Here is a 125,241-nt window from a genome sequence, read left to right as displayed (position 1 = left end):
TAAACTGGACAGGTTCTGAACTATTCTAACCCAAGTAGGATGTCAACGCCCAGATAAATGCCCTGTTACTTGCCATCTGATCTTGCCCCGGCTTGCTCTGGTCCATGTGTATCCTCATGGCAAATCCCTTGGTGACTTGCTCCTGGACACTCTTGTCTTATCGCCACCTCACCACACAGTCTGTATCTTCCCCCTGGCTGGGATCAGAAGTCCAGCCTTCCTAGCTCTCTCTGCCCAGTCACAAGCTGATTGGCTCTTTATTACCCAATCAGAGATAATTGGGGAACATCCTTTAGACAACATTGACACAGGAGACAATCATGACAATGCTAGTGGCTGTACTGTAACCAGATCTCTGGGTTCAGAGATCAGCATCTGCATATATAGTGCGCAAGACCAACCCCCAAGAGTATAGCATGTATTTTGATCATATCCACTACCCATCAATCACCCTCTCTTGGCCCCTCCCACTCATCCACTCATCCCCTTATTCTTCCCAACCACTCCCTTCTACCTTCATGGCTTTTTTTTTTTCATTCATCACATTTCTAAAAAAAAGAAAGAAGGAAAGAGAGAGAGAGAGAGAGAAATCCCTGCATCCCACCACCCACCCACTTTAAAACCTTGGCAGCCTGTAAGTCTCTCCCCTGTATTCTGTCTCTTTAAAAATAAAACGGTTAAGCCTTTTATTTTATGCTTATGGGTGTATTGCTCAAATCTATGCATGCACGCCACATGTGTGCCTGGTGATCCTGGAGGTCAGAAGAGGGTCAAATCGCTGGAGTTACCAATGGTTGTGAGCCACCACATGGGTGCTAGCAAGAAACCTGGGTCCACTACCTAAAGACTATACATGGACTGACCCTGGACTCTGACCTCGTAGGTTGCAATGAATATCCTAGTAAGAGCACCAGTGGAAGGGGAAGCCCTGGGTCCTGCTAAGACTGAACCTCCAGTGAACTAGACTGTTGGGGGGGGCAGCAATGGGGGAGGGTGGGGGGGAACACCCATAAGGAAGGGAGGGGGAAGGGGATGTTTGCCCGAAACCGGGAAAGGAATAACACTTTCAAAAATGTATATAAGAAATATTCAAGTTAAAAAAAAAAAAAAAAGAAAGAAAAAAAAAAAAAAAACCTGGGTCCTCTAAACTAAAGCAACAAATGCTCTTAACTGCTGGACCATCTCTCCAGCCACCACCATTAAAAATATTTATTTTAGCTGTTCGGTGGTTGTGTACCCCTTTAATCCCAGCACTTGGAAGACAGAGGCAAGTGGATCTCTGAGTTCAAAGCCAGCCTGGTCTACAGAGTAAGTTCTAGGACAGCCAGGCTACACAGAGAAATGCTGTCTTGAAAATATATATGTATATGCAAATGTATGTGTATATATATTGCATATATATTTGTGTGCGTGTCTATTGGCTTGCATGTGCATCTATACACTGCATTTGTGTAGTGCTTGTGGAGGCCGGAAGAGAAAGTCAGATCCCCTGGAACTAGAGTTAGATGGTTGTTAACTATAGTATGGGTGCTGGGATTCAAACCCAGGTCCTCTGCAAGAACAGTCAGCGTTCTTAATGCTACAGCCAGCTCTCCAGGTCCCCTTCCTTTTTCTTAATTGGCGTGTGTACATACTCATGTGATAAGGGGGGGAATGCCTTTGCTGTGTGTACTGTATTTGTGTCAAGATAAGAAGCTAGCCGTGTGTGTGTGTGTGTGTGTGTGTGTGTGTGTGGTGTGGTGTCTAGCTCTCACCTTGTTTGAGACAGGGTCACTTCATTGTTCCCAGCTATATATACCAGGCTAGCTGGACCACAGACTTTCAGGGATTTCCAGGTCTCTAAGTCCCATCTTGCAGTAGGAACACTGGGGTTACAAAAGTATGCTACTATGCCTGGCTTTACATGGGTTTGGGGGATTTGAACTCACATCTTCATGCTTGCATAGTAAGCACTTTATCCACTAAGTCAGCCCTGTGTTCTCTCACAACTGCTCAATTTAGGCAATCTATAAGTATCCTTCTTTTGGATCTAGCACTGAGGCTGGGGATGGACACACACACACACACACACACATACACACACACACACACACATACAACGTGTCTAAGGACAGGGTGATGGTGGTGGTGATTTTCAGTAGTAGTAGTAGTAGTAGTAGTAGTAGTAGTAGTAGTAGTAGTAGACGACTAGTTGTAGTAGTAGTAGTAGTAGTAGTAGTAGTAGTAGTAGACTAGTTGTAGTAGTAGTAGTAGTAGTAGTAGTAGACTAGTTGTAGTAGTAGTAGTAGTAGTAGTAGTAGTAGTAGTAGTATTTGGCAGTGCTAAGATTGGCACCCTGGTTTTTCTCAGGCCTACCACCAAGTCACACACAGCTTCTGTTGCTAGCTTTAATTGGTGATAAGCAGTGTGTTAGATTTTTCTAGAAAAGCAGTACACATGATTCAGTCCATTGTGCTAGTTGAGAACTGTTGTATCTTAATACAGAAGCAGAAGGGGTAAGAAGGAAGGAAGGAGAATTAAGAGGAGAATCTGCCCGCCCCCATCATCCATCCCATTTCCCAGTATCTACATCAACCTGCCACCAACTCACTTCCCTGACTCCTACATCCCTCCACCAGATCCATTCTCACACAGGCCACAGGGACCAGTGTGTACAGAACCGCCCCCACCAAACCCCCTGGGTTAGAGCAGCAGTGACTTCTTCTGTTACCCAAGACAGGGGAGAAAAATGAGGTCCCACAGGACACTCACTCTGTGCTTTGGAAAACACGTGACCCTTATGCTCCCCACCAACGCTTCGGGAGAAAGGGACGTTCCTGAGAAGGGGGCTGGGTAGGGTGTTGCCAGGGTGCAATTGGAAATGCTTTGCTGAGACTGTCCTTACCATGAAATCAGTTGGATGCTCTTACATCATCCTCATGACTAAGGGCCAAGGAATCCAAACCACCAGCATCCTCCCAAATGTTTTATTAATCTGCCTTCTCTGGAGGAGCACAAAGAAAGGGGGTTTTGGGGGGGCGGAATTGGTTTTTTTGTTTTTCTGGAGAATCTAACTCTGACCCTAGCACATGCTGAGCAAGAAAACCACCACACTCCCAGCCTGAGGAAACCATGCTCTCTCCCAACCGTTTTGTATCTACTTCTGTCTCCCATGCTCCTGTATGTATTTCTTTCAGTATTTATAATCACAATGTGTGTGCACGGCGTTTGCACGGTTGAGCGCACGTGTGCCTATGGAGATCAGGGAACAACTTGCTGGAACCAGCACTCTACCTCCTTCCACACCGATCCAGGGGTCGAACTCAGGTCATCGTGTTTGCTCAGTAAACACTTCTTCCCACCGAGTCATCTCACCAGTCCTTAAGTGGGCTTTTACAAGGCCCTTAGACTTAAGCTCTCCTTTAATGACTTAAGCGTTCCCAAGAGGCCTCAGAACTAACACTTTCTTCCCTACAGAGTATTGCACAGGTCAGGAGAGCTTGGAAGGAACCAGAGACGCAGCATCTTCCTTCCATTGAATTCCTACAAGCTTGGGTGACTCCGAGATGCCTCAGCAGTAGATGGCGCAACTTGGGTAAGGAAGCGCTCCTCAGCTCTTAGTGAACCAGGCTACTCCACGCCAGTTGCATGGTAGAGTTGCCCCCTATCGCCATCCAACGGTGGCCTTGTTCTGCAGCCTCGTAGCTCAGCTCGACTGGGCTGCCAATTTCCAAAATAAAATCAACGTGTGACCTTATTCAGCAGATGTACCAAAGAAACAAGCACAGACCGGGGCCAATTTTGAAGCCAAAAAGGGAAGATGAGAAGAGAGAGAGAGAGAAAGAGGAGGGGAGAGAAACTTGGCTGGACATGAAAGGTGTCTTGTCCGTCTGTTCCCCATTAGGCGCAATTCTCTCGCAATCTGCAGCCTCAACATAATTCTCTTGACCAGAAACTCTCCCGAGAGATAGTGTCGGAGGGAAAAACAAACAGCAGCAGCGTGCATCTTCTGACAGCAAAGTCACTTAAAAACCTATTTGGGGGACAAGATGTCTGCATATCAAGGGAGGGCACTCTCTGTAGCTGGCTACACATATCTACTCAGAGACGGAGGGGGACAGGAAGAGGGGCCTAGAAAGAACTGAGGAGCAAGGGCAAGGCTGCCCCAGGAAGCTAACTCCCATGTCTCTTTACCCTGCTGTCTGCCTTCTCTGGACCTGGACTCAACAGTAGATTCCCATGAGGGCTGAGACTGGAGCTCGCGGTAGAGTACATTACCAGGCAAGCACAGGCCTCTGGGTTCCATCCCTGGCAATGAAAAACTGAACCAAAACAAGTAAAGAAACCCCACAGAGCTCTTTTCAGCAGCCTGAAAGGAGAAGAACTCAGGACCATTTGGAAGAAAGGGGGCCCCCACCTGTGATAACTCCACTTTCCCTTTTCCAACAGGACCAGGAGCCAAAGGGCAAGAACTCAGCTCTCCCGGGAACAGCTGCCAGTTCCTCAGACAGCTGAGGCCTTTTCTCCCCAAGCCCGTTTGTCTTGCCTTCGAGCATTAGGGAAGCAGAGCCCATCCCACCCATACGAGCCCAGTGGTTCTTGGCCAGGGGGAGGTGATACAGGGCAGGGCAGGGCAGGGCAGGGCAGGGCTGGGCCACCTTCTGTGCTCAAGTTTCTAGGGCAGGCATCCTGTTATAGGAGAGACCCCTTTTAAAGGAAGAAAAACTAATCAGTAGAAAGAAGCGAGACTCTCCCCCTGCCTTTAGGACTTGTTTATTACTAGGATATCTGATTTCAGCAAAGGAAGCCAGCTCCGAAGCAAGGTTTTTATTGGCCATGAGCAAGAGGAATTCAGGGTTTGCTTTTGATTCGGCTTCCCCTGAACTCAAAGCACCGAAGGGTGCTGCTTTTGATGGGATAGCTTGGTTGGGGGTGGCGGGGAGTAGCCACTCACTGTCGCAAATAGCAGCAACGAAAGTTCCCTTTGGAAGATGGGTGTGAAGGGGGGGAGGGAGGCGTCCAGAAGGGACGTTGACCTCTAAGGATTCCAGAGACAATAGTTCACAATGCCTGCATCTGGATCGTGGTGAAGGCCTGCCCCTCTTCCCCGTTGAGTGGGGAATGCAGGAGGCCTGTCTTCTTTGGATGAACTCAGCGTTTCTCCAGACTACCCAACATTGAGGCCTCTGCAGTCAGGCCTGGGCTTGATGGTTTCAATGTGTTGGGAAGATAAAGCCAGAGATTGGAGACAGCCTCTGCCAACTGCACTCCCCAACTAGAATGGGCTCTGTTCAGGGGAGGGAGGTTCCTGCTGGGGCGCAGGCTCCCCAGACTGTAGAGAGGTGCTGCTGTGCAGGGTCTGTGGCACCAGACTGACGGCGGCCCGTCTCCTCCTAGTCCTGCACCACCATCTTACTTCCTCGGCCTTCAAAGAAAACACTGCCCACAGGGAGGAAACTGGAAAGTGCCTCACCACTTCAGGGTCCTTAGATGAACCTAGCCATCTCTCCCTTTCCTTTTTCCTCCTCCTCTCCTTCTCCCCTTCTCTCCCCCTCCTCCTCTTCCTTCCCTCTTCCTCTTCCTCTTTCCCCTCCTCTTCCTCTTTTTCTCCTTCTCTTCCTCCTTTTTCTCCTCCCCCTCCTCCTCCCCTTCCTCTTCCTTCTCTTCCTCCTTTTCCTCTTTTCCCTCTTCTCCCTCTCCCTCCTTCTCCTTCTCTCCCTTCACTTGCTCCTCCCCCTCTTCTTCTTCCTCCTTTTCCCCCTCCCCTCCTCCTCCTTTCCTCTTCTCCTCTTCTTTTCCTCCTCCCCTTCCTCCTCCTTTCCTCTTCTCTTCTTCCTCTTCTTCTCCTCCTCTCCCCTTCTTCCTTCTCCTCCCACTCCTTCCTCCTCCTCCTTCCCCCCTCCTTCCTTTTTTCATCTCTATTGCTCCTTCCATCTGCTTGTCTCTCTGGTTCCCATTGCTTTCCCCTCTCCACCGTTCACGAAGTCAGCTGCATTCTGAGAGGCCATGGCTCACATAAGGCCCTGGTATTACTTCACTGCTTTGACCAGCACCTTTGAACGAGGCAGGGAATGGCCAGCACCATGAGACTGCTGCTATAGGCTGCGGGACATGGGCCTCAGACTGAGATTCTGGTGGGCAGCCCCTTGTTGTGGGGGATGACGCTGCCTGCATCTGACTTCCTTCCTGTTCGAAGTCCATGAGGACTGGAAGTGGCCGGTCTATGGAAACAGCTGTTCTTTCCCGATCGGGATATGTGTTGGGTCCTTCCAGAGCCTCTGTGTGCCTCCTTATGTCCATCCATAAACCGTCTCATCTTGGGAACAAAGTATGTGCCCTGTGCTGGTGTTGGCTCTCTGCAGCATGCCAGTACTCACCTGTGAGGCCCAGGGCCCCTTGGCAGTCAGTGGGCCATTTTGCCCTCTAAGCTGAGGCCCAGAGCCTGGGGCAGGGGGTGGGGAGAAGGGGAACAGGGCTCTCACTGTGTTCACTTTAAGGAGCCCAGTCATCAAAAGGACTTTGTACAGTAAGTTAGAGAACATACTCCAAGAGGAGCTACAGGAATAGAAAAAGCAGCCTTGCCAAGTGGGAGTTACTATACACACATGCGCAGTCCATGCTCAGACATACACACAGCCATACCATACACATATGCACACAACCACAAGCACACTACAGCTCATACACACGCATACGTTCACAGCCGTGGATATACGTGCATGCTCAGACACGCACATAGACAGCCATGAAGAAACACATAACATATATACCCACAAGTGCATATATACACTCACATGTACACACACATACATAATGCTATCAAAAATATTTGGCCCCAGATACACATGCACATCTACATACATATGCATGTGTACACACAGCTACACACATACACACGTGTTCAAACACAGTCACGGACGCAAGTTGCAATGGATGCTGGAAGACCGAAGTCAATATGTTTGAGCGTGAACAGCACTCAAATAACCTTAGGCCAAATTCTTACTGACAAGTGGGGCTTAGTATCCGTATCCCTAAGTAGGGGCTGATGTCCCAAGCAACATGACATTGTGACCAGCTCCTGGCACATATTGGAAGGCAAGGTGACACTCACCCTACTGCCTCAGCGGCTTTGCCCTGCCTGCCTGGGATCTGCAAAGAGAACTAGAAGGCGAGCTCCGATGGGAAGAGAAGATAAGAAGCTCACAGATATGGCTGCCTGCCTGCTCGCCTGCCTTCATAAGTGAAACCTGAAACTGTGAGACAGAGGGAGAAAGAGACCAAAGCCCCACGTTCTGCAGTCTCCCAGGATGGGTCACTCATGGATGACCACTGACATAAACAGCTAGGGGGGGGGGCTGGAGGGGAGTGGAAAGGCTCTGAGTCCGCTCAGCTGCTGTCCAAATATGGGCATCCAAGCCTTCCCTTTGGTCCTTCCAGCTTAAAGCAGCAAAACCTAACTCTTGGGACACAGGGCCAGCAGTGCGGCTCAGTGGCAGGGCACTTGTTCAGCATAAAGCATTTGTCCGTGCTCAGCGCTGCAAAGCAAAAATCAACAAAAAGTCTCACCAACCGGGACATACAAACAGCAAAATCACCCTGGCACAAAACACGCTCCGGGATTCTAGACTCCAGCAAACACTCAGCCCCTTTCATTGCACTGCCCAGGCTGGGGAGAGAAGTGCCATTAGGTGCCACATGGACACGGATTTTCACACCAAATTGAAAATCCAAACTCCCAGGCTGCCAACCCCCTTGGGCTGAGTATTAATGGAGGTGTTTGTCTGAGTCCCATGCATGAGCGTTTCCTGTGCTCCTTCCTGGCTGGGTCATGGCTGTTGACAAACAGCTGTAGTGACTTGGGGAAAACTGGCCGGCACTTTATGGAGGGACCTCCAGCTCTGAGGGAGGTGTAGCCTGGTGGGGTGCTGAGACCTAAAAGCTGGATTTGAAAACACGCCCACCACTGCCGCTGCCACCAGTGTCCTGGCTAGTTTTAGGTGAACTTGACACAAGCTTAAGAAGTCATCTGAGAGGAGGGAACCTAAATTGAGAGAAGAGGCTGAAGGCAAGCCTGTAGGGCATTTTCTTAATTAGTTAAATGGGTTGATGTGCGAGGACCCAGCCCATTTCAGGTGATGTCATCCCTGTGTACTGTAAGAAAGGAAGCTGATAGTTTACGGAGCTCCAGGACAGCAAAGGCTATGCAGAGAAACCCTATCTCAGAAAGGAAGAATGAGAGAGAGAGAGAGAGAGAGAGAGAGAGAGAGAGAGAGAGAGAGAGAGAGAGAGAGAGAGAGACGGAGACGGAGACGGAGACGGAGACGGAGACGGAGACGGAGACGGAGACGGAGACGGAGACAGACAGGGACAGCAGGTTGAGCAAGCTATGAGGAGCACCCCTCCATGACCTCTGCACCAGCTCCTGCCTCCAGGTTCCTGCCCTGTTTGAGTTCCTGCCCTGATTTCCTTCAGTGATGAACTATGAAGTGGAAGTGTAAGCCAAATAAAACCCTTTCCTCCCCATTTGCTTTTTCATCATGGCGTTTCATCACAGCAACAGAAAAGTAGCTAAAACAGGTATCTGGATCTCCAGTGCGCTGAACCTCGTCCCTTTAGTGGCTGTTTCAACAAAGAGCCGAGAAGGAAGAGCAGGAGCAGTTCGCAATGTCAGTTTCCAGGGAGCAGAATGGAGAGGGGACCTTTGCCTTCAACTATAATCTCTTCTCCACCACTTCAAATCAAATCTGATGCTGGCAACCGGAAGTAGGCTTAGGGCCAGACAAGCTTTTCAGACGCATCAACCTTGAATCATATACACGTCACAAATAGAAATCTACCCCTCACTCTTCCCCACCCCGATGTGGGCCAGTGTTCCAGGACACCCCCAGACACTCTGGGCTTGCTATGTTCTCTCCCCAGTCCCATCTTGAGATAATGCCTACAGCTTTCTCCTCTGTTGTGTGACTTTTCCTAGAAGGACTGAACAGATCTCCAGCCACCCCAGATAGGACATGGAGAGTTCATTGCAAGTCTAACTTAGTGAACCAGTGAGTTTATTGAGGAAGGATGGGCAGCAACTGCATCACCCAAAAACCCACCCCAACATGGGTGGTAACTCACAAAAGCTGTGTACCTAGAGTCCCTTGACCAAACTGGCAGGCAGCTCAACCAATCTTTTGCAGTGTGCCAGTCGGTTCTTGTCAATTTAACATGGGTTAGAGTTATCGGAAAAGAGGGACCAGTTGGGAAAATGCCTTGTAAGATTGGCAAGCCTGTGGGGTATGTTCTTAATTGGCGATTGGTAGGTCATGGCTTAGTCCATTGCTATGGGGGGTGCCATCCCTAGGCAGTCGGTCCCAGGAAGAATTAGAAAGCAGGCTGAGAAAGTAACGGGGAGCCCACACTTCCATAGTCTCTGCTTGAGTTTCTGCCTGCAGGTTCTTGACTTCCTCGCTGATGGACAGTGGCCTTGGTGAAGCCGAAGGTGAAATAAACCCTTTCCTCTCCCCAAGCTGCTCTTGGTCATGGTGTTTTACCACAGCAATTGAAATCCTAACCCAGCAATTAGTCACTACTTGCATGAGCTCAAGGGATGACTTCACGAGTCTTGGACTTTTCTCAGCTCTCGGAGCCTGGTACATTTTGTGAGCTTTCTGGGTCTAAGTCTTCTCTTACCTTGAGAAGGGGATATTTTAATTACTCCCAGGAAGTAGTTGCACCACCTACTAAACCGCCTTAAAAAAAAAATAGTCATTATACCTGGAGGCTGGAGAGATGGCTCAGTGCTTAAGAGCACTGATTGCTCTTTCAGAGGACCTGGGTTCAAATCCCAGCACCCACATGGCAGCTCACAACTGTCTGCCACTACGGTTCCAGGGGATCTGACCACCTCACACAGACATACATGCAAGCAAAAGACCAACACAGATAAAATAAAAATAAATGTAAAAAAAAAATCATTATATATTGAGTAGGTTCACCTAGAAATCACGACCTTGAGTGTTTTTTATTGTACCTTTTATGAATCTTTAGTGATTCTTCGAGAATTTTGAGCATCTATACCACCCCCCAACTCCTCTTACAACTACCCTGTCTACCCTCCCATCCTCTCTGATTGAAAATGAGGACATGACCACACCTAGGTATGGTTGAAGAGAAGCGTTTTGTTGTAAATATGAGGGATAGAACAGCCAGAAACATCTGGAAGAGTCCAGATGGAATATGGCCAGCAGACTAGACCTGGCCATGGCAGGGGAGGAGGGCAGGGGCAGGAGAGAAAGAGATAGAGAGAGGGGAGAAGAGGCCGTCGGGACCAAGAGAGTGCCCTGGGAACCAAGAGAACCAGGAGCACACTTAGCAGACATGTTATCTAGGGATCCAAAGCTGAGGGAAGAGAAGTCGAAGCCCAGGCTAGAGAGGTGTAGGGTAGAGAGGGAGGTCAGACATGCTGGGAGGAGCCACAAGTACTCAATGAGTCTTGTCCCAGGTCTCTTTGGGACCTGATGCTTCCCCACATAATTTGAGTCTTCTATTTATCTCCAATCCAGTTGGTGTAGGCTGACTAATCTTGGTCTGCCCTAGATGGGATTGATCTACTGAAGGAAAACTGACCCCCCCAAATCCCCTCTCACAGCAGTTATCAAATGTCAATGGCTCCTCGGCTAGTATGAATTTCCTGTCCACCCCACTCCCTGTACTATCTGGCCTCAGTCTTTGTAGGTAGGTGTTGTGCACATTGCTAGAAGTTTCTATGTACAACTGTGCTTTTGTGTTCAGAAAACACTTTTTCTTTGATGGTATCTCCCATCTATGCTCTAATCTTCTGCTACCTCTTCCTTGAGGATCCCTGAACACTGAGGGAAGGGTGTAATATGTATGTCTCTTTTAAGGCAGAGCTCTCCACAGTCTCTTATCCTCCATGCTGTGTCCAGTTGAGGGTCTTCATGTCAATCACCATTTACTGTAAGAAGAAGCTTCTTTGGTGAGGGTTGAAAGACGCTGTAATCTACAGATAAAGCAATATATTAGTAGGAGTCATTTTAATACTATGTCCATTTAGCAGAATAATAGAATTGGGTTCTCCCCTTGGGTCTATGACCAATCTAACCACAGATTCTTCACCTCTTTAATAATGCCAGATAAATCTAGGTGTGGTGACCTGTTCCTTTAATTCCAGCACTTGAGAGGCAAAGGCAAGCAAATCTCTGAATTAGAATCCAGACTGGTCAACATAGTGAGTTTCAGGGCAACCAGAGCTACAGGGAGGAAAACCAAAAAGCCAGATAACAATACTACCTCAGTCAGAAAGTGAATGGTTACTCCTGTAACATTTATGCCACTGTTGCACCCGTGGGCATACATCCTCAGGCCAGTCAGTCATTGCTGTAGTTTTCAGGGTAAGATCAATGATTTCTTTTCTCCTCTGATAGTGAGCACGGCACATTCCAGCACCATAAAAGCCAGCCAGTAGGAATGAAACTTACAGGTGAATACAGCCTGTTCTCTCCTCGTGACTCTAGTATCCCTTATTAGTTGTGCTTCCAAGAGTGGCCAAGACGGAGGGAAAAGGGACGACCACCAGCTGGTGCAGAAAGGGGTCGTTGGCGCGACATGCCATTTACACACAGAACTAAACAGTTAAGCATAGAGTCGCCATTTTAGCTAGAAGTTAGCAGCATAAGACAGACAGACAGACACAGAGAGAGAGAGAGAGAGAGAGAGAGAGAGAGAGAGAGAGAGAGAGAGAGAAGGGGCATCATTTTTAAAAAAAATACATGCTTCCCCCAGACTGGGTACCTGGTGTGTATGTGTGGTGGTGGGGTGCTTGGCCTGCTTCAACCTAAGAAGAACCAGATGGTCGAAAACAGTTTGGTAAACCCAAGACTGTCACGGATGAACAGTTTTGTTTTTTTTTTTTTTGTGGGGGGGGGTTGTCCTGCTCTTCTGGGATTTCCCCCAGTCTCTAAGTCTAGCAGGAAATGGGCACCCTGCAATATCCAAGAGCAGATCTGGGGCTGTATCTATAGGTGTTCCAGGCAGGGCGCCTTGCCATGGCTGACAGAGGCTGACCCTCCAGGGAGATGACAGTATCGCCACCTAGTTTCTCTGCCACGATACAGCTGTCCTTAACCACCTTGTTGCAGTTTGCCTGTGATTCCTGCTTGATCCCTGCTGGCTTCTTCCCATAGCCCCTGTGGAGCTGGCAAAGCTAACTTTGCTCTTAAGGGTGCCACCTCAGGGGCCCAGAAGATGAACATCAGTTCTTCTATCTTGCTTCTGTTGCATCACAGAGAAGACTACTGAAGCCCTTGGCTGGTGGCATCTTGACAAAGGTGGTGGTCGTCTACAGGTTGCTCCATACCTACCAGGATCCCCTTGCCTTTCTGCAGGATCTTGTTTCTCTTGTTCACTCTTTGGGCAGAAGGACATTGCCTTCCTGCATCTTACTTTCTCTGGCACTGAGGACTCGAACACCTTCACGTCCCTGAACGACCCGATCCCACCATGAGAGACAGTCTCTCCAGAGGCCACATTTCCCGAAGTGAAAGGGGGATGAGAACACAGACCTGAGCCCCAGCAGCTGTAGCTGGGTTCTGACTGAACCACCCCCTAATCCTCCATCTTCCCCTGCCTGGTGTTTCTTAACTTTATCGAATTGATAATCACAATGAACATCACTGAACCAAACCTAACCCCATCCACCAAGGTGGCTTACATTCTCTTCCGGTCTTCCACAAGTCTTCCACAACCGGTTGGAAAGCCTCAAGTCTGTGGCTGAGAAAGGCTCTGCCCTCCATCTTTTTCCGTCTCTTCCTCTCGGCCACCGCTGCTCCTACCTCAGGGACCTGAGTGATCTGCACATATTGGTGTCTGTCCTCAGTTGGGCCTCTTTACTGTCATGGGGAGAAAAGCTCTGGGGACCTAGAACAGATCACGGACTTCCCAAAATGGATGAGAAATTAGTTCCCTAAGGGCACCCAACGTCAGTCCTCCAGAAAAGGCCCTTCCTCTGTGACCTCACGGGGAGGAGGAGGCAGCCTCTTCAGGGCTCACTTATACCAACACTTACCCAGCCTTTACCTTGTCCTCTCTGCTCCTCGAACCTGGCTGTTCTGTGTAAGGCAACAGCTCTTCCTGTCCAGGGGTAGGCAGAGCTTCAGAAACCCCCGACTGCCTGAGTTCATTCCATTTGTCTTTTTAGTCATCTTACTGGGATTCTCCTTTCGTGCTGCCAGGGAAACCGGAGGCCTTCTGCTCCAATCCTTCCTCTAAATCTATCCTTCCCCCTTTAAAGCATTTCCCATGGGTTCTAACTATAACCATCCATGTCCTTCTCCATTGAGCTGAGGAACCGCTCTCCTACTAATCGGTCCATTCCATTAAGGCACTGAGCATATATTTTTTCCACTCTCTTAGCAGAGTCAAGAGCCCAACTTCACTTGCTCCCCAGAACGTATCCCCCACTATTTTTGTTTGTTCTTTGTTTGTTTTTTACTTGTTTGCTTTGTTCTTTCTTTCCCTTGTTTGCATGTAACCCTGGATAGCCCTGAACTCCTGATTCTTCCTTCCTCTACCTTCCAAAGGCTAGGATTAGAGGGAGGTGCAGCATGCCTGGCTCCCACCAGATTTGGATGTCCACCCAAGCCCCAGGTGTGCTTCTGACTATATGTGAGTTCCCAACTGGGGTTGGTTTGACCAAATTGTTGGAGCTGCTCAAGAGATGCCAGGAAAAACTGGATATTAACATTTGCTGATTTGATGAAAAGATTCCATGGGCGAGATGTCAGGGAAGGGCTAAGAGCTCCTCTCTACCTACTCAGCTGCTTGGAACCTTGACAAACTCATCCACTTTGGGCTTTATAGTGACGTGGTTCCATAGGCATGATCGATCAAGGCATTGGTTATTAAGTTAACCTCTTACCCACTTCCCAGGTGGTGGACAGGACATGATGTTCCAGTCCATTGATCCTTGTCCTGGTCTTTCCTCTATCCGATCCCCTCTGGGAGCTGTCTACTGCTCATTCAACTCATTAGCATACAAAAAGACTTATTTCAGAGACTCCAAGGATTTTAGAGTCTATGCCAGGAAGTGGGAACAAGACCAAATATTTATATCATGGTGTCACACTGAGCTCCACTTTCATTACAAACATCTTAGTTCCCTCACCCTCCCTCCCCCTCTCACCCCTCTCCTCTCTAAGACAGGGTCTCTCTGCAGCCCTGGATATCTGGTTACTCTTTGTGTAGATCACATTGGCCTTGAAGTCATCGAGATGTGCCAGCCTCCTGAGTGTGCCACCATGTGTGGCTTGGTTTTAATTTATCTTGACTGCTGTCAGCACCTTCTGGGCCTAAGACTCTATTTCTCAGCTGGCCTGAGGTGTTGCTTTTCTTACTTTCCTGGAAGTCCCACTTCTTCCACACTTGATGGGTCCCCAAGAGAGGGCCAATTTAAATCTACTTCACAGCCCATAATGGTGGTGGTGGCACATGAGTGTAATTCTATCACTGAAGAAGTTGCCTCAGGGCCTGGAAAGGCCTCCGTGGGCAGAAGTTCTCAACCCCCAGAACAAACCTGGAGTAAATAGAGAACTTACTCGCGAAGTTCGTCCTCAGACCTTAACATGCAAACCACGTGTGTTCTCCAGTATGACTGTATCTTTGAAGGTAGAAATGAATGAGCCTTATGTATGAGGCCCACCTGTGGTGCACAGTAAGAAGCCCATAGTGAAAACTTCTCAAGGTAAACAGGGCTGGGGCATAGCTGGGTGGTAGAGGTCCTGCCTAGGATGTAGGATGCCCTGAAATGTAGCTCAATGCCTAATCCTGTTCTCTCTGTCTCTGTCTCTCTCCATACATAGATTCCTCTTTCTAAAGTTCTCTGGTCCTCACTTCTAATGAGAACAAAGTCTAAAGTCCTTCACTTACCTCCATATGTCCCCAAGTCACTGTGACCAGCCCTTACGTCTCTCCTGGTTCTTGTTTCTGTCTTGCACCCTCCACCTACCCTGGCCCCCACTCTTCCTTGAACACACTGTGCCTCCTGCACTAGCTGTTCCTTCTGCAGTCAATGCCCTGTCCCTACCCCTTGGTTTCTCGAGAAATCATCTCACGGGCACTTCTCCAGACAGGCCTTGCCCATGTTCACCATCCCTTACCCTGGTGGACTTCAGTCCACTTGTCTTTTCTTCAGCTACTAGATCGTGCGTATCTAGTGGGTTATTTGCATGTTGTCTCTCGTCCTCTTCTGTAATATTAGCCGCATGAAACTACACTCTGATTCACTGCTGTGTCTACAGTGCCTGATCAGTGTCTGGCACATCATAGATGCTTAATCAATATTGTTTATATGACAGTTATAACCTCAGCAAAGACTGTCGATCATCCAAAAGAAGTTTTCACCATTATTTTTGGGCACTAATAGCCAGGTGGTGGTGGCCTATGCCTTTAATCCCAGCACGGACAGGAGGATCTCTGAGTTTGAGACCAACCTGGTCTACAGAGTGAGTTCCAGAACAGCCCAAGTTACACAGAGAAGCCCTGTCTCAAAAGCAACAATAATGAAGGTAGCCTGAAATATATAGAAATAAATGAAAGAACTCTTAGGCTGGATTATTATTGTGGGACACCATACTAGGAAGGCATGAACAAAAACTCTACTCACCCCAGAGAGAGAACTGACAACGGACCAAAGTATGGTAAGCCAACTTGGTAAGCCAATGAGTTTTATAGGGGTTATTTACAGGAGCCTGGGGGAGGGGTTATTTATAGGAGCAGAAATGACTCAAGGACAGTTTCATCACCAAAGTCCACCCCACCATGGGTGACAGCTCACAAAGTGGTAAACCGGGACACACTGTAGCTGTAGGAAATACAACACATGCACACAGTTCTCAACCTCTTGCATTTCCACAGGGGCCATATATCAGATGGCCTGCATAGAAGATATTTACTTTACAATTCATAAAGGTAGCAAAATTACAGTTATGAAGTAGCAACGAAAATAATTTTATGGTTGGGGGGGTCACCACAACATGAGAAGTTGTATTAAAGGATCACAGCATTATGAATGTTGAGAACGACTAGTTAGAGATCGTTCTTTGAAGGTTGTTCAGTTGGTCTGCAAGGCTCAATAGTCCTTATATATGGACTCAGGGAGGGTGGGACCTAGTGAATCTGGTCAGTTTCAGGGACTTCCTAAAACTTTCATGAGCTCTTTACTTCGTGAGTTTAAAGTGTTTCCTGGTAGGAGGTAGTATTTCACCTCTGCTTAGAACATCCTGTTGCTTCACCTGCCTGTAAACACCCTGTGTCTTAATGAGCTTCCCCCTTTGATGAAAGGTTTAATCTCTATGGAAACTGTCACACAACAGGTATAGTTTAGTAGTAAGGTGTGTACTTAGCATGTGCAAGACCCTAGGTTTCAGCTCCAGAAGCAGCAACAACAACAGAAGCACAACTCAAAACAAACAAACAAACAAAAACAACTAAAAGACTAACACGTATGATAAACCTGGAAAGAGCAAACCAAAACTAAGGCCCAAAAGAAAATCAGTCAGTGAACCAAACAAATAAATAAAATCATTTTCTAGGAAGAGCAGGCCTAGAATTCCAGCTATTCCAAAGGCTGCCTAAGCTACAGAGTTAGTTCAAGGCCAGCCTGAACAAATTGTTTCAAAAAAAAAAGAGGAGAGGTGGTGCGGCCCAGTGATGGAGCACTTGCCCTGCATGCTCAAGGCCCCGGGTTCAATCCTTAGTACTGAGGGGAACACGTCGCCTAAGCCACCACTACAGTGCTGCAAATCTGTAAACACAGAAGCCGGAGGGCAGCTGTAAGATGAGGCAGCAGCATGGTCTACATAGCAAGACCTTGTCTCAAAACAAACAAACACCCACTCGAGACATTCCAAGCATTTTAGAATCTCTGTCAGGAACCAGAAACTAAAACTAGATGTGTGCCAGCCGTGCCTGTGCCTCACCATAATAACATCAGCGGCCCCAGCAGTGGGTGGGAGTGGGGCTGGATGGGAAGGAACTCCAGTCTGAGACCTTGCATGTATATGTGTGCAAGCATGTGGTGTGTGGACGTGCAACGCTTGTGCCATGGCAAACGCAGAGAGGTCAGAAGACAACTGTCCCAATCTTTGCTTCCACTGTGGGTTCCAAGGACCGAACTCAGGTGTCAGGCTTGAGTAGAAAGCACTTTTATCCATGGAGCCGTCTTGCCAGCCTCTTCTCATCCTTCTAACTTTTAAGAAATTGATTCCATACATAAAGGAAAGTCATATTTGTCTTTCTGAGCCTGACTTATTTTTGTTTTATATGACATTCTTCAATTCTACAAATGACATATTTCTTCTTTATGGTTGAATGTGTTTATGTATTTCAATATATATATATATATGTATGTGTATATATATATATATCTGTGTGTATGCATATATGTATATATGTATATATGTGTGTGTATACTATGTATATGCATATATGTATATAGAGAGAGGGGGGGTTGAGAGATTATTATATAATTAATAACATTTCCTCTTTCCTTTTTCCTCTTTCCAAACCCACCCATATACCCCATCCCTGCTCTCTCTCATATTCATAGCCTCCTTTTTCTTTGTCGATCCGTGTGTGTGTGTGTGTGTGTGTGTGTGTGTGTGTGTGTGTGTGTGTGTGATGTTACTCATTTGTATGTTTTAAGTCTCACCATGTGGTATTGGAGAACAATTGCTGTGATCTTTCCTGGGGAAGACTATTTCAATCACCACCACCGCCACCACCCCCATCCCCACCCCACCCCCATCTCAGTACTCCTTAGCTGCCTGTTGCTCTTTGTCCCGCTTCCGTGTTAGCATATCTATTGGTATCGTCCTTGTTCGGGTCATATTTGGGCAGCCGTGCTGGTGAGACTTCATGGGCATAGCTTCTGATGTTTCTAGGAGACAGTCTCACAGCAAACTCCCAGTTCATCTGACTCTTACAACCACACTTTCTTTATCCATTAATCTATTGGTAGGCACCTAACCTGGTCCGTCACTCGGCTCTTGTGACTAGTACTGCACTAAGCATGGATAGAAAAGCAGCTTTAGGGGTTGGGGATTTAGCTCAGTGGTAGAGCGCTTGCCTAGTGAGCACAAGGCCCTGGGTTCGGTCCCCAGCTCTGAAAAAAAGAAAAAAGAAAACCTGCTTTAGTCCTGCTGTCGTGATTCATTTCGCTGTATATAGAGTATATAGCCGGACTGTGTGACACTTCTGGTTTCACTCCCACACTCCTTTGAGGAAACTCTGTACTGATTTGCCCCAGTTTATATTCTCACAAAGGGTGTTTGAGTTTCTCTGCACCGTCCTCACCTACATTTCTCTCCATCTCTCTTTCTCTACCTCCCTCCCTACCTGCCTCCCTGCCTCTCTCCTTCTCTTTCTCCCTCCCCACAACCCCTGTTTCTCTGCAGGGTCTTACTGTGTGCCTCTGGCTAGCCTGGAACTCATATGTAGACCAGGCTAGTCTCATAGTCATAGAGCGCCATCTGCTTCTGCCTCTTAAGTGCTAGGATTAACAGCATGCACCACCCCATCTCTCATCTCCTTTAAGACAAGGTCTCCTGCAGCCCAGGCACCTGCAAACTCTCCGTGTAGCCAAGGGTGACTTTGAATCTTTGGTCCCCCATCTTCCTACATCTACCTGCGGAGTACTGGGATTGCAGGTGTGTGCCACTGCACTTGGTGTATGGGGTCCTAAGGATTGAACCCAGGCCCCTTGAACGCTAAATTAGCAGTCTACAACCGGGAGACATCCCTAACCCTGCTGATTCTTTCTTCATGATAGCTATTATGACGGAAGTGAAGAGGAGTCTGAACATAGCGGGTTTTTTTTTTTTTTTTGGTTTTTTTCTTTTTTTCGGAGCTGGGAACCGAACCCAGGGCCTTGCGCTTCCTAGGCAAGCACTCTACCACTGAGCTAAATCCCCAACCCCCATAGCGGGTTTTTTGACACACGGTCTCACTGTATAGCACAGGCCGGTCACAGGCAACCTAGGATGCCTCAGCTTCTAAAATCACTCGTGTATAACACAACGCTCATAGTCAACTCGGCAGAGTTTTAATTTATATCCCCTTGATGCTAAGAATGTTGGGTATTTTCCTATACATTTAATGACCAAAGCATTCCCAGTTCTTTGCCTCCTTAGCTGGATAATTTGCTCTTCTGACTTGTGTGTTTAATTTTTTGAGTTTTTTTATATATGCTGGATATTAATCCCTTATTAGATGAATGGGATGCAGAGCTGGTCCTTCCGTCTGTAGGAATGGATCTAATTACAACATTTACCCTTCCCCTTCCCAGCCCTCCCACTATAGCCTCATCCCTTGCTCCTTTTCACTTTCATGGCTTCCTTTTTCTTTCTCTTTTTTAAAATTTATTTATTTATTCTATATAAGTCCACCATAGCTGTCTTCAGACACACCAGAAGAGGGCATCAGATCTCATCACAGATGGCTGTGAGCTACCATGTGGTTGCCGGGAATTGAACTCTGGACCTCTGGAAGAGCAGTCAGTGCTCTTAACCACTGAGCCATCTCTCCAGCCTGGCCTCCTTTTCCTTTGTTGTTATATGTGGGTTTTTTTTGTTTGTTTGTTTTGTTTTGTTTTAATTCTGATCATCGTTTTCTTTGCTGTGCAGATCTGTAAAGTGTGATCCACTTCTATCTGTCAATGTTTGTAATCTCCAGGCTTGTCAGATTCCTACTCAGGAAGTCCTTACTCTTAAAACTTTTTAACAAGAATTACTATTAGTCATGTGTGAGTGTGTGAGAGTGTGTGTGTGTGTGTATGTGTGTGTGTGAGAGAGAGAGAGAGAGAGAGAGAGAAAGAGAGAGAGAGAGAGTGGAGAGAGAAAGAGAGGGAGAGAGAGAGAGAGGGAGGAAAGAGAGAGAGGAGAGAGAAAGAGAGGGGAGAGAGAGAGAATGCCCAAAGAGGCCAGAAGAAGATGTCACATCCCTTGGAATGGGTATTATATTTAGCTGGGAATAGCCCAACATAAGTGCTGAGAACCAAACTAATCCTGCAGGAGCCAGGATTCTTAATCCCTGAGCCATCTTTCTAGCCCATCTCACTTATATCTTGAAGCATTTCCTTCTAAGAGTGTCAAAGTTTTGCATCTTGTGTTTGGGTCTCATATCAAAAACTCTGCCCAGTTTTGAGTTGGTTTCTTTGTAGGATGAGAGACAGGAATCTAGTTTCGTTTCTCCGCACATGGTATCCAGTTTCCCTAGTGCTGTTTCTTAAAGCTTGATCTTTCTCCCCGTGTTTATGCTTGACAGCTTTGGCGAAACTCAAATGGGTAGTGAGACATGGGTTTGTTTCTGTTTTGCTGTTGCTGTTCTTTTTTCTAACCCAGTTGTCTATATGGTTTTGTGTGTGTGTGTGTGTGTGTGTGTGTCTGTGTGTCTGTGTGTGTCTGTGTTCGTGTGTGTGTGTCTGTATGTGTGTCTGTGTGTCTGTGTGTGTGTGTGTGTGTGTGTGTGTGTGTGTGTGTGTGAAGTAATTTTAAAGCTGCCAATCGCCTTCCTTTTCTGCTCCTGCTTTCCTTAGCCCTTTTTGGTTTTTAAAATCAGCATCCTCGGGGTTGGGGATTTAGCTTAGTGGTAGAGCACTTGCCTAGCAAGCGCAAGGCCCTGGGCTTGGTCCCCAGCTCCGAAAAAAAAAGAAAAAAAAAAAAAAAATCAGCATCCTCTGCCTGGCTAAACTGGCGTACTCATTTTATAGAACGAAGTATTGCCCGATTCTAAAACCACAAACACATATAAAAGAGAGCAGGAATTTTTTTCAGAAAAGAATGACAAACAAAAGCCAACTAAACTTCTAAAAGTAACTGTGTTGTATTTATGGGTGTTCTTTTCCCCAACTGTTTGTATTGAGGTGACATTTCTTGTAGGTCAGAATGGCCATCTATCCGAGGCTGACCTTGAACTCCTGATCCTCCTGCCTCTACCTCTGGAATGTTGAAATTACAGTTTATATGTTTCTAGAGACGCAGCCCAAGGCTTTGCCCATGGTAGGCAAGTACTCTATCAACTGACCCACAGCCCCAACTCAGTTATGGCTTTTGACATTTAATTTTATCCTCATACAAAGAGAAGAAGGAACAATAGAAATGCGAGATCGGAATCCACCCTCAGCTTCAGCCAGCCTTCTGCCGGGAGGGTCCCAACCTTTGCTGTGCCACCTCGGGTGAATCCGGCTTGAATAAAGGCAGAGTGTGAGCTTTTCCCTGGGAAACTCATGTTATTTCACATGTGGCAGCATCTGACTGCCAACGAGACGTGCTCGCCGGTGGGTAACTAGCTGGGTAGCCTGGGTTCAGTTCTAATGAAGGCACAAGCCATGTTGCAAACTCTCAATTCATATGTGCTCCAGCAAGGTACAGGGCAGTGCAGAGGGCACAGACAACACAACTGCCCTCTAGAGTTTCTGGAAATAGGTCTGGCAGGCATCAGCCATGGGCCTCACTGTGGCTCAGAGCTAATTGGAGCAATGGTCCAATACCACATACTTATCAAGCCAATGACCTGCCATTATTCTGTTGCCAGGATCCTGCCTCTGAAAGACAACAAACAAACAAACAAACAAACAAACAAACACAGAAGGGTCTTAAAAACCCAACGGAGAAAATGTGAGTGGCCTGGGTACAGGTTTCAGCTGACAGGAAGATCAGACAAGGCTGGGTCACGGGGAAAATAATACTGCGGTGGCTTCGGGGGCCCCTGTGTGCTTGTGATCTGTATGTGTATTCTTTCATCCCACAACCTTGTGGAGCATGCTAACCAAATGCTCTACCATTGGGCTAGACCCTCAGCCCCCAAATTACAAATTTATTTTACTCATTTTCACCTTTTCCATCCTTTTATGTATTTCATTTGTATGTGTTTACTTATTTTATTTTATTTTTATTTTTTTGAGGATGCCAGACATAGACTCTGCTACTGAGCTACACCATTTGGGACTTCATGAGGGCTTGTTTGTCTCCTTTTAGGGTTTTGTTGTTGATGATGATGTTGATGTTATATTTGTTTATTGTTATTTTATGTGTGCAAATGTTTTCCATGTATGTATGTATGTATGTATGTATGTATGTATGTATGTATGTACACCATGTGCATGACAAGTGTTTTCATACACCATATGAGGGTATAGATCCTCTGGATTGGAGTTAAAGAGGGTTGTAAGTGGTCATGTGGGTCCTGGAAACTGACCCCAGACCCTCTACAAGGGCAACACTGCCAATCTCTCCAGCCACCCACCATTCTTGAGAATTTTGAGACAAGACCTTTGTTTCAATTAGGGTTCCTATTGCTGTGACAAAACACCATGACCAAAAGCAAACAGGGTTTATATAACCTATACTTCCACACCACAGTCCATCACTGAAGGAAGTCGGGACAGGAACTCAAGCAGGCTGGGAACCTGGAGTCAGGAGCTAATGCTGAGGCCATGGAGGGGTGCTGCTTACTGGTTTGTTCCCCATGGCTTGCTCGGCCTGCTTTGTTGTGGTACCCAGGACCACCAGCCCAGGGACGGCACCACCCACAATGTGCTGGACCATCCCACATCAATCATTAATCAAGAGTATGCCTGATAGACTTACTCATAGGCAGTCTTATAGAGAGTTTTCATCAATTGAGATTCTTCATGTTAAGTTGAAAAAAATAACCTCACATACACATAAAATAAAAACATATCAATCTCTTTTTAAAAAGTATTCTGCTGAGAGAGAAATTCAAGCAATGAACGTACACAAAGACACCCATGGGAAGTGAAACACTCGAGGGGAGCCTTGAAACCTTTGTTGCTCCAGAAGCTCATAGAGAAGGGCGAGTAAGAAAACTCTGCACTTTCTGGGGTGTGGTGATGTGCCCCTGTAATCTCAGCACTCAGGAGGTCGAGGCAGGAAGATGGGAAGTTCGGCGCCAGGCTAGAACGATGGCTTGGCAGTTAAAAGCATTTGCTGCTCTTACAGAGAACCCGAGTTTGATATCCAGAACCCCTGGGAGCGGCTTACAACCACCTGTAACCCAAGCTCCAGGAGGACCCAACATCTCTTGGTTTCCACAGCGCGTGTGTGTGTGTGCGTGTGTGTGTGAGTGTGTGTGTGCGTGCGTGTGTGTGTGTGTGTGTGTGTGTGTGTGTGTGTATGCGCACGTGCACGTGCACGTTTTGTTTTTTTTTAGATTTTCAAGACATGGTTTCTCTGGGTAGCCTTGGCCATCCTAGAACTCACTCTGTAGTTCGGGGTGATATTACGTTCACAGAGATCCACCAATCTCTGCCTCCTGAGTGCTTGGTTTAAAGTTGTGCACCGCCCATGCCTGGCAGCACGCACACATTTTTAAAACATTAAAAGCAAAACAGCAGCAGCAAACACCACCAAAGTTCAAGATCACCTTCAGACACACATTCCTGCTACAAAAATAAATTTTTGGCTAGGTGTGGTCATACACATTTTTAATCCCAGTACTCAGGAAGCAGAGGCAGGTGGATGTCCATGAGTTTGGGTCCACACTTGCCTACACAGCAAATTCCAAGCCAGCCAGAGATACACAGGGATAGCCTATCTAACAAAAAAAAAAAAAAAAAAGATGGTGTTGGAACCAGGGCTGGCGTGTGTACCGCTCAGCGACAGAGCACATGCTTGTTCTCAGACTCCGGGTTCCACCCCATCGCTGGCAAAATCATGTATGTTCTTGGCTTCTGTTCAAATCCTAGTTGTTTTTATTTGCTATGAAAGTTTGGTGTCCCTTGCCCCTTAGTTTCCGATCTGTTAAAATAATCATCATCGGGGGTTAAAGATGGCTCAGTGGTTAAGAGCACTTGCGGAGCAATCCTGAGGTGCAGAATTTGGATTTCAGCACCCCTGAGTAACCCTATCCCTAACCCCTAACCCCCAACCCCTAACCCCTAACAGTGAGTCACCCTAACCCTAACCAACAGTGCCTCCCTGCATGCTGATAACCCATGCCCTGGGATGTTTGGATAAAGGAGGGTCACTGGGATGTGCCAGCAGGAATGCTAGCTTCCTGGTAACTAAGAAAATGTGAGTCTCGGTTTCAGAGAGACCCAGACCCTGCGTCAAAGCAATGGGAAGAGAATGCTAGAAGAGGGTGTCTGTCTGTCCTAGCTTCTTTTATTGCTCATAAACACCATGACGCAAAGGAGCCTGGGTAGGAAAGATCTTACTTCACCTGACAGCTTATACTCCATCACGATGGGAAGTCAGGACAGGAACTCAGCTCCACCCTCAGGGGCACAAAGCAGAAACAGAAGCAGAGACCGAGCCCGAAAGCGATGGCTTACTTGCTTGTTCTTCATGTCACCTTGCTCAGCCTACTTCCTCATGTCACTTAGGATCACATGCCCAGGGGGGCCATCCACCGCTCAGTAGGCTGGGCCCTTCTCCATAAGTCATTAATAAAAAAAAAAATGGGCTGGAGAGATGGCTCAGTGGTTAACAGCACCGTCTGCTCTTCCAGAGGTCCTGAGTTCAAATCCCAGCAACCACATGGTGGCTCACAACCATCTGTAATGGGATCTGATGCCCTCTTCTGGTGTGTCTGAAGACAGCTACAACAGATTTATACATAATGAATTAAAAAAAAAATGCTGCCTCCAGGATCCCCTCTCCCTCTCCTCTCTCTCTCTTCCCCTTCCCTCTTCTTCTCCCCCTCTCTCTCCCTCTCACCCTTCCTCCCCCTCTCTCTCTTCCCCTTCCCTCTCTCTCCTCTCCTCTCTTTCTCTCCCTCTCTCTCCTCTCCTCTCTCCCTCTCTCTCCCCTCTCTCTCCTCTTCTCTCCTCTCTCTCTCCCCTCTCTCTCCTCTCCTCCCCTCTCTCTCCTCTCCTCTCCTCTCCTCTCCTTCTCTCACATTACTCTTCCTACATTGCTCTGGCCATCTTGGAACTTACTCTGTAGACCAGGCTGTCCCTGAACTCAAGCAATTCTCCTGTCTCCGAGTGCTGGAGACACCACTTCACTGGCTTCGCATTTAGCTTCCTGGATGAGTCTAGCTTGTGCCAAGTTGACAAATAAAAATCAACAGACAACTAACCAGGAAAGTGTACAATACCCTCTTCTGGGAGTCACAAGCAAACCCACACAAACATGTCACACAGAAACACACATACATACATAGATAATGGATAGATGGGTACACAGATAGTTTGAAAACAAAACAAAAAAAATGTTCAGTTGTCCTCCCTCCGTTGTGCGGACTAACAAGCCACATCCTATCTCTTCTTCCTTTGAGGCGAGCTCCTGGAACACACTCCAGGCTACTCTACAACTCAAGGTCCTCCTGTCTTCTAAACGCTGGAGGTTCAGTCACGCTGCCAGGTTAAACTCAGAAACTTTTAGATATAATATTTGTACGTGTTTGTGCAGAACAGCACACCAATTTTGTTTTTGTATTCAATATGTAATTGTCAAATTAGTGTAATAAGCAGTTCCCAAGCTGGGTATGACACACGCCTGTAATCTCAGCACATGGGAGATGACAGGAAGAGCAGTCGTCCGAGGTCATCTGAGGCCAGCCTGGGCTACATTAAGATCCTGTCTCAAAAGAACGAAAAGTGAAAACTAAAAGCACGTCTGTACGCCTTACACATTAATATTAATATTAATAACTCCTATGGACTGGTACTTTCACAGCTATTCTGAAATATGTCCTCTAGGCCGAGCATGTAACTAAGTGGAAGAATTCTTGCCCGCCACATGCAAACCTTACATTTGATCCGCTGTACTACAAAGAAAAGACAAAACGATACCATAGACTATGAAAGGCAACAGCTATCCTGCTGGGCTACAGGAAATCAGAACCAAGGTGCCTAGCGACGGATAAAGGCGGTATACATACATAATGGGATATTAATTGGTCTTAAAGAAGAAAAAAAATGATATCATCTACAGAAAGACAGTCATTATATGAGTGAACCAAACCAGGCGTGGGAGTTAGGGAAATCCCACCAAGGTCTTTTAAGAATATGGCAAGAGGTGAGAGAATGGTGACATACGCCTGTAAAGCAAGCACTCGAGATATGGAGACAGGGGGAGTTTGAGGTTCGAGGCTGGCCTCTGCTACATAAGAGTATCGGTCTAGCTGAGGCTACAGAACGGGAACCGATCAAGAAGGAAGGGGAGGAGGAAGGAAGAAAGGGGGGAGGTAAGCTAGTGTACGTGAACTCTCAGACATATATGGACTTGGGTTTCCTAGAAACAGGTGGGTTATCGTCTCTGCTCTTGGTCCGTCAATGTTGTATGTAATCATAGCTTTTGCCGAAAGGTCTAAGTATAGTGAGGGGGAATGGTATGACGCAGTGGTAGAGCATTGTAGGAGGTGTGAGGCCCTGGGTTCAACGCTCATGCGCACGTGTGTGTGTGTGTGTGTGTGTGTGTGTGTGTGTGTGTGTGTGTGTGTGTGTGTGTGTGTGTGTGTGTTGTGTGTGTGTGTGTGTGTGTGTGTGTGTGTGTTGTGTGTGTGTGTGTGTGTGTGTGTGTGTGTGTGTGTGATGCAGACTAAGTCTGTGGAGAAAGTCTCTTGTCACATAAACCGTCTAAACCTGAGGTGAATACAAATGGCATTGGCATGATGTTGAGAGGAGATGCGCCATGGTATGGGCATTTAGCACACACACACACACACACACACACACACGCATATATTTACATTGAATGCACACAAACATTACATACATGGAATGCATGCATGCATACATACATACAATGATTTCTTACATTTCTTGAGACAGAAATTCAGATATCCTAGGCTGGTAGCCAAGGCCAGTCAAGGCCAACTCTTGATCCTCCTGCCAATAGCATATATGGACTTGGTCAGACTCCTTAACTAGGTTGCCTGAGAATAGGAATGAAGTGTGAGTTGCCCTTCTATTTCAAAAGAGAAGCCTGGGGTGGGGTGGGAGATAGAGTGTGGCACGGTGCTTGCCTCACAAACATGAAGCCCTGGGTACCATGTATCCCCAGCATTGCATAATTGAACAAGGAAGCACACTCCTGGGATCCCAGCACCCGAGAGGTATGGATAGGAAAGCCAGGAGTTCGAAATCGTCCTTAGCTCTACAGTGAATTCCAGGATATTCTGGTTGGTCTTGTGTGTCAACTTGACACAAGTTAGTCATCAGAGAGCCTTCGATCGAGAGCATGCCTCCATGAGATCCAGATGTAAGGCATTTTCTCAATTAGTGATCAATGAGGCCCTGGCATGGGGGTGGTGCCATCCCTGGGCTGGGTACTATAAGGCAGGCCAAGCAAGTCACAGCAAGCAGCAGCCCTCCATGGCCTCTGCATCAGCTCTCGCCTCCAGGAATCCAGGACTCCAGGACTCCAGCCCTGCTTGAGTTCCTGTGCTGACTTCCTCCAGTGATGGACTGTGAACTGGAAGGGTGAGCCCAATTAACCCTTTCCTCCCCGGCTTGCCTCTTGGTCACGGCGTTTCCTTGCAGCAATTAAAACCCTAAGACACAGGCCAGCCTGGATACATGAGACTCTGGTTGTGTTAAAAGACACAGTCACAGTAAGTTCCCCAAGTAGCAGAGTAGGTCAGCAGCCTTTTAACACGAAAAGATTGTACACGCACAAGTACAGGCAGGAGAACATGACTTCGAGGGAACCTGGTGAGCAGTTCAGTGGGGCAGTTAGAAAGGATTTCAAAGGCTGGAGAGATGGCTCAGTGGTTAAGAGCACTGACTGCTGCTCTTCCAGAGGTCCTGAGTTCAATTCCCAGTAACCAATAGTGGCTCACAACCATCTGTAATGGGATCCGATGTCCTCTTTGGAATTTGTCTGTAGACAGCTACAGTGTTTTCATAGAAAATAAATAAACGAATCTTTAAAAAGAAAAAAAAAAAGGATTTCAAAGGGAAGTGACCGTTCCTGCTCTTCAAAATTCAAGTTCTTCCTCCCTATATACAAAATGGAGGTGTACTCCACACTGTTCTTCATGCAGATGTCAAGATGATGCCATCAGAATAGACGTGCCACAGAAATATCCCACCAGGAATCTCACATGCACCTCCCCTCCGACAGCCTGCCAATGTCATCTGTAATGTGTGAGCTTCAGAGGGTTCAAGGGACAGGAGACTCTCTCCTGAGCCTTTGTCTTTTCGCACAGAGAAATCACAGAGAAGCTGTGAGTGGGTCAGAGAGACCCCTCAGCTCTTCCCTATCTCTGGCCCTTGTGGTCTGTGTGCCTGGTCTCTGCCCATCACAGGCCCCTTTCCTGAGGAATGCAGCCTGCACTAGGCCCGTCTAAGGCTCCTGCTGGGAGTGTCCATTCCATTTCTCATTTCCTCCCTTTGCAACCACTATTTATTTATCTTTGGAAGCTCAGGGAAACAGAGCCTGCAACAGGGATTGACCAGGGCCTCTGGTGAGGGAAAGCTAAGAAGCTAACGGCTGTGGCCATCGGGCCAGGGAGAGGGCTACTTCCCTGGAAAGGAGCTGGGAGATCTGTCTGGCAGGCCACAGAAGTAGAAAAGGCACTGTGCACCCACCCCACAGGGCCAAGGTGGGGTAACTTTGTCGGCACAGAGGGTCATGAGCAGGAGTTCTGCCCCGGGCCTGAAGCTGGCCAGCTACCTAGCAACAAAGTTTCTTATTGAGTGATTAAAAAGGTCATCATTTCTGGGGAAACTGGGACTGCAGCATCCTGGGTCCTCAGACCCCAGCCTACCTTTCAGGTGGCACTGCTTGTCCCTCTGTCACCCGCAGGCATTGGTTGTTGGTCATCGTTACTGTTGCTCTTTTGAGGTTCACAGGCAAGCACTTTGACTCTCCTTCCCGGCTGTCAAAGGTCAGCTGTTACCTAGGACTGGCCCCTCTTCCTCCTTCTCACGCTACAGCCTTGCGACAAGCGGGGCCCAATAGACTACACACCCCTAGGTGTTACGGGCAGTGTCAAGTCAAACAGCTCATAAAAGGCATGGCTGGGCCTGAAACCTACACTGGGCTGGTGGTACAGTCTGTCCATACTCTATTATAGATCCCTGGGCCTTCTCTAATTTCCCCCCTTATTCATTTACTGCCCCCCCTCCAGCCCCCAACACACGTTAACAGGAGGATAGCTTTGGCAGTGTCTGCCTTAACCTTTGACCTCTCCTTGGCCTAATGACATGCACCTCCTGCTGGGCAAGGTCACTGCTCACAGGGTAAGGTCTATGGCTTCCTTGTCTCAGTCTTGTGCCCTCCTGCTGTGGCTTCAATCCAAGTTTGAGGGTGGGAACAGGATTCTGAGAGTCGGCTTTAGATCGGCTCATCGTGTGTCAGGGGGCCAAGGAGAAACCTTAGATCCTGAGCAAAGATCGACCACTACCACGAAGCACCAGACGTCTCAAGCCAAAGCCCAACTTCGACAAAAGTCCTAGGAGCGAGGGGTGTGTAGGCTGGATGAGAGAGTTTTGTGGAAAGGGATGGTTGCCTTAGAAGTTTGAGCTGGGCGAGAGAGCTCTGGCCAGTAAAAAGTCGAGACTGGAGAACAGTCTTGGTTCAGGGTAGGTGACTGGGTACGGGAGTGGGTGGTTGGTTGTTCAAGCTGTCTTTTAAAGGCTTGCACTTGAAGGAGGGCAGCCGCCTGGCAGGGTATCAGGCGGCGCTAGGGCCTCGCAGAGTGACGAGGCGGTGATGGAGGCGGGCGGGGGCTGGCGGCGGGAGCTGCGCGGCGCCTAGCTGCCCCCATCCATGGCACGGAGCTGCGGCAGGGGCGGCGGCAGCAGGAGCCCGGCGCGATCCGCTAGGTCTCAGCCGCGCGCAGAGCCAGCCGGCCACGCTCAGGGGCCAGGCTTCGGTCGGCTCGGAGCGCTGCGCTGAGATTCGGGCCGCGCCGCCGGGGGCCACCCGCGCTGCGCTGACAGCGACGCCCGCGTCCCGCCCGGCCCGGGTGTTTGCAAGCCATGCCCCCGGGGCGCCGCAGTGGGGACCCCGAGGCTTGCCTCCGCCCATGGCCCCCCGCCCCGCCCTCGGGCGTCCCGGGCTCCCGCTGAGCACTCCTCCCGCACGCTCGGGTCCCTCTGGCCGCCGAACCGTCCGGCCCCTACGCTGTAGGTCCCCGCGGGGCGATGGGTTGATGGGCGCGGGGGGACGCAGGATGCCGGTGCCGTCTGCGCGCTTGCTGCTGCTGCCGCTGCTGCCCTGCCTTCTGCTCCTGGCTCCTGGAACCCGGGGTGCGCCTGGCTGCCCGGTCCCTATCCGCGGTTGCAAGTGCTCTGGGGAGCGGCCCAAGGGACTAAGTGGCGGCGCCCACAACCCGGCTCGAAGGAGGGTGGTGTGCGGCGGTGGGGATCTCCCCGAACCTCCGGATCCCGGCCTTCTGCCAAATGGCACCATCACCCTGTGAGTACTCTACTCTGTACCGGGTCAGATCAACGAGTGGGGTCTAAACTGAGAGTTGGGGGGGTGGGGGTGCGATATTGCCACTTAGGAGACTGGGGAAAGTTTGAGTCCAGGCGTCTGCCGGGAAACTTGAAGTAGGAGGAAGATCGGAGTTTCCAGAACCCCGGTATGCCCCCAGAGCGAGAGGCATCGCGGAAGCCCGCTCACCTGCACAGGTGAAGTGCGAGTGGACGCTGGAAGGGCCACCCCATATTCCTTGTCCTAGATGGGCTAGCATTGCAGCCTTACGGGGCCCTGAGAGGGTGGGAAGGCTGATAGGCGTCAGGGACCCAGTAAGTGGCTGTGGTCCTCACCACCGTTGAGGCTCCAGAGCTCGCACGACCCGGAGCCTGCTGGCTTCAGACGGCTAGCACGGCTCCTCTAACTAGGATAACTCAGTCTGCGGTGCCCCGCCCCGGGCCTGCGAGGCTCTGCTCCTAGCCCGGCTTCCTAGGGCAGGAGGAGCTTGAGCTCCGCTAAGCCTGTCCTTGGAATGCAGGCGCTTCTGGTCTGAATGAAACACCCCGTGTTCCAACTCCTCTTGGGCTCTCTCCCACTGCTCACATTTGGGAAGTGAACTTGGGTTGAGCCCGGTGTCCCGGCCTATTCCTTTTCCCCTATGGAAATAATGCGGCTGTTTATCGATTAATTACTCAAAGATTTGGTAGGAAAACCTGGCTGAAGGGAGGCACGTGCCTCCCGGCCTCCTTCCGTAGTTCTCCTTTCAACTCGGGCCTGATTAAGCCCTTGCTTTACTGGCCACGAGTGCCTGTGCTCTTTAACCCCGAGTCTCGAGTTCCGGCAACCGCACAGGGAGAGTCTCCCGGACCCTAGCAGTTTCCTGTGCTGACCATGTGCTCCACGCACGACGTGGAGTTAAGGGTCGTGCCCTAGCGGCGGCTCCTTGCTTTCCTGTTCAGGATCTAGCCCCAAAGCCGTTTCCCTTTCCCTGTCATCCTGACCCTGAAGGCAACCTTTTCTCCAACCACCCCTCGCCCAGAACTGGGGCTGGCTTCATCTTTTCGATTGTGCCCAGAACAATACAGTAAGTCCTCTGGTAGGTTCAGAAGCAGCTGGCTTCCTGGCAGGACACAACTGGTCAGCCCGTGATGTTGGCCGGCTGGCCTGCATTTTCTCCAGCTGGGACGTGTGCCTCGCAGGGGAGACTGTATTTCTTCTTCTCTCCCACCTCGATGCAAGCTCTGGCTTGCAGTCTTAGTGGCTGCTAAGGCTGTTCACAGTAGGTCTGTGTGTAGTGATGTTTAAAGGAAAGTTTGGGCATTCTCCAGCCTACTTAGTTATGGAGGAGAAAAAAAAAATGCTTTGCTGTGAGAAATAGCTGGCCAGGGTTTGCGACACACAGCTGCACAGTGATAGCTGGGCTGGGGGTGGAGGTAATTTGTGTATGGGCACAGGCTCCAGAGGCTCAGAGGACTCACATGTGTGGGAGCTGTCTCTTGTGTGTCTGTTGGTGGGGATTAGGGAATCCTAACATGGTCAAGGCAGAAGGAAGGGAGGGGAAAAAATAGAAAAGTGGTTTTGCAGGACATCTTAGAATGATTTGGCGTCTAATGCTTTCCAGCCGTGGCTAATTCCCATCGACGCCACTCAAAGGAGCAGGACCAGTTCTTGGTGAGAATGTATCATGACAAAGTAGCAGCGGACTTGACTTACCTTCCTGCTCCAGCCCATAAGCCCTTCCCTTAGGAGAGGCTCCTCTCTCCTCTGGGCCCTTCTCCTTGCTGGCTTATAAGTACTTTCCATAGAGACTGGTCTCCAACCTGGCAGGACCCTGGAAAGGACAGGACAAGGAAGCCAACTCCTCCACCAATCTGGAGGGTAATGGAATCTGAATCTTCCTCTAGATGGTTTTCTCAGTTTTCCACATTTATGATCCTGATGGATTGCCTGCCCTCCAGCAGTCTCTGGAGTGAAAAAACAAAAAAACAAAAAGACAAAACAGGATCTCAGTGGAAGGTGGGAAGGAGACTCAGTCCAAGCACACTTATCTTGAGATAAGGCAGGAGGGCTGAAAAGGGGCTGCTGCTTCCAAGGAAGAACATAGAAACCCCCTTACCTTTGAAACCCATATTTATTGTTATTTTATATGTTTGGGGGTTTGCCTTGCACGTGTATGTCAGTGTGAGGGTGTCAGACCTCGGAGTGATAGACAGTTGTGAGCTGCCATGTGGATGCTTGGAATTGAACCCAGGTCCTCTGGAAGAGCAGTCAGTGCTCTTAAGCCCCTGAGCCATCTCTCCAGGACCGGGAGTCCCCTTTACAAGTGGGAAGTCTTGCTAGGTATGGGGTTAGTGCTTGTGATCCTGGGAGGACAGTGAGTTTCAAGCCATCCTGGGCTACATAGGAAGATCCTGTCTCTAACAAAACATTAGTCTTTTTCTCACACAGATTTTTTTTTTAAGCTTGTCACCAGGTTGAGCCGCAGGACTTGAGAGCTGTTTTTGCCTTGTGGCTGTGCACTCCCTCCTAGGCAATTGCTTCATTCTCGCCTGAGGACCTTCTCTCCCCCTCCCGAATGGGTCCCCAGCTTCCAGCCACAGGAACCCTCAAGATAGAAGCCAGGCAGACACTTAGGGCTAGGGCTCAAAGTGCCAGATAAGGTCCCTGTCTGTTAGGGGCCTCCTTTGAGCAGCCAGCCCTGTTTACCTTATTGAAAGATCCTTCCTCCGGGCCGTTATCTCGAGTCTGCCTTCTGTTTTTGTACACTGCAGGTCCCCTCTCCCCCACCCTTTGCTTTGTTTCCCCATTGGTGGACTTCCATTTGCACTTTTCCAGGAAAGCAGAGCTCTCGGCTTCCTTCCTGATCCATTTCTCACCCCACCCCCAGCCTCACGGCCAGGTCTGCAGGGCAGCTGTGGGCACAAACTCCCAGAGGGAGAGCCTTTATGAGCGCAATGGTCCTAGGGTAGGTAGCTAATGCTGGGGAGGATCGGGAGGATTTTGTTCTGAGTGGGAACCTCCCCAAACTGGGCAGTGGCTAAAGGCCTGCTTTTTCTGGTCCTTAGCTCTGAGAGTTAGAAGGGGGGTGGGGGGGCAGGGAGGAGGCTTGAGAGCAAGGGATTCCAGGAAGGGCTGATAATAGATAAGTACAGAAGGAAATCTCCCCAGGAGGACCCCAGAGGACACAAGCCAGTGCCATAAATCTGCACCGAAAAGGCTCTTAGAGATCAGCAAGCCCAGGCCCACAATCTAAGGCTTTGTGGCTGAGGGACTGCTAGGTGGGATCAGTGTGGAATTAGCTCGTAGGATCTCGATGTTTCTACCAGACGAGGATCTTGCTATTCGGGATCCGGTAGACACAAATGCTGCTTTAAAAATCCATTTCTTTCCCTCTCTCTCTCCAGCAGGACCACAGTCCTCTTAACCTGGGAACATTTCAGGCTGAGTGAGAAGGTGCAGACATGGGGTAAATCACTGCTCGTTCCTTCAGAATACACAACCTGCTCAGCCTGAACAGATGTTCCTGTACAGGGCAGAAGGGGCTGTCTGCACCATGTGCCCAGTACTAGGTGGATTCTTACGCTGGGAGTTTGATGGTCCAGGGTAGGGAGAGGTAGGGTCTTTATTGGATCCAGTGCAATGCTCCTGCCTCAGGGAGGTGGCTCATGTGCAAAGATCTCCCTTAAAGGACCCTCCTCACTGGTCTGGGGATTCAATGCAGCCACCGGGATCTAGTTAGGAGAGTGTGGGGCGAAGTGTGCCAACCACCAAGCACACAGCCTGAGGGTAGTGGAAAGATGCTGGCTATAGGGGCGGGCCCAGCCTGCCTCCCCACCCCCTTCTCTTCTACCCTCTTTCCCCCATATGGTTCTCATAAGGTCTGGGCTCCGAGACAGCGGCCAGAGGAAGTGGCTGTGTACAGAGAGCTTTTGTGAGCAGGGGAGGGGGAGGGGGAGAGTAGACAGAAAGAAGGAAAGAAAGGAGAGAAGAGGCCAGAGATGAGGAGATGAGGGAGGGTTGAGTCTCTTAACACACTCCCAAGCCCTTCGGGCTGAAGGTCTCACCTCCTGAAGTCCTGGACCCTTTGTCTATCCCAAGTGAAGGCCCAAGAGAATCCCAGGGCCTCCTCGACTCCTCCCACCCACCTTCTTGAGGGGCTGTAGGTGGTGAGCCCAGGTGCCAGAGATTTTGACTGTCCATGCTTGGTGAGACAAACCCTTATCCTCCAGATTCCTGGTGCCAGATATTAGGGTGCAATGCACGGTCCTGTTTCTGGAGAGCCCTGTGAAGAGAGCGGAACCACCAGGAATTGGATTGTTGGCCCATTATTTACTGCATTGAAGAGACTATGACCTATCAGGCTGGGTCCCAAAGACATAGATATACTTCAGCCCCAAACAGTACCAGGACCAGGTTTGGGAAGTCACTAGGTTGGGGCATATTCCTGGATTAAGCAAGATATGTGCAAGTACCCTCTGAACCCTAAGGCCCTTTCTGCAGGCTTCTGTGGAATTGGTGAAAGGTATGACAACCTAGTCCTTGGTTGTCAACTTGAATGCAGGCAAACCAGTGTAATATGAATTGAAGGGAGGTTGACTCTGACATTTGGAGGTCATATTTATAAACTGAGAGACCGTTTCTGCATTTATCCCACACGTAGGTCATAGAGATAAGACCCTCCCTCTTCTGCTTCTAAGTTGATCCAGGTCTTTCCACCTCCTCACCGAAGCCCAGAGAGGGTAGCACAACTCCCCATTGTCACACAGCCTGCCCAGAGGCAGTAACTCTCCCATCACCCCCAAGGGAGAAGCTGTACAGAGAGGAGAGGGGAGAAAAGCGAAGGGAAATTGCCCTGGGCTGAGGAACCAGAACAAAATCCGGTGACCATCAGGAAGGGCCGCTGAGAGGGGCTGTTTATTTTCTTTCCCCCAGCCTGGCTGCTGTGTTCTATTTAGGGCTCAGACACTGACAGGACGGAGTTGCCTCCTCCCCTTCCTCCCTCTTCTGAGGGGCCCCCATCCTTCCCAGACTCCAGAACATTCCTTTGCTTTCAGGACTGGACCACGGAGAGGGAGGGCAATGGGGTGGGGGGTGCGAAGCAGAGAAACTGGAGGGAGCTGACCCTGAGGCCCCACTCCCTCAGCCCTCAGGGAAGACATGATGGGGGCACAACAGGGTATGCAAGATGGATGGGGCCAGGTGAGGGCAAGCTGTGGGGTGACCTGAGGAGGGAGTTGTAGCCTGAGTGGAGGAGCCAGACATCTCCCAGCTGGAAAGGAAAGGAAAGGAATGGGCGCCCCTCTCACCCCAGCCCCCACCGCTACCAGGACTCATGCCTTGCTGGTATTGTGTGGAGGAGTCCAAACCTGGGTTTTAGACTGGAGGAGACATCAGCCCCAAAGTGGGAAAGGCTGATAAAGCCTGGGGTCTCCTGTGCAGAGGGGCGGAGGCCCCTCCCTGTCCCTGTCACCTCTGCAGAGGAATCAGGACAGAGAGACTGGGAACTCCGAAGCTTCCCAAGCTCTTGGGAGGCTTCCTGATCCCTCATGGTAACAGAGTCTGAGAAGTGTGACCCAGAAGCACAGAGCAGAGTGCTGGAGTTTGAATGAATGAAGGGGCTCCAAAAAAATTAGCTCCCCCCCCCCCTGCACTTGAGTTAGGTCTCGGAGACTAAAAGGGTTAGTAGACAGAGGGAATTTAAAAAGATGTTTTGTTTTGCTTTGTTTTAAAGATAAGGTTTCACTAGGTAGCAATGACTGGAATAGCCCAGGCTAGCCTAAACTGGCCATGTAGACCAGGCTAGCCCTGACTTGACACAGCCCGCTCTGCACTGAACTCTATGCCCACTGGGTACCCCTATCCTGGGAGCTCTGCTTGCCTGTTCACTCAGCTGGTGTCTGCTCATTTAGCCCCTTGAAGGAGGTGAGAGACAAGCTCCTCGTCCCAAAAACCTCATAGCCTTAGAGACTAAGAGCATTGAGCTATACAGTGACAGACAGCTCCAAATTAACACTAGGAGGGACCATGAGGGCACTGGCTTACATATACATGTGACGGATTGGTCAGGTTTTGCTCCTCTGAGACAGAAGGATAATGAAGAGTGAGGCCCTGTCTCGGAAACCAGCGAAACGGTAATAGCGAATTAATCCTTTGGGATTTTCTTACTTATTTATATATTTATTTACTTACTTATTGGGTATCAAACCCAAGACCTTATACGCCCCTCAGCTCTGTTCACATTTTGGAGAAGTACTTTTCTCCCTCTGTGAGCTTGGATCCCACCGATAGGATTTTATATCATGGCAGTAGTCAGCAGTCCTTAAGGTAGATTGAAACTCCCTGTCTCCCTTCCTCCCTGCCACTCCCCTTCTCCCCTGTAGAATGTACCTCCCTCTACCATGTGTCTGGAAGAACTGAGTGGTTGGTTGAAGGAATGAACGGATGAAAGTCTGGGTGTCTGTGTTCCTTGCACTCCAGCAAGAATGCTGGGACCACAAAATCCCCACCAAGTCTCCTTCACTACTTTTCCACAAACGCCTTAAGTACTTACTGTGTTACAGGTTTCCACCTATAGATTTGGTCCTAAAGCTCAAAATCACATCTTTCTCATATAAACCCAAATATCTTGGTTTTGTGCATTCCTTACCAACTCCGGTGCCCTCGCAGAGATAGATGAGGAAGGAGGCAAGACCTACAAGAAAAGTTTGGGTGAGCAGATAAGCAGCGGTCAGAATATCAGACAGCTTCCCCTTTGGTCTTGGCCTTGACCCATGGCTGTCTTTGGCTTGCTCTGTGTCCAGATTGAGGTTAGGGGCAGTGTCTAGACGGGGCTCTCTAGTACTGGAGAAAGTAGATCCACCCGGCTCTTCTAGTGCCTGAAGTCATCCGGTACTGCCTGGACAGGCTTCCAGCCAAAAGAAGCAGTGGTAATGATGATCAGGAGTGGGCAGGGCACTTTGCATGCCCTAGACACCAAGGTCAAACTCAAGGAGAAATGAAACCATGGAGGGGTAGCCATTAGCCTATATCCTTAACTAAATGCCATGCACATTGCTCATTGATAAAGTATGGCCTTTGGTCGTCATGCAAATGAAGCACTTGTCAATGCTTCCAATTTGTAGCATTTATTTATTTATGCTGGGGGTCAGGCTAGCGCTTTATCAGAAAGTTACACACCCAGCATAGCATTTGTATCCTAGGGGTGATGATTATATTTTAGGTTTCAGGCCCTGGAAATATCCAGAGGCCCCAAGCTCTACACTACAGAAAAATCTGGGAGCTCAGGCTTTCCCTGGATGGTTCAACACAGCTTATCAGCAAACAGAGAGCATCCCTCCCCCTCACTTCTCAGCCCCCTATTACCACACACCAGCAGCAGGCATCGGTGTCAGGGCCTCCTCAGACTCTACAAAGACAGTGAGGGTCTAAACCCCTGATGCCCTGGGCCCTAGAGAGTGTGGGTCCTACCATCCAGAGTCTGTCGGATCAGAGAAGGGAGGCTTACACACACACACTGACTTTCTTGGGCACGTGAGAAGCTTTTGGGGCCCGCACATGTTGGTTCCGTGCCCCATAGAGCAGGGCCCACATGAGTCCTATGGGGTCATTTTTGATGTGGGAGTGGTATCTGGTAAGTTCCTGTGGTTACCCAGAGGCCACAAGGGCTCTCAGAGACGCCAGCCACTCACTCCATTGGTGGTTACTCCCTTCTCTGTCTCCCCTAAAATAGGGCCCCAACCCTAAGAGGATTCTGGAATGGCTTTGGTGTACCCAGTATTTGGCCTGATTTCAAACTCTAGAGTAGAGAAGAGGGGACCCCAGGGACTAACCCTCCTTCCCATAGAAAGTTTAAGCTGAGGGCAGGGGTGGGCGGGTGGGAGCAGAAGCTAAAGATGCTTCTCCAGGTCTCTGTGGGGCCTGTAGGGTGAGTGCGGTTGGAAGGGACTCGCCAGGCTGGCTCCCTGTGAGGCAGTAGTGTGAGAGAGAACTATAGCCCCAGGATGGATCTGGCTGGGGAGTTTAAAGAAAACCCAGGCTGGTACTGTATGTGGAATAGTTGGATGAGGCTATGGGGGACATGGCTCCCTCCTCCACCCAGGCTGCCCCCCGCTTTTCCCAGACGGTCAACAATGGTGGGAATGTTTTTCTTCCCATTGGAGAGAGCTGTGTGTGTGTGTGTGTGTGCGTGTGTGCGTGTGTCTGTGTGTGTCTCTGTGTGTGTGTGTGTTCGTTCACCCCACTATCAGACCTGCAACTTCTAATTTTTTTGCCTGCCTGTAACATCTCCAGACTTGAGAGTCCGATATACACAAGACCCCTGTGTCGGTAAAAACAAATTCCTAGATTCACGCACACTTAAAAACAAAACCAACATCCTGCCAACACTCTGTGGACGATGCAGGTTTAAAGTAAAATTCCTTGGCTCTCTTGGGGGAAATTAAAGCAAAAGATTCAGTTCCGGGTACTGAGGGACTCAGGCCATAAAGCCAACCATCTGCTGGAGTCCGTCAAGAGTGGTACTGCTGCTTGGAGGGGTGAAGCCCATCGGAGAAGGGTAGAGAGCTGTTGGCCTCATGGCTGCCTCTGTGTGTGTGTGTGTGTGTGTGTGTGTGTGTGTGTGTGTGTGTGTGTGTGTGTGTAGATCAGAATCATGGGCTCTGCATGTAGAAAATATATGAGTTTTGAGGCTTTAGGGGCTAGCATTTGTGCTGGTCAAGCAAGAGTCATGGGTTGCACCCCCCGCTGCAGCTGTGCCCTCTCCCAGCACAAAGGCACATGGAGAAGGAGCCCAGTTACAGGAGGTCTCTGCAGAGTAGGTGGGATGTGGTCTGGGGCTGGCCAGGCTAAGAGATAAGTTGTTTGGGTCCACAGTTTCATCCTGGACTGCCTCACGGGCCGTCCCCGTCTTTTGCGATGCTCCTGAACCCACAGTGCTAGATGGTGCACACTCAGAGAGTGGCTGCCCTGAACCGGGATGTGACAGCAGGCATACGATACGCTCCAGCTTCCAGAGATTGGTCACGCACAAAGAAATCAAGCATCTAATTAATAGTGTCGTTAATACGTTACACGTTGAAATGAAAGGACGTTGTGCGTGTTGGGTTTAATCAGGTTTTATTAAAATTAATTTTCAAGCTTTTAAAAAAAGAGAGAGACTGATAGAAAATTTAAAATTACACATTATGGTCCGTATTGCATTTCTATGAGCCAGCTCTAAGTTAAAGGTTTGGGGGTCTATGAAAGGTTAGGACTGATGGCTGAAGGGCCTGGGAATGTGGGGCCCCCATCACCACTTACGAGCCCATCTGAACAGAGAGAGGTCTTTACCTGAGATCTCCGGCTCTCATTTTGGAAATTTAAGAGTGTGATTTTTTTTTTTAGAACTCTGATTTTGTTTCAAGACCTTTCAAACATTTTTATATATAAAGTAGTTAATTAATTATGTATTAGGAAGCATTTTCAGGCTGGTGTCTGGTGCCTGCAATCCTAGCATCTGATAGGGAGTCACAGAGATCATGAGTTCCAGGACAGCTTAGACTACAAAGCAAGCCCCCGCCTCCCGTCTCCACAGAGGAGAAAAGGCAGAGGCCGGAGGGATGACTCAGTGAGTAAGAGCATGGACTGTTCTTCCAGAGGACCAGAGTTCAGGTCCAGGCACTCACAGCAGATCGCTCACAATGACATATATATAACTCCAGCTCCAGGAGATCTAGGTCCTCTGGCCCACACAGGTACCTGCACACCCATGCACACACACACCCAGCAGATACTCATACACATAATTTAAACACAATAACACTTTAGAAAGAGAAGAAAAGCAGGGCTGGCAAGAGAGCCCAAAGGATGAGGGCACTTACCACTACCCCTGAAGCCTGAATTCTCGTCTCAGAGCCAACAAGGTAAAAGGGAAAAACCAGCTTCTGCAGCTTGACCTCTGACATGAGTGCATGCATGCACACATACACATATATATGTGTGTGTGTATATGTATATGTATGTGATATATATATATATGATGTATGTGTATATGTATATGTTATGTAGTATATAATGTATATGCATATGATGTATGTGTCTATGATGTATATATGTGTATGTGTATATGATGTAAATGTATAGCAGGGACAGGATAGGAGGGAAGAAGAGGGAAAGAGAGGAAAAGGAGAGAAAGCAGGAAAAGGGGAGAGAGAACATTTTGTCAGTACACTCATTATGTGGGTGTTAGCATGAGGAGGGCAGAAGCCACAGTGCAAGAGTCACCCTCTTTGTCACTATGTTCATCCTAGGGATGGGACTCGGGTCATCAGGTTTGGCAGCAAGTGCCTCTAGCCACTGAACTGTCCTGCTGGCCCCTAGTGTAAGATTAAGGGGGGGGATGTTTTTAAAGGTTTATTTATTTGCTTGCCTGGTTACTGTGGGACAGTCTTACTAGGTAGCTCTGGGTGGCTCGGAACTCAGAGTCACTTGCCTCTGCCTCCCGGGTGCCGGGATTAATGCTCTGCACCACCACACCCGGCCAGAGATTTACCTTTTTAAAAAAAACTGTGCCTTTTTCTTTTCTAAAGATTAAAAAATTATATTTTATGGTTGTGTGTTTGTATACACGTGCATGTGTGTACTGTGTGCGTGCCTGCTGCCTACAGAGACCAGAAGAAGGCATTCGATCTCTTGGAACTGGAATTTATTTTGAGAGAGTGTCACACTGTATAATCCCCTCGATGGCCTGAAATTCACTATGTAGACTGGGGTGGCCTCAAACTCAGAGAGATTGGCCTGCCTCTGCCTCTGCCTCTCTGCCTCTCTGCCTCTCTGCCCCTCTGCCTCTCTGCCTCTCTGCCTCTCTGCCTCTCTGCCTCTCTGCCCCCTCTGCCTCTCTGCCCCTCTGCCTCTCTGCCCCTCTGCCTCTCTGCCTCTCTGCCTCTCTGCCTCTCTGCCTCTCTGCCTCTCTCCCTTTCCCCTTCTCTCCCTCTGTCTCTGCTTCTCTCTCTGCCTCTCCCCTTCTCTCTCTCTCTCCCTCTTTCCCTCTCTTTGTCTCTCTGCCTCTCTCTCTGCCTCTCCTTCCCCCCCCCCTCTCCCCCTCTGCCCCTCTGCCTCTCTCTCTCTGCCTCTCTGCCTCTCAGACTCTGTCTTCTCTGCCTCTCTGCCTCTCTCTCTCTCTGTCTCCCTCTCTGCCTCTCTGCCTCTCTCCCTTTCCCCTTCTCTCCCTCTGTCTCTGCTTCTCTCTCTGCCTCTCCCCTTCTCTCTCTCTTCCTCTCCCTCTCTGCCTCTCTTCCTCTGCTTCTGCCTCTCTCTCTCTGCCCCTCTCTGCCTCTCTGCTTCTCTCTGTCTCTGCCTCTGCCTCTCTGCCTCTACCTCTCTCTGCCTCTCCTCTCTGCCTCTCTGCCCCTCTGCCTCTCTGCCTCTCTGCTTCTCTGCCTCTCTGCCTCTCTCTGCCTCTCTGCCTCTCTGCCTCTCTGCCTCTCTCCTCTCTCTCTGCCTCTGCCTCTCTGCTCTCTGCCTCTCTGCCTCTCTCCCTCTCTGCCTCTGCCTCTGCCTCTCCTCTCTGCTTCTGCCTCTGCCTCTCTGCCTCTCTGCCTCTCCCCTCTGTCTCTCTGCCTCTCTCTCTCTGCCTCTCCCTCTCTCCCTCTGCCTCTCTGCCTCTCTGCCTCTCTCCCTCTGCCTCTGCTCTCTCCCTCTGCCTCTCTGCCTCTGCCTCTGCCTCTGCCTCTCTGCTCTCCCTCTGCCTCTCTGCCCCTCTGCCCCTCTGCCTCTCTGCCTCTCTGCCTCCCTGCCTCCCTGCCTCTCTGCCTCTCTGCCTCTCTGCCTCTCTCCCTCTCTCCCTCTGCAGCTCCCTCTGCCTCTCTGCCCCTCTGCCCCTCTGCCCCTCTGCCTCTCTGCCCCTCTGCCTCCCTGCCTCCCTGTCTCTCTGCCTCTCTGCCTCTCTTCCTCTCTGCCTCTCTCCCTCTCTTCCTCTGACTCTCTCCCTCTGCCTCTCTGCCTCTCTGCCTCTCTGCCCCTCTGCCTCTCTGCCCCTCTGCCTCCCCCTCTCTGTCTCTCTGCCTCTCTGCCTCTCTGCCTCTCTGCCTCTCTCCCTCTCTCCCTCTGCCTCTGCTTCTGCTTCTGCCTCTGCCTCTGCTTCTGCTTCTACCTCTGCCTCTGCCTCTCTCTGCCTCCCCTCTGCCTCCCTGCCTCTCTGCCTCTCTCCCCCTCCGCCTCTGCCTCTCTGCCTCTCTGCCTCTCTGCCTCTCTGCCCCTCTGCCCCTCTGCCCCTCTGCCCCTCTGCCCCTCTGCCCCTCTGCCTCTGCCTCTGCTGTAATACAGGCAAGCATGCTCCACTACCCTGGCTAGTGTGGGATTTTTAATGTCAGTGTTTTTCTAATTGGAATCCTCAATCCTCAAACATTCTCCAGAACTTAGACCAGCTTCCCACTTCAAGATAACATCCATTTTCCAAGCCTGAGCGCTAACATTCTTTGGGGCTTCTCTCTTTGTGAATGGGAGCTCTGCGCTGACATCCTTATCCATAAAATGAGAAAAGGGAAGTTTGTTAAAAAGCTCTTCTTTTTTTTCCTGTGTCTGAGCTTTTGATTTTCATTTTGTTTTTGCTCTGTCTGTTGGGACTCACCTCAGGGCTTTGTGCATGTTAACTACATGCTCCATATTCTTTTTTTTAAAAAAAAAAAAGATTTATTTATTTCATGTATGTGAGCACACTTTCACTGTCTGCAGACACACCGGAAGAGGGCATCAGATCCCGTTACAGATGGTTGTGAGCCACCATGTGGTTGCTGGGAATTGAACTCAGGGCCTCTGGAAGAGCAGTTGGTGCTCCTAACCACTGAGCCATCTCTCCAGCCCCATGCTCCATATTCTTGGTCTGAGCTGCGGCACAGTTCTGATGTGATCTGCTTTTTTATTTCCTGAGATGGTTTACTCTGTAAAGGAGGCTGTCCTTCAGGTCTTGATTCCTTCTTCCTCCTGTCCCAGCTTCCTGCCTGCTAGTTACAAGTATGTGGCATACAACTGGCACCTTTAATGTGCTCTTTGGAATATCAAGGTGGAGAGAGAGAGAGAGAGAGAGAGAGAGAGAGAGAGAGAGAGAGAGAGAGAGAGAGAGAAAGAGAGAACACGAACGAACGCTGGAAACCTAGTAATGTCCCTAAGTCATTCTTCTGCTGGAAAACATTACCTTGTCACCCTTGGAAGGACTATTAGATTATTAGACCATTCTGGAAGTTGGAAGAGCTCTCCCAGGAGGCAGAAGAAAGAGATGAGGTATCTATCCCTTTTCATTGATCCAGAGACACCTCCCTCTCTTGCTCCCATCCCAGCCAGCATGGGACCTGGGATATGGCCCAGTGGTAGAACACTTACCTAGAATCCCAAAGGTCCTGGACAGCTGAAGCCCGGGCGTCTTTCTTTGCTTCACTGGGCTATTCACTCCTCTGAGGCTTGAGGTCAGATCCCTCTGATAACTCCCCTACATTTTCTTCCTAGCCCCTTTTCTCTGTGTACTGCAGAGCACAGAGGCTGTCTACTCCAGAGACGTCTTACGATCTGTGCTTGGGTCCTCCAGTGAGTTTCCCACTAGTAAGAACAGAGCAAAGAAGGGGAACCCTTTGCTTCGCGGCCCAGGGCTGCTTGGAGTTTAGGTTGAGAGTTCTCATTAAAGCTTTTTCATAAGCAATTAACTGGAGGGTTGAGCCCTCTGGCTGGTCTGGAACTCCCTCCTCCTAACAAGAAGTCTGGGACGGGGGAAAGGCTGAGCAGGAGGCAAAGATGAGTCTGGGGCCTCTGTTCCCTAGAATATAAACGATAAATAAAACACAAGATAGAGCAGGGACTGCAAAGGGGGAGTCTAGTTTTCTATCGGATCTAGGGCTTCATAGTCTTTCTACGGGGTGGGAAGGCGAGGAGACAGTAACAGTAGAGCCTTCACAATCCAGAGTGGTCATCTTCCAGTAGAGTCCTTGACTCCCAGGAGAGTATTAGAAAGCTCTCTTCCACCAGGGTTTCCTCCTCACACCCCTTTCTCCCTGTCTGTGTTTTGTTTTGCCTGCTTGTTTCTTTGTCTTTGAGACTGGGTCCCAGGTAGCCCAGGCTGGCCTCAAACTTATGTAGCTGAGGACGACCTTAAGCTCCTGCTCTTTTGCCTCGTCCTCCCAAGCATTGGTATGAAAGAAGTGTGTCTCCCTGCAGGACCTTAGGATTCCTTTTCCATCCCTGACCCGGATGAGGCCAGTCTCCCCATCACGATGCTCTGGATTTTAGATTGAGGGAGGGCTTCTGCAAGGACAGAGCTGTCGTGGGGCATGGCAGGAGCTCAGTGGGGCTGACACAGGCTCCAAGTTGGAAACAAGCCATTACAACATCTACTGAGCACTATCTCAAGTTAGGTCCAGTGTACGGGCCCTTCACTGCTTCGTTGGGAGAAATATATGACTTGAGGCTCTCACTGTGGCTAGACTGTTCCATCGGCTTCTCCCATAACCTCCTAGAGTGGCAGGTAGGGTCCCTGCTGCTTAACTCTAGGTGGTGGCATTTACATAGTGCCACACAGCCATCTTGGGAACCTGGGTCCTGCTCCATCTGCACTTTGCACTGCCTAGCTTCTAACAGCCCGTGTCTGTGTTCTTCCTGTCCCTCCAGGCTCTTGAGCAACAACAAGATTACTGGGCTCCGTAATGGATCCTTCTTGGGACTGTCTCTGCTGGAAAAGTTGTAAGTGTTGGAAGTTTTTGGGCAAGGTGGGGTGGGGTGGAAGTGGGATGCCATGATAGCAAAGGGTAGGAGGGTGACTCTGGCGAAGATAAGGGAGAGGGGGACTAGAACCTGCAGAGCCAGAGGTAGTATAGCACGTGAGGACAGAGCCTGTTGGTCTGGGAGAGGGAGCAAGTGGCTTTTCAGTAGGGACTGCCTAGGCAAAATAAGGTCTCTTCCCCGTTCTAGGCAGAGGTGGGGCGAAGGGAAGCTCATTAATGCTCTTTAATGAGCAATTAGCTAAGAGGGCTGAGTGAGCCCTTTAGCCAGCCTCGACCGTCCTCCCAGCTGGCTGGCCCAGCATGAAATGGCTGAGGGAAACTTAATGTGACTGAGCTCTCTTTCCTCCATCCAAAAAAACCAAACAGCAATCAAGGTCTAGAGGGGGCAGAGTCCCGGACTGAGGGTGGGGAGCTCAGTAATTTCTGAGTCCCTCTCTCCCCTCTCCCAATTTAAAGGTGCATTTGGAGAAGTGTCCTTACTCTCTCCTGGAGAAGCCTCAGCCCATACTGATGACTCCTGGAGCTGGTTAGGGGCAGTTTGTGGGGAAAGGTTACTGAGCAGGAGGCGGGGGCCACAGGAGTTAGGGAAGTGAGACAGCAGAAGGCTGAGGGCTCAGCTTTGTCCCAGGGCTTGGGGAAGGAGAGATGAGGCCTTAATAGGACACCTGACTCAGAGACTTGACTAAGTCACTTAACCTGCCAGATGAGGGTTTGCATCAACCCATGGCCATGCTTCTAGAACCCAGCTAATGCCATCGCTTTGGGCTCTTGTCCCCACTACACCCATGTTTCCAACCTTCCTCATGCTGTGCCTTTAATACAATGCCTCATGTTGGGATGACCCCAACCATAAAGTTGTTTTCATTGCTACTTCATAACTGCAGCTTTGTTTATATGAAAGAATCCTGGGCTCTTTTCTCTTCTGGAGACCGAGTCTTGCTTTTCCACCCATACCCACCCTCTGTAACCTCTGGTGTCCCTCTCTGAGGCATTCCTAATTCATGCACTATGGCCCTCGGTCCCCTCTTATATCATTTTGTTCCAAAGTCTTGGGTCAGTGTGATGGAAAATACAAATGGAGAAGGGGTGACGTCAGTGTGGTGCACACATCTCTGTACATGTGACCATAGAGGAGTTTGAGGGCCTCTTTCAGTCAAGTCATCAGGACTAGAGAGTTCAAGGGCAATAGAGATGGAGAGTCCACCTAACCGTGTTCGGCTTTCTTATAAAAGCAACTCCACCCCCCCTTCACAGGGGAAGTGAAAAGCTTGCCAAGCCCACCAAGGTAAAGAGGGGGACCCAGAGTTCTTGGTGAGAGACAAGAGTGGTCAAGTCCATGTGGGTTCATAAAACTCTGATCTGGGCAGGCAGGGAATAGAAGAGGGTCCTGAGAGGGAGATGAGTGCTGTAGGGTGGGGTTGTCTGTCTGTCTGTCTTCAGAGTCCTCTGGCTCTGCAGCTCATATTCATGATAATGACAAAAGGCTAGCCTCAGCTCAGGTCTGAGGCTCAAATGCCATTTACATAGAATGCAGCACAGCCTGGTCCTAGAGGGAGCCTGGGTCCCCACTCCATCTGCAGTCTGCACCTTCTAGAATTAATAGCATATTCTGTTTGGATCCATCCATCCATCCTTCCTTCCTTCCTTCCTTCCTTCCTTCCTTCCTTCCTTCCTTCCTTCCTTCCTTCCTTCCTTCCTTTCTTTCTTTCTTTCTTTCTTTCTTTCTTTCTTTCTTTCTTTCTTTCTTTCGAGATAGTCTTGTTATTGTAGCCCAGGCTGAAGCCTCCTGCTTCAGCCCACTAAATGTTGGGATTACAGGTTTACAGACGAGGGAACAAGTTCATTCTTCCACATGTAATTGAGCATTTGGGAATGGATCTAGGTCTTGATTTCTTTTTTGCCTCTGTGCAGCTCTGGCTGTCCTGGAACTCACTGTAGACCAGGCTGGCCTCAAGCTCAGAGACCTCTTTACCTCTGCCACCCAAGTGCTAGGATTCAAGGCGTGTGTACCACCCCAACGAGGTTTTTTTAAGTCTTGATTTTAAGAGGGCAGGAAATCAAACCTCTCTTTAGGGGTCTTTGGGAGAAAGGCAAACCTATATGTTTTCCTTCCTGACACCCATAGTTGAGCACTTCTGTGAATCTCAAGCGACCCTTCTGTCATCTCCCATGGCTACCTACTCTCCTTCCTACCTGTACAGAGTACCTAATCAGGCCCTTCTCCCCAGCACCATGAACAGGGACTCTGCAGTGAGGAGGGTCCTTCAGAGGAAGTACGTAGAAGGAGGTCTTGATTGCCAAGTCATTGGGTATTAGGGGACTGTGCCACAAGAAAAAACACAGCAAGAATTCCCAGCTCTGAGGCCTCAAACCTTAGGTTCAGTCTCCAGCACAGAAGGTGTGATGGCAAATGCCTGTAACCCTTGAACGCCTGAGGACCAGGAGAATGAGACCAACCTGCATTACATGCAAATATAATTATAAATCATTTGCAAAGATCCAATGGGCCCTCAGCTCTTTGGGGATACAGACTGGGTTCAAGGCCAGTCTTAAGATATATTCAATTCTGTCTCAAAAAAAAGGAAGAAGAAGAAGAAAGAAAGAAAGAAAGAAAGAAAGAAAGAAAGAAAGAAAGAAAGAGAGAGGGGGAGGGGGAGGGAGGGAGGAAGAAGGAAGGAAGGAAGGAAGGAAGGAAGGAAGAAAGAAAGAAAGAAAGAAAGAAAGAAAGAAAGAAAGAAAGAAAGAAAGAAAGATGCTTAGAACAGTGTTCTCAACCTGTGGGTGTCGACCCCATAGGTTCAAGCAACCCTTTCACAGGGGTTGTTGAAGACTATCAGAAATACCAGATATTTACTTTATAAGTCATAACAGTAGTGAAATTACAGTTATGAAGTAGCAACAAAAGTGTTGGGGTCGCTACAACATGAGGAAGTGTGTTAAAGGGTCACAGCCTCAGGAAGAGTAGCAACCTGTGCTATAATCACTTCAGAACTTCAGTGAGGGGGCAGAAGGGCCTTTGGGGCAAAGGGCTGTGCTGTGCTCTGCAGCGTAGGGAGAGCACCTAACAGGGCTGGAAAACTCAGGCTCTCTAGCCTGACGATTGATGAGTGTGTACTCTAAAACATCAGGTTTACATGATTGTGGGGGACGACCAAGTCCAGACTCCTAGGTCAGGCTGGTAAGTCAGACAGGGAAAGATGCTACCGTCTTGAGATAGAATTTCCTCTCGACAAGATATTTTTTCTCCTGAGCCTTCAGCTGATTACAGGATATCCAATTGCCTTGTTGAAGAGGTCTCGTTTAAGGCCAGCTGATTGTTCGTCCGCAGAACACCTCCACAGCAGAGTCTAACATTAGTGGTTTGCTTCTTGCTTTGATGTGGGTATCTCGGTGTGTCGCTCAGGACAGCCTTGAAATGCTACACTCAGACGGTTCTCCCCGTAAGCAGCTAGTCGTGCAGGTGCCTACCATGACGCACAGCCAGATGGCTGTGTCACTAACCATTGTGCTAGGGTAGGGAGAAGGCCCATAAGTAATGCAAGCCCTGTGTCCCATTCCTGCAGACGGGTAAGTCACTGGGTCACACGGGGGCCTGGGAATTTTACCCAGCAGGAAGGGAATTCTCATGCTCATCGGAGGTTGGGAGCCAGCATACCAGATGACCCCGAGACTGTGGGCCTATTCATCACAACTATGGCATTGTAGCCTGGTGTGTAGTTGGTGTCCAGGAAACACTGATCTCTCTGTCCAGTGGGAAGACTCGGATGTCTAGGCATGGACAGCTGAGGCCGCGCCAGTTCCATATCCCACGATGTGCAGACATTGTGTCCTATGGGTGGTTTGGGATCTGGTCTGGTCACTGCAGTGGTAATCCATAGGATGTGCCTTAATGGCCATCAGGTCTTTGCAAATGAATGAAAGGGTAGCGTGTGTGTGTGTGTGTGTGTGTGTGTGTGTGTATGTCAGTGTGTCGGTAACTGTGCTGGCCAATCATAGGCAGTGGATTTGCATGCCATCTGCTTTGAACTCCAGGGTGAGGCTAGGAAAGGTACAGGTAGGCTGACAGAGGCACCAGTGTGGATGTGGGATGGGAGGACAGAGGAAGGGAAGGAGAGTCCTTGCAGAAGTGGATATGTTAAGAGGATTTTCATGGCTCATGCCTTTTACCCCAGCACTTGGGAGACAGAGTTGGATCTCTAATCTAAGTTCGAGGCTAGCCTGGGCTACGGAGCGACTTCTTGGACAGCCAAGGCCACACAGAGAAACCCTACCTTAAAAAAACAAACAAGAAGAGAGGATCTTAGTGGTGGATCTAGGATCCAGGGGTACCCATCTCTATCAACTAGGTATGATGAACCAAAAAACTCCTGTCTGCCACAGGTAGCTCATGGCCAGCCCAGGGACTGTACAGAAGGACCAGACATGCCTAAATCACTTTTCCTTATGGTCCCTCAGCCCAACTCAGCCTGTGGCCCAAAGGAAAGACATTTAGGGCAGGGGAGATGGATGAGAGAAACTGACAGAAGCGTACGGCAGGGCCAGCTGTGATAGCCAGACATGATGGAACACTTGTAATCCCAGCACTGGGGAGGCAGAGGCAGAAATGCTGTTGTAAGTTCAAGGCTGGCTTAGAACTTACTGTATGGACCAGGGTAGCCCAGGCTAGCCCAGGCTACATAGGTATATAGAAGACCCTCTCAGAACAGACGAATAAAGCATGAACCTTGTGCTGGTATAAAGAGGCTCAGAATCAAATCCTGTTCTTTCCCTTCATCTCTGAATGCTTCTACCAGCCTTGCATGACCCGTGTGGAGGTGGGGCTAGGAATTCTTCTCTGAGAGGTTGTTATGGGGATAGATGAATTAGATCTTCTATACCAAGAAGTCGCTCCATAGCCCAGGCTATTCTATATATCTTCTGAGTGTAGGCTTTTCCCAGTGAAGGCTGTGCCCTTCCTTTCTAAAGAGTTCTATACATCGTGAGGTGTCTGCCTGACTTGTTGTGTGCCGTGGTCCAGACTTCCCATCATGTGTCTCTTTTGTATGCCAAGGGACGTGTATGAAGACCAGAGGACATCTTACTGGAGTCTACCCTTTCTTTCCACCACATAGGTTTTGAGGCTAAGATACAGGTTGACAAGCTAGTGGCAAACACCTTGACCTGCAGAGCCATTTTGCAGACCCTGGTTGTGCCGGGAACCTAGATCTCCAAGGTGCCTCCCTTTGCCCTCTGGAGTACCGAGATTACAGATGCAATCAGCCATGTGTCACTAGGCCCAGCTTTCGTTGTTGTTTGTGGTGCTGGTGCCCCATACATGCCAAACAAGCAGTGTGTCACAGAACCAACCCCCACCCTCACGTGGAGGACTCATGTCCTCGGGTGCCTTGGATGTTTCTCTCTGTCCAGATCCCCCGCCAAGCACAGGCAACGGGGAACAGGTTGGTCCAGAAATCTTCAGGGCTCTATGAGATGCCTCCATGCCCACCCATGAGACCATTGGACGGACGTGCCCCAGAAGAGGTCAAGGGAGAGGGGGGCGGGACTTAGTATGAAGAAGGGTGCGAGGCTCCACGTGGATGTGGCCCCGCCGAGGCTTGTGTGAAGCTGGCGCACAGGGCCCAAGGAGGGGAGCTCGCTGAGCTGGGGATGATTTGTCATTGCCTAATGAGATTAATGAGCCCTGGGGGCTGGTATGCAGCGGGTGCTGGGGCACTCATTAGAAGCAGATGCTCATGGGAATGGGCCGCTCACCAGCCAGGTGGTTTCCATTAATCTGTGGGCGGGGCCAAGGGTGAGGCCCAGGGCTCTGTCTCTCCATTCCATTCCTGTTCCCACTAACACTGGGGAGGAATGACGCGGAGAAGCTGTCCTGGACTCCAGCTGAAGCCTGCAGGATGGCTAACAAAGTCAGGGGCAGCCCTCTGGTTTGCCCCGGTCAGCATTAAGTGCTGGGGCACAGTGTATGTGCTCAATAAATACCCATAGAATGGTTTCAGGAGCAGAAGCCCTGGGAGGTGGTGGGAAGCTGAGTGTCTGGGACCATAATGGATTTCCTTAACCATGGGACACCCACCCTCCCCCACCCTCCGAGCATCCTCTATACCTGCAAGAGTTCTGGCCAGTCTTGCAGCCAGCCTGCCTGCACTTTCAAGTTGAACTCTGGAAACCTTGTAGGGCTCAGGGCAAGCTGCTGTGCGGCCAGCAAACCTATAATTTGGTTTTCAGACCTACAAGCAGGGAGGTCTGTGGGGGCTAGGAGGAGCCAATTCCGTGCAGCCCTACTCTTCCCTGAATGTGTGTGAGCGCGTGACACACACACACACACACACACACAGTCACGTCAGCTCGCACTTTACAACAACTCTAACATGATGTAATTTATGTTGCCCATTTAAAGTGCGAGAGATCCAGTGGGCCCGGATACGTTTCAGAAAATTGTGTAACCGTTGCTCTAATCTAATTTTAGAACATTTTCATCATCCACAAAAGAAAGAACTTGAATCATTAACTGTCAGTCTCCGTTCCTTTGCCAGACCTAAGCAACCGCTAATATCGTCTCCATTTTTACGGATTTGCCTGTTATGGACATGTCATATAAATAGAATTATATAATATGTAATCTTTTATAACTAGATCCTCTCAGCCAGTGTAACATTTTCCAGCTTCATCCAGGCTTTATCAGCACTCATTCCTCCTTGTGGGCAAACAATAAATAGCTCATTGACTGAACATGATATATTTTTAAATCTTCTATTTATGCATTGATGGATACTTGGTACTTTTGCCTTTTATGCAGTAACAATCGAATTCTTTGGGGGAACTTTCACCTGGTGGGCTTTTTTGTTTTGTTTTGCTTCTGCTCGTTTCCGGTTTTTGGAGATGGGTTCTAGATATATAACTGTGGCTGGCCTCAGATTCACAATCCTCCTGCCTCAGCCTCCTAAGTGCCAGGATGGAAGATTTGCATCACTGCTGTGGCCAGCTTTGACCTCCCACACTCAGGTTCTGGAAAGGACACAGGGCGTGACTGCCCTAGGAAGTCTCCCTCCATTTTGCTGTCAGGGGTCCCTTCCTTGATGCTGACACCTGTTGGCGGGAGAAGGGTGTGCCTGGAGTCAGGGTGGCTAGTGGATGATCAAGAGTGCACAAAAGGCAATGGGGATAGGGACACACCATCAGTGAAATGCCTTTGTCCTGGGTCTAGAGCTCTGTGGAAACAGACATGGAATCCATATTCTAGAAACATCTGTGTCCTTCAACTGGTTACTTTGGCTTGCAGCCTCAGCTAATTAATGGAGGATTCATTTAGATAATCTGGAGCAAGGATCTTTAAAAACAAAAAAAAAAAACAAAAAAACAGGGTCTCGATACATAGACCAGGCTATCTCAAACTCATAGGGGTCCACTTGTCTGTACCTCCTGAGTGCTGGGATTAAAGGTATGCACCACCATACCTGGAGTGTTTTTCATTGTGGGATGGAACTTGGGGCCTACACATGAGGCAGGAGCTCTCCCAGTAAGCCCCATCCCCAGCTCTGTGGAGCAAGGTGTTCTTAGCCTGGGTTCCACAGCCCTTCAAGACCATGTCCCCACTGTTAAGTGTAGAACACTCTTCCAGGGTGGGAGTCCCGACTTCCTCAGCTTTCCCCAGCAATATTATACAGGAAGGGTTCCGAACAGCCAATTGACAAGAGCCTTGGATTTCTAAATATACAGGTCCTGGGGTAGCATTTCCTCCTGTCCCTGGGGAAGTACAGCCCTGAGCCACTTCCCCTATTCAGGGACCAGGAGACATGGCCTGTCATCCAGAGGTCTATTGGACTGTCTGGGTTCAGCCCAGGGAGCAGCCCCTGGTTGGAGCCACTCCTAGGAACCTAACTGCAAGAGACCATCTTGGTCACCTCTGAGCCCCACTTGAGGAAAGGGGGAGAAAGCTTGTCCCTGTGGAAGCTGCCCTGTAGAGAATGCCCCGAGTGGCTCAGCTGCAGGAAACAGGGCAGGGAGAGGGGCTGGGGCCCCAGGGCTGCCTTGCTCCCATCTGCAGAGCATCAGTGGGGCAGGCGGGTGGGGTTCACGGGGTGGGGGGGGAGGAAATGAGAATAAACACAAGTGAGCAGAGAGGGGAGGGGCGGGGGGCTGCCGCCTCAGCCCCTTGGCAGCCCATGAAGGGAAGTGACACACAATGAGGAATGTGTTTCTCTCTACCCGCCCCTGCATGGGGGTGGGAGGCAGATCCCTGAGAATGGCCAGACCCCAGCAGAGGCCAGGGGGCACATGCTGGATCAACAGAAGAGGGTGGGATGAAAGGGTGGAGCCTGACAGTCGAAGGGGGGTGAGGGGGATACACAGGAAGGGCAGTCCTGGGCAGGGGGACTTTCGCTGTCCTCTCCACTGGGCATGCAGGGAATCTAGGGCCAGCCCAAGCCATTCCGCAGTGCTTCTGCCCAGCATTGGGGCACCTCCACACAGCTCCAACTTTCTCTAGGATATTGAGCCCTGGGATACTAGCATTCCCCTTCTTCCTAAAGGGGACTCAGCATCGTTCTCAGCTTTGGTGTGAGAGGGACCTTACTGCCTCTTGTCTCTCAGCGTTTCTTTCCCCCACAGGGACTGCACAAACAGGCCCCCTGGTGGGACAGGACAGCACCTCCCTATCCTGGACACCCATTTCCTCTTACCCAGCAGGGACATAGCTCAGTTAACTCTCTCCTGTCCATAATTCAGACCTGTCTCCAAGGCCTTAGCCTTACCTGGGATGGTGAACTTTGGTCAACTCCAGGTTGACCCCCAGATATCTTTGTCAGAGTTCTGTCTTCCTCCTCCAGGAGAGGCTCCCCTTTACTCACTGCTCCTAGCTTCCTAGGCTCTTTTAGGTGGGAGCAGAAAAAATGGCCCTTAGTGCTCCGGGTAGCCTCAGTGTCAGTGTTAGCTTAGAAAAGGTGAGGTCTGGTGGAACCTTGGGTAGGTGAGTCATGATCTGTAGCTCTCCATAGCCATGCACAGCCTAGAGGCTAATGCAGAAGATGAGTAGGCAGGTACCCAAGTTGGCCCTTCGTACAGAGGCCTGCATGCTACATACTGGGCTGATGCCATTAGATAGGCATGTCCTCCTGGTTATCATGTGGGGGAGGGGGGGGGCCTGCAGCCAATGGGGAGGGGAGGAGAGGGAGGGTCAAGAGTTGAAGTCCTGCCTCAGTGGTGTTTGAGCCCCTGAATTGGGAGTCAGGGGCTGCTATGAGAGTCACCTGTGGTATGTTTCTTCATGTGCAGTGGGGATGACCCTCAGGAGTCATCCATCTTGCCGTGACCTGCTCAGCCCAAGAGCAGCTTCCTTGCCACCTCCTGACAGCAGTGAGGGGTTGGGACTAAAGACATTGCATAGATTTTATTAGCCCTGGGCCTCATCTGGACCTCATGGTTGGCAACTTGAGCTTGGGGCTGTACAGGGGCACAGTGTATTGCTCACCCAGCCTTGCTGTCCTCTTCCTCATAGGCTCCAGAGAGAGGGGGAGACGTTGGAGGGGCATGGGGAGGGACAGAAGGAGAGAAGGGGGAGGGAGGAAGGGATAGAAAGAGAGGGAAGGAGAGAGAGAGAGGGAGGAGGAGGAAAGGGGGAGGAGAGGAAAGGTAGAGGAGGGAGGAAGGAAGGAGAGAGAGAGAGAGAGAGAGAGAGAGAGAGAGAGAGAGAGAGAATATGAATGAGAACGCTAGCTGTTGGAATACAATAAATGGAAAGCTCCCCCTGATGGCTAGGTATAGCTGTTTTCAAAGGCTCCCCAGAACAGCTCTGTAAGATCTGGAGTGGCTCTGTTGAAGGACCATAGGAAGCCTAGTCTTCTATTTCCTTATGCAAAGCTTTCTCCATCCCCTGTCCCTGTTCCCCATTCAAAGCCCTTCCTCTCTGTCTCTTGACTCTAGTATCATCTTTAGTATGTTGACATAAATAAAACACAGCTCTTGTCCCAGAGGAGTAAGATGTAGTTGTTTCTGAGCCACAGGTGGGTAACTGAGATCTGGGAATGGATTTCACTTGCCCTGAATGACGTGGAAGGTGTGACATAAACTTTATAGTCCCAGAACAAAGAAGTCCATAGATCAAAGCACATAGCAAATTAGTGAAAGCAGGTAGCCATTACAGCAAAGTGGAGAGATCAGCTGTTCCAGGCCTCAGATGCTCTCTGAGGACATTCTTAGCTTTGGGTCATCTGCTTAGTCACAAAGGTCTTTGCTGATAGTCAAAAGGAAGTTTGACTGAATACAAAGTAGCTATTAAGGGAACTAAAGATAGCCCAGGATAATTGTGGCTTTGCATTTGCAACACAACTCTGTCATCATTAGGCAAACAGCTCCTGAATTAGTCTGCCGGGCCTTCATGCAGATCTGTTGTTCATGGGACTTTAGCTTACAAATGTTTCTCTGACCTGTACAGAGAGGTAGAAGAGACCAGTTGGGTTGGGAGTGTAGGAAAGATGACTTGGAAAGAAACCAAGTCCCACAGAAAGCCAGAATCTGGGTTGGCAAAATGTTCTACCCAAGGAGCAGTGCAGCCCTCAGACAGAAGTGTGAAGGTCTCCCCACTGCTTTCCACAGAGACCTGAGGAGCAATGTCATCAGCACCGTGCAGCCTGGAGCCTTCCTAGGTCTGGGAGAGCTGAAACGATTGTGAGTGGCCTGTCTTGCCTACCCTAATCCCAGCCCTCTTCTTATCCACAAAGAAATTCCCAGATACCACAAGCAGCCACCCCTAGTACCCACCCTGCCCTGTCCCTTCTCAGATACCAAGCCTTTACTCAAGACATTGGCTGGGGCCAAACATGGAGGTGGTTTCCAGCTTGCTGTGGCATTGGGCCCAAGCCTACTGCCCACATAATCTCCAGCTGAACGTCTCTCTCAGAAGAAAATCTTTACCCTGTTGTATCTGAGGACTTGCTGAGCGTATGTGTGTGTGTGTGTGTGTGTCTCTCTCTCTCTCTCTCTAGAGATCTCTCCAACAACCGGATCGGCTGTCTCACCTCAGAGACATTTCAGGGCCTCCCTAGACTTCTCAGACTGTGAGTGATAGGCCTTGGAGGGGAGGGGAGAGGAGGGGAAGAGCTGTGGAGGGGAAGGGGAGAACCTGGGAGGAAGAAGACTGGGCCAAACCGTTTCTCCTTCCATCAATCTACTGGCTTGGCCCAGGGGTACCTCAGATCTCATCTCGCCCTTCCCTGTCCTCTGCAGAAACATATCTGGAAACATCTACTCTAGTCTGCAACCTGGGGTCTTTGATGAGCTGCCAGACCTTAAGATTGTGTGAGTATTTTTCACAACACAGGAGCAGCCCCCTCGTCAGAAAGCAGACACCTGGAACCAGGGGCCTTGGAAGGGCAAACCTCAGCCCTAGCCTTACCCCTAAAGAAACTCCCCAGTGCCGTGAGCAACCACCTTACCTGCCCTCCACTCCACACTGTCCCTTCTCAAACCCCCATTCTCTATTCAACACATTGACTGGGGCCAAATGTGTGGCCATTTCTAGCCCCAAAGGGCAAGCATCATGCCTGTTGACTAGGCAGACTGCCAGAAATGCCCCTAAATTAGTCCTGTCGTGGGCAGCAGGGCACTCATGTACCCAAGGTTGTCTTCTCCAGTCCTTGCCTGCTTAGCTTCATCCCTGTGAACCCACGCTGTTCCTTGTGCCTGCCCTGCAGGGACTTTGGTACTGAGTTTCTGACCTGTGACTGCCGCCTGCGCTGGCTGCTGCCCTGGGCCCGGAATCACTCCCTGCAGCTGTCAGAGCGCACGCTCTGTGCCTACCCCAGTGCCCTGCACGCCCACGCCCTGAGCAGCCTCCAGGAGTCCCAGCTCCGCTGTGGTAAGAAACCTATCCCAGGCCCCAAGAGAAGGTCCCTCACCCACAGCTTGCTAGATCAAGACCTTCTGGGCTATGTATGTGGTGACAGGATGGCCATGTTTTCCAGTTCCATTGGGTGGCCCTCCACCAGCATGCCTAAACCTCTTCTAGGTCTTTTTGCTTGTTCATATTTTCATCCGGTCTCTCCTTCTGGGTAACACCACCCTATAATTCTCTTGTTTCCCTTTTTTTTTTTTTTTCTGGGAGGACTCTTTCTGATTCCTTTCATTCCCAACCAGAGATCACTAGAGGCAGAGGGTCTGGGCCTACTCTGTGGGATCCCACTCTTGCCATTAAGGACAAGTATGGCAGTGACGGGGGCCACTCACGGCTCACGTGTGCCTGAGCTCCGGCGTCACCCCGATGTCTCACGCACAGAAGGGGCTCTGGAACTGCATACGCACTACCTCATCCCATCCCTGCGCCAAGTGGTGTTCCAGGGTGACCGCCTGCCCTTCCAGTGCTCGGCCAGCTACTTGGGCAACGACACCCAGATCCACTGGTACCACAACGGGGCCCCTATGGAGAGCGACGAGCAGGCTGGCATCGTCCTTGCAGAAAACCTCATCCACGACTGCACCTTCATCACCAGGTACAGGCTCTGTTGTCCCTTTCTAGTGGAGGGCATGGAGACAGGTAGCACAGTCACCATTGCCCTCCAGACATGCTCCTGGGAGAAGGGAAAGAGAAGGGAGGAGAGAGAGAGAGAGAGAGAGAGAGAGAGAGAGAGAGAGAGAGAGAGAGAGAGAGAGAGAGAGAGATTAAAGAGAGCTAAGATGCAATCATAAATGGGTCTGAATAGAGTTTAGAACTAAATCCTCACTGCCTTCTGATTGGAGGGGCTTCCACCATGCCTGCAGTGCCCCTCCAATCAGAAGACGGTGGGTATGGACGCACATGGATCTCTCATTCCATTAAAGCAAGGACCTGAGCTGGTCCCAGGAGAAGGCATGGCAGATGGGCTATCCAGGGGGGCTTGGAAGGGAGGCACGTCTAGGCCTGAGAGCACTCACCAAGTGTCTTAGTTTTCTTTCTGTTGCTATGATAAGCACCATGTGCAAAAGCAACTTGGGGAGGAAAGGAAGGGAAGTCGGGGGCAGGAACCTGGGGGCAGGAACCTGGGGGCAGGAACCTGGGGGCAGGAACTGAAGCAGAGACCATGGAGGAGCAGTTTCTTGACTTGTTCCTTCCATTCAGCTGTTTTTCTTAAACAACCCTGGACCACCTGCCCAGGGGTGACACTGCCCACAGTGGGCTGGGCTTTCTCACATCGTACCTGGATAAAGAAAAGCCTCCTGTGATTGAAGTATTTTCTCAGTTGAGGTCCATCTTCTCAGTTGACCCTCGCTTGGGTCAAGTTGACATGATGGTGATGGTGACAGTGACGGTGATGGTGACGGTGACGGTGATAATGACCAGAGCACAAAGCCAGCTCCCCCTCTCCTCCCGCAGTGAGCTGACCCTGTCTCACATCGGCGTGTGGGCCTCAGGCGAATGGGAGTGCTCCGTGTCCACAGTCCAAGGCAACACCAGCAAGAAGGTGGAGATAGTAGTACTGGAGACCTCTGCCTCCTACTGCCCTGCAGAACGGGTGACCAACAACCGTGGGGACTTCAGGTTGGCTGCTTCTGCTTTATAAATGGCCGCCTGGCCCTTGTCCCTGTCCCCAGCCCTGCACCCGCTGATAGCACAAGTGACCAGGGCCACCCACTTGCTTTCTTCCTCCAGTCCCAAGGCCTCCCTTCTTGTCACTTAACCCACAATCTTGCTGCTACATCTCAGGAAGATGAGCATCTTTTAATTGCTTCCTCCCACTTTGGTATGCAAAAGCTTTCCCGAAACAGGGTCACACTTTAATGTTCTAGAGGCCCAAAACAGGGAGAAAAAAATCAGCATACTGTCCAATTAGTGGCTGAACGTGTCTGAGAACCCAGATCTCTGCCTTGCATCCCAAGCGTTTGCCTGCAGTAGCATTGTCAGAAAGCAGAACTTGGGGACTCCTTAAGATCTGCCAGGATACCCTTTATTGAACCCCTCACCAAGTTCCAGGGATCTGGTGTCACAGTCCTAGGTTGGTGTTGGGAGGGGAGGGTGTTTGTCTCAAAGAGCCTTGGTCATAACAGTTTCCTGTCTCTACCACTAGGTGGCCCCGAACCTTGGCTGGCATCACAGCTTACCAATCCTGCTTACAGTACCCCTTCACCTCTGTGCCCTTGAGTGGGGGAGCCCCGGGTACCCGAGCCTCACGCAGGTGTGACAGAGCTGGCCGCTGGGAGCCAGGGGACTACTCACACTGTCTGTACACCAATGACATCACTCGGGTGCTCTACACCTTTGTGCTGGTGAGGCTGGGGCGCCCCCAAACTTTGATTCCTGGAATTGGCTGGGATGGAGCCTGATGCCTCGTAGGGGAGGCTGTACCTCGGTGTGCTTTAAGAGCGGGTATGGCTGTCTGGCATAGTGGTGCATGCCTTTTATCCCAGCACTCAGGAAGCAGACGAGTTCAAACCCAATCTGGTCTATGTAGTAAGTTCTAGGATGACCAGTTATATAGTGAGACCCTGTCTCAGGGGCCCAGGGGGTTAGGGGTAGGGTAACAGCAAGAACTATGGGCTGACACCTTTTTTTCCCCTTAGTGCTTGTCTTCTCCCAGGGTCAGGCCTCTACTCCATCTTCTCTATCCACCATCCCATTGGTTTACAGCCTTCCCAACCTTAGGCTAGTGGTGCTTGGCTTGAATAGCCTAGAGTTGTGACTATCAGGGACTCATGTGAGCTTTTGATCATGATGGTCTCAGTAGATGGTCTTGGTTCCTCTCCTGTGTTGGTCCTGGGTTCCAGGGGCTAGTTCTAGAACAGAAAGGGGAAACCAGGCTGATCTTTTTTCCCCAATGCCCCCAGATGCCCATCAATGCCTCCAATGCATTGACCTTGGCCCACCAGCTGCGCGTGTACACTGCTGAAGCTGCCAGTTTCTCAGACATGATGGACGTGGTCTACGTGGCTCAGATGATCCAGAAGTTTTTGGGTTACGTTGACCAGATCAAAGAGGTGAGATTCAACGTATCCTCCGGGACCCCTGGAAGCAGTCTCAGGCCTCACACACACTGAGTCCCAAATACCACCCCTGCCCATGGTAACAGCCTGCCTCTCTCCCTCAGCTGGTGGAGGTGATGGTGGACATGGCCAGCAACCTGATGCTGGTGGACGAGCACCTTTTGTGGCTGGCCCAGCGAGAAGACAAAGCCTGCAGTGGCATTGTGGGTGCCCTGGAGCGAATTGGAGGAGCTGCCCTTAGCCCCCATGCCCAGCACATCTCTGTGGTACCGTAGGTTGGCGCGGGAGGGACCCTCCAGGGACTAGCACTGGGGGAGGGAAGCCTGAGAGTAGCGTCCACAGAAGGGAAGTGCTCCCCTTTCCCCAGGACACGTAGCAGGCTCTGGTAGCACGGCGGCAAGCACCGCTCAGCTGTGAACCGTCAGAGCAGCATGAAGGAGAGGGGGATGCCATGGTGACACAGTGTGGGCCTTTCTGGTTGCGGGCTGAGTTGAGGGTTAGCTGGTGGAAATGAATAGGAGTGCAGTGGGCATGAACGCAGGAAAAGAGGAGCTTTGTCCAGGGTGGACAGCACTTTCAGTGGAATGAGGAGTGCCCCAAGTTTACTGAGGGACAGTGACATCTCTAAACTGGTAGAATGAATAAATACGGTAGATCATCTCCGTATAAGATGTGCTAGACACTTGGGGACTTATGGGGGGCGGTGGGTAGACATGGATCCTGCCTGATAGCTGAGGTGCAGGCAACAGAAGTAGAAGATAGCATACGGGAACAACAATGCCTTCAAGAGAAGGAGAAGACCCATGACTGGAAGACTCACGTGTGTTTGTGTGTGCACATGTGTGTGTGCACACGAGCACACAAGCGTGCACATAGATGACTCCGTGGCACACGTAAGACTTTCCATGCTCTGAAGAGACAGTGAAGAAAAAAGGATAAAGGGAGATCTGAAGTAGATCTGAAGCGAGGAAACATGTGGTTTTGCGTAGGAGACCACAATCTCTCAGACACTGGGTGACAAGTTCCCTCTTCCTAGAACTCAAGGAATGTGGCATTGGAGGCCTACCTCATCAAGCCTCACAGCTATGTGGGCCTGACCTGCACAGCCTTCCAGAGGAGGGAGGTAGGAGTGTCAGGAGTACAGCCAAGCAGCCCTGGCCAGGATGTCCCACTCGAGCCTGAGGCCCTGGCTGATCAGCAGCTTCGATTCCGCTGTACCACTGGGAGGCCCAACGTTTCTCTGTCATCCTTCCACATCAAGGTGGGCACCAGGGGAAGGGAAGGGTGTGGGTGTGGGTACCAGAAGCTGAAGAGGGTGGCACTGAGAGGTAGGGGTCAGGGGGTGGGGAGGTGGAGGTTGGAGGCGGACGACACAGGAGACAGGAAGGGGCTGGGAGACATCAAGGCCCAGGGATGCTGAGTATCTCTGAGGACCTCCTATGTCCCCTCAGAATAGCGTGGCCCTGGCCTCCATCCAGCTGCCCCCCAGCCTGTTCTCAACCCTTCCGGCTGCCCTGGCTCCCCCAGTCCCTCCAGATTGCACCCTGCAACTGCTGGTCTTCAGAAATGGCCGTCTTTTCCGCAGCCACGGCAACACTTCCCGTCCTGGAACAGCCGAGCCTAGCAAGAGGCGTGGTGTGGCCACCCCAGTCATATTTGCAGGAACCAGTAAGGGACTAACTTCCTGCGCGTCTGTCTTGCCCCTTTCACCTCCATGGCTCCCCCGCTGCCCTGGTACAGTTAGCAGAGGATAGCAGAAACCTTACCGTTTTTTTCAAGGAAGGGTAGGAATGAAGATGTCCTATAAGGGAAAGGATCGGAGGAGGTTAAGCTTAAAATGACATGGCTTTATGTCCCAGACAAGGGCAGTCTTATAGTCTAAGCATTTGATGTATCAGAAAGCCTGCAAGCACGTAGCCTCACTTCCTTTCCCTCCACACCAAACCCCTGGCTTCTTACATTGCCATACAGTGCTTGCCTGGTTGGGCAAGCAATAGCTCCTGAGCTCAGTGTGAGCTCAGCGTGGAAGCTTAGTGCTGCCTTTGGTGTTAAAAGGAGGGAAAACATGAAGGTCATAGCCTGCCCCATAGAGGCTGGTGCCTCCCTGAGTAGTGGAGTATTTGAATGATACCCTCTGAGCTATTCCAGCCAGAGATTCCTCAAATTGATAGACCAGCAGCCCTCGTGAGAAGTGTCCGAAAAAGCAAGACAGCCGTGGCATTGCGGTTAGAGGTGGGACTGACAGAATCAACCCCAAGGGGTAGTCAGAACTTCCAGACACAGCATACAGGCTAGAGACCAGAGCAGGAGGGATAACTGTGAGGGAGGAGGAGACACTATCTTGTTGGCAGTCTGCTCCCCAAGAACTGAGTGAATCACTGTACCCTGTCCTTAAAGAGCAGCTTCTCCCCCACTGTCTGCTCACTTGTGTCGTTCTGAGTCCCTCTTTCCTTCCAAACTCTGGCTTTGCTCGCCAGGCAACCTCCATCTACAATGGAACCCATACTGTCATCGGGTTTGCCATCTGAAAAAAGCCACTAGACACATCAGAGCCCCTTCAGGCACCATCGATTTATCATAACATATACCTTCCTCTACAAGCCATGCAGGGTCTCCTGTGTGCCATGAAGGTGTTGCCGTCACCACCCCAGGATCGCTTCCTGTTCCTAAAATGGGCTCTTTCCAGTCTCGGTGGGAACACTTGTTAAGTACCCAGCCTGTGCCAGCTTCTGGTGGGCCGAGATGTGATCGAGCACAGACAGTGGTGCCTGTTCCCTTAAGGGTGCACACTTCAGGCTGACAGGCACCGAGCAAGCCCTTAGCAGTGGTGTCTCACATGTCTGTCTGTCTGACTCTCACTCCCTGACTATACTGAACTCAGACTGTATCTAGTTCTGCCCCGAGGTCAGCAGTGTCCCCGCGTGCCCCGATTACTCTGCAGCCTTCCTGACAGCTTCATGTGTCTACCTGGACCTTCCTCGTCCCTACAGGTGGCTGTGGTGTGGGGAACTTAACTGAGCCAGTGGCTGTGTCACTGAGGCACTGGGCTGAAGGAGCTGACCCCATGGCAGCCTGGTGGAACCAAGATGGGCCTGGAGGCTGGAGTTCCGAAGGCTGCAAGCTCCGCTTCAGTCAGCCCAACGTCAGCTCCCTGTACTGCCAGCACTTGGGCAACGTGGCTGTGCTTATGGTGTGTATAATAGTAGTGTGCAGAGATGCGGGGAGGGAGGCGGGGAAATGTGTGTGGGAGGTAGGGACTGGGCTACTTTGATCACTTGGAGCCACAAGAAAATACAGAAAGGACAGCAGTCTTGTGCTCTGTTGATGCCAGAGTTCATGGGAAATGACCCTCTAGCCTCTTCCAGGCCCCTCCATCTTTCAAGAGGGATCTGGAACCATCTAGCGTTGGCCTCGGGCCCCTTTGTTTTTTGGTATGGTTTGTTTGGTTTGAGTTTTGTTTTTTGTTCGTGTGTTTGAGACAGGGTTTCTCTGTGTAGCCCTGGCTGTCCTGGAACTCACTCTGTAGACCAGGCTGGCCCTAAACTCATAGATCTGCCTGCCTCTGCCTCCAGTGCTCAGATCAAGGGTGTGCGTCACTGCCGTTTGAGTGGTTTCTGGTTTTTGAGCTAGTATTTCTTGTAGCCCAGCCCACTATATAGCTGGCCCTAAATTGATGATCTTCTTGCTTCTGCCACTATGCTAGAATTGTGAGCGCCTGTCACCATGCTTATTTTGACCTGAATTCTCCTAGTTGAAAAGCAACTTGGGACCATGCCTAGTGATTCCTTCCCTCGTCCCACTCCTCACACAACTTTTGCTGATCTTGCGCAGATACATAGCTATATCAAAATCTTCCTCTTGAGTTTTCCTTTCTTATGATTTATTTGTTTTTATTTCGTGTGCCTTGGTGTCTTGCCCGCATGTATGTCAGTGTGAGGGTGTTGATCCCCTGGAACTGGAGTTACAGACGGTTGTGAGCTGCCATGTGGGTGCTGGGAACTGAACCCAGGACCTCTGGAAGAGCAGCCAGTGCTCTTAACCACGAGCCATCTCCCCAGTCCCCATAACCCTTGAGTTTTCAACTGGGCATTTGAAAAGAAGCCGCCAGAAAGGCAGAACACTACAAGGGGTGAGGCAGGCAGTGTTCCCTGAGGCCAGCTGCTTGAGTGGCTATCTTCCCACTTGTTCTACCTACCAGACGCACTGAAGCATCAGATGTGGGTTCAAGACTGGCAGGGGTCAAGACAAGGGAAATTGGCTTAGGGACAACAGAGACGACTCGGTTCTCTCACTCCCTCTTTCCTAGGAGCTGAGTGCATTCCCACGGGAGGCAGGAGGCTCTGGGGCTGGGTTGCATCCTGTCGTGTACCCCTGCACGGCTTTGCTGCTACTCTGTCTTTTTTCCACCATCATCACGTACATCCTGAACCACAGGTGAGAGGTGCTCCGGGGAGGAGGGGTGAAGGGGAGGTCTCGCCCTAGACTGGAAGATGTTTCTCCTTCAGGCAGACCCACGTGACCTGACCAGGCTCTGGAGTTGGACAACCTATTTTGGGGGTGGGGGTAGGGAGATGAAGGACTGCTTCCCCATTGCCTAGAGCGCATGTCTTCCTCTTTTCGGCTTCCCGGGGGTCTTGACCCTGTGGGAAGTTGGATAGCCCATTAATAAAAGACTCTTTTCTGAGGCAGCTCCATCCACGTGTCCCGGAAGGGTTGGCACATGCTGCTGAACCTGTGTTTCCACATGGCCATGACTTCTGCGGTCTTCGTGGGCGGTGTCACTCTCACCAACTACCAAATGGTTTGCCAAGCGGTAAGAAGGGGATCATAACAGCAAAAATAAGGTGTGCATAGGGGTAGCCTTGGCTCCTCTGTTCTTGGTGCTTGCATTGTAGGCTGGGAAGGGGTGGTGTGGAGAGATGACAGGACTGGTTGGGCTAGCTCAGATGGAGCTAGCTCTGAGATCGCTGAAGATGGGGCTGCTAGGTGGAGAGTGGGGGTTACAGTAAGGCCTTGTGCCAGCCAGACAGCTATGCCTGGGCCCTGGAGAATCCCCCGGGGGTGGGGGGGAAGCCCCGGATGGAAGCAGAGATGTCACCTACCAAGGACCAGTGTGACGAGTACCCGGGTGGGCTGCTGGAGACTTGGGAATAGTGAGAACATGCTCGGCCATTGACGTTCCAGGGTGTAGCCCAGTCAGCTGCTCAGGTCCCAAGCCTCAGTGCCTTGACCTTGTAGGTGGGCATCACTCTGCACTACTCTTCGTTGTCCTCCCTGCTCTGGATGGGGGTGAAGGCTCGAGTCCTCCACAAGGAGCTTAGTTGGAGGGCGCCCCCTGCAGAAGAAGGGGAGGCAGCCCCGCCTGGTCCTCGCCCCATGCTCCGGTAGGTGCTTTCAACTGTCAGCCGTGTGAAGGGCCTCAAGACCCAAGAGGGGGGAGCACCCTCCAGAGGCAAGGGGCCAGCTTCTCACGCATGACAAGGGTTAGGGAAGGAGGTGGCGCCAGAGAACACTGGGCAAGAATACTAAAAGCATCCTTCACTCCGATTGCTTGGGGATGGAGAGAACAGCTTTGGTTCTTGTTTCTTAGAACAGTTCTTAGCCAAGCTCTGAAGAAGCTGCCCAACCCCTAGGGGCCTTATCTACCTGCCCCACCCTCCTCCGCTAATCACACAGGTTTAAAGAGAACGGAGGAAAAGACAGACATCAGTTTGAGGGTTCTCTTATCTCCGGTGGTCCATCACTTTGACCTTCAAACCCCGCCCCCAGGTTTTATTTGATTGCTGGAGGGATCCCCCTCATAATCTGTGGCATCACCGCTGCGGTCAACATCCACAACTACCGGGACCACAGTCCCTAGTGAGCACCACTCCCTCCTGCCTCAACACCACCATCTTCCTGCCCAACCTTCACACCAGCCCCATGCCTGCTGTTCCGCCCAGCCAGAGATACCCTGCATGCTGACTAAGCCAGGTCCTGCCTCACCTCTCTACTTTCCATATCCTACCTCATCAACTACCCAGCCTGTGCCCCACCTCCAGGGCTCTCCAAACTCTTCATCCACTACCTCTATCTCCCCCTAGTTGCTGGCTGGTGTGGCGTCCAAGCCTTGGTGCCTTCTACATACCGGTGGCGTTGATTCTGCCCGTCACCTGGATCTACTTCTTGTGTGCCGGCCTTCACTTACGGGGTCACGTGGCCCAGAATCCAAAGCAGGGTAACAGTAGGCTCTCTTTGGAGCCAGGGGAAGACCCGAGGGGTTCCACCAGGCTCAGGAGCAGTGGCGTCCTCCTGAGTGACTCTGGTTCTCTTTTGGCTACAGTTAGCGCAGGAGTAGGGACACCTGCGCCCCCAGAGGAAGGTGATGGCTTATATTCTCCTGGAGTCCAGCTGGGGGCTCTGATGACTACGCATTTCCTGTACCTGGCAATGTGGGCTTGTGGTGCCTTGGCGGTGTCTCAGCGCTGGTTGCCCCGACTGGTGTGTAGCTGTCTGTACGGTGTGGCAGCTTCAGCTCTGGGCCTCTTTGTCTTCACGCATCACTGTGCCAGACGCAGGGATGTCCGGGCTTCCTGGCGCGCCTGCTGTCCTCCTGCTTCACCTTCGGCCTCCCACGCCCCACCCCGTGCCCTGCCGACTGCTGCGGAGGATGGATCCCCAGTGTTGGGGGAGGGACCAGCCTCCCTCAAGTCCTCCCCAAGTGGCAGCAGTGGCCGCGCGCCGCCGCCCCCCTGCAAACTCACTAATCTGCAGGTGGCCCAGAGTCAGGTGTGCGAAGCAAGTATGGCTGCCCGCGGGGATGGAGAGCCAGAGCCCACCGGCTCCCGTAGTAGCCTAGCTCCCCGGCATCATAACAACCTGCATCATGGGCGCCGAGTACACAAGAGTCGGGCCAAGGGGCACCGAGCTGGAGAGACTGGTGGTAAGAGCAGGCTCAAGGCATTGCGCGCGGGCACGTCCCCAGGAGCTCCTGAGCTGTTGTCCAGTGAGAGCGGCAGCTTGCACAACAGCCCGTCCGACAGCTACCCGGGCAGCAGCCGCAACAGCCCCGGCGACGGCCTTCCACTCGAGGGTGAGCCTATGCTTACGCCGTCGGAGGGCAGCGACACAAGTGCCGCACAGATTCCTGAGACGGGGCGACCCGGGCAGCGCCGCAGTGCCAGCCGTGACAACCTCAAGGGCAGCGGTAGCGCGCTGGAGAGGGAAAGCAAGCGCCGCTCTTATCCGCTCAACACCACCAGCCTTAATGGCGCCCCCAAAGGGGGCAAGTATGAGGATGCCAGTGTAACTGGTGCAGAGGCCATAGCGGGAGGTTGCATGAAGACCGGCCTCTGGAAAAGCGAGACCACAGTCTAGGGCCAGATTTAGGATGGGCGGGGCACGCCGGCTTGTTACTCCCAAATCCTGGGTGGTCCGAGCCGTATGTAGGTCTAAAGCGGCCGTGCGGATGGCTGCCCCTGGGTTCACCATCTTTAGTTACCCAGGCTAGGGAAGGGGGAGGCAGATGCTTGCCACTACTCTGGTGGACTATCCCTCAGCAGTAGCGACAGACAATCCCAGATCGGTTTTGATGGCCAAGTTTTTGGTATCCTCCCAGGTAGGGATAAAACCTCCATCAGCCCCTAGGGTGACTCATAAACTGAATGGAAGAGCCCAGCCTAGGCAGGCTCAGGAAATGAGAGCCCTGGGAACTTCGTTCTCCACGCCAGCCTGGCAAGGCGTCCTGTGACTGCCAAGATCCCAGGCCTCTCCCTGAAGTTTGGGCTTGGGAAACCGTCCTAGCAGGTGAGCCAGGGGGCATAACAGGTGCTGCCTTTCAGATTAACTATGCAAGGGGATGGGAGGGGTAGGGCAGTGTGATAGGCAGCTCTCGAGATCAGCTAGTGCCGCGGGAGGGGGGCAGGTGGGAGAGGTGCACTATTAGGGAGACATAACTATGGGAGTGGTACAGTTCTCCCAGCAGAGTTCATAGCAAACCCTGAACTCCACACACCTGAGATGTTGCCAGCGGGTGCCTTTAGACTCAAGGGGAGGGAGCCATGATTGGGTCTCACATAACCTATACCGTGGTCTGCTCAAGTGGCTCCATTTAGCTGCTCAATTATAACACCCACTGCCTGTTCTCAGCCCTCCAACTCCAGGGGACTGAGGGGACATGCCTCCATGAGGCTCCTGTGGCAAAGCCATGCTAATAATCTGATTTCTAACTCGTTAGAAACCTAAAATGCCAAACCACCTAACTCACTGAAACCCAACCAAGCTGAGGCAGCACCTGGGTCCAGGCTGCTCGAGAGCCCGTGCCTCCACCAGTTGCTCAAAACCCCATTTTCCTCAACTTCAGATGCCTTTTACTACAGAACACACGGAAGTAGAGGAATCCCTGGGGCCTGAGACGGAGTAGGGAACCCAGGTGAGGTCAAGTAAGAACACAGGGCGGGGGAGAACCCACACTCTGAGATGGTCCCATTATTTATGCTTGCTGCACAGACGATATTAGAGGAGAAAGCTTTGCGTGATTCTTCCATATGCTGGCTGCTGTTTACATACCCTGCCAACGCCGTAGCACTGGAGAGCTTTTTGCAATATGCCAGGGAAAGGGGAGGGAGGGAATGAAGTGCCAAAGAAAACATGTTTTAAAAGCTCTGGTTTTATACAATAGAATGTTTTCCAGCAGATGCCTCTTTGTTTTAATATATTAAAATCTTGCAGAACTCTCTGAGCGACAGCTATTGTCCACCCATGGTCCTTTTGTTAATGATGGAAAGGAGCTTATGAATACTGAAAACCACTAGAGCCTAGGCCAGGCATGGCCAGGAACTGCTCCTGTCATGGAACGGTGGATACTGCTCAAATGCCAGCTTGTCCACACCAATGCATTTACTGCACACTAGGGTAGAAGAGAGCTGGACAGATTCCTTAGCGGTCTTAGGAAGGATCCATCCCTTGGATCCTTGGTTACCCGCACCAAGGGTCAGGACGTCCCCCACAGACACCACACCTGCCTCCCACCTTCTCTAGGACCTTGGGTCCATTAACAGACTGCAAGCTACTCTTGGTTTCTTGAAAGAAATATCCAAAGGTCACATACCGTCACTTTTTGCAACACAACAGGCCTGTTAGAGATTGCAGTCACAATTGAACACACCTTCCAGAATGGGCATCATGGCGGGTTAGGGACACTCATGGCTGCCCGGCTAGCAGCTTGGGCTCTCTCAAAGTCTCTAACTTCCTGAGGGGTGCGTAAATATTGCTCAATCTCACTATCAGAAATGTCCTCATCTCCAGTCACTACAGAATCAGGGGGCATGGTATGGGTCCGCTTGGGGGGCTTCAACATGCAGGGTGGGAGGAGGAGGGCAGGACTGGCGGGACGTTTCCTCTTGGGCAAACCGAAGGTACTGTCCCCCACCTCTTCCTGCTGTCCTTGTCCCTGCTGCTGCTGCTGCTTGGTCTCCACTTCTGCTGTTCCATCCTGAAAAGCCATTCGGACCAGCATATGGCGGTGCTGGAGAAGGTCACCAATGTGTTTCACCACTGACCGCTTATCAAGTTTTAGCACTTGTAGCCAGGCCAGCTGGCTGGCCATCTGAAGGAGCACGGCCAGGAGCTCCTGCAGGCGGGAGGCAGCTGGGTAGGGCAGGTCCACATTTGCCAATTTACAAAACCGGGCAAGAGAGCAGGTGAGCCGGTCTGAAGGCCGCAGAGACTGCCATGCCAGGAAGGTGGCTGCAGTGATGATGGGCAGGGGATGCCGTCCAGTCACCAGCCACGTCTCATTTGCCAGCTCCACCAACAGCAAGGTTCGAGACAGCATCTTGTCTTTGTCCTCCACGTATTTGGCTGGCATGGATGGGGATGCTTGGAACAGATTGAAGCTGAAACAACCAAAGTGAGGGTCAAGTGAGTGATAGCAGTGCCCTTCCAGGGGGAGAGGCATCGTCCTCCCAAGACGGATCAGGAAGCTGTCTGGTCCACGAGACACCGCCGCTTGCTGCGGAGAGGCTGAGAGAGGGGCAGATGCTTGCCAGGTGAAGGGCACTACCATGGTTGAACACCTTCCTATCCGCAGGTCACTGACTCTACACAAAGTGTGCTGTCACCTGCATCTACTTAGGATGTGACCAAAGTTTCCACCATTACCGCTCTTTTGCTTTTTGGTTTTTTTAAACATAGGATCTCATCATGTTGTCCACGCTAACCTAGAACTCCTGACCCTCTTGCTTCAGCCACCCAAGTGCTGGAATTAGGAATGTGCGCTACCATACTTGGTCAGCCATTTTGTGGTTTGGTTTTAAAGTATACTAGTGAGAAGAAAACTAATTTATTAAAACAAAACAAACTAAGTCAGGCTAAGGAGAGTGGTGCAGACCTGTAATGCCAGCACGGGGAGGATGGGCAAGATGGGTCAGACGTGCAAGGGCAGCCTGGTCTGTATGAGACTCTGTCTAAACAAAACAACGACCAAAGCTCCCAGTAGAACCAGAGCCTCTAACCTGTCCCACCATTAACTAGCATCTTTGGACTCCAAAGAGCGGTGATCCTGCTGGAACAGGGCCTCTGCACCATGACACATGGCCCCTGCCACGTAATTCCAAGGACTGCCATTCATAGAGCAGGAATGGGCAGCTCAGCAGTGCTATGCCAAGGCTTGCTCGCCTCTAATTACCGGTCCTATGGTGGGAAGGGGACTGGAAAATTCCAGTATTTGAGAACTGTATAAGCAGTATTAACTTGCATGAATTGTATAAACAGTAGTAAGCACAAAATAGGAAAGACCCCCACATGCTTTGAGACAGGCGCTGGTACAAAGCCAGCCACCGGTGAAAGAACGCACAGGATACATCCCAACCCAGTGTTCCTCCTCGACAAGTACCTGCTGCAGTAAGACTTGACCAAGTCTGCCAGGCACAGGGACGGCACGTCCAGCCCCAGAAGCTTCACTATCTGCATGTAGGTGCTGGAAAACACATCCAGATCTGCATACAACAGAGTGCAGATGGCTCCCATGGTGAGGGGCCAGTTATGTTGCCGACAGGTGATTAAAACACAGCATCCGACTACCACTTCCTTCTTCTGCAGCCTAGCAGCGCGGATGCCAGACAGCTGATACGCCTTTTGGTAGTAGGAGACTGCGGTTTCCTCGAACGTTAGTGGCAACTTCAGAATTCGACACAGGTCTCTTACTCGACGGAGATCTAGGAAAACACACAGCAAGCAGAGAGGTCAAAGGATAGGGTACAATTGCTAGCAAGTTCTGCTAGGGCTTAATTTAGCTCTGCTAAACATGCCACGTGTACCAGATACACAAATAATATGCCTTTCTGTGCTAACAGGACATGTGCTATGGCCATGTGTTTTGTGCTACTGGAGCTAGCCCGGAGATGCTCAACCACGCTGGGTAAGCTTTTTATTCCTGAGCTGTGCTCTTAGCCCTTTAGAACCATGGTCCTTCCAGTGGCACAGAGCCTTTGTAGGAAGGTCACATTCCACCCACCACCTTTGTGTGAGCTACTTTAACTTACCTGACAAGGCAAAGTTTCTTGTTTTTTTTTTTTTTTTTTTTGGTACTTGGGGAACGAACCCAAGCCTTACACATGATAGGTACATATCCTATCACCAACCTACCCCTAGCTCCAAAGTCATGCTTTTAACTCAGGCTCCCTGAGGCTACTTTAATCCCTGTGCAGACCCAAACCCTCTTCCCTCTTCTATTCCTTTTGGGTTTTTAAGACACAGTCAGTATGTAGGCTGGGCTGACCTCAAACTCTATCCTCCTGCCTCAATCCCAGAGTGCTGAGATTGTAGGCACACACATTAATAACTATTCTCCTGCAGCCTACCTTACACCAGTAACGCTAAAAAACAAGGCCACACAGATGGACCAGGTCATCAAAACAACTGTCTTAAAAAGCCACAGTGTCATAAAAGGTTGATGCTCTGGAGGTGGCCCAGAGTTAAAAAGCGCTTGCTGCTCTTGTAGACGACCTGAGGTTTGCTTTCCGGATATTCCAACACCCTCTTATAGGCACCAGGCACAAACATGGTGCACATACATACTACAGACATACATACATACATACATACATACATACAATTAGAACAACTAGCCACATAATATCAAAATAAAATATTAAACAGCGACATAAATACAAGCAAAGCTGAAATTTAAGAGAATAAAAAAGGTTTGATTCTCACCTCGTTGCTGGCTGCGGCTAACTTGTTCATTTTCCCCTGTGCTTCGAGAATACGTCACTTCTGTAAAACGGCAAACAACAAATTGCACAGCTGGCCTGATTGTGTATCTCCTTCCACCTCAGAGAAGATACCCACCCATGTAAAAGTAATACGACAGAACTATATTTAAAAAAAAAAAAAAAGCGGCACTGACAATCCCGGTTTCCAGTTACTTCTCTGATACATTCACTCTTGAGGGCTGCACGAGTCAAGAACTAGAGTGCTGCGACCCCTTAATACAGTTCAGGTTGTGGTGACCCCCAACCATAAAATTATTTGCATCGCTGCTTCATAACTGTAATTTTGTTATTGTTACATGAAGACTGCATTAGTTATAGAACAAGAAGAATTATGAATTACATTATGAATCATAATGTGAATAGCTGATATGCGGAATGCTCTCAGGTGACTCTTATGCGAGGGTCGTTGGACGCCACGGTTGAGGACCGCTGTACTAGAGCAATGGTGTGGAACGCAAAGAAAGAGCATTTTGCCCATAAGTGCTAAAGATAATGGTTCATGTTCTATTTCCAAATAATTTACCAGCACTCCTTCAACACTGACCAGGTCCGACGAGATGCATGAAACTTCTTTCCTTTCATTCATTCACCAACCAGTATACCCACCAAACGCCAGACATCGCAGTAGGTACTATAAAAATAGATGTACTGCACCCTCCTCCAGCTAATTTGTTTACTTAAGGCAACTTCTCCCACATTTAACTGTATGCTTCACCAAGAAAGGGAGGAAGCTAGGAAGAGGAATCTGGGTTTATGAACTACACCCCCCAAAGCTATCCCCGGGGCCCAAGACCAGTAGCACCTCTGAGGTTGCCCTCGTCGCTGAAGGTAGTAGTAAGGACCCCTTCGGTGACCACGCAGCCGCAGTCGGAGCACACCAGCTGGCTCTGCGAATAATGCGAATCTTCCACCAGCTCAGAGGAGCCGCAGTCTGGGCAGCGGCTTCCGTTTGGCATCTCGCCGTTTGTAAAGTGCCGCGGTCCGGCCAGACACCCACTCCTAAGAACTTATAACTGGTCAGCAGTAGTACAGAGGAGGGACGCTTATTCCGGATGCATCTTCCTCTTCCCGTCAGCTGGCCAATCGGCTGGCGGTTTGCTCCGCCCCTCAGCTCACGCCACTTCCGATCCGTTCTGTGGACTCGGGTAGAAACCGGAATTGGAAAAGGAGGTTCCTGGGTTTAACTGTGTCTCAGGATATCTGGTGTCTTGAGGTTGGGCCACGTTGGGAGTTGACACAAACCACACGCTTATATATATTATCTAATTTATCATTTATTTTTAGACTATCATGCTTATGTAGCCCAGGCTGACCTAGAATACTGATCCCCCTGCTTCCGCCTACTGCTGGTAGGATTACAGGTTTGCGCCACCATGCCTGATTTAACCCCTTTTAAAAAAGTGGAACCAGTTTCTCCCTTCCTATGTAATAAGGAACGTTAAGCTTGATCATAGTAGAAATAGATCACTCTGCAGTGAGAGAGCAGTAGATTGTGTTGTACTTTTCGGGCCTCCCCACACTAAGTTGCCTTCTCTCAAAATGTTTTGTTGTTTTTCAACTATAAAATGGGGGAATTGAGCCGGACATGGTGGTACACACCGATCATCCTAGCGCTTGGGAGATGGAGGTAAGGATGATCAGAAGTGGTGGCATACTTCTTTAATCCTAGCATTTGGAAGACCAGCTGTTTTGAAACCAGCCTGGTCTACATAATTAAGTTCAGCCCAGCCAGAGCAATTTAGCGAGAACCTGTCTCTAAATAAATACAATAAAATGAATTAAAATCTTGAGTGGTAGGCTTGGATATCTTCAGAGAAGAACATGCAAAACTACAGTGCTCACCACAAAGAGGTTACACAAGAGTTTGTGCACCAAAGAGGAGGACTAGAGCCCAGGAACGGATGAATGTTTCTTCAAATGACACATAGAACTGTATAAGAGGTTACATGAAGATGGCGTTAGTTATAGAACAAAGAGAGCCATATGTCATACAAAGATGGGGGCCACTGGTAAGCATGTCACAGGATATGGAAAAACCTTTTCCATGAGTTTCAGGTGCTATCTGATGACATCAGAGCTTCTGGATTGGTAGAGGCTAGAAGTTGGCTAAGAATACATTTTAAGTTGTTGGGTTTTGTTTTTGATTGTTTGTTTGTCGTTTTTGTTTTGCTTTTGTTTTGAGACAAGGTTCACTATGTAGCTCTGGCTGTCCTGGAACTCACTATATATACCAGGCTAGCCTTAAACTCACAGAATCTTCTTGCCTTTCTCCACCTCCTGTGTGCTGTGATTAAAGGCATATGCTACTACATCTGGTGCACGCGCTCTCTCTCTCTCTCTCTCTCTCTCTCTCTCTCTCTCTCTCTCTCTCTCTCTCTCTCTCTCTCTCATATGCAGCTAGGCATGTTCAATCTCCTTGTTTTTGGCAAACTTAAAGATACAGGCTGATTCAGACATGTTTAAACCTTGAACTTTGAACTATCCTTGTGACACCTTCAATTCTGGCACTCAGAAGGCAAAAGCAGGCAGATTTATATGAGCCCAAGGATAATTTGATATACATAATGAGTTCTAGGCCAGCTAGGGCTAGCTAGACTCTCTCCAAAAAAAATTATATATATATATATATATATATATATATGCTTTAATATAGCAAGCTTGTTGTCCCAGCACTTGGGAAGTAGAAGCAGCAGGAGAATCAAGAGTTAAAAACAAGTCTGGCAGGCTGGAGAGATGGCTCAGTGGTTAAGAGCACTGACTGCTCTTCCAGAGGCCCTGAGTTCAAATCCCAGCAACCACATGGTAGCTCACAACCATCCCTCTTCTGGTGTGTCTGAAGACAGCTACAGTGTATTCATATAAATAAAATAAATCTTTTAAAAAAAAAGAAGAAGAAGAAGACAGGATCTAAGGGTTGGAGATTTAGCTCAGTGGTAGAGCGCTTGCCTAGCAAGCGCAAGGCCCTGGGTTTGGTCCTCAGCTCTGAAAAAAAAAATAGAAGACAGGATCTAGCTATATTGCCCCAGATAATATCAAACTCCTGGGCTCAGTGCCAGGTGGTGATGGCAGCCTACGCTTTTAATCTCCGCACTCCGGAGGCAGAGGCAGGTGGATCTCTGTCAATTCAATGCCAATCTAGTACATGGAGTTAGTTTCGGGACAGGCAGGGCTACACAGAGAAATCCTATCTAGAACTAAACAAAGAAAAAACAAACAACTCTCCTGGGCTCAGACAATCCTCCTGTGTCCACCTAAGAAGGGAGGATTACAGATGGGCACCGCTGTGTCAGTGAGAAGGCTTGAAAGTTTTAGAATCGGTTGTGTCTGGAAAAATGGGGGAAAGCGAGTTAAACGCCAAGAACAACCAAAGACTTTTAGAAGCGCAGGGACTCACTGGCACCAGGGCTTCAAGACTATGGAGAATCCCTGCTTCTCGGGCTCACGATGGAGAACGTGCAAACTTTACAGATGGTTGTTGACTCATTTTTAGCCTTGCATTGGAGGGGCAATGTGAGACCAAACAGAAAACTATTGTACAGAATTAACTCAAGATAGTGTCTTACTAACTTCTTCATAAATACAGGTCCTCTCTTAAGGAGTATATCTACCATCTTTAGAAGATCAATATATTTTCTTTTTTTTAAAAAAAAGATTTATTTATTTTATGTATATGCATATTTTGAGCTGTCTTCAGACACACCAGAAGGCAGCATTGGATCCCATTATAGTGGGTTGTGAACCACCACGTGGTTACTGGGAATTGAACTCGGGTCCTCTGGAAGAGCAGTCAGTGCTCTTAACCACAGAGCCATCTTTCCAGGCCAGATCAATATATTTTCATGCAACTGATAAACAACAAACCCAAAAGAGAAACTAGGCTTATTCCTCAGAAGAGCCCAGGTGATACAATGACCATGTTCATGGTGAATCCTCAGCTAGAAGAACTGAGCCTTGTGAAGACAGATTTGAGTAGGCAAGGTTGGCTGCTCCTGTGACAGTTATAGTCAGGAGTGAGACGCAATGGCCTTCCTTTGTACCTAAGGAGACCGTGCGTTCCCAGAACTATAGTTGAGAAAAGGGGCAGCTTGCTGGCCAATGGTTGTACTTTGTCTGTACCCCAGCCGTTTGGCCTTCCCTGCTTTGCTGACACTTCCCTCTAACATAAATTTGGAAAGAGGCCTTGCAAGAATATGTGCACACCAGACACTTCTTTTACAACCTTTATTTAGAAGAGCAGTAGTAGTGCGCACCTTGGGAGGCAGAGGCAGGTGGATCTCTGTGAGTTCCAGGCCAGCCTGGTCTACTGTTAAGACATAGAGCTGCAGCTCCCAGGCAGGGTCAAGTGAGGACTGGTGACAGGTGCAGGTAGGGGCTGGAATGCCGCCCTTGAGAAGAAAATGTTTTTCTCACTTGGCCTTAAACTATGTTCTGCTGTGTCCTGTTTCTGTGGAAGCTGTTCTCACGCTTTCTTGGTACTGGCGAGTATACTTTGATAATAAGAAGAGGGGTGATTTGGTATGTGAATATTTTGAGAAGAAACCTTTGTTTAGTCGTATTTCTTTGTTTAGTCTTGCCTCAGTTGTTCCTGGTATCGTGGGAATAGCAATCTTATGGTATCTTGCCAAAATGGAAATTGTAGTAATGCATATTCATATCTATATAAGGATTAATAAAGCTTGCAACTGCGTGCAGTTGCTTCTGCCTTTGCTCTGCATCCCCTGTGTCCTGGTCGTGTGTGACCTACCCAGGGCCCCCAACTCATTAGATGTTGACAGTCTACAGAGTGAGTTCTAGGACAGCCAGGGCTACAAAGAGAAAACCTGGCTTGAGAAACAAAAACAAACAAAAAAAGTCCTTTTATTTATGTATGTGTGTCAGTGTAATTATAGGTCACATGTATGCAGATGCCGGCAGTGGCCAGAAGCATTAGATCTCCTGGAGCTAGAATGGCAGGCAGTCAGAAGCTGCCCAGAGTGAGTGTTAAGGATGGAACTCGGACCTTGTAAAAGAGCGACAAGTACTCTTAACTAGAGAGTCGTGTCCACAGCCTCAGTAAAAGGATTCTTTGAAAGAGTGGCCTGGGTGTGGTGGCACACACCTTTTCTAATCCCAGAACTTGGAAGGTAGAGGCAGACAGCTCTTCATGAGTTCTAGTTCAGCCTGCTCGACACAGTGAGTTCCAGGACAACCAAGCTGGTGGGCAACTGAGGAAGGACACCATGGATTGATCACTGGCATCTGCATGACACAAGCACAGGGTTAGGATTAGGGACACACACACACACACACACACACACACACACACACACACACAAAACAGTCATACACAGACACACACACAACAGTCATACACGGATACCCACGCAGACACACACACAGACATATACACACAGATACACACACACACACACACAGATACACACACAGACACACACACAGACAGACACACACACACACACACACAGACACACACACAGATACACACAGATACACAGACACACACACAGACATATACACACAGATACACATAGAGACACACACAGATACACACACACAGACATACACAGACACACACACAGACACACACACACACACACAGACATATACACACAGACACACACACAGACACACACATACACACACACATACACACACATACACAGACACACACAGAGACACACACAGACATACACACACAGACACACAGACACACACAGACACACACACACACAGAGACACACACACACAGACACACACACAGACACACACAGACACACACAGACGCACACACACAGACATACACACACACAGACATACACAGACACTCAGACACACACACACACACACACACACACACACACACACACACACACAGTGAAACTGACTCAGATCCAGCATCTCTCCCTGTCCCAGATCCCCTACCCTCTGTCAGCGAGCTTTTTCTATCACTGACAGGTGCTTGGGCAGGCATTTCTTCTAGATCTTTCCTTCAGAAAGGATGATCCTTTTGTACAGGAACTTCCTGTCCTCAATCTCCTGTCAGGGATGAACAAAGATAGGGGAGTGGGGATGACAGGATAGGAGGACAAGGGATGGTGGCCACTGGCCAGCTCAGTAGGTGAACTTACTTTTTGACCACTGCTTGTTCAACTTTTTAGATTTCCATTTCTTCTTCATGCCTGTATGCTTTTCAGACGGTGCCACTGATGTTTTTATTCAGATCTCAAAAGCAATGCAGGCAACATTAGAAATAATAGTGGGTTCTCAAGAGTATTTTTAAAGTTCTTGAGACAGGGTTTTCTTGTGTAGCCTAGGCTGATGTCCACCCCTCAGTCGTCCTGATTCGGTCTTGGAGTGCTGGGGGTCACAGGCACATTCTGCTCTGAAGTCATTCTTCCATTGCTCTACAGAACGGAACCAGATCGCTTGCATCCGTAACGGCATGCAGTCCTTGAACTTCAGTACATGTAAGGGGGAAAGGAGAGTTTTGCAGAACGAGGATGTTCCACGTTCTCCATTGTTCAAAGAAGAAGAGCAATATCATAAAGTCTCTCACCTGTAACTCTAAGGGTCAGAGGAGTGGACTCAGGTAATGGACACCTAAATGACAGGAGAGACTTCTCAGATAGATCCAGGACACAGTCTACTGAGTCAAGCATGCCTAGTGGTTCTCCATCTCCTTAGGAAGGAATCAGTGTGTTTGGAACTGTTTTCCCAAGAGCTTACCGGACGTCATTCCTGGTACTTCTGGTACTTCCTGTCACCTACTCTTCTGAGAGCTACTGGCCACCCACGGTGGTGTCTGTTTTATCTGAGGGACTCTTGAGAGAATGCCACAATGGCTATATTAGACCTACTGGGGAAGGACGCATGAAGAGGTAGCTTCTGACAGCCCAGAGAGACTGCTGGGAAGACTGTGCAGGCATGCTCCCTGTGTATTGCCAATTTTCTAGAAGGGAGACCAATAAGAGCACTGGCTGCTCTTCCAGAGGTCCTGAGTTCAAGTCCCAGCAACCACATGGTGGCTCACAACCATCCAATGCCCTCTTCTGCTGTGTCTGAAGACAGCGACAGTGTATATGTGTGTGTGTGTGTGTGTGTGTGTGTGTGTGTGTGTGTGTGTGTGTGTGTGTGTGTGTGTGTATATTACATTTTAGAAGGGAGACCAAAAAGGGATGTGCTCAAGAAGAGGCTGGTCTGGAGACAAGAAATCCCATCCACCTGGGGCTGGCTACATCCATTCTAGCACACAGTCTATCTGGTCTGTCCCATCTTCCCTATGATTGCAAATTCCTGAGGCCTGATTATCTCTGGGGAGGACTAACACTGTGTAAAAAAAGGTTCAGTTGCTATGAATAGCAGTCCTGGGTGAGCCTGGGAGAAGCATTAAATAGATGGAATTCCTCAGATCATCTGTCTAGACCCTTCTAATCTAGTGTGAGTCACCAGCGAGGTTTGTGACCCAGTCCCAGCTATGCTTATGTTCCTCTCGGCTCACCTGACCGCAACTTCGGGACTAGGCCACTTTTGTTCTGAGGATTCTCATCGTCACTCTGAGCCTGGCTGACCCATCAGCCCTCTGAGCTGTTTCGATTGCACTTCTTCTCCATTACGTGAGCTCTTTAGTGGGCACTCATCCTCCGACATTCGCTGACAAGAGAGCCACGGTATGAAGTATAGGCTGGACTCACCTAGGTCTTAGCCACGTTTCCCTTTTGTTTACACACGCACACGCACACACACACACACACACACACACACACACACACGAACTCAAACTCTCACACATAAGCTCACACATGCATGCGTGCACACACACAGGGAATGAGGGAGAGAGAGAGGGAGGAAGAGAGGGAGGGGAGGGGAAAGGAGGAGCGAAGTGGAGGGGAGAGAAAGAGTAACACGCTGAAGAGAAACATGCTCAACTTCTTGAACATCCAGAACTAAAGACATCTGTTGTTAAGGTTTTACCTCTTCTAGTCCAGGCTGACTTCAAGTTCATGATCGTCTGCCTCAGCTAGGATTTCAGTGTGCCACTACTCCTGGCTGACATGTGATAGATAAGAAGTGGTCATAGGACCCACTTTGCTGCACTCAGCAGGGACACTAGTCCCTCCTCCAGACTTCTCTTCTGGGAAACTGTCGATGATCTGGTCTTATGTGAAGTCTCTGAGGGGATTGAACTATGTGGACTCCATTTCCCCAGTCTGAACTATTTTCATAATTCCATAGAATCAAAGAACATTATCTCCTTGCCCCGATAGCGGTTCTAGAAGAGAGGGTGATAAGCTTTTTCTACAAAAGGTCAGATAGCAAGTATTTTGGATTTCAAAGACACGTGGGACTGTGCAGAAACCACTTGACACTTGTTATAAAGTGAAAACAGCCGAAAGCATAAGTTACCATGTACGTAAATGAGTATGGTTCTGCCTTGTGGATCTCTTGTGAACACTAAAGTTTGAATTTCATGTAATTAATACCATCATTCTGATTTTTTTCTTTAAATCACATACATCTACAAATCCCTCTCGGCTTGAAGGCTGTATGAACGCAGGCGACAAACCAGAGCTTGATGGCCGCTTCTCTAAACCACAAAGTCAGATAGGTTAGGAAGTCTCAAACTCCTGGGCTGCACCCATCCTCTGCAGGAGTCTTGGACACTTCCTGTGCAGCTGTGACTATAGGTACATGACGCCACTCTGATGTGACTTAGGCAGCTGAAGGTCTCCCGTCTCTAAGTCTGTCTCATTTGTTTAGTAGACTCAACATCCGCTTTGACCAAAATTAGGAGTAGCTTGGTGCCTCCCTTTTGCAGTGAAGGTGCAGCCTGAATCTAGCATTCATCAACATTCGTGAACAAAGGCAGTTTGTTTGACTCTGTGGAGGCTGCACCTGGACAAGTTTTCTGTGCAAAAGAACAGAGAATCAGAATGCTGAGAACATTTACCCTTGAGTTTTTGGTTGTGGGAGATGCTGGGCCAACTAAGCCAATTTGGGGTCAGAACTGATGGTCAGGATGCCCTAGGAGGCCAGACTGTAGGGATCCTGAAGATGGTGCTGAAAGGGGAGCCCCAAATACAGGGGTTCATTTGTTTGGCTATTAGGCTCAAGGGTAAGGACAGTTGTGTGCTGATACTTTAGGTTTGGTGAAGGATGGGCAACATCCTGCAAATGTTTTCCAAGAGTGGACTGATACCAGAGCCCTCCAGTAGCAGATCCCCTTGGTGGCCCATAGGTGGCAGTCACGCTTCAGAAAGGACCTGGCTTTCCTTGGTGGGTGGATGGCAGCTGAGGGGGCTGGGTGTGTCTCTCCCTTTTCTCCCTTTGAATCTTATCAGCCCATGTTGCAAAGTACTGATTGCTGTAAATTATGGTCATCACGAGGTATGTTCAAAACAGAAGCACTGTGTTAGAGCCCCACTGTAGGAGCAAAGCGCTTGGTGTGATCAACTGGAAAAGGCAGATTTGGGCTTCCCATTTCAAGTTGGCTGGTTCTTCTGCCCTGGGTTTTGCCACAGCAAATCACGGCTGGGACACAGGGCTGATCCTCCCCTTCATGGTGGCCAGGAAAGAGATGCAGAAAGGAGTGGAGCTCCTAATATTTCCTTCCAGGACATACACCAAAGACCTAAATTATTCTCACTAGATCTCCCTCCTTGGGCCATCTTCCAATAGTGTCACAAGTTGACAACCAAGCCTTTTCCCAAAAAATCCTTTATTAGTGTCTATACATGCAGGCATGCATGAGCCACAGTGCACGCGTGAAGGACAGAGAACTTACACGTAGGAAGTTGTTCTCTCCTTCCAGTGGGTTCTTAGGATCCCCAGGCTCCTGTGGCAAGCACCTCTAACTACAAAGCCATCCTGCTGGTCACCCAGCATCTAACAGGAGGCTTTGGAAAACAATTGTGATGGAAAACAAAACAGTGGTCTTTTGGTTAAAGGGCATCTTCCTTAGGGAAAAATCCTGGCATAAATCAAAGTAACCCCATCAGGAATCATTCAAGGCTACCTGGCTGAGATGGGCAGGTACTTGCTGGACCTTGGGGGGTTAATTTCTCTCAGAAGTCCAGATTTGAGAAAGTTTCTTTTTTTTTTTTCATTCTTTTTTTTTTATTTATGACAAGAGTATTACTTTATTATATTTTTCTTTTTTTTCATTTTTTTTTATTAACTTGAATATTTCTTATATACATTTCGAAAGTGTTATTCCCTTTCCCGGTTTCCGGGCAAACATCCCCTCCCCCTCCCTTCCTTATGGGTGTTCCTCCCCACCCCTCCCTATTGCCGCCCTCCCCCAACTGTCTAGTTCACTGGGGTTCAGTCTTAGCAGGACCCAGGGCTTCCCCTTCCACTGGTGCTCTTACTAGGATATTCATTGCTACCTATGAGGTCAGAGTCCAGGGTCAGTCCATGTATATTTTTTAGGTAGTGGCTTAGTCCCTGGAAGCTCTGGTTGCTTGGCAGAGAAAGTTTCTTTTTATGCTGTTTAAATACTCTACAACAATTTCCCTTGTTTTCTTTGTCATATCTGTCTGTCTGTCTGTCTATACAAAAGTTTTCTGTTAATAGTCAAGTGAAAGGAATTCATAGGACAAGCCACTTGTGTCCTTTCTCGACCTGGATATTTGAAAACATATTAGGCTGACTAGAAGTACTCAGCTTGGTAGCAGTAGCAGGAACCAAATTGAAAGAATTGCAAACAAAGAGGCAAGAGAGAAACAAATTTCACAACGCCTGTCATTTATGAAAACTTTGCTCTCAGCTATTCTAGAATCCCCAAGCTGTCTGTCCCTCCTTAAGAGGGCTTTGAGTTTTATCAAGAAGCTATCTGGGGGCTGGAATTATGCTCACAGCTCTGTAATGTGATCTCTGTGGAGGAACTGTATCCGCCCTCTTCACGAGTCTAGTCTACGGAGTGAGGTCTATGAGCCTCGCTTCACACCTGGGAGGCCAGCAGTCGCTCTGATAGCCTCGATGGAAAGACGAGCTGAATTAGATGAGCGTGGGAGGAGACTCCTGAATAAATTCTTAGCAGATCATCTGAGCTGACTGCCCGGGATCTGCTTCTCAGATGGGGCACTTCTGAACCCTACGCAGACTTCCCTCTGGAAACTTTCCGGTAGACATTCACATGGTGTCAATACCACGGTCACTGGGGACAATGAAGAGTCAGGACAGAGATACTCCATTCCCTCCACAAGGGACTTAAGACACAGATCACTCTGGTAGCTGCAGGGCTTCGTGTGAGAGACCCTCATTGGATACCACCACCCTCGAGGTTTTCCAACAAGACAGAAGGAACTTTTATCACACCCACCCTGAAGTACTGACACAAAACTTGAAAGGTAGTAATGATTTTATTTATTGTTAGGAGTCTTAGGATTTTGTTATTGTTGTTGGTTTTTGTTTTGTTTTGTGACAAGGTCTTGTGTATCCCAGTCTGACTTAAACCTCCCTATGTTGCTGAAGATGCAGTGGTCACTTGATTCCACCTCCTGAATGCTGGCTGGGATTCCAGGTGGGATCATCACACTGCTCAGTTTACAGTCATGGGGCTGTGTGATCAAACCTAGTGCCTTACACATGTAAGGCAAACACAGTATTAACTACACACCTAATCCCAAATTCAAAATTCTTAAAGGAAACGCAGCAGAGAATAGTAATTCTGTAATTAAAAATCACCAGGTGAAGCCAGGCAGTGGCAGCACCTTTAATCCTAGAATTTGGGAGGCAGAGGCAGGTGGACCTCTGAGATTGAGGCCAGCCTGGTACAGATGAGTTCCAGAACAGCCAGGGCTGTGATACACAGAAACTCTGTCTCAAAAAACCAAACCATCACCAACAAAACCCCGCAAAAACCCCCAAACCTCAACCAACCAAATGTCACCAAACAAAACAATAAAAGCCTCCACTGGGTGAGCCTTCCTTTGGAGGAAGGTAAAAGTCAATTTAGCAGCCACCAGAGTAGGTAGAAGAACCCAGGGGTGGGGTTGGTGTGGGTTCATGTTCCTTACCTAAGGCCACTGCTTTATATTCAGTGTTGAAGGATCCTGGATTAGTACCCACCCCCACCCTCAAAAAAACTAAAAGCTGTGAACAGTAGCAAACTCTGCTATTCCCAGCACTTGCAAGGTGGAGGGAGACAGGAGGATCAGGAGTTCAAGGTCATTAGTAGCCATTAAATCCGTTCAAGATTAACCTGGGCCACACAAGAGACCCTGTCTGAGAAAAACAAAGACAAAACCACAACATGGGGGCCGGGGGGTGGGGGGGATCCAGCTAAGAGTGTAGCATGGGATTAGCTCGCACAAGACACTGCATTTAATCCCCAACTCCAAAGGCAGGGATGGGGCTGACCCGGAGAAGAACCCAGGGACCCAGAACTCTAACCTCAACATAGTAAGTAGCCAGGAAGCCTCATGGAGCAGCCTCTGCCTTGCTGCCCTGGGAACTGAGAAGCTGGAAGGACACAGCTCATCTACCATGCACCGGACAGCAGCGGAGCACGGCTTGGGGCAGAGATTGCTCCTTCCTTCTGTGGCCACGGTAAAGGTAATACACTGGAATGCAACAGGGGGGCCAGGCCCGGTGCCAAAGCCAAGAATAAGATGATAGGAAACAATTAGGCCAGAGGCTGGCTGCGTTTTAGGAAGCCGTCCTCCAGATGGAGCTTGCTGGTATTTAGTCCAATGCCCTTCTACTCCACCAAAATCCCTGGCTGGGCTTTCCTGGAGGCAGCCAGGCAAGGGATCCTTCTCTTCTTTCTCCAGAGCTCGGGCCCCTCCAGGGCACCTCATGTTGGCATGAATGGAAACTACGAGCACAAGCCAGAGTCAAGTCTCTGTAGCTCCAGGCCTCTCCCTGTCACCAACCTCTGCCACCAGTGGCTCAATGCAGGCTCAGCTTTCCTTGGTATCGTTCCTCAGTCCCCAGCTGAATCGTCGAGAACAGTTATTAAGTAGGCGTGGCCTCTACGTACTCTCTGAGGCACAACAAAGTTAGAAATGCGGTGTTTCCCAGTGCTGGCAGAAACCAGCAAAGCCCCTGATGTAGACTGTCCTTCACTCTCCAGAGTTCCCAAGTGGCATTTCGGAGCATGGGAATTCACTTCACCTAGATATCCTCTCTAGAGCTGACCTGGTTACATACCAAAGGTCCTAGTAGCAGCAGAGACCTCCCCCAGTGCACTTGGGTTATCACAGTAAAAATGCATTTATATCAAGTAAAAAAAAAAAGATGCAGAACAGAAATGTACATGTGCATTATTCTCGAGGTCAAGAGGACATGGTTTTCTTTATAGGCATATTAATGAATTTCACAACACTAGGAAAAAAAAATACAAATCATCTCAGAAATCTGCAGTGGTCCCTAGTACTGTTGAAGAGATTAGATAAGAATACGTGTGGATCGTTTAACAGCCAGTTAGATAAATCAAGTTACAGTCTTGCCCTTCAGATTAAAGTGCTCCAGCATAACCGATGTCCCACACCTTCAGGGTGATAAGAACATACATGGATTCTTCATTGGTAACCACGACTATCCCCACCCTATCCACTTCACTGGCCTACGGTTCGCCTAGCAGAGACGTTAGGATTTGATGAGATTTTATTATGACCAACCAGGAAGAAGAAACATGAACAACATGAAACATTTTAACTCCAGAACGAGGTGACCAGCAATGGAATTCCCTCTATTAGTGAAAAGGGGGCTCTGTGTGTGTGTTTGTGTAGATAGATAGATAGATAGATCAATCGATCGATCTACCAGGCATACCTCTAATTCCAGTATTTGGAAATTTGAAAAACTGAGGCAGGGAGATGAAAAGTTTGAAGCCAGTGAGATCCTGTCTCCAAAGAGCAGCAACTAAACTCCCCCAAATCAGGAAGTAGCAGTAAAAAAGCAAATGTCATCTTGTAGCTCGCCACAATTGTACTCATTACTGAAGTGTGGGTTGGGGGTGCCCTACCCACTGAACACTTACCCAGCCCCCGCCCAAGACTCCCTCATCCTGAGGAGTTGATGGACTCTGTCTACTCCCTTCCAGGAATGCTTCCAGGAACGTCAGCGAGACAAGCAAATGGAAGGAAACGGCTAAAGGACCCTCCCTAAAATCATTCGCTACCTCACAGAGCTGCTGTAGCGAGAGTCTGGAACACCCAGTCCTCTCTCCAGACACTGGAGAGAGGCCAACAGGAAGCCTGGTATCCTGAGAGGGGAGGCTGACAAATTTTCCCTACTAAAGTAGACACTGACTTTTAAAAATATATTTAATTTTATGTGTATTGATACTTTGTCTGGGTGTATGTCTGTGTGACAGTGTCAGATTCCCTTGAACGGGAGGTACAGACAGACGTGAGCCACCATGTGGGTGCTGGGAATTGAACTCAAGGCCTCGGGAAGAACAACCAGTGCTCTTAACCACTGGACCATCTCTCCAGGCTGAAAAGTGACTCTTTATTTCTTTCATGTCTCCAGGAAATGGCCCTAAAGAGCTGTGTGTGTGTGTGTGTGTGTGTGTGTGTGTGTGTGTGTGTGTGTGTGTGTGTACACGTGTGTGGGGTGTGCTCACATCTTTGGAACCACATGAAGGGCAGAATCTATGGTAGCTTTTCATTTTATTGTTTAACACAGTCCCTCACTGAACTTGGAGTTTCCAGTGAGCCCTTGAGATCTGCCTGGCTCTGCCCTCCCCCAGCCGACCCCCTACCCAGACACATTGCCACTACTGCCGGCTTTAGCATGGGTGCTAAGAATCCAAAGGCAGATCCTCATGTGACCCCACTGAGCTATATCTCCCCACCCACAAAGAGCATAAATTAAGGCTAGAGGGGAGTGGAAATTGTAAAAGGCATGTTAAATCTTAAGGAGCAAAGCTCAGAGGCCTTTTGTAAACAACTGTGCTTCAGCCAGAAGGCATCAAACACAGATGAAAGCCCAGCACTTGGGAGGTGGGGGCCGGAAGATCAGACACCTCAGGCTAAGTCTCCGTACACAGTGAATTCTAGAGCAGCCCGGGCTACACGGCATCCCCCCTTGAGAACAGAACACCGTCTCTCAAACCAAACAACCCTTGAGGCCTAGGTGTTGACCTGAATTAAAAACTGGGCATCTACCTCCCCGGGGCTGCTCAAAGGCCAAGAAAGCGGGAACGGCGCCCATCGCAGTCTCTTTCTCGCCTCACCCTAAGCCTACCTTCATGGAAGAACCACGCCTGAAGACCTCAGTACCAGAGGGCAACAACCCCGGGGTTAAAATACATCGGATCAAATATTATATTTACAATTTAGTCAAAGGCACAGTGGCATTTAAAAATAAAATGCTGGAAATGTATAGTAAAGATTCATTATAATGATTAACCTGGTCTCAACTAGAATTAACTCTTGACAGAGGAGGTACAGGCCAGGCAATCGAAGCCTGTGGCCGGTCACTAGGCAGACCACACCCTTGAGCTCAGAGGCAGTAGAAACAAGCTCACAGGACGTGTTTCCTTCCACAGTTCACATCTTTCCAGCCTTTTTGCCTGTCTGCGCTGGCACTCGGAGGATGTTGGGGGTCTCCTCCATGACTCTGACCAGCAGGTTGTCGATGTAATCTTCCAGCTCCCGCACCTGGAACTCCTTCTTGCTGATGGTTTCCTTCTGTTTGAGGACCAACTGGATCAGCTCATCGTGGGTCAGCTGGGCATAGGCAAAGGCTGGATCCGAGGGCTGGTATTTCTTCGGAGAGGGAAGGGAGAGGGAAAGGGTTATAAGTCAGCAGAGCACAGGAACTCACAGAGACCAGCCCGCCTCTGCCTCCCCGGTGCTGGGATTAAAGGTGCGCTCCACCACGCCTGGCTTATAAATCCACGTTCAACAAAGGATGCGACCAGGTGGCTGACGGAGAGAAGTACCTTGGAGTCTACAGAGCGGGTATCAGTTAGTTACGTGCTTTTCTGTGATTGCTTTTAATGTAGAAACGGGGGCCCTTGGTGCAGCTGAGTAGCAGAATGTCTGCCTAGCTTGTGTAAAGCCCAGGATTGATGCCTAGCACTGAAGAGCAGGAACCTTACTTGGCTTACAGCTCTCACACCTCTGGTCTTGACTCTGCGGAGGTACATGTCAAGAAATGTACTAAGGGGGCTAGAGAGGTGGCTCAGTGGTTAAGAGCAATGGCTGCTCTTTCAGAGGTCCTGAGTTCAATTCCCAGCACTGACATGGTGGCTTATAACCATCACACATGCACACATGCATACATGCACACACACACACACACACACACACACACACACACAAACATGCAAGCATAACAACTGCATACCTAAAATAAAAAATAAAGGAAACAAAGAAAGAACATACTTGGGAGACAAAGGTGGCTGGACCACTTGACCTCTTAAGTTTGAAAACTCCTAGAGTCACGCAACCAGCTACCGATGCAGAAATGGGACAAGCACCTAGCTGGACCCGAAAAAAAGACTTAGGGGAGCACACTGTGGCCCACACAGCAGGGTCAGCCCAGTCTGCTACCCCTGGGCTCCCTCTGAGCTCCCACCAAAAGCTACTCCTCTCTGAAAACAAGAATAGCTAGAGCCAAGCGCCACCAGGCTACTGACCTCACAGGCCACTGGAGCACATTCTCTGGGTCTGCGGTGGCCTTTCCCAGAGACTGACTGTTCCCATTTCCGATAGGAGCACGTACCCAGAACAGTTACTTTTAACGGGCATTATCATCCGGGACAAGGGGGCTCTAACAAGAGTTCCGAGGCAGAAGGAAACGGGAGATACAGGAGTCAGTGAGAAGTAACAAGTCACACCAAGGTCTCAGGAGGGAGTGGGAGGGAAGGCCTGGCAGCTGAGGGCAGCTTAGCAGATTTACAAGACCCCAGAGCAACTCAAGGTGGTTTTTACCCAAAGAACTCCACGGCAGTAAACAGTTTTTGCCTCAGGGGCATGCCACCTTCACCTTCTACCAGGAAGGCCCATAGACTAAGAGCCTGCCAGCGCCAAGCAGAGTCAGGGACAGAACCAACACTAGTAGCTCAACAACAGAGTGAGGCCGCTACCCCACTCAGGGAGCAAACTGCCCAGGGAGAGGATTCAGAGGGATCCCACTCTCACTGGCTGGCCAAGAGCACAATATGGCTGCTGCAATCACACACCGAGCAAGCTTGAATCCAGGTCATGGGACGCATGAGTAACGGAGATGCTGGTGGCTTCTCCAACATTTGCTACTCCCTCCCCAGCTCTCGTCTGTCTGTCTGTCTTTTTAATGATTTAGTTCATATATGTGAGTACACTTTAAATAAAAGATTTATGTATGTGAGTACACTGCTGCTGTCTTCAGGCACATAAGAGGGCATCAGATCCCATTACAGATGGTTGTGAGCCACCATGTGGTTGCTGGGAACTGAACCCAGGTCCTCTGGAAGAGCAGTCGGTGCTCTTAACTGCTGAGCCTTCTCTCCAGGAATACCACTCTTGGGCATATATACAAAAGAGTCCACATCCTACAATAGAGACACTTGCCCATTTACTACCATTCATATCACAGTAGCCAGAAACTGGGAAACACTTAAATGCCTATTGTGGATGAAAAGATAAAAAACATGTACTTTTACACAATGGAATATTTTTCAGTTATTTAGAAAAATTAAATTGTGACAGATGAGCGTAATAGCACATGCCTTTAATCCCAGCACTTGGGAAGCAGAAGCAGGTGGATCTCTGTGAGTTTGGGGCCAGCCTGGTCTACAAAGCAAGTCCAGTCAGCCAGGGCTCCGTTACACAGAGAAACCCTGTCTCAGAAACAATGAAACAAAACAAGAAAGTGTGTACCAATACATAGTGCTTTTTAATGTATTTGAGTTTAGCCAGGCAGTGGTGGCGCATGCATTTAATCCCGGCACTTGGGAGGCAGAGACAGGCAGGTATGAGTTTGAGGTCAGCCTGGTCTACATAGTTCCAGGATGACAGCCATGGATAGAGAGATCAAACCCGCTCCATGAGAGGGAACCCACATCTGACACTGCTCCAGTAGTGCAGAACCTGGGCCTCGAGAGGCCATGGACTCAGGGCAAACCAAACACTACTGCCCTGCTGAAGGAACCCAGCAATAGTGACTCCTAATGATACTCTGCCACACCTATAGATCTCTGTCCACTCAGCCACCATCAGAGAAGCCCCCGCAACTGGGCAATCCCTCAGGGCTCAGAGAACCCTGTGGAAAAGGAGACAGGAAGAGTTGAAAGAGCCAAAGGGGACAGAGGACAGCAAAAGGCCTTCTAGACACCAGAGGACTGCCAAGCGTGTGCTCCCAGACTGGCCACTGAGAGAGGTTCAGCACTGAGAGAGGAAGTAAGTGGATACAAGTCCCCGCCTTACCTCAAAAGCTACCTCCAATTGATGGCCACTTGGAAACATTAGTTTCTCTAAGAGAGTCTCCTTGGGTATACAAACCCATCTGATACATAAGCCCCCTACCCAGCGGTAGATGGTAGATGGCCAACACAAAACCAACAATAATATTTTGTAGAATTTTTTTTTTGCCTTATCTGTTTTGTTTTTTAAACCATGCTGGTCATTTGCTTATAGATTATGTTTCCAATTTTGTGTTTTTATTTTTTTTGTATGTGTGTGTGTGTATACTTTTCCTTTTTATTCTGGTTTTCATTTTGGTTTTATCTCCCTATGTTTTGTAAAGAAGGAGAGAAAGCGGGCTCGGGTGGGGAGGATCTGGGAGGAAAGGAGGGAGGGGGAACCATGATCAAAATACATTATATGCAAAAACAGTATTTAAGAGAAAAAAAGAGTGAAAGGTGAAGGGCTGTTGAGAAAGGTAGCTAGCTACCTGACCACAACATCTGGCCTTCGCACACACGCACGCACACACAGAAATACGTGCCACACGCATGCAATTCACAGACAGACAATTAGAAGTGGAAAAAGGACTCTTAAGCATACAACTTACTCTCCCATAGTTTGGAAAAGAAAAAAAAAACAAAAAAACAAAAAAACCAGATAAGCGCAGAGGCGGAAAGACAAAGAGTAGGAGGGAGAGGGAGGAATGAACAGGAGAAAAGGCAAGCCAGGTCCAAGGTGAATGGGGGCGAACCCAGATGAAGGCCACGGGAGCTCCCGGTACTATTTCTGCAACTTTTTAAATGTTGGCAACTATTTTTGAGAAGCAAAACTCAGAACATCTGTATCAAAAATTTTATATTTTCGCCTAAAGATAAAAAAAAAAAGAGAGAGAGAGAGAGACAAGGGTCAGGCGACGTGGCGGGACACTGTGCTGCCTATAACCCCAGCACTCAGGAGGCTGAGTCACGAGTTTGGGGCAACCTGGGCTACACAGTGAGTTTTAGGCTAGCCAGGGCTACAGAAACATTGTCTTTAAAAAAGTACCCCCGTATTTGACAGACAGTACAGTGACTCACACTGCTACTGACAAAAAGGAATTTTAAGAAATGGTTAATGGGTTGGGGATTTAGCTCAGTGGTAGAGCCGCTTGCCTAGGAAGCCAAGGCCCTGGGTTCGGGTCCCCAGCTCCAAAAAAAAAAAGAACCAAAAAAAAAAAAAAAAAAAGAAATGGTTAATCATAAAGAAACAACTCTCTAGTCAACGTGAAGTCTGGGGCCTCTCAGACTCCAGACATCAGAGTAAGTGATTTCCAGAACTGCCTGCCGGCCAAGTCCTTTAACTTTTGCTGTGGTTTGTTCAATAGCATCTTGCTATGTTGCCCAGGCTGGCCCCACAGTAACGAGCTGTCGTAGCCTCGACAGCTGAGGCAATCTTCACAAGCATGCCGCCCTCTCAGGACACTCACCTTCATGAGGGCCTCATTGATCAGGTTCTCACTGATGATGGTGGCGGTTCCCAAGCTAGAGTTTGTTATCTTGGGGGCTGTTGTGTTCATCGGCTTCACGGGGTGAGGCCTAGAGAGACAAGAAAAGAGTCCTTAAACCTCCAGTCACCACAAAGCTGAGAGGTACCCATCTCCAAGAACGCTGCCTGAAAGACAAGCAAGGGGGAAGAGGTCTCTGGCCTCAAATCCAGCTCACGCCTTAGCTCCTGTGGAATTCAAAGTAAGCAGGACCAGACAGCCACACACAGCCAGTAACGCACATCCCTGGCCAGGGTGTCCTGGCAGACTCTAAGTCCCTCAGTCTGGTTATGGGCACAAGAACAGTAGGACCCATCGTTCTCTCAGGCTGGTACACAGCTCTGTGGGCATAGTCCTTGTACAGCATGCACAAGGCTTCAAGTTCCATCCCCAGCACTGCAAAAAAAAAAAAAATAATAATAATTTAAATAAAATAATATTAACAGTAAAGAAGACAGGAAGAATGATAGTTTATTATCCTTGCAGCTTACACTACAGACTAGGACTCCGCTGAGGGGCTCTGCCGTAAGAAAGCTCTCAGTGGAACTTTTGTTTTGTTCCACTGCTCCGTTTCAGTTGGCTTCCCGGACTCTGGAGACACAGGCCCCCATGCTTCCACAGCTACAAAACTCCGTCACACTGTAGAAACATTCCTAAGCTATCTTTGAAGACGATTACATCCTTGCTATATCCACACTGCTGGGTCTTGAGTTATTCCGAGCACAAAGTACACAGCCCCTGTGTGAAAAGCCTTGCCAGCCAAACAGGTACATTCTGACATCAGGGCATCCATTTGGTTTGAAGGCACGGTCAGGGAAAAGCAAAGACAATGAACAAAGACAATCTCCCATCATGTCTCACCTGTGCTTGGCTGCCCCAGCTCCCGCACTTGGCTGAGCAGGGACTGGATGGATCTCTGAGGGTGTGACCCAGGCTTGTAGAAGTGGCTTCTTCTTGCCAAAGTTCTCAACTCTATTAGAGGAGCCATCTGCTGTCGCTTGCTTTTGAGATTCTGCTACAGTGGTGTGGTCAGTATCGGAGGGTGCAGAGCTGGGGAAAGAGTGTGTGGTGGGAAAGGTCTCAGCGAGCGAGGGGCTGCGCACGGGAGAGTCCAGAGGCGAACCTGGCCTCCCACTTCCCTTCAGCTTCTCTTCGTCCACAGTACCGGGGCCTGGGTACTCTTCATTCACACTTGAGCTCTTGCCAAGATGTGGCTTGGGACTTCCCAATGCTGCTGTCTGCTCAGAAGGAGCCGCTTTGGGAGTTTGGGGCCTGAGGTCACACTGATTCTCCACGGGCACTGACTCAGGTGCCCTGCCACCAGTCCGCCCTGCCGTCTCCAGAATGGAAAGTGACACGTTCAAGGGTGAAACTCCCGCTTCTAGACCAGCCAGCCCTGCTCCCTTTCCTCCACCTCCAGCCTCATCGAATCTTTCATCATCCGAGGCCACTTCGGGAATGGATGGAAGAGACAAGCTCAGATCGGCCATGATAGGAGATTTCAAATCTGAGGCGGACGGGAGGTCACTCAGGGGGTTAGAGAGCAGACCCTCATGATCGCTGGCTTTGCTCTGACAGGGAGTCATGAGGTCATCCTTCTCCTCATCCCTCCAAAGCTGGGTACCTCTTGCTGGGCTGGCTTCACTTTGGGGGCCTTCCGAGAAACTCTCACTTTCAGAAGAGATGGTCACAGGTTCCTGTCCTGTGCCTTCTGTGTGGGGAGACTCTGGAGACCCTGCACTGGGCATGCTCGAAGCAACAGGCCCTTCCTGTGACAGCTGCTGGGGATGACCTTTGTCCCCTTCCTCAAGCCAAGTGGGTCCTTTTGTTTCTTCTTCCACAAAGAGCTGTTCAGAAAAAGACACGCGTTTCTTGGCCTTCCTTCGCCCTCCGCTGGCATTCTGATGCATCTCCTGATGCTTCTGCCTTACACTGTGAAATGAGGAGGCTGCCTCTTCCTCTCGAACAGGGGACGTTGCAGTCGTCATTCCACCATAATTCTCCACAGCAGACCAATACGCTGTGGGAGACCTCTCACCGGGGCTGCCACCACTGAGAGAAAGCACTGAGGGTACTTCCTGGGCCTCCTGAGGTGAGGGGGCCCAACGCCGCTCTGGGAAAGGAATCTTCGAGAGTTCTGCATGCTGCCCGATGAGGGTCTTTTCTGATTCATCACTGCCGGCTTCCTTCCCTGTGCCTGACTCTCTGGCCTTGCCCCGTGAAGACTCTTCCGGCCCCTTCCGCTCAGGTGTGGGAAGCTGTTCACAAGGTGATCTCGAGGCAGAAGAACCAGTGTTTGCCGCTGGTGTTACACTAGAGATTGCTCTGAGGAGCAAAGAAGGTTCTTCAGCATCGGCCTCGCCCTTGTCTGTGGGCCAGTGTTCGACTGGAGTGGATGTAGAGATAGGAGCTGCTAGGGGAGACGAGAAAGAGGAGGCAGAAGGACTTTCAGAGAACGGTGTCTCTGGGTCACATCTCAAGTCAGAAAGGACAGGAGCCTGAGCAGAGCTAGAGAGAAAAGCGGCAAAGGGAGCAGAGTCAGAGGGAGGAAGCCTAGCTCTGGGCTGAGCCTCTGGAGAAACGTCCAGTCTGCAAAAAGGACAAAATGAAACCTGCAGGTCAGTTGCAGACGCATTTCAAGACACATAAAAATAGTTATTAAGGAGGGAGAGGTTTTCTTTAATGTTCAAGGTCAAGTAAACAGCAATTCCTGACATACACATCATTGAGATACATCATTTTGTTTCTCCTTGGTGCCAGGGCCCCGTGCAGGCTATGTGAATTCTCCACACCTGGGACATATTCTCCCCAGAAATAGACGCTGTTTAGCACCAAGCACACCTGTCACACAAGGATCTGTTGAAATGCAAGTGGAAAGACTCAGCTAGACCAACAGATGGCCTACAGTTTCTTTCAGTGATACGCTCAGTCTGGTCCCGAGTACCAGGAGGAAAGACAGCCATCTCCACAGGACAGCATGCACAGAGAACTTGTAAAACACAGGTCCTGTCCGTGTACCCACTGCAACCTTGCACACCCCTCAGCTCACGTGCTCAGAATCGGCCACAGTGGTCTCCTTTCCCTGGAGTCTGGTTAGCTCACTGAGAACCACCTTCGCTTATGTATGCTGGGCTTTAGGCTGGGAAACAGCCCTGCCCTCTGTGCTGAGCAGGCCAGGCCAGCAGAGGTGACTGGTTCAAATGACTCAAGACTAGGAAGCCTTTGCACACACATCTGAGACTGACCAGGCCTGATCTAGTGCAGGGAGTGGCAGAGAAAAACCAAGACTCACCTAGGCTTCACAGCTCTGGTCTGGGGAGTCCTTGGAGCAGGAACTGGTGGTTTCGGTTCACACTTAGACTCCACACTGGCTTCCAGGTCTGAGAACTGTGCATCCTCAAAGGGGTTCTGGGAGCTGCCCCATTGGGAGGCAACAGGTACAGCATCTTTCTCAGGTCTTCTCACCAGATCTTCCTCCCGCAGCTGGGCTTCCACGAGCCCACCCTTCCTTCCCTTCTCTTTCTCTGAGGCAGGGGGAAGAGGTTCACCTTCACTGCCTTTAGCCACATCTTTCTTTCCTGTTACCAGAGAAAGCAAAGAGGACTTCTTGCTCTCCTGCTTCTTGCTGTCTTTTGTCTCTTTGGTAGCCACCTCCATGTTTGCTGGAGATAAGCCCTCTCTACTGTCCCCAGTGGTCAGGGGTCGGTAGGATGGCAAAGACATGGATTTCATGGAGTCCTTGGTGGAAGAGTCGGACAGTCGCCTGTCAGAGGACATGCCACCTCCTTCCCTTGGCTCCTTAGGAGACCGGGCAGCCAGGTTTTCAGTGGACGAGAACAAATGCTTTTTCCTGAAGCCCTGCGGGGAGGGGGAATTAGAAGGGCTGCTCTCCCTGATCTCACTCTTGGCCTCTGGCTGCTCCATGTAAACGTGGTTCCCGTTGATACAGACGTTAGACCGGGAAAGGGAGTCATTCTTGGACCGGAGGCCACCGAGGAAAGAGAGCCCTTCTTTCTTGGGAAGGCTGAAGTTGGACTGGTTCGGTTGGGTATGGTCTGTACTGGACGTTCGCTTTTGGGACATGACTGGAAAGAAAAGAAAGAGCAAAAGGGGTGAGTGCTGAAGAGACAGTTCTGTGAGTAAAGGAATGTTCCATGAAGGCTAGTGACCTCGGTTAAATTCCCAGGACCCACATGGTCAAAAGAGGGCTGACGACCCACAAGCTATCCTCTGACCCCCCCACACACACACACATACACACACACACACAGACACACACACACACACCACACACACACACCACACACACACACACACACAACTAAATAAAACTGAGGGTGAGGATACAGCTCGGAGTTAAAGCATTTGTCTATTATTCAGCAAGGCTCTGGGGTTCAATCTCTGGTAATGAAAAGAAATGAGTGAGGGTTTTGGGGCATAGGTCAACGACGGTGTCCTTGAATAGCATGCACGACGCCATCCGCCATCGTTTTGAGCCTCAGCCTTGCAAAGACAGGAAGAGATGGGGTGTTGATGGGGGATGGGAATGAGCAGTTGCAATGGGCAGAGGCGTCTGTCAATCTGTTCAACATCTGGACACATTTCCAATCGTGGAAACTGATAGGAAGATACTAAGCACTCTACAACACACAACAGCCCGAACAATCGGCGGTGAGGAATTTAAGAAATCCAGTGTTAAGCCAATGGAAAAGGCCCACGCTCTTGATAAGAAAGAGTAACAGAACCTGGCACTGAAAGGGATTCAGTCATTGTAGCTGAAGTTCAGATTATACAATTCAGAGTTGAGGAGGATGGACTCCTGAGCTTCCACCAGGGACGTACCACATAGGAGGGAAGCACCCGATACGAGCTGGGCAGATATCTGACAAGTTAATGAAATAGGACACACACAAGTCCTAGAGTCTTCTTCTTTCATATACAATAGGTGCTGGGGGTTTGGAGCAGTGTTAAGAGCTCTGGCCCAGAACACTCAAGGCAGATCCTGGGCCAGATCTCCAGGACTGTGAGAAAAACAAGCAATAGCAGAAGCCCTCAGATGCGCTGATTCTGTGAGCCCAACCCTTGAGGAAGGCATTTGTAGTATTCGTAAGAAACAAAGCCTTTGTGAAGAACATTCACCGTCCTCCCTGTAGTAACGTCCTCCCTGTAGTAACGGAAACCTGAAGACCCCCCTCCCTTCTCAGAGCACAGTCAGGTAAACTGGGGAGGAGCGAAGACAGGAACTCACCCTCCGAGGCGGAGGAGGACTCGTCCTCATTGTCATCCTCGTCACCCCACCGGGACTGGAAGTCTCCCGGCCGCAGCAGGACTTTGTCTGGCTTGGAAGTGGGCAGGACAGACATGGACTGGGAGAGCGGGGTCTTCTGCAAACTCGGCTTGGAAAACAAAGTCTTGATCTTTGACTTCTTCTTCTTGTCTTTTGAGAAGGACTCGTCATCGCTGTCGACCGAGGGTGTCGTGCTGGGAACGATGGCTGAGGCGGTGTCCAAGGCGTTGTCCTTATTCTTCCCTTTGATCTTGTCCTTCAGTTTCCCAAATGGATTGCGAGACTTATCCTTCATGGAGAGGTCAAACATGCTGGCCGTCATGTTGTTTCTCATAAACTGGATGTCCACCTCAATTTCTCCTCGCTCTTTGTCCTTCTTTCCGGGTTTGGACTTCAAGGTGTACCATCTGAAGGAGGAAGAGGGCGGTTAGCTCTGGATGGAAGCAGCCCCAGCAGGGCTGCCGGTCCCATCAGTAACCTCTCCTCTCTGCTGCTCTAACCTCTCACACAAACGCACTTCTGCTCTGTCTCAAGGAAGGGGCAAGTGGAGAACTTGGCTTTTATTTATCCATTCATCTTTGTAGCGCAAGGGATCAAAGGAGGCCATCATGCAGAACAGACTACAGAATACTTGGCCCTGGCCCTGAATGTCTATTTCTGAAGTTGTTTTGCCCATACATTAGACAAAGATCGTCTGGTGTACCTAGTGTACTTGTCTTACTAGGGGTAGACCCAGGGCCTTGAGCACACTATACAAGTACTCTACCACTGAGTTCGACCCTCAACCCCTATCATCAGCTAGAATAATAATCCAGTAATGAGTTATTTCTAAAATTAAAGAACTTGGCATCGTGATGCAGGCTTAGAATCCTAGCTCTTGGGGCAGTGCGCATGGTAGGGGCTTGAGGCCAGCTTAGAAAATACGAAACCCTACCCCAGTCAGGTCTCTGCGAGTTTGAGGCTAGCCTGGTCTGTATATCTAGTTCCAGGTCAGCTAGGGCTGCATAATGAGACCCTACCTCAAAACACGAATAAACCCCCAAAGACAGGAACTAACAGAGACCCACACCTGAACAACATACAGTGAGAGATCCTGGAGCACCAGTCCTAAGTGGGAGGTCTCCATCAAACCTCTCCCCTTGGCTCAGGGAACTCTGGGAAAGGAGGCAGCAAGGTTATAAAAGCCAGAGGGAATATAGACTATTAAGAAGGCCTTGGAGATAACAGGGCCAAACACATGCTCCCACCGAGACCATGGCAGCATGCACAAGGCAGGCTCAGGTTCAAGCCAGATGGGGGCCCAGTGCTGAGAGGGCAAGGAGACACAAGTCCCCACCCTAACCCAAAAGCTATCTCCAATTGACAACCACCTGCAAGGGAAACATTAGTTCCTCCAAGGGAGTCTCCTTGGCTATACATACAAACCACACTCAATGCACAGGTGCCATGCCCACCGACCGGTATTAGCCAACACAAACTATCCCAGTAGGGTTTCTGTAGACTTTTTGGCTCCTGTTGGTTTGTCTGGGGATTTTTTACCTCACTGATCTTTTGCTTAGATGCTTTCTGATTTTGTGTTTTTATAAATTTTTACTTTGTGTGTGTGTATGTGTGTGTGTCTCTGTGTTTTCCTTTGTTAAAAATTTTGGTACGTTTAGCTAGGCAGTGGCGGGCACATGCCTTTAATCCCAGAATCTGGGATTAAGGCCAGTCTGATCTACAGAGCGAGTTCCAGGACAGCCATGGCTACACAGAGAAACCCTGTCTTGGGTGAAAAGAAAAAAAAAAAAGTTCCAATGTCATATTTTCCTTCAGTTAAGGGCCGTTAAGTTTTTATGGAATTTTTATTATACCTTATGTTATATAATTTTACATTATGCAATTATATAATTGTATTTTATTACAATTTGAAAGCCTGACCAGAAAGCATTCACGTCTGACTTAGCTATCAAAGAATATAGCAAACATCAGTCAAACCTTTTACACGATCCTTTGCAAACTACTTCAAGATATGGCAAACAACAGAGTATCAGACACCCTGACTGCAAACTTCAGAAAGGGGATTCTCTTCGGCACTCATTTTCCTTCTGGAAACCTGACCTCTAGTGAACTGGGAGCCCAATTCACTGCAGGCCATTAAGGGACAACAACTCCCAACACCTGGCCTCCAGAGAGTCACCCACAGGCCACCTCACAAATGGAGAACTTACTTTTTTTTTTTTTTTCTTCAGTGACCTACTTAAAAGCTTAGGGCCTGGACTTTAAGGAAATGATGGTTTTGTCCAAATGAGCACAACTTCCTCTCTCACCTTCTACTGTAGCTCAGCAAAGGCCAATCCTCCATCCCCACCCCCACCCCAGCCATTCCGCACACAGGAAAGTAGAACCCTAACCCTCAAGCAGCCCTCATAGCACGCCCTGCATCTTGCGCCTCACAGAATGGCGTATGGCGGGCACTGCATTCATTTCACAGGTGAGGGGGACAAGCTTAGAAATGGCTGCATTCCAACGCTGCTACTCGCGGGGATTCTGCGTTCTCCGAGTTCCTCTCCATTCTCCTTGACCAAGAAGCTTGCTTTAAGCTCGTTCTCCTGACTCATTTTTAAATTCTTTCTGGGCAGAGTTTGAGACGCTTTCCATTCCACTTAGCGTGTGCATGTGCACAGGATTGTGTGTGTGGTGGTGGGGTACTAGGGATGAGCACGCAAGGCCTCACGGGTGGTAGGCAAGTGCTCTAAAACAGAGCAAAGGCCCCGCCCGCCCGTACGCTTTCATCTAAATACCCCAAAATGAAAGGAGAGAGGGAGACTCCAGCATAGTTCGCCAGCAGCCATAACCTGTAAGATGACCACTGGAAGATCCAGCACAGAGAACTGCCAGGAAAAACTAGAAGTGCATCAGGAGACGCAGCCAGGAACCGGCAAGGTCTTGTGAGACGCAGGGCTGGACTGGCGAAGGGAAATCTTCCATGGTTTTTGGGGACACGGATGTGAAGGAGTGGTGGGGGAGGAAGAGCTCTGCTGAAGGACGAAGGTCTTTTAACAATTCTCCCCAGAGCCTCTATCTTTCCAGGGCCTGGCCCTGCCCGGAATACTTTGCATATTTGTCAAGAGGTGGAGAGGGTTATTTGTGTTTTTCTTCCCTGACAGTCATAGTTGCCATGGTGATGAAAGGTGTTTGGGCTTTTGTAATGTCACTGGTAGAAACTGAAAAGGAGAAGCAACGGATGACCGCAGCAGGGGCTGCAGGCATCAGAGCCAGTCAGGAAGAAGTGGGGTGGGGACACGGGACGGGACGGGACGGGTGCTTCTCCACTAGGCTTTCTGTCAGTCAGGCATACAAACACATTCAAGACCTCCAGAGAATGCACCAGACCATTCCTCGGACCAGGCATGCCTTTCCAAAGCGAACCAAAGTCTTTATTTTGAGCAAACTTAGAGAGCTCCGGAATGTTTCCCATCAACTATTGCCTGCTGCTCGGGCACGGGTGCAGGCTGGCTCTGGAAGCCTGCAGCGCCACAGGCGAGCAAAACCTCGCCGACGGTTCTGGCTGCTGTTTTAGTCAGCAAACCCGAATTCCGCCAGCAGGGCTCCTTTAAGGCTGTGAATAGCGGACTGGCCATCCGAGGTGGCAGGTTCCCTGGCGAATGCCACCTACAGTGTTCTGACTACAGCAAAGGAAACGGGAATTCTTCTGCTGTTAAAAGGCCAGGTCAGTGAAGGATGCCTTACGTCAGCCTAACTAGAGAGCAAGGCCCCTGGCCACACACAAGATACGGTTTTTATTCTTTTGTATGTTTGTTCTTTTTATATATTTAAAAAAATTATCTTACATACACTTCGTCCTGACTGCAGTTTCTCTACCTCTACTCCTCCCAGTCCTCCCCCACTCCCCTAGACCTACTCCTCCTGTTTCCTTAAAGGGAAAAAACAGAGCAGGCCTCCCAGGGATATCAACTGGACAGGGCATATCAAGTTGCAATAAGACTAGGCACATGCCCTCATATCAAGGCCGGCGAGGCAACCCAGGAGGAGAAAACAGATCTCTAGTGCAGGCAAGAGTTAGAGACAGCCCCACTCTCCCTGTTAGGGGTCTTACAAGAGCAGCAAGCTTCACACCGTCGTAGCACATAAGTGAGGGCTTAGCTCAGACCCACACTGGGTCTGTGATTGTCACAGTCTCTTTGAGCCCCTATGAGCCCTGCTTAGTTGATTTTGTGGTCAGACAAAATAGTCTAAAGAGACACCTGTGTCCGAAATACTAAAATTCCCTCAGGAGTCTCACATGGAGGAAAGGAATAGGCTGAAGCCCTAGAAGAGGAAACTGTCTCTAAGGAAGTGATTTCACAGTTCTGGCAACGTCCCTTATGACTATTTTACAAGGCACACTGGAGCTAGGCAATGCTGTTGGATGATGGGGCAGGGGGTTACACTACGACAGGACTGCTTAGTGATGCGTGCCATTTGTCCTGTACTTAAACCCACCTCAAATCAGACTTGGGGGCAGCTGGACCTCTTCCCCACTGTGGCCGTGTTGAACACACCCCCTTGCCTGTTTTTCAGTGTTGTCTCTTTAGTGTCACACTGGGGCTGGTGGGCAAGCCTCTGATCTGCCAGAGCACAGGCTTTGAGCCTGAAAACTCCATTAACGGAAGCCCATGAGTGACTCACCTCTGGAATCCCAAATGGGATTATGGCTGCGGGCTTCAGCATTACAATCAACTCCATTTTTCAGTGGGTGTTTTTTGTTGTTGTTTTTGTTTTAATCCACTTAATTCCTGTTCCCCAGAGAAGCAGTTAATAAGTAATCTGGCCCAGCGTGGCCACAAAGCATAAAGCAGCAATGTGGGTGTGTTCCGGCGTCACCTTTCCCATAGGCCCGGAACATGGCGGTTACCTTGGGATCAGGGTTGGGCTCATTTTTCTGTCCAAAGGGCAGAGTACCGCAAGATGGTCATAATCTCATGCAGCAAGGTTATCTGTAAGCCCACGATATGGAAAAAGTCCTCCACCTATCACACCTATTAAAAACTTAGAAAGTCAACCGTTTATTTTATTCTTTATAATCTATTATATTTAGAGAATCAATGTTTATATTTTGCTATTATAATTAAAACCTAGTCCTTTGAAATTAAAAGGGCCTCTGAACCTGTAGAAAGTGATGGGAAATTCACAGAAACGTTTTGGGGGGTTGGTGTGTAAACCTGAATTGTATGGGTGTGTGGCGTATGACTCAGACCTAAGGTCTTATGTATATGAGGAAGAGCTCCACCACTGGGCTATATGACTAGTCCTTCTACAGTATTTTAAATAATGGGATATATTATTTAATCCTATATAATAAATGACATATGTATATGTTAATATATTATTAATAATTGATAAAAATTAATATACAGCATTTAAAAACATTTGGGTATTTTAGTATATAATACAAAATACAGTAAGTATTAATGTCATTAATAATTAATAAAATTTAATATGTGCTTTTTGAAATAATAGGATAAAATCCCAATCACACAGGATGGCAGAGAACAAGAAACTTGGTCCCTTTACTTTAGTTCTCCCTTTCCCATAAGGTCCTAGAAGCAAGGACCCGTTCTGCATCCTCCCAAGTGACATTCTGTGCTCCTATGAGTGAAAACCACACCTTATCCCAATCGCCTACCTTGTGGCATTTACGCAGGAGTTCTTGCGGGGGAGGGGGATTCCAAGATAATGTAAACAGGTAAAGACACATAAAACATCGTTTATGGCTCCTACGTATTTACAACAGCGCCTTAAGGAGACCAATAATCCCGTTTACAATCCTAGCACTTGGGAGCCGGAAGCAGGAGGATGGTGGAGACTGGCCTCTGTGCACAGTGAGACGACCCCCTCCTGGTTTGGGGATGGGGAACAGGACAGGAGGGTGAATTAGGGAATGTTGAGGAGGACAGGATCTTTCTCCACAGATGAGGAGACAGATCTCCCAGTCATCCCTACAGATGCAAAGCTTGCACCGGTGGGTGAAGGGCCACGAGGAATGCCTCAGAAACAATCATCCTGTGGCCGGAGCAAACATCCTTTTCACATTCCAGAGGGCAGCCACATAGAGAAAAATCACAGCCTTCAAGATCCCATGCAAACACACTTAGACTCTTTGCACTGCAGTTAGAGCGGTGAAGGGGGCTGTGGCTTGTCTCCTGCCGGGGAGGAGCCTGGGCGCCAAACATCCCAAATCACTAGTTGCACTGGGCCAGCAGCTGCCTGCTTTCTTTTCCTAAAATAAATAAATACATAAATAAATAAATCTGAAAAAAATTACATGTATGTGTTTGTCTTATTTAACTGTGTGTGAGTGTACACACACTGTGTGTGTGAGAGAGAGCGTACACACTGTGTGTGCGTGCAATCGTGCCATGGTGAGCATCCCTTGTAGGGGTTGGTTCAGAGTGGCTCCTGGGTACTGAAGGGTTTGGCAGTGAGTGCCCTTACTCACCAAGCCTCGAGGCTAGCCCTGCTGCTAATTTCTAACTTCAAACTCTAAGACAACTGACTGCTGGGAACTTCCTCCCTGTGAAGAACGTAAAATATTCCACGTAAAAAGACACTCCCGCTAAAGTACAAATTTCACCACGAAGACTCTACTAGCCACCTCTCTCGGAAAACTGCTAATGTGGCACCTACTTTGAACACCAGAAGGGTCCAGAAGCAGGAAGGTCAAGAAGACCACAGCTTTACTACTCTACAGATGTAACAGTGTTCGTTTCTGGGTCTCAGGGTCTAGCTTAGACTTCAGAGTCAGCACAACTTCTCTCTTAGGGCCAAATCTCAATTACAGGCTGCGATGCAAGTCAGCGTCATCTCCATAGAAACCCAGCATCAAAACCTAGCCGACTCGGGCTCCTCTGGGAGGAAGGTGCAGGAATAGAATGGCACCCTACAGGGTATTTGAAAGCAGAACGCACACAGTTGTCTTTTCCTAGATAGGGACATTTCATGGAGCAGCTCAGGAGCTGTCTTCCCTAGTGATTATCAGTAGGGCGGAATGCCTGCCATACTGTGAGCTGCTGAGTTGGAAAACACTCTGCCCTGGATAGCATGGCGGCAGCACGGAGTAGCAGGGACAGAGATGTGTACAGCCTCTAAAATGCTGGCAGTGTGTCCTCAACAGCTATGCAGTTCAGCAAGTTTTGCTGTGGCATGAGGTGGGTAGGTGGCAAGCAGGAATGAACTTTGATTATAGAATCGCCCATTGGCTAACCTTCTACCTGAGTCCTTCCTTCTGCCTACCGGCAGCAGCTGGCGGACCTAACCCATCCTGAGGGCAGTGGACGGGCCCCTGCTGTTGTGTTAAACCTCATCTCCAAAACATTTTAGGAGCATTGTAAAGGCTATTTATCAGGAGACACCAAACTTAGTCCTAAGAGCTAGTAAGTGACATCAAGAAACACACACACACACACACACACACACACACACACACACACACACACACACAGGAAAGGCAGGTAAAGAGCAATTTGGAGGCTGCTGAGATGGCTTAGCAGGTAAGGTCACTGTGACCAACCCTGAACTAGAGTTAGGTCCCTGGGACTCATGTGGGGGAAGAACCAAACTGACTCAAGTTATCCTCTGAACTTTACATGTGTTTTACACACACATATACACACGCAGAGAGAGAGAGAAAAGGAATGTTCCTGGTCCTGTCTTAAATTGCCTAGTCTTTAATAATCAAGACTCAAGATGCCAGGACATGGTGGAGCTCACTTGGAGTCCCAGCACTTACAACTTGATGCAGGAGGATTTCAGAGTTTTAGGCCAGACTGAGCTACATAGCAAGATCCTGTCTCAGAAATGAATAAAAGCAAAAACAAAACAGCCCCCCCTCACACACGTACAAAAGTTACAAGAAAAAGAAAGATCAAGTATGCTTTAAAAGCGCACTCAAACCATGCTAGTCCAATGACTACAGTTTCATATATTTCCTCTACCCATCCCCCACTCCCCCCACCCCACCCCACCCCACCCCATGCAATTAGCAGTTTTGAGCTGAGAGACCTTGGGTAGCTCGTCTAACTCTTCTCTGGTTCCAGCTCCCCTTCTGAAACAAGGCTGAGGGCACCTGCTTCAGAAGGATTTCATAAAGTTGGATGACTTAAGGTCTAGAACACGGCCTACTGTAAATTGCAGCCATAATTATTACTTAGCTGGGATCCGAACGCACAGGCAATTTTATTTGTAGCATATGGCGCATGCCTTAGAGTTATGAACTATAATGCGGGGAGAGGGCACCTGGCAGACCATGGTGTTCCTCTGAGAAATTACAACATGCAGCAGATCTGTTATAAAGGGGTTTATCTGGGGGAAGGGAGGGAAGTGAACACCAGGAGGGAGGGTGGGAGGGAGGGAAGGGGATAGAGGGGAAGTGGGGGAGGGAGAGAGGGAACTGGGGTGGGGGGTCCTTTTATCTGGCTGCACACACCTGAAGCTTCTGCCAGGCAACAGGTGATGACATAAGCTGTTGCTAGGTCCCTGGGAGAGCCTAGTGGAATCACCTGTAAGCTAACACTTATGATTTTCATACCCCCAAGTCTGACGGCTGACACCTGAGAATGCTACAGCTGACCCAAGTCAGAAGGTTCACGACATGAAGATAAATAGTTCTATGTTAGCTACAGAATTCTCAAACATGCCCATCTATATAAGTACCAAGGGGCTTGCATTTGAGGGTATAGGAAAACATTCACCTTCATCTACACAAATAGTATTATAGAATTTCAGTTTAGTTTTCTTATATCATTTCCAGAAGGTTCCTCCTCTCCTCCTCCTCCTCCACTTCCTACTCATCCTTCTTCTCCTCCTCCTCCTCCACTTCCTACTGGTCCTTCTCCTCCTCCTCCTCCTCCTACTCCTCCACGCCCTTCTCTTTTTAATGGAAGAACTTAAAAAACACCACGAGCAAAGTCTGGAACTTGTTAGGGATGGAAAGACCATCACCACGGCCTTCATGGCTTTCACACCAGCAGGTGAAAGGGGGGACTGACAGCTCCTGCAATCAGCAATACAGATGGATGGTGCAGTCAGTGGCAGCCTATGATCACGGGATTTCTACTCGGTCAACAGAAATCCAAGCACCCGTACAGAAATACCTTCTACACATTAGAAAATTTAATTCACTTTCAACACGCAGGCCTGTCATTCCTACCAACTGTCTACTTATATAAAGTTGATCATTTTTTTCAGAAAGCCATAAATGGTACTATTCTATAATGAGACCTGAGATCAGATATAACTTGCCAATGAGGTATGGCGCCTGCCAAAGGAATTTATCACTGACAGTGACAGATCCCTCGTGAAAACTGCATTTAAGGATGGGAAAAGAAAGTGTGCACACTGGTGCTCCATGCCTCGGCCGAGAGAACACAAACGTCAGTGACCAACATCAATGCACACTCAGTCCGCTCCTCGCCCTGTGAACAGATGGATGGACTCCCTCTATGACTCCAGGCAAGGGAGCAGAGGATTCGTGGCTTATCTTATAATCACCGTAGTTCAAGGCAGGAAGAAAACAAGCCCAAAGAATCTTATGTTAAATCACACCTTAATAACAAGTGGTTAGTAAAAACCAAAGGCTCCGTTTTGGTGACCTACAGGCCACATTCACTCTCCATGAGAGAACCATGCTCTAAGAGGTCACGGCCCTGAATGCCGACCCCAGGACTCAGCCCACCGCTGCTGCTGCTGCTGCTGCTTCAGATCGGGCACCGTTCTCGGTGATAACAAGAGGCCCTTTTGGGCTGCTCTTTCTGTAGGATCTCCTTCTGGAGCTTAGCCGTGCCCTTGATCACAGAAAGACACAGAAAAATGAAGTGTGTGGCAGCCGCATCTCCAGGACAGCTCTGGTGTTACTTGCAAATGCCTTCCCTTCGGGCAGCTGAAAGGCCGGCATTCAGGGAAGATAATTACAACTGCCTTCTTTCCACAGCACATTCCTCATGTCCCCTGGGGTCAGCCTGGACGCTCAGGCCCCTGGTTTTTCTCTACCAGGTTATCAACACACTTCTCCTTTGGCTCTCTTGACCGTGTGGAAGGTGCTCTCCCGAAATTCCAGACTGCAGGAGGCAGAAGCTGTTGCAGGATGAAGAGCTTGAAGCCAGACTGGACTACAGGTTTCAAACAAACCAACCAACCAACTAGCCAAACAAACAAAACCTTGAATGCATACTACCATTGCCATGCAGGAATCTCAGCTATTCACTCAGTAAAGCCACTCACTGACTCTCAACAATGGCGGGTGCCGATCACAAAAAAACAAGGACAGAAGTGGTCAGGTGAAAGCAGGCATCTCTGCAAGGTCTCTTGGGGGCATGAACTCTGTCTGACTTGGGGCACCTTGTGGGGAGAAGACCCACTTGTCAATACACGGCTTGGGTGTTATTCAAAGGCCCTGAGGGGTTAGAGGCCTGTCCTAGATCCAGAGCCAAAAGGCCATGCCGTGAATTGCTGCACGACCCGCTCTCTCCTCCACCTCTGTCTTGAGTTCCCTCTCACTTCTGAAGCTGAGCTTAAGCCAGCACTAGCTGTCCTCGGAGGGGGGGGGGAGGAGCGACGTTTCCCATGACAACGTGTTTTAATGAATAGCTAAGCAACTACACGTTGGGAGTTGATGGCATTTTAACAAGTACACGCACTGCTTATGATATGATTATTACATTTCAAAGTTAACAGCTACAATTCAGATGGCCTATCAGGAGGATACTGCTTATAAGATTCTTCCTCAGACAGTAGCTACAGAAACACTGTGAGGGCCTTTGGATAGGAGGGAATTTAGGAAGGTGGAGAAGGCCCAAGGTTTTCCAGCACTCCCTCACTGTCTCGGATGTGAAATAGATGGTTCACATACGCGAGTGCTACTTTTGGCACAGGATGTTGTCCCCACTGTTGTGTTATAGATCAGGTTTTCCTTTCCTCCGTCCTGTATTCCTTGAGACGGTGACATCATCAACTTTGCCAGAGCACTCCAACGAGGTTACACACCAGCCACACAATTGCCAGGCAAGCACTTGGCCGGCACTAAACAGTCGGCGTTTGTAGACACAGGTGTCCACACCCTGCTTTCAATGGCCCTTCCAATGGAGTCACTGGTTTCAACGGAACTGGTTTCAACGGAAGAGTCAAGGGGCACTACCCAAAGCTGGCTTTGTCATGGTGACCTCACCCAGGTATCAGGGTGACTGCTGGAGCAAGAAAGAAGAACTATTTCCTGGTTCACTGTCAACACTCGGCTCCCAGAGTTCACCTGTTGAATCTTATCACTCCCCGCTTCTCCCCTCCCACAGCCAATCTGTCCCAAGACAGAGCAATCAAATCTATACCAAATCTCTGAAAGGACCCGCCCCTTGCCATCTCCGTGGCCATCACCGTATTTGGCGGCACCACCACCCGGCTTAAATTGTTGCAACAGCCTCCCTCCCACCTGGTCTGTGAGATTGCAGACGAGGCCAAGTTCGAATACCTTTTCACTCAAGAGCTTGGATAAACTGGATCACACATCCCTTTTAACACCCGGGGGCCTCCAATTCCTTCTGATTTAAGCCATTCCTTTCCATTTAGCCTCACCCTGCACTTCTACCGCAGGGCCTTTGCACAGCCTCCACCCCCACCCCCGATTCCTCTTTATTCTTTAGAAATGTCTTGGAGGCCATTAATAGTCATCGATGGGGATGCAGCTCAGTAATTGGGCACATTCCCAGCACACATTAAACCCCTGGGTTTAATCCCCAACACCATAAGCATAAAACCAAGGCTTACCTATTATTGCTCTGTGAAATACTAGGGCTCAAATGATCTTCCTGCCTTGCAGTCCTGAGTAGCTGGGCCCCCTTCCCCATCACATCCTCCTTTGCAACTGCCTTCTTCATATTCTTACTGATCATTTGTTTAAAAAAAATTTCCCTTTAGATGTATTTATTCTATGCATATGGGTGTTTTGCCTGCATGGATGTAAGTGCACTATGTCCATCCAGAAGCCTCAGGGGAAGAGGCACCTGATCCCTTGGAACTGTGGTTACGGACAGTTGTGAGCAGCCATGTGTGCTGGGAATCGAACCCAGGACTTCTGAAAGAGCAAACAATGCTCTTAACTGCTCAACCATTTCTCCAGTCCCTGATCATTTTTACTTTATAAATCTTTTTTTCTCACATAAATTTTTATTTTGACTGTGTGTGTGTGTGTGTGTGTGTGTGTGTGTGTGTGTGTGTGTGTGTATGTGTGTTTCCACTGCACACATGCCCGCTCACCAGGTGCAGGCAGTGTCCTTAGGGGCCAGAAGAGGAAACCTTGGAACAGTAGTTACCGACAGTTGTTAGCCACCAGGTGAGCGCAGGGAATCGAACCCTGGTCCTCTGGAAGAGCAGCCGATGCTCTTAACTGCCAGGCATCTCTCCAGTGCCAATCTTTTGTTTTGGATAGCTTGTTCTTTCCCTCTCCACGATTAAGCACAGTGCATTTTTTTTTTCTTGTGTTCCTTTGCTTAAGATCTACTTCCCAACAAGGCTCTGAACTTCCTGAAGCAAGCATATTGCCTCTCTGGCATCTGGCACAGAGCAGTCCTAAAGAATATTTTTAGTGCAGCCTGTAAAGTGTAGAAAGTGCCTGTCAAGGAAGCATAAGGGCCCACGTTCGGATCCTAGCACAACGTAAAAGCCAGGCACAGAAGCGGGGGTCTGCAACTCCAGCACTGGGGCAACTAAGGAGAGGTAGGACCTTGTAGCTTGTAGTCAGCTTAGGCGCGTTAATGAGATCCAGGTTCTTCCAGAAACCCTGCCTGAAATAATAAGGTGGAGGGAGATGGAGAGACGGCTTAATGGGCAAAGCATTTGCCTCACAACCCTGAGGATCCAAGTTCTGACCCCAGCATCCACGTAAATGTCAGGCAGGTGTGGCGGCCCACCAGCGATCTGCTACAGGCACAGGGGATCCCCAGAACAAGCTGACCAGCTAGGCACTCTCGGCTCAAGTGACAGAGACCTGGCCTAATGCATGAGGTAGAGAGAGGTCTTGAGGAATCACCTGATGCCAACCTCTGGCCTCTTCCCATACCCACACATATACATGCGCACTCACGCAAAAGTATCTTGGAGGGTTGAAAAATAGAGTTCAGGGGTTCAGAGCCCGCTTGGCATGCATCAGGCCATGAGTTCAATCCCTAGTACCAGACAAAGAAAAAAGGTGTTGATTAAAAGAATGGATACGCTTTAGAGACGAGAAGGGGGCGGAACCAGAGCTTAGTCTACGCTGACTGAATGTCTAACAAGTGAAATCACCAGTAACACTATGAGAGCTGTGACAACTTTGATACCACTCTCCTCTGTGGTCATTTCATTCCACAGCCAACATGAGGCCAGGTCTACAAGAGCCAGAGGCTCAGTTTTCTACACTGGGGTAGGAGGAGCCCATCCTGCTTTCTAAGAAGAACATATCCAGGAAGGCCCAACATTATCTTTAAGGGAAATTACAAGAGAGGGGGCGGAAGGGGAATGGGGAGGGGGGAGACTAGTAACCGCATTGCTTGAATTTTCCACCCCGCTATAAAACTATCTAAATGTGCATAAGAAGCCCAAAGGCACCTCCGGGTGCTCACTTGTGACTTAATGACCTCTATGGTCAGGTAAGCCATTTCTCTATGCTATGTCTCTCAGGAAAGTAAGTACTCAACGCTTATTTTTAATAAACCAATTTTCCCCCTGCTCTGGTAACTTATTTCAGCATCTTACTATTTTTTTTAAAGATTTTCAAAATATGCAAACGCTCTCAGAGGCAGGCAACTGAGCCTCAACAGACACAAGAAACAGACCCTCCACCATTGCCTCCCTGTCTTGAAATCTTGAAGATTACTGCAATCCTAAGTTTTATGGTGTTTACTTACAATAATGACCCTCCAGCTCTCGGGCTGAATAAGTAATTTAAGAGATTATTTCCCAAGTGCTGTTGCCCTTAGCATCTTAAGTAGCTTTTTAGAGAGATGGCTCACTGACTGCTCTTCCTGAGGTCCTGAGTTCAATTCCCAGCAACCACACGGTGGCTCACAACCATCTGTAATGGGATCTGATGCCCTCTTCTAGTGTGACTGAAGACAGCTATGGTGTACTCATATACATGAAATAAATCTTAAAAAAAAAAAATGCTTTGTCTGTTTCTGTTTTAAACCAATCTACTACAGGAGATGGGAGACTAGAAAGCTGGGCTGAGGGTCCTGCATGCTGCTGACCTGAAATACTTCTGACTCATGTCTGCTGTTGTCTGGCTACTTAACTGACTACTATGTAACCAACACCCACTGGAGCCTTAAACAGATACAAAAGAGTAAAATTAATTCCTGTCTATCTTTCCTAACTGAAGGCCACACAGTCCTTGATACTAAATGGATCCTGCCCACGTATTAGGCTGCCCTACATAGGAGGCTACTTGGTACTTTAAAAGTGTGTCATTTCACTAAATTTGAGGTCAGCAACTTTCAGAATCATGATAGAAAAGCGTGTTTCCTTGTCTGCAAATAAATCTGCTATACACGCCTTATCGAGAGCACAGTTAGTAAGTTGGCTCTTGATGTGATAATGGGCCTCAGATTTCAGTGTCTGAAACTATAGGAAAAATCACCCTCTGTTGGGTAACTGTTTTGTTACACACACACACACACACACACACACACACACACACACACACACAGAGCAGACCAAGATTGTTTCTGATTTTTAACATGTAAGGTGGAATCAAACCATTAATAACTAGTTCAAATAGCTTTTCCAGCCAAACCTGTTTCTTTCTGCTAAAACTTCTAGCTCTCGGGCTGTACTGTATTCTTCACCTCTCAGAGCTACCTGGGGCACCTTGGAGTTATACAAGGGCATCCAACAGGCTTTCATGGGTTTAACTGGGTTCCCCCAACAGCTGGGAAAGTCCCTAGCTCCCTAGTGGACGGAAACTTTGCGATTTCACCTACTTTTTGAAAAGCAAAGACATCTTATGTCAGTTATAAAAAAAAAAACAAGGGGCTGGAGAGATGGCTCAGCGGTTAAGAGCACCCGACTGCTCTTCCAGAGGTCATGAGTTCAATTCCCAGCAACCACATGGTGGCTCACAACCATCTGTAAAGAGATCTGATGCTCTCTCCTGGTGTGTCTGAAGACAGCTACAGTTACTTATATATAATAAATGAATAAATTTAAAAAAAAAAATTTTTAAAAAAAAAACAAAAAACAAAAAACCATTAAGTAAGCACAATTTCCCTGCCAGTCAATACTGTGACTAAGTGGTAACCAGCTCATGTGACAGAAACAGGAGTGACCATGTAGGTTTAGGGTTACTTTAAAGAAAACGAGGGAAAAGGATACAGAGAAGAGAGCTAAAGGAGGCTTTTTCATCCCTCACAGGGCAGCGCTGGACCTTTTGAACCTTTACACTGGCTTCTTTAACCCAGGAAGCAGCAACTCTTTGCAAACAGCAATTAAGGGTAGCAGCATGCTCCATTTATAAATAGGGAAACGGGGGTGTTTGGAGCCAGAGCAACCCAGCTATGAGTCAGGAGCAAGTGGACATCAGACCTAGGACTGGGGAACCCCCATCTCCAGCATGGAGAGGCTGTCTTGCATCCATCTTAGAATGGGGCAAGACGAAGAGCCAAGAGCCAACAGCCCAAGCCCCTCAAACGGCATTTAATCCAGGTAGGAAGTAAGGACAACTTTGGCTTCCCCTCTGCAGATACAGCATGGCTTGTCTGTGGATGCTTCAGGACACTCCAGCTGGCTTCAGGCTTTCCTTTTAAACTCTGTGTTCAGATGAATGCCTATTCACCTCTGGCCACAAAAACCAATCAGGTATTTCAATTGTAAATATGCTTGCTGAAACAGATCCCACCCTAGCCTGGAAAATTCAGCTCCTCTGCCTCCTGCTCCATCCCAAGGAAAATTTAAAACACTCAGTATATCTGAAGTCCTTAGAGGGAACACACGGGAATGTTTCTCAATCTGTAGGGTTTTGGTGGTAACAGAGCTGGCATCTATAAGGTCAAGCAAAGTAACCAGCTAGGCTAATCCAAGCTCTTTCCTCACCTCTCTTCTAGTCACCCTCCCAGCAATCGTCCAGCTCTGGGGTACTGGTCTTTCACTCCAATCATTTTCCCTCCCCGGCCCAGGGGTTTTCATCTCAAAGCGTCAAGCTCAACAGAACACCCGGGGGGGGGGGGGGCGTCCACGTAAGATAAAGAAAGCGGATACCCAACCTAATACGAATTCTCCTACCTGCATATTGTTTCAGTTCATCAAAACTTCATCTTGTGCTTAGTGTGCCGTGCAGTCTAAGGGCACCCTGAGGATTCAAAAGTTCTCCTATCTTCCAAAAGCCCCCATAACAGGGAGGGGTGGAACTTGATAGCCCGAAGAGAAGCTGAGTTAGGTGAGACTGCGGGCGAGGTGCGAGCCAAAGGCCTCCCTCCCATCGCCCGGTGGCTGCCACACTCGCCCCCCAAGGTGTGCTGCCGGAGCGCCCTTCCTCCCCTGGACTCCCCACGCCCCGCGGCCACTCACTGCTTCTTCCTGCGGCTCTGGTCCCGGTGCAGCTCCCGCAGGTCCACTTCGGCGCGACCCAGGAACTTATCGAGACCGAGCAGCGCGCGGTGCAGGACGGTGAGTTGCAGGGTGGCGGCGGCGGCGGCGGGCGCGGTCCCGGAGGACAGGAGCGGCGGCAGCTCGAAGGTGGCTTCCTCGCGCCACACGGGCGCGCCCAGGCTGCGCTCGGACACCGACGTGGCGTACTTCTCCTTGCCCACCTGGATCACCGCGTACGCGTCGCTCGTGCCCCCGGGACCCTTGGCCCGCAGGCCTCGCGCCTGTAGCACCGTCACCTGTACGTGTGTAGGGGACCACATGGTCCCGGGGCCCCGGCCCGCTGAGGCCGCCAGGGACATGGTGGCGGACGCCGCAGCCGGCTAGGAGGCCAGTTAGGTAGCCGCTGCCCTCGGTCTGGACCGCCCACCCGGCTCCCGGGCAGCTTTAAGGCTTCCGGCCACACCCCCGTCACGCCCCCGCGCCCGCGCGCCACCTGCCCGTGGGGCGGGGCTCTCGGAGAAGGCGGGGACCTAGAGGTCACGTGGGCTGGCTCTGCCTGAAGGTTTTTTTCGATCAGAGAGGTAGCGATGCACTCAGTGGTCCTCAGCTGCCTGGGTCCGTACGAGGGAACGGGAGCGAGCCTGCCACGCCAAGCTTCAGATGTGTGACCTTGTGTAGATTACTCAAGACTTTGCCTCAGTTTCTTCATGAGTAAAATAAGGCAACAGTGACTCCTTGGATTGCTGTAAAGAAAGTAATACCTTTAAGTTTTCAGCCCAGTTGCATGTACATGGGGAGGGCTCCGAAAGTGGTAGCTAAGCCACAGGACTCCAAGGATGCTTCCCCTGGGTACTGCATTGGAAGAAGGCGGGCGCCAGGGATGTTGTAAGAGACTGCGATGGGGAACGGGAGGGCAGGTGAGGGACCGTCCTGTGCTACCCTGCCTTCACCACATAAAGTGAGACTAGGTTAGGAAGAGCAAGAAGGGGGAACTGGAAACGGGGTTGCCAAACTAAACCCTTAAGTTCCCCATTTCTTGCTACTTAAGCCTCTTGCTCTGGGCTCCATCTCTGGTCTCCCACTGGTTTTGGGGTTTTTGTTTGTTTTTGTTTTTTGTTTTTTTTTTTTTGGTTTTTTTTTTTTCGGAGCTGGGGACCTGAACCCAGGGCCTTGCGCTTGCTAGGCAAGCGCTCTACCACTGAGCTAAATCCCCAACCCCTGTTTTTGTTTTTTAAGTTCCAGTCAGTGTCTAAGATTGGTGACTTCCCTGTGTGTTTCGGGTCATCCTTCAAAGGCTGAAATCTCCCGTGGCGAGTATTCAGAGTGGAAATGTAACTTTGAAAGCTTTTAGGTTCAGGAAAGATGTGACACATCCGAGTTCCTACATTAAGTTTGGGAATAGAACCTTGGTGCCTTGGCTCCCATGCTAGAATTTACTACACTCCGGTACTACAACATTCTCAAGATCTCAGACCTGGGTGGCTACCAGCCCAGATCGGCCGAGGTTTCCAGGCTTCCCTTCCCTCTTGGCTCCCTCCCATCGACCAGCCAATGACCTTCCTGACTTCTGGAACCCCTGCAGTGTTGAATAACCGCCAGCAGCCTTAACTTCTCACTTCGAGACTTGAAGGCATTCCTTTTTTGGGTCCCACCCCTTTGTTTTCCTTGACTTCTGGGTAAACAAGCCTGCAGCCTAGAAAGTTTCTCTCCCTCCGGGCCCCAGCTGCCCCTATCTACCCACATACTCCTCCCAGGTTTCTCGGAAGTTCGACTCAACCTAGCTGCCTGAAAGGCAGGTGACTTGTTTAACTCCCCTGATTCTCAGTCTGGAGACTGAGGTCCGGTGGAGAAAATAAGACTGCCAAGGTGGCTGGGTCATGCAGATAGATTATCAACACCAGGATTTGGAGTTTATACCTCAAGTGTTAGAGCTGGTGAGCTAGCCACTGGAAGGCTGTGAGCAGTGGCATCCTTAAGCTGAGCCCAGTTGCCAGACAGCCGTGACGGTGAAGAGCCTGCTGGTGACAGCCGTTGGCCTTCATTTCCCCCTGGGACTGTCTGCCCTCTGTCCCATCTGCCTGCACAGTACCCATCTTTGCTGTCTATTCTCAGTCGGCTGTCCTGCTTGTCCAGTGACCCCCCCCCCAGTTAGATGAAATCTACATCTGGGGTCCAAAGTGGCTCTTGAAGTTTGCAACTCTGATTTCCTCCACACTTACTTAATTTTATTTATTTATTTATTTATTTAGGTATTGGGACTGGAGAGATAGCTTAGCAGTTAAGAGCACTTGTTGTCTTCCAGAGGACCATGTTCTATTCCCAGCACACCCAGGGTGGCTCATGGCTATCTATAGTTCCAGAGGATCTGACAGTCTCTTCTAGCCTCTGCAGGCACCAGGCATGTATGTCACAAAGACATACAAGCAAGCAAAATACCCACACACTTAAAATTTGAAAAAAAAAATTTTCTTTTTCTATTTTTCGGAGCTGGGGACCGAACCCAGGGCCTTGCACTTGCTAGGCAAGCGCTCTACCACTGAGCTAAATCCCCAACCCCTGAAATTTTTAAAATACTTATTTTCCTATATGCACACACACACACACACACACACACACACACACACACACACAGAGAGAGAGAGAGAGAGAGAGAGAGAGAGAGAGAGAGAGAGAGAGAGCGCTTAACCTCAAACTTCTTTTTGTCCTGTCTCTCTGTCCTCTGAGGGCTGAGATTACAGACATGGGCCAGGTTGCTCAGCTCCCAGACTCGAATTTTCTGTGCTACTTCTGCAAGAAGCAAGCAAGGACCGAACCCTAGCTGGACAGACAGTCTGTCTCTCAGTCTCTCGGCATGAGCAGCAGACAGCATCTCCTGGATAAAGAGAGAGAAGTGGAGTGAGAGAGAACTCATGAGCATTTGTGACCTCGTGTGTTTGGGTTTCTGTCAGACAGAGACTCTGGCTAAGAGAGATGGCAGGATGGGGGAGTGAACTGTCACTTCATCAATCACCATCACCAGCACACACACACACACACACACACACACACACACACACACACACACACACACACCAGGGCCTTTTTTTTTTTTTTTTTTTTGACTCCATGCTGGGGTCAGCTGAGACGCCTAGGGCTGGGTGTAGTGGTGATGGTGGTGGTGAGGGGGAATCAGACATGTCAACAAGATGGCCAGACGTGGATCTACAAGATGGTTGTTTCCTCTTTCTTGGGGCCTCAGCACCCTGTCTCCAAGACTCAGTGACAGAGTGAGAATCCATCCGTCTGCTCCTCTTTTGACTGTGACCTGACTGGGGGTACACAGGTACAGTGACAAAGGCCACAAGGCTGACAGTCGAGAAGGGTCTGGCCACCCACCAACTAACTGCACCACCACTCCCAGGCAGCTGGCTGGCTATCCCAGGGGCAGGCCTGCAACCATGCAGGGTCATTGGGAATGTTTGTAAATACCTCCCGTGGTCAGGGCGGAGTGAGAGCTGCTCTTCCTCCCACCCTGCCCTGCCTACTCCTCGGTCCAACTGAAAGAGGAAGAGAGTTTCAGTCAGTCTTGAGCACACAGACAAGGTGCCGGGCAGGTTAGACTGGACAGGCAGGGCAGCCGTCCTCGGCAAAGGCAGCAGAGCGCAGCTGGAAGCCGGAAGGCTCCGGGCCTCTCCACAGTCCCCAGCCGGGCTGCAGGGGCAGCTCCTGTCCATCAGGAATGCAGATCTGTAGTGATCAGCCAGCAGCTTCCTCATCCATGCTGAGGGAGGGGAGAAGAGCCAGACAGGCCAAGGGACCCTTGTCACTGCCGTCCTAATTACCAATCACGGCCATTGGAAGGGTTAACTCAAAAAGGATCACTGACAATTTTAGGTGGGTCATGTGACAGGCAGTCCAAAGGAGGGGCTGGAAGAGTCTGCTAATAATGGCCGCCTGTGTTCATCCTTTGCTGCCGATTCCAGGGTGTGGTGGTGACAAATGTCCTCCTACAGTGATTCATTCACCCAGCTCTTGGTAAATAGCTGTCTAGCCTCTCGTGTCCAGCTGCCTTGGCACGTGCCCACTAGACCAGCTGTGACTATGCCTTCTGTGTGAAGGTTTGAAGAGTATGCAGGTTGGTTTCTGTCAACCTGATGAAAGACCTAGATATATTTTGGAAGACGGACGCTCAATTGAGAAAAAAAACGCCTCCGTCAGATTGGCCTATAGGCATGTGGGTGAAGCATTTTCTTGATTAATGATTGATGTGAGAAGGCCCAGCCCGCTGTGGATGGTGCCACCCCTGGACTGGTGGTCCTGGGTTGTATTAGAAAGCAAGGCTGAGCAAGCCATGGGGAGCAAGACAGTATGCAGCACCCCTCTATGGCCTGTTTCAGTTCCTGCCTCCGAGTCCTGCCTGGAGTTTCTGTCCTGACTTCCCTTGGCAACTGACTATAAGCTGACCGGGGATACACAGACCCAGTTGCTTTTAGGCGTGGTGTTCATCACAGCAACTGAAAGCAAACTATGGCAAGAACTGAAAAGAGTTTCTCAGCTAATTCATGAGGAAATGCAGGTCTCCACCATCACTACCGTGGGTGTCTTAGAAGTGGAGCCCTGGATTCAATGCACAGTATTGATTGCTAAGAAGAAGTACACAACCATCCCCCAAAAGTTTTGAAATAAAAAAACTGGCAGAAATGGATGGATAGATAGATAATGCCCACAGATCTTTTCTGCACCCTTGATGCCTCTGCTGAACAAGCCTGTGTCATCGATAGCATGAAGGCGTTGTCAAGATCCCTCAGAGAAAGGCTAGATTCCTCTACCACTCTATGGCCATCAAACAGAGGCACCCCCCACTTCCACTCTTTCTGTACGAAGACCTCCCGGGTCTCCTACTTTCTAGTTTGTGTCTTGGCACTTTAATTGGACAGTTTTGTTTTCTTGTACACAGGAAATAGACACCTCACTTCTGCGTCACCATTGTTAGCTATCTAAGGCTTCCAATTCCTTGTGAGTAGAAAACAGCTAAGTAGAAAAGACGTACATGACTCAAACCAGGGGCTGGAGAGATGGCTCAGCGGTTAAGAGCACTTACTACCCTTCCAGAGGTCTTGAGTTCAATTCCCAGCAACCACCTCGTGGCTCACAACCATCTGTCATGGAATCCGATGCCCTCTTATGGTGCGTCTGAAGACAGCAACAGTGTACTCATATAAATAAAATAAATATTTTTAATGATTTTTTATTTATTCATTTATTATGTATAAGTACATTGTACAACCATCTGTAATGGGATCTGATGCCCTCTTCTGGTGTGTCTGAGGACAGCTACAGTCTACATATATAATAAATAAATCTTTAAAATAAAAGAAGGGGGTTGGGGATTTAGCTCAGTGGTAGAGCGCTTGCCTAGGAAGCGCAAGGCCCTGGGTTTGGTCCCCAGCTCCGAAAAAAAGAACCAAAAAAAATAAAATAAAATAAAAAAAAATAAAAGAAGAAGAAGCTCAGAGTGGTACACGATCCACAAGACCCATCGCCAAGGTTGTTCAAGCAGTAACTAGTTGCTGGGGAGAGAGTCCCCCCTTGTGGAGCTCCTGGGATGCAGCTGTCCTGAGAAGAGTAGGTGTTTTGTGATCCAGTTGCTTTTGAGTAAGTCCATACTCCACTAAGTGACCCCTGGCCATGCTCCCGTAAGTAACAGCAATCAATTCATTGGTTCACAAAGCTGGGTTGGGTAGAGTCCTTTCCTTGGTACTCTACCTGGGGCTTAGACATGGCTCCCCAGTCACAAAACATCCCCCAGAGCTTGTGTTAAATCTTAGTCCCAGAGATGGGACACGACCTCTCTGACTGAGAAACGGGAAGCTAAAAGAGACAAGGAATGAAATCTCACCCAGAGTCCCCAGAGTGAGCTCAGCACTAGTGATACTCCAACTTTAGAATCCCAACCTCCAGAACACCAGGGAGAGAATAAATTTCTATGCTTTTTAAATTATCAAGCTTAGAGTATATTTTTATAGCAGCCAAAGGATTTTGGGAGTACAATTACTACACATGCTCCTATGGCTGCTTTGGTGCATGTACACAGATGGATACTCACGCCCAGGAATGGAATTGCTAGGTCATGGGGTAAGTATATGTTTGTCGCTAAAAGCTATTACCAAACAGTTTCCCAAGGAGGCTACGCCAATTCATACTCCTCCCGATGTTTGAAAGACCCAGTTTTCCACAGTCGTGTCCACCTTTACGGCTGCTGTATTTTTTAAGAAGTATTTCCCCCACTGGGGGCTGAGCAGTAGTTTAAATTTATGATTCTCCAACATCTAATGATCTTTTCTCTTTTCTGGCACACGGACAAGGTATTCATGATGCACTCATGCATGTCTTTTATATACTTTCCCCACCTCCGTTTTCTTAGTAATAGTTTTCTATCTTAGCCAACAGGAGGCTGAGGCAGGAGGATGAAGAGTTTGAGACAACCTGTATCACATAGTAAATTCAAGGCCAACCTCAACAATGGAAAGAGGTCATCTTTAAAAGAAACGCAAGGCAAGGCATCATAGCAACACATCTTCTCCGACTTTTGACCCGCCCCACTTACACTCAGTGGCTTTGCTCGCTGAAAGGCAGTTCCTAAGTTTAACGCAAGTTGATGTATCAGTCTTTTCTAGTTAATGTGTTGTGGGGTGTTTTCATGGCTTTCCTTTTCCCATTTAGATTAGCAAGCCGCCTGGATGTCCCCCCCCCCCAAATTCTCTTCTTTTTTAACTTCAGTTTGTAAAATTACATCCATGTATATGCACGTGTGTGTGAACATCTGCATGGGGAGCCATGCAAGTAGAGGTCAGAGAACAACAGGCAGGAGTCCGTTCTCTCCTTGAACCATGCGGAACTCACGAGCAAACTCAGGTTGTCGGGCTTGACGGCAAGCATCTCTGCTCGCTCAGCGTTCTCACTGGTCCTTGGCTGTATAGTCTCTGTGCAGCTGAGGATGACCTGACTTCCGGATCTCTTGCCTCCACCTCTGAAGTGCTGGGATCACAGGCTTGTGTCCCCAAGTCTGATTTATGATAATGGGGACTGAATTCGAGGCTCTCTGCATGCTATGCAAACGCTCTACCGCCTGACCTGCAGCCTAGCCCTGGAATTAATGTTTGTGTATTGTTAATAGCTAATTCGTAGAGATGAGGCCGGGAGTGTGCCTCAGTAACAGAGCCCATGATCAACACGGTCAAGGCCTTGAGCACGATCTCCAACACCACAAGAAAGCAGACCCTAGGGGTTGTCAGATGGCTCCATGGGAAGGCACTCGCCTCCAAGTCCAAGGATCTGAGTTCAATTCCCAAGGCCCACGTGGCAGAAGGAGGCAGCTGACTTTTACATATGTATACAGAGATAATAAATACATTTTAAACTGTTTAAAAGAAAAAAAGAAAGCAGACTCTAGCTCCTAAGTTTAATGTATGTATATTGATGTGAGGTGAGTGTGTGTGTGTAGCTCATGAGAGGTGGGGGAGGGGGCTCTACGGGATGTGGGTAAAGAGGATAACAGAGCACACTTGGTTTGGATGAGGGAGAAGCATCCTCAGGAGGAAGCGTTCAATGCTGTCAGGAAGCCTGCTACCCTCTGAGCTAATTAAAAAATTAAATTAATAAAAAGATAAAGATGGAATCATGACTCTCAAGCAGACTTAAAGTGGTCTTTAAATTTTTATTTAAGTTATTAATAACAGAAACTGTAAGAAGCTGTGACCTGTTCAGGGGTGAGCCCTCAAAACCAGACACATTTATAGGTCAGAGATATTTTAACCAATGGCAGACAGAAGCAAAACTGGTTTTTCCCTGGTGGAGCCAGGGCCGTGTTGCAGCTAGACAATTGGTTTTCATGAGTGTAGCATTGTTAGTGGTTGTTTATAGCTCACGGTGCTGTAGAATGGCTACTGTTGACTCCAAACCGGTGGCCCCAGAGTGCGCTGCAGAAAATGTAGGTTTCCACAGAAGCACAAACATTCCCTTGCCCTATAATGCTATGGAGTCAGGAATCATCTTTTGTTGTTTCATTTTGTTTTGTTTCAGGATGGTTTCTCTGTGTAGCCCTAGCTATCCTAGAATCCATTCTGTAGACCAGGCTAGCCTCAAAGTCAGAGACCCACCTGCCTCTGCCTGCCAAGTGCTGGGATTAAAGGTGTGTGCTTCCACTGCCCTGACAAGAATCACTTTTTAAAAATATATATATATATATTATTTATTTATTTTATGTATATGAGTACACTGTAGCTGTCTTCAAACACACCAGGAGAGGACATCAGTTCCCATTACAGATGGTTGTGAGCCACCATGTGGTTGCTGGTAATTGAACTCAGGACCTCTGTAAGAGCAGTCAGTGTTCTTAACCCCTAAGCTATCTCTCCAGCCCAAGAAACACATTTTAATGCATGACTATGCAGGACAGCCAGAGCCATGGATTTCAGTCTTAACCTTTGCCCACGAGCTCTTCAACTAACACCATGTCTCAGAATACTACAGTGTCCAGTACGTGTGTTTTGTATGTGATATGTATATGGGTATATGATATATATGTATGATGTGTATGTATGTATTATTATGTATGCACATATGTGTGCCACAGGTAGTGTATAGAGGTCGTCTGACAACATTATGTTATCTCCTCTAATGGATATCGGGGATCAAACTCTAATTGTCAGGCCTACATGGTAAGTATCTTTACCCACTGTGCTGTTTGGTTTTTTTGGTCAACTTGATACAAGGTAGGGATATTTGGGAAGAGGGAGCCTCAACTGAGAAAACGCCTCCATAAGGTTGGCCAGCAGGCAGTAAGATGAATTTCATGGCACTGAATGAAATTTGTCTCTAGGGTCTCTTTCATCCCCCAACCTAATTTGTTGTAAGGGTGACCTTTTAACGCTCAGATGCCTTTGGTTACAATCCTTCAGAGAAATTGGGGAAATACCCAAATATCGGGCAGGGTATAATCACCTTCTGTTAGGGAAGCAGTTAAAGTGGGTACTGGAAGTTAGGAAACATCTTGTGCGAAAACGATAAACTTGTTTGAAAAGAATTACTGTCAAGGAAGGGGAAACACGAGGGCCTGCTCCTGAGAACCACTCGGGACTGGCAAATGCAACAGAAGAAATGCCCTGCCCCACTCCCACACACCCACGGGCTTTTGTCAAGGTCAACACACGATGTACTGGCTGATATGGACAAGAACTGTTCTCTGTCAACCACCTGGAAGAGATACAGGTTTTCACAGAGACGACAGAACCAAGGGGCTTGGGAATCTTGGCAAACAAGCACTGTGTTGGTTTCCATCGGTTTCCATCTAGCCTTGGGAGAGGTATAGATGAGAATCCTAGGACAATCTCACTGACTTGAGGAAGGTGATCGCCTAGGAGAGGGACACCCGCACTCGAAAATAAAATGAAACAAACAGGCAAGCTATACATGGACCCCTGGAGCTGTGCTATTTTGTGTTTACATTTTGCTAGTTGTCTTAGCCTCCGTGTGTGTGTGTGTGTGTGTGTGTGTGTGTGTGTGAGAGAGAGAGAGAGAGAGAGAGAGAGAGAGAGAGAGAGAGAGTGAGAGAGAGAGAGAGAGAGAGACAGAGAGAGAGAGAGAGAGACAGAGAGAGACCATGCTGTTGGGGAATCAAACCCAGGGCTTTCCCATGTTAGGCAAGCACTCTAGCCCTGAGTCACTTCCTAATCCTCATAGCGTTCTTTTAGAAAAGTCATTTACAGTGTTCTGGCTTTATGAATTTATAAGCTCTCTAGTCAGGGCTTGGGGAAGGATCATAAATGGCAACACCCATCCAGGGGCCCCATCAGGAATCTCAGCAGCCTAAGGTTCAGACCAGGGAGGCTCTGCCATCTTGCTCTGGGAGGAGGACCTTCCTCCACCAGTGCTCTCGTGTTCTGACCACTGGAGGACGACAGTTTCTCACAGCAACATGAGGCTCAGCCAGTATCGAGCATCCAGCCCTCTAGAGTTTTCATTCTGTTTATCTGTTTCCTGCCCTGTTGTCTCCGACACACGTACATAGAGTTAAGCTACGTGAACCAGAGGCACCGTGAGAAAGGCAAAGTGGAAGCAAACAAGGTAGAGGACAGACCAGTGTGTTGTGACCTCCGAGGGCTTCGGTGTCCTTGCTGCTTTATAACTTCTGGAGCTGTGGATTCAGTGCTATATTTGCAGTTCCCAGAACCCTGTCTCCAATGGAAGCAAGACCCAGGGAGATAAATTAATGACTGGCTCCTGGGGCTTAACATTCCTCTCATTTCAAGGCCTTGACCCTCATGAAGGTACCCTGAGGCCACCGACTACTTACTTGCTCATGCCCTCTGAACCTCTCTTTTCTCTGCTGAATAACAACAACCTGGAAGCCATTGTAAAAATACATCTAAGGGGCCAGCCAGCTCAGTGGGTACAGGCGCTGGTTGCCATGTCTGATAACCAGAGCTCAACCTCTGGGACTCACATGATAAGAGGAGAGATCCAACTTCCAGAAGTTGTCCCCTAATTTCCAGTGCGTGCCCTGGCACACACATGCCCCACTCCCACACAGTAAACAGGCTGGAGATGTGGATAACCCGTTAGGAGCACTTGCTGCTCTTCCAGAGGACCTGTGTTCATGTCTAGCACCCACACGGTACAGTTCACAACCACTTGTAAGTTCAACTCCAGGGAATACAATATTACGTCCTGGTTACCAGGCTGCGTACATGACCAGTTCTCAAGTTCAAAGTTACTACCTGTAACTTCAACTCTAGGGAATCCCGTGCCCTTGTACCCATATGCGCAAACCTACGCACATACTCAAAAACAAGTAATATTTAAAAATAAACATAATTTAATTTTAAAATATGTCTAAGGTGGGGCTGGGGAGACATCTCAGTGGTGGTTAAGAGAACTTTTTTTTAAAGTGTGTATGTGTGTTTTTAAGATTTATTGATTTATTTTATGTATGTGAGTACACTTCAGCTGTCTTCAGACACACCAGAGGAGGGCATTGAATCCCTAAAAATGGTTGTGAGCCACCATGTGGTAGCTGGAAATTGAACTCAGGACCCCTGGAAGAGCATCCAGAACTCTTAACTGCTGAGCCATCTCTGTAGCCCCTAAGAGGACTTATAGGAGGATTCGTTTTGTTTCCCAGCACATACTGACACCTCATTTTTTTCCTG

The 125,241-nt window shown here is 49.3% G+C and overlaps 3 protein-coding genes across 4 annotated transcripts; 1 reads left to right on the top strand and 2 right to left on the bottom strand.

Moving 5' to 3' along the window:
* Positions 1-29,952: 29,952 nt before the first annotated feature.
* Positions 29,953-68,349, top strand: Adgra2 (adhesion G protein-coupled receptor A2). The gene is made up of 19 exons (XM_032918899.1): positions 29,953-30,371; positions 45,000-45,071; positions 55,703-55,774; positions 56,092-56,163; positions 56,333-56,404; positions 56,800-56,963; positions 57,381-57,594; positions 58,455-58,619; positions 59,146-59,344; positions 59,903-60,052; positions 60,163-60,324; positions 61,095-61,319; positions 61,510-61,726; positions 63,049-63,248; positions 64,365-64,492; positions 64,748-64,871; positions 65,297-65,442; positions 65,828-65,917; positions 66,142-68,349. The coding sequence occupies exons 1-19, from the start codon at positions 29,980-29,982 to the stop codon at positions 67,412-67,414; spliced, it is 4,137 nt and encodes a 1,378-aa protein (XP_032774790.1). The 5' UTR covers positions 29,953-29,979; the 3' UTR covers positions 67,415-68,349.
* Positions 68,350-68,687: 338 nt separating this feature from the next.
* Brf2 (BRF2 RNA polymerase III transcription initiation factor subunit) lies at positions 68,688-73,399 on the bottom strand. Its single transcript, XM_032918898.1, has 4 exons — positions 73,115-73,399; positions 72,254-72,313; positions 70,932-71,253; positions 68,688-69,933 (listed from the first exon to the last, which is right to left on the bottom strand). The coding sequence occupies exons 1-4, from the start codon at positions 73,266-73,268 to the stop codon at positions 69,219-69,221; spliced, it is 1,251 nt and encodes a 416-aa protein (XP_032774789.1). The 5' UTR covers positions 73,269-73,399; the 3' UTR covers positions 68,688-69,218.
* Positions 73,400-87,563: 14,164 nt separating this feature from the next.
* On the bottom strand, positions 87,564-114,471 carry Rab11fip1 (RAB11 family interacting protein 1). 2 transcript variants are annotated; one of them, XM_032919047.1, is made up of 7 exons: positions 114,032-114,471; positions 97,424-97,869; positions 95,468-96,260; positions 94,278-94,764; positions 93,037-94,175; positions 92,119-92,227; positions 87,564-88,031 (listed from the first exon to the last, which is right to left on the bottom strand). In XM_032919047.1, the coding sequence occupies exons 1-7, from the start codon at positions 114,409-114,411 to the stop codon at positions 87,813-87,815; spliced, it is 3,573 nt and encodes a 1,190-aa protein (XP_032774938.1). In that variant the 5' UTR covers positions 114,412-114,471; the 3' UTR covers positions 87,564-87,812. The 2 variants fall into 2 exon arrangements, with proteins under 2 accessions (XP_032774938.1, XP_032774939.1); XM_032919048.1 differs by lacking the exons at positions 93,037-94,175; positions 94,278-94,764.
* Between the last annotated feature and the right edge of the window lie 10,770 nt (positions 114,472-125,241).

This window comes from Rattus rattus, chromosome 13 (genome assembly GCF_011064425.1).
Source record: "Rattus rattus isolate New Zealand chromosome 13, Rrattus_CSIRO_v1, whole genome shotgun sequence".
Taxonomy (NCBI): domain Eukaryota; kingdom Metazoa; phylum Chordata; class Mammalia; order Rodentia; family Muridae; genus Rattus; species Rattus rattus.
Note: the sequence above shows the minus strand (reverse complement) of the source record. Positions and strands in the feature narration are given on the sequence as shown.

Coding starts and splice junctions, on each gene's coding strand:
- Adgra2 (XM_032918899.1), top strand. CDS start 29,980: ATGGCCCCCCGCCCCGCCCTCGGGCGTCCCGGGCTCCCGCTGAGCACT. Junction 60,053..60,162: donor ACGTTGACCAGATCAAAGAG/GTGAGATTCAAC, acceptor TCTCTCCCTCAG/CTGGTGGAGGTGATGGTGGA. Junction 64,493..64,747: donor ACGTACATCCTGAACCACAG/GTGAGAGGTGCT, acceptor TTTCTGAGGCAG/CTCCATCCACGTGTCCCGGA.
- Brf2 (XM_032918898.1), bottom strand. CDS start 73,268: ATGCCAAACGGAAGCCGCTGCCCAGACTGCGGCTCCTCTGAGCTGGTG. Junction 71,254..72,253: donor TAGCCGCAGCCAGCAACGAG/GTGAGAATCAAA, acceptor GTGTTTTCCTAG/ATCTCCGTCGAGTAAGAGAC. Junction 69,934..70,931: donor GTCAAGTCTTACTGCAGCAG/GTACTTGTCGAG, acceptor TGGTTGTTTCAG/CTTCAATCTGTTCCAAGCAT.
- Rab11fip1 (XM_032919047.1), bottom strand. CDS start 114,411: ATGTCCCTGGCGGCCTCAGCGGGCCGGGGCCCCGGGACCATGTGGTCC. Junction 96,261..97,423: donor GTCCTCCTCCGCCTCGGAGG/GTGAGTTCCTGT, acceptor TTTTCTTTCCAG/TCATGTCCCAAAAGCGAACG. Junction 88,032..92,118: donor TCAATGAGGCCCTCATGAAG/GTGAGTGTCCTG, acceptor CCCTCTCCGAAG/AAATACCAGCCCTCGGATCC.